The sequence below is a fragment of the Ornithodoros turicata genome, chromosome 10, assembly GCF_037126465.1.
Source record: "Ornithodoros turicata isolate Travis chromosome 10, ASM3712646v1, whole genome shotgun sequence".
Taxonomy (NCBI): domain Eukaryota; kingdom Metazoa; phylum Arthropoda; class Arachnida; order Ixodida; family Argasidae; genus Ornithodoros; species Ornithodoros turicata.
Genome location: NC_088210.1, coordinates 2,729,419 through 2,873,597, shown reverse-complemented (window position 1 = coordinate 2,873,597; position 144,179 = coordinate 2,729,419). Strand labels below are relative to the sequence as shown.

At 45.4% G+C, this 144,179-nt stretch overlaps 4 protein-coding genes and 1 long non-coding RNA gene across 7 annotated transcripts; 3 read left to right on the top strand and 2 right to left on the bottom strand.

Annotated features, from left to right (window-relative positions):
* Nucleotides 1-19,731: 19,731 nt before the first annotated feature.
* LOC135370175 (uncharacterized) lies at nt 19,732-20,978 on the top strand. The gene is made up of 2 exons (XR_010415236.1): nt 19,732-20,018; nt 20,423-20,978. It is a non-coding gene; the product is annotated as an uncharacterized LOC135370175 (long non-coding RNA).
* Nucleotides 20,979-31,348: 10,370 nt separating this feature from the next.
* Nucleotides 31,349-32,320, top strand: LOC135370498 (uncharacterized). Its single transcript, XM_064604262.1, has 4 exons — nt 31,349-31,471; nt 31,757-31,789; nt 32,055-32,111; nt 32,189-32,320. Exons 1-4 carry the CDS (start codon nt 31,349-31,351, stop codon nt 32,288-32,290), a joined length of 315 nt encoding a protein of 104 aa, XP_064460332.1. The 3' UTR covers nt 32,291-32,320.
* An 11,611-nt stretch (nt 32,321-43,931) lies between these two features.
* LOC135370606 (uncharacterized) lies at nt 43,932-73,598 on the bottom strand. 3 transcript variants are annotated; one of them, XM_064604379.1, is made up of 7 exons: nt 73,397-73,598; nt 72,953-73,012; nt 67,639-67,695; nt 63,158-63,223; nt 58,389-58,606; nt 56,363-56,522; nt 43,932-44,103 (listed from the first exon to the last, which is right to left on the bottom strand). In XM_064604379.1, the coding sequence occupies exons 2-7, from the start codon at nt 72,966-72,968 to the stop codon at nt 43,964-43,966; spliced, it is 657 nt and encodes a 218-aa protein (XP_064460449.1). In that variant the 5' UTR covers nt 72,969-73,012; nt 73,397-73,598; the 3' UTR covers nt 43,932-43,963. The 3 variants fall into 3 exon arrangements, with proteins under 3 accessions (XP_064460449.1, XP_064460447.1, XP_064460448.1); XM_064604377.1 differs by lacking the exon at nt 73,397-73,598 and having other exon boundaries at nt 72,953-73,054; XM_064604378.1 differs by lacking the exon at nt 73,397-73,598 and having other exon boundaries at nt 43,934-44,103; nt 63,164-63,223; nt 72,953-73,052.
* A 5,375-nt stretch (nt 73,599-78,973) lies between these two features.
* LOC135370333 (uncharacterized) lies at nt 78,974-107,603 on the bottom strand. The gene is made up of 3 exons (XM_064604053.1): nt 107,359-107,603; nt 97,807-98,143; nt 78,974-79,192 (listed from the first exon to the last, which is right to left on the bottom strand). The coding sequence occupies exons 1-3, from the start codon at nt 107,574-107,576 to the stop codon at nt 79,085-79,087; spliced, it is 663 nt and encodes a 220-aa protein (XP_064460123.1). The 5' UTR covers nt 107,577-107,603; the 3' UTR covers nt 78,974-79,084.
* Nucleotides 107,604-107,650: 47 nt separating this feature from the next.
* LOC135370369 (protein krueppel-like) lies at nt 107,651-132,385 on the top strand. The gene is made up of 3 exons (XM_064604104.1): nt 107,651-108,084; nt 124,116-124,294; nt 132,065-132,385. The coding sequence occupies exons 1-3, from the start codon at nt 108,069-108,071 to the stop codon at nt 132,296-132,298; spliced, it is 429 nt and encodes a 142-aa protein (XP_064460174.1). The 5' UTR covers nt 107,651-108,068; the 3' UTR covers nt 132,299-132,385.
* The last annotated feature ends 11,794 nt before the right edge of the window (nt 132,386-144,179 follow it).

The following is a 144,179-nucleotide window of genomic DNA, read 5'->3' as shown; positions in this document are numbered from 1 at the left end:
TTTGAAGCACTCACGTGAGGGGCGTCGGGAGGAGAGTCCACATTGGTAATTGTCTTGCACTTTTTCTTCAACTCATCGGGTATAGTCGTTTTACACCCAATGCGCTTCTTCTTTAATTTAGTGATAGTTACCTCAAGTTCCAAAACATCCCTGGAAACAAACCCACTACCAACTCGTTGATAGTTTTCCACGTTTTGCGAGAGTTCAGAAAAGCTCTCATTTAGTGCAACCATTATATCTGAAAGATTATGTATCTCTTGTGATGTTGTTGGTATGTATGCAATGTCAGTTGTGATATTGTCACCTACTTCTTTCACCATATGCAAAATTAGTCGCATATAAAATCGGAAAGGTATACGCTGATCCTGCAACATTCGCACTATATCATGCTGATACAAAAGAACATAATCCATTGGATCTTCCACACTGTCATCATGTGGAGAAGCAAACAGCACAAAACATCTATTATGACCACCAAATGCACTTAGTTAGAAATGCACATGCAGTTAGAAAGAATGGTAGGTATGGAACTTCAACGCCGGGGTGGGCACCTCTAATATGTTCTGAGAGCTCTTGTACCTGATCGACATTTGGCTCTGGTGGTAATGGGTTGTTTAATTCGGCAAAATTGTAATTTTAAATGGTATCTATTGGAGTATCCGAATCAAACAGACCATCATCCAGTAACATATTAAAATCCAATTCCCACTCCGGATGATTAGCTTCCACACCACCAACATCAATTTGCAAAGCTTACTCCCTCTCCTCAATACGTTGTATTAATTGTTCAATACCATCATACCCGCAAATTCCACAGCGAGGCACTAAATAAAAAAAGAAAATGGAATGGTCTCAGTTATAATATGTGAAGATAAATCAAGAAAAATACTCACTCTCAGCAGGTCTAGTGGGAACTTGGGCAAGAGGCAGAACACCAAACAAGCTTTGGTCTCGAACTTGAGCAGGAGGACAGCACACCAAACAAAATTTGGCAGGCAAAATGAAAACAAGCACTGCAACCAGGGCAACAGAACTTGTTGGAGAAACACTGCACGCTATGCTCGAATTTATAGGGTGAAAATGTTGATGGGGGGCGGGCTAGAGAAATCCACATGTAGCAAAAAGTCTTTGTAGTAAACAACCAATTGCAAACTAAGGAAAAACGCAACACATGCACATCCTTTCCATCGGATTCCTTTTCAACATCCCCCTCACAGTCGACGATGGAAGCGCAGAAGTGCTACGCAGTCTCCGAGGACGATTGTATGTATAGAAATTTTTCCCGTTTTTCCCTCTCTAAAAATGCGATTCTTTTTTCGGATTCTGATTGTCTTCCTCTTGTGAAGACACTGAAGCCACCACCCAGAACTTTCTTTATACAATATGATGAGCATCTGCGACGCTGTCGTTGTGGTGGATTGTGGTCATCGAATCCATCTCATTGGCTAGACAATAACATCCGACCTTATCTCGGCCACGACCTACTACTATACTAAAGACCTGGACATCCGCAATGCTCCCAGCACCGGTGTAGTAGTTCTGGCAATCGCCGCTTGGCTATGGGATTTGGCGCTAGCTCGCACTATTCGTTACCACGTGACTTGTCGAAACCGCGGCGATGTATGGTAGGCTGTGTTGACAACGACGAAGCAGTATAAGAGAGATAATAGCGCGTGCTTAGCAACAGCCCGTGTATCCCTGCGTAGCAGACTAAAGGCGGTGGCAAGGGTGATTCCCTCTCCCCAATAATGCTATGTGGCGCTTGCGGCGGTCACTAACGTAACTAACCCGTGACCCGTCTCCCCCATAGGGGATCGCCAGCTGTCCAGGTCTCTAGTATAGAGTAGGTCGTGATCTCGGCTGCCATCCAAGCTCGGATCAACCATGAAGCCCAGTGAACGATTTGCTTTGACGGTACAATGGCTGATGTACAAGGATTTGATGAAATTAAACTCCTATCTGAACTGCAACGGGCCAGAGGCTGATTTTCGTCTCGTCTCATTATGCAAATTCTCCCGTTTCCAATGCGGACGAAACGAGGAAAGATTAGTCGGAGGCTCCAACGCTTCGTCGCCATCAAGTGTGACTTGTTGCGACGGTATCGTCAGGGTGACAATATCTCTCCAGCCATACTTAATGCTGGACTCAAGCGACCAATAATTCGAAACTTTTACATCCAACACTCGGGATACATCGTCCGTCGCAAGAAAGATGGTTGTCGCAAGGTGTCGAGTCTGGAGGACTATCTTAAAGAGGTCTGTACATTGAAGAAATAAAATGAGACATTTTTCTTTAAATGAGGTATTCCCTCTCAATCATTTTTATTATCTTGAGGTCATTGTGTACAAGGTTATTGTCAAATAAGGACACAATGCTTTTGAGTTGGTAATTCTTACAAAGGCGGGAAGCAAAGAAACAAACAAAAAGTCCACAGTGTGAGCTGTAAATGCTTTGAATGCATTTCTCGCAATACTGATCAACAGGTAGATCTAGCAGCTCTTCTTCAATTGGTGGTAGACCAAAGCTGTTCACATAGACTTGTCATTCCTGTCTCTCATGTACAATAGCCAGTGTTCTCCGGGACCGTCGTGTGGGTGTGTATTGATAACTATAAACCCTTCTGTCGTTAAACTTGGTACCATATCAATAGCGAAGGTTCCACGATACATATTCAAAGTTTCATGGTTCAGAGAAAACAATAATTCCAGATCAAACACATTCATACTTAGTCCACTCGAACAACAAGATCACCATCGACTGATAAAATCATGGGTGCTTCACTAATAAGTATAACCGACACTGCGCAAGGTAATGACTTAGCAAACTTCATTTCAATCCTGCAATTGCCCTTGCGCATTGGATTAAAGTAGGAACCAAAACTTTCGTCAGCACTCAAGTTCCAATGCATGATAAAGGAATTTTTTAAAAATATTTTTGATAACTTAACTCAACATGTTTTTCATTCAGTTGATACAAGAATTCATAGTAGCTTGCTCTAGCCAGATCATTTTCCCAGTCATAGGATAGTTGCTTCCTGTATCCATCAACTGATAGTGTTACAGAACTAACATTAAAATGCTCGAAACAAAAGGGGGCTCGACTTGTAATCACCCTGATAAGCCTCGGTGCGAACTAGACATACAGTAAGTTGATCAGGAATTCTATCAGGGAATAAGTTTTCAAAGATTGCAACATGAAGGCCCGGCGAAAGCGAGCGGACTTTGCTTTCTAGTCCACGCATGATGTAACATGCTGGGGATGATCTAAGGGCTTTCTGGTGTGCAATAAAACTTGAGTTGCTAACTTTGACTTTGCGCGCTACAAGTGCCGCGTAAGTGTTGAATAACTCCCACTCCCACTTCAAAGCCAGCTGGGACTGTGCGTGTACAACGTTGACCTGCGACATGTTTGCAAATGAAAGGATACAGTGCTTTCCTCATAGCTTTATTTGTTAGCATCTTACCCGAGCAAAAATACTTTTTTTTCTTCCAACCCCCTTACCTTTTGACATCGCCCTCACAACCCAACCCTACCTGGGCCACCTGTTTTTCGGAACGTGATGGCCGATTCGAAGTATTGTCCACCACACTTTCTACATGTGAAAGGGGCGACCCATTGTCCCGACTTCTAACCCCTCTTGGGCGCCAATCCACACTCATTTTTGGAGTGCGACCCTTTTCCATACAAAAACCTTCTTCTTTATAAAGAAGCAACATCAATGTGTGAAAAAAAGTGTCTTCTTTATTTCATGGTTACAGAGGATTAATAGAAAATGTCTCTTATCTTCCTCTTTTTCCTTCGATGTCCGCTGCCCGCAATGTCCTTGAAAATCTGTGTGCCTAATTCATTTGAGCTTGCTCTCAGTGCTTGCTTGATGTTTTGCCCTTCAGATAACTTTTTCGCCAAATTTTTCGTTGCGCTCATCGCAGTACGGGGTATGTAAGGCTTTCCACGATGCAATAGTGGCAATGCTAGCTTACGCAAAGAACTAAAGAAGCCATTCCCAGTTTGAAAGAGTGGCCCTTTGTATGTACAAGATCCCCAAGTCCTGATCCATAATGAATCTCTGGCACTTCTTTAAGATACATTTTTGAAGTGTAGCACTAGAGCTGTACGACCTGGTCCTCTAAAATGAAGTGGACGACCTGTCTCATCATCCAACTTAATCGAAATTGACGTGATTTCGTTCTGTAACAGCTTCAAATATTGCACATTATGGAAGCTGTAATGAATCTGGGGATCATCTTTATGTAAATATGAGACGAGTTTCAAAATGGGAAACTTTTTTGCACCTATATGAGATGATTCAATAATGTCACAATAAATCATGAAATTATGAAACAATGGTTTAAAATTGAGTGGTGTGGTTCCGGTGGTGCTGTTTGCAATAGACTGAATTGGTGCGAAACATATTACTCAAATATTCAGAAAGATCTATAGTTACTCCATCAGCTGGAGTGAAAGTAAACAGCTGTGTATCTTCATTGTACGTTAGTATAGCATTGCTACCTATCACATCTCTGATAGCTTGTAGAAGCGAACGTGGTGTCTCGTAATAATTTGGTGGAATTTGGACTTCTTCCCTTGCAAGTATTACTTTTTCTAGAACAACACCAAAACTGAATGTAAATGGATCTCCAATGTATTGTGTTGTATTTTCTAACAGTTTACTGGAGTTTAATCTGAGGGGTCTCTTGAGTTGTTCAGGCATAACAAAGAGACGTGGGACCAATAATGTATAGGTATTGTTTTGGAATAGTATCTTTGCATCGATTTCATATCTTTTAAAGAAGCAATTTGGTGTGACAGTGATAGAGCGACCTGGTGTGAATTTGATTTTAGCATATTGTGCAATGATAGTCACCTCTTCCTTTAAAAGCATCCTTGAGATAGCTTCCTCTCCCATGTACATGTTCTGACGTGGAACTTTAGCACCTACAACTTTCAAACCCTGTATAGTGGACACACCCATGGCTTGTTGCAGTTCTTCATCCAAAAACTTAATAGAACGAATTATTTGAGGTAGTTGGAATGTGTATCTTCCATCAACATAACCAAATGCCATGTTGGATTCTTTTAAAAAAATTTGCAGCGCGTGTTTCAAAGTCGATATCACAACAACTTCCTTACGCAGCTCAATAATGCTCCTGGAAGTAATATGTATAGTAGCATCGTTAGTCCGTGGAACGTTGTAGAATACATTAGAGATAGAAAGTTCATGCAGGCCAACTTCATATCCTTCATTCACTTGTAGTGGTGCACTCAGAGATATTGTAAAGTCATTGAGACTGTTGTTCGGGTGCATATCCATGCAGTCAATGGATAGGAGATACATGTAAAAATCAGAACTTCGCGACATCTTGGGCTGGAACCCAGGAATTAAATGAGTTATCATAACCTAGCCATATCACTTTATAATGCGTGACACCGTTTATTTTCTTTCGACTTACTATGCGTTCAATTGGGCATGGGTCACTTGCGATTCCACTACGCGTTGCAATTCATTGGCATAGTAAGTTGCATCGTCTTCGACCCCGTCTGGACCAGCTATGTAAAACACTGGTGGATCCGAGTTCTTGTATCGCGTGATCGTGTAGACAATTAAGGACCAGTGCCCAATGTACCCCTTGTCAAAAATTGATCTATTGGTGAGTACACACACCTGATCACCAATATTCAATGGAATCTTTACTGTGAAGTCTATTGAATAGTTCAATCTCATTATTTTTATCGACGTCGTTCGGGGCCATCTGGATAGTCGAGTGATATGACGAATTGAGTCGGCGACGATCTTTGGGAGAACAGCAATGTACTTGTGATGACCTTTACTGGCGAAATAACGATAAAGTCTAGCTTTAATAGTTCTGATTGCCCGCTCGATTAAAGAACATTTGTATATAGATCTAGAGCTATAGATGTGTATTGACAGACGTTTACACCATGCTTTCACATGTTTGTCGTAGAACTCTCTCCCTCTATCTACCCGCAAATGGTGTGGATAGTTTTTTTTTATGGCTGTACAACTTGATAAATCCTTTCTTCACATCTTCGCCAAGTCATGAGTCGTCTTGATAAGCAGTCTATCACAATGAGTATGAAGGAAAATCCTGTATTTTGTTTCTTGTACTGCAGGAATGAAATCAGGTCTGCTTGATGAAGATCGTCGATGTGCAGTGAGATGGTCTTTCTTCTCTTAATCTACGTCTTCCTTCTTTGTAAAGTGTGTAGACGTCACCTCGCTATAGTTCTTCGATTGCCTGTTTCTTAGAGATGTTTCGACCTCTGCAGGTATTGGGCAACCCCCCCCCAAACCAGCGTTTCGATCCCTATAATTCATTCTTCTTCTGTGATATATTCATCTGGTGATGATGATGAAAGCAACTTTGTTCTTTGGGGCGATTTATACGTTTCCCAGAGTATACGTTTCCTTGTTTTCCTCTTCTGACGTATTTTGTGTGGCTGCAAGAACTTTGCCACTTTTTGATACCAGGCAGGCTTCCCTTTCTTGTGTCCGGACAGATGCAACACCAATTCTTTTATATTAGAACCAGCGATTGTTTGGTTGTTATGAATGATTTCTCCCTTATCATTCCAAGTCAAGCTCCTAGGTAGCACTGAGACTACGCGCCTTACTTTTTTAATGTTTACATTAGTAGGAAGCGAATTGTAATCAAATGAGCATCCCATTGGAAGTGACTCATCGTTTTTATCTTCCTGTACTGTGGGTGCTGGCTCTGTTTCATTAGATGGTTTCTGATGATTTTTTATAATGTAGTACATAGCAGTTAACATTCGTTTTACTTTAATATCATCGCTTTCGTTAGATTCCAGAATTGATTCGATAGGAGTCAATGCCTCGACCTTTGTAGCCATTTTTTAGACACCTACCGTCTTTGCTAGAGCACGACCTGCGACACCACCGAGCAGACTGGTTAATCCTGTGACTAATAAGGGGATCGGTGGCACTAATCCACCCCTTTGATGACAGAGGAAGGATCTTAGTCTTTTTGGTGATTTGTGCACCGTTTTATATGCAATGTATCGAATGATGTGTTTATACTTTTCCAGCTCTTTGAACAATCTGGGTGGTAGCTTAATATTACCATTCAATATATTCTTACAGACTTCAGAAAGAGCTTCTATGCTATGAGGTGGCGCCTCCTTTAAAATGTCATCGCGCTCTTTAGGAGTACACGTTGCAAGGACTTTTAGAAAAGTTAAATGATGACGCAGACTTTTCATTTTGGCAAGAAAACAAACTGGCGAACGTTTCCAGTAATGCCTCTTCGCAGTCGAAATTGAGACTGCATCACAGGGTGTAGGTCAATCAGTAGATAACCAAATGGTTTCTCTGTTGCCTGCTCAAATGCACTGATAAAGTACGGTAATTGAGCTTTGCCGAAGATCTGGCGTCCTAAAAGTTCAAGTTGCGTGCGTGACCTTAAATTATTAAATAATATTATATATGTGCTATTGTGAGATAATGTTCTATAGTTGACGTCGTTGTGAAATAAGTACTGACAAAGAAAAATAATGGATGCGTTCTTATGATGTGATGCTCTCGTATAGAGATGAACCATTTCTTGCATCATATTCTTCTCAGTCATGAGATCGTCGACTATAATCAAAGTAGGCACACTCTCATCCCATGTCTTTCGTAGCTCTTTCTGGAATGTAACATCATTTGCGAATTCATTTTGCCAACTCGCATCATATTCGCTAACGTAAAAGATTTGCTCTGGGACTACAGTGAATACTGTAAGATTTCTTAGAATGTTACGAACGAGATAGGTTTTACCCGACGTGGAAGGACCGCAAATAATAACCCTTGCAGGGTGGAGAAAAGCAAACCGACTTGCGTCAGACATCACGCTGCAAAAGTAAACGAGACAATGAATAAGTGATGGTGTGAGAAATGGATTTATTGTACATCTCACCAATCGATTTGATCGTCTTGACTTTTTGCGGAACGACGCTTCATTTCTATAAGACGCTCGTGTGCGAGGAACCTCCTCTCAGCTTCTGCTTCATATATTTCTTGTTTAAGTCGCCATTTTCTCTCGTCCGCCATCTCCCGCTCATCATATTCCTTTCCAAAACATCGAGTGAAAAGCTTCCATGCAGCTCCCATTTTGTATAGAAAGTTGATAGGTGAGTTGATCGTTGGTAAATGACAATTGTAACTCCCCACTCGGGGATGTAATAAAAGATGTGGAAAGGGAATTGATGCATTTTGCATGTTGTTGCATGTTCAAACGCGAGAAGGAAACCCCCCTCTACGCGACGCGCGGCCGCGAAACGCGCGGGGCGGTCTTGGCGCGCGCTCCTCCCCTGCTGGAAATAAAGGGCATGATCTCAATGAATTCTCCCGCACTTCCAATGAGATTCAATGTGAAATCAGACGACCAATTTATTCAATGTGCATAAGAGGAGTATTTCTCATTGAGGGAACTGGGAGTTTTGCAGGGAAGCGGCCTTCGCGACAACGTGTTCCACCATGCTGTGCAGCTAAGGCTGCGCACAGGGAATAAAGAACCATTTCAAGGAACTGGTCAAATGAGTATCAATGAGAAACGCTGACTTCCAATTGATTTAATGAGATACTCCACCAATACAAGGAATGTGAAGCCAATTGAATGAATTGGCCCAGTGTGAACGAATGAGACACGATCATTCCCAACTGAAGGAATGAGATGCTACCTTTTCGGCGCCATAGCACGTTTCCTCATCCGCGCTCCAAAATAGTTCGCGTGATTTCAGATGTTTTTGAATATTTCCTCAAAGGTACAGGAGCCGTGGTATAACCTACTGTTGCGCCCCCCACTTGAAGCTATTGTGTTGCAATTCATGCAATATTGCACTGCACAGAAGTGGAAGCGTCCACCAGTCGCCAGCGGAATAGTCAGTCTCTTATGAATCGTCGAAGTGTGAGGATGGCGGTCGCGCATCTGCATCAATTCCCCCTTTATCTTTATGATTTTTGCCGTTTTAAGGTACGTAGTTGACGTGTAAGGCGTTCCTGCTCTTCGTATGCCTTTACCCCTGCAGGTATTATGAGCGCTGACGGAAAGATAGCAAGATGAAGTGGAGTGTTTTAGTGACTGTTACCAACCGCGCTGTGTGAAATGGTACGTAATATGCTTTTTTGCCTTCTGACATTATAGCGACGTCATTTGAAATTGTATTCGAAATATTATATGAAGTGTATCTGAAATGCTCTTTCGTGCAGGTTGAGCCTGTACAAGGTGACAGGCAAGGGAGTCTTTGTCACGATGTGACTATGACGACGTCGTGGGAACGCGGTCTCGCCTAAGTTGGATATGCGTTAATTTTCGCTCAAGAACGGCAGGCTAGACCGTAAATCGTGAGGCGGCAGGTGTACAAGACAGTGAAGAACATGGTCGTCGAAAAACTCAGTGATTGAAGAAAATTTCCCCCCTGCGTTGTGCGCTGTTCGTTGTTTGGACGTTGCGAGAACGAGCCTCCATGGATTACGGTAGTGTGTGTTGGTGATGAACGTAGGTACGCCTTCAAAGACGCGTAAGTGCAGAATTGAGTATTTGTTCGTTCTATTTATTGTGTCGTGTGGTTTCTCAGTTCCATGAATACTCACACATGTGCAAGCAGTGTGCAAGTCATTTGAAATAACTTTTCGTTTTTGTGTCTCGCTATTTGTCATAGTTTCACACCTACTGTATTGTTATGTGAACAATAAATTTTCACGAAGACACCACACCGAGTGTATTTCTTTTTGCAGCCACAACTTCTTTCATTCTTCAACGTAACTTTCGTTAGGAGCAACGGTTTTGAATGTTACTACTCATTAAAAAAGTGCATTGGCAGGGAGAATATCAGGGTGACTTCAGTGGGAAATTCCATAGTCCAGCACGTTGGCTCAATGGGACGCAAGACTGACCTCGAATGAATTTGTATGGGTGCTATTGAATGTGTCTCGAATTGGGCCCCATTGACTTCTACAGAGGATTTTCATTGAGACCAATTAAAACACCAGTTGTGTCCAATATAATATTTGTTCCAAATCATCTATTGGTAATTGGAATTTCAGTTGATTTTTTAATGGTGTTTGTCTGAAAGACGTCCAATTGAATTCAATGAGTTTTTCGGAAAAGCTTCAATGGGACCATTTCTAGCAGGGTCCTTGGTGCGAACGATCTTGCTCCAAATACCTTCCTATCTGGAGCGGTGGGTACCGATGGTCACCAGTACCTTTGGTTACCAGTATCTTCCTACGTCTACTACTGGCGGGAAAAGCTGTAGTGCTTCCTTTGATCACTAAGCGAGTAAAGCACCTCTATTCCAAGCTCTCTACAGGCGAGCTAGACAGCTACAAGGCGGTAAAGGACGCCGTGTTAAAAGAACTGAGGTTAGCACCGGCAGAGTACCGGAAACAGTTTCTAATGTCGACGAAATTGAAGGACGAGGGGTGGTCACACTTCGCCTCTAGACTCAAGAACTACCTACTACCTCATGTACTACGCTAAGTCGCGTGACGTCGACAGCTGCGATGACTTAATCGAGCTGGTAGTAGCCGATCAGTTGAAAACCCTGATATCCTCCGCGGCGTACGAATATGTCAAGATTCAGGAGGGTAGCGAATGGGTCAACGCGGCAGAAATTGCAGAAATCGTAGACGCTTTCGAGAAAGCGAGGGTTTTGGTACCGCGAGTAGGGACCGTACGTTACCAGCGGCGGGACGACTACCGCAACGGGCAGAGAAAACGGCGGGCGCGGGCGCGAAGTACGCACGGAGTAAACCCCACAGAGTGCAGAATAGTCACGGCCAAAATCATGTAAAGTGCTTCGTATGCGGATTTTGCCCGCGACTGCGCACGGGGACAAGTGGACGGCAAACGCGTTCAGGCTACAATTAATCTGGCGACTGTGGCCGCGGTGCCAGAGCCCGCTCACACTCCCGTGACAAGCGACGCACCCAGCGCTGGGACACTGGAGTGCAGGGCTAACTGCGCGACCACGAAGGGCAGTGCACAACAATCAGCCTTATGGTCGAGTTATGTAGTGGGAACACGAAAGTGCGGGCTATAGTGGACACAGGGGCGGAAGTAACCGTCATGAGAGCGAGTTTGTTCCCCAAAGAAACCGCCCAAGCTATACCGGTAGCCTAACCTTGGTGTCAGCCAGAGGCGGAGAGTTTTCATTTTCCCGGAGGGGGCAAGGGCGCACCGCGAAGTACTCTGGCGGGAGGGGGGGGATATGTTTATTAGAAAAAAAAAGGAAAGGTAAGCCAGATGGACGCATGTCGGCTGTTATTCCAAAAAGTGAAAGGCAAAGTGAAAAAAAGTGAAAGGCAAAGAAAATAAGAAAACAAAAAGAAGGAAAGAAAAGGAAAAGAAAAATTAAGAACACAAAACGACAGCTGAAGAATCACACACTCTGGCGGGATCCTATGATGTATGCAGAACTGGTATAGAAATAAGAGGAAGGAAGAAAAGAAAAACAGAACAAAAGAAGAAAAAAAAACAGAGAGAACGTTAACAGTGAACATGTGCACAACTGAAGGCATTACGCCTTTGAAAACTGAGTGCAAAAAGAACAAAACGTATTGAATCCTCGGTGTTTGACCCGAAATGCGCGCAATATAATGAATATGGTCAATAAAATTGAGCAGCGGGAGTTGAACCCGCTCCCAACGAATATGCGTTCCGAAGATCCTACCGTTACACCTCACTGCAGCTGCTGGTACCTCTTCGACTGCTTCGTTTCATTGATCTGATTGCTTTGGGCGAAATTCAGGCTATGTGTTGTGTCATCCTCTGTGTTTCTTCGCCTCATCTTCTACTGTGATAATGAGTATGGTGGGCGGATACATATTTTAAAAATTGCAAGATGCATTTTTGGGTAGGTGCCTCTTCGCTCTTTTGACCCGGGGGCGCCGAGCACCAAAGGTTGGTGTCAGTCTCTTAGCGGGACTTCCCGGGGGAGGCGGCGCCCCCCCTAGTTCATGTTCCGGGGGGGCAAGGGCCCCCGCGCCCCCCCGCAGTCGGCGCCTATGGTGTCAGCCTTTGGGCAAAGGGTAAAAGCAAAACTGGGGACACTCTCCCTCAGTCTTTGTAAGGCAGGAGAAACGCATGATGGCGCCGACCGGTCCGCTTATGTGCTTTGTGCATTTACTGAAGAATTGGCAGAAGGTACAAACTGCCTACTTTCAGGCGAAGCTTGGGAGATATTAAACTCGTGCACGCTGATAAGCGGAGAAGGGGAGCCGGTGGTATAGACGCCAAACCGCTTAGTACTCGGGAAGGTTTCACATGCTTCGAGATAGAAATTGAGGAAGGGGGTGCCCGAGAAACAGATCGAATTGTCGCCGAGGCCAGGAAGCACAATCGCGAACCGCCGAGAATATCGGGCACAGCGTGATGATTCTACCCTGACAGAAGGTTGGAGCCGTGGAGCCGGAGAGTAAAACGCACGGTCTAAATGTCATAGATGGTACATTGTACCATGAGGACAAGATACAGGGGCGTTTAGTTCGACAATTAGTAAGAATTTGCTTGGGTTAACCCAAGCAAATTCTCACCTCATGCATTTCCTATGGCCTATACCGCAGGAAAACCGCCATGTTTTTCTCGCTCTGCTTCACGTTTAGGTTTAGGTTTAGGGTTGCCTATTCCCTTCTGAGTCAGGGCAGGCATATCAGGATACCACAGGCTGGGTCAGGACCGTCAGGACAACGGTCCAGACTGGAGTCAGGGCTGCCTGTGATGTTTCGGGGCTCTCCGGGGTTTGGGATCCGTCAGGGTCCGCTTCTGCTTCCGGTCGTCCATCCGAAGGGGAGGCTTGCTGTGCTTGTTGCCTGGGGCCGATTCGATTGCGCTCCTTGTTCGCCTTTCCTAGTTTGCCAGGTGGCGCTTGCATCTTTCAGCGATGTCACCGGTTTCTTCTGCATTTGATGGGGCTTTTAGTCCAAGTGTCGTTCGTGTCTCTTGGTTTAGACGGGTTGACAGTGTCGCTGGGCATCGTTGCATTACGTGTTCGGGGTCCTCGCGCTCTTCCCCACATATAGGATACACGTGTCGTCTTGGTGGTCGAATAATTTTGATAGCCTTGAGCGGGTTAGGATAGCGCCTGTTCGTGCCTGAAACAGGAGGCCAGTTTGATGATCGCCTCTATACTGGTTATATGGGGCTGGCTCTTCCTTGTACTTGTTGTATAAATCCATACTTTGCTTTTTCTGGGTTTGTCTTTTCCAATGTTCGTTTTTTGTTTTCCGCATTTCTTCATTTACTTGTCTATGCCATGATATGATGGTCTTGGATTTATGCCGATTGGTGCCCTGGCTATAGATTGAGTCGATACGGTTCATTTTTTTAATCCATTCTGTTTTTGTTCCTTTGTATCGCATGTGGTGAAAGATACATTTGGCGTAGTTGGTCTCTTGTAGGTGGATGAGGCGTCCAAGATATCTGGTCTTTGAGCGCGCTTCTCGAAATTCGAAACTGGCCCATCCTGTTTCTCCTTGAATCGCAGCATTCGCTGTTGCCATGTTTCATCCCAGGATCCACCTTCCAATTTCCCTTTGTTGTCGTTCCAATGAGTTGATCGTGTCGTTACGGTAACACAACACTTCAATGGTGTAAGTTGCGTTCGGGACGGCGACCGTTTTCCAAAGTAGAGTCCCTACGGTGTACGGATTATACGAGTGTCGAGCGAGGTGCCAGACATGGCCTTTCCTTCTGTTGATCGTTGTTAATATCCCTTTTTCATGTTCCTCTAGGTAGTTTGCTTGATTCTGTAGAGTTATTCCCAGGTATTTGTATTGCTTAGTTTTCGAGACTTTGAAACCTTGGAGTGAGAAGGATTCGCTGGCGTCACTTTCTCTTCCAATCTTCATCCATTGCGTCTTGCTTGACTAAATTTCATTCCGGTGGGCCGTACTTCTTTGGTACAGATGTCTAGGAGGTGTTGTAAGTCTTCTGATGATTTTGTTATGAGCAGGATATCGTCCGCGAAAGCAAGTACTGGGATGTGAGTTTCGATCAGTTTCGTCATTTGTCGTATTCATAGTGGATATCTTGATGCCTTTGTTACTGTTCTGAAGTTCTTTCAGGAGTTCGTCAAGGAAGATGTTGAAGAGCGTTGGGGGATAGTGGACATCCTTGCTTGAGGCCCACGGTTTGCTGTATTTTCTGTGATTGGAGATTCTCCAATTTATGCGAACAGAAGCAGCCTGTGTACATATTCCTGAGTAATGATACAAAACTGTCCGGGAGTCCGATCTTTCGTAACTTTTTCCTAGGGTTTTCGTGAGGGATCGCGTCATACGCCTTTTCTAGGTCAAAAAAGGCCAGGTATAGCTCGTCGCCCATTTTTGGTAGAGCTCCATGAGTTGGGTCAGGGTAAACAAGTTATCACGACTCCTTCTGCCGTTCCGGAATCCGTTTTGCGATTCGCTTAATTTGCTGTGGGAACAACCTTGCCGCGCCTTGCACAGCCACAGCCTTGCAACCTTGCTGCGAAAGCAACCTTTCGTTTATGATGGCTGCAAATAGCTTTGCGACATTACTTTGGAGTGTGATAGGGCGATAGGAGTTCAAGTCTTCTTTTGGTTTACCTATATAAAGAGAATTTATTACATTAACCTGATGATATGTACAGTGCAAGCAGTAAATAACAGTGGTATATACAGTGAAGCCGGTTAATAACATACAACGAATGACAGTGGTATATACAGAGAAACCAGTTGATAACATAGAATGAATAACAGCAGTATATACAGAGTCACCAGTTAATAACATACAATGAATAAACAGTGGTAGATAAAAAGAGACAGCGAAGAACAGTGCATACAATGAACCAGTGAAGAACATTACATTACATTACATACATTATATCCCTATTGAAAAAAACCATATCGAATATATACGGGTCCCATATATATGGCATTATTGAACATGGGGTTATGTGTCATATGGACATATGGTTTATATAGACCATACGGGGTCCTCATATGGCCCGTATGACCCATACGAGAATCTCCATATCCAACAATCCCCTATAAACGTGTCCCATACAATTCTCATGTGATTCATATATCCACATGATTGTGTGAGCCACAATGGAATTGTGAGACCGCTTATACAGGGCCCACAGAGCATAAGGTTATGTACCATGTTGAAGATGCCGCTGGTCGGGTAGCGGTCGTATGACGATGCGGAGTGAAGATTATACAGGGTGCATCCAGTGACACATAGTGGGGAACCAAAAGCCACCTACACACAAAGCACCAAAGGGGAGGTTACATTGTGAAAGCAGTACAGATATTAGAAAAATGTAGGTATGATAAGCTGAACATCTTTACGCAAACATAGTGGCAAAAGAACCAGGAAACTTTTCTCTGTTATCCAGTTTATTTGGCTTGTTACATTCAAGGGCACGGTTGTAAAAGCTTGCACTGCCATGAAGCAGGTGTTGGAGTTGCATGGGTGAAGTGCACACCCTACCTGTTTCGCAGTAAACACAACTCAGTAAAAAGATTTGCAATGACCTGTAGCTTAACTTACTTTGTCTTTTAAGATCTCAGCGATGGGTGTGTTCATTTCCCACGCCGGGAGTGCGACAACCCATTTGTCTTGTGCACAGAAACAAATCTGTCAAAAGCGTCTGAAATTCAAAGATTCCACATTAGTAACAGGCCACTGGAGCATCACATGTGACATCTTCACCCGATGTTACGATAGTGACAATATCCGTTAACGACTACGGCAACAAGCACACTGAGTTGAGCATAAGGTAACAGGAATCAAGAGGGTAGCAATCACACTGAGTGCATAAAGTATTAGGAACCCACATGCTAGGAATGCTACCAAGCAAAAGGTGCATGAATCATGGCACAACAGCCTCACAACTAACCTTCCATTCACGAAATCCAACTGCTTCTGGGCGTATCTTCAAAGGTGTACACACACAGAAACAGGTCCAGACATCACTAGCAAGGCACAAACACACAGTCAGAACAGTTCGAGCCACCAACGCCACGACGAAACACCCGAAACAGGAACGACGACAACACGCGACCACTTACCTTCGGTGCTCCAACGTCGACTGAGCGTGGCGGTTGTGGAGTGTGGCGTCGGGGGCGCCACTGTCGCAACGCTCTTCGTGCTATATCAAGAGAACGGAAAGGGGCGCGAGCACGACAGCAATGCTATCGGAAAGAGGACGTTTTCCCCGTCGAAACGAGGCCTCATGCACCTTTCTACGCCAAGAAACGCCCGATATCGAAAAAAATGCCCCGCGCCTGATGTATAAGGAAGCCGCCGTTGCCACGGGATGCTAACTCGAGAACGGAGAGAGATAGAAAGGTGTCACAAGTTCCTACGCCTTGCCCGCTTTGAGTGCGTGTGCCCGTCAGATGGACGTTCGGATCTGCCGTCGGGTTCGAACCCAAACACTGGGACAAATGTCGCGGAACGGGGGTTGGCGTCAGGAATTTTTGGTATGACGCCCTAACAGCTGGAAATTGACGGGTGATCCGAATAGCAAAGTTGTAGTGCAGGGTACGGAGCATGCACACACAAAATTTCGGGTAAATCGGGCGTTATGTAAGCAAGTTACAACACTGAACAGCGGGAAGCGTTTCTGGTGGTCGTTACCCAGACACGCCGGCGTGGAAAAACTGCAAAGCCAATATCTTATCTTGGAGAACGAAACTTTGCGGGCCTACAGGACACACTGGATTGAAAAGAGCACGTCGAGACCTTCAAAACTATGTTACACACGACTATGTAGCTGCATCTGGGGCAGTTTTAGGAAAATGCGGCCGCCCATCCCATGTACTGTGAGGAGTGCAAACACGGAAACCGATAACTGTAGAACCGCTAAAGTTACAGAGCTGCGATCGATTTTGTCACGTTTGGTACGTCATGTAGAGTAGGTTCCCAAAAAATGAACAGCGTTGGACGCGAGCTTCCTTCGAAAAAGGATCCCAAAGTTTGCATAAACAGCGTCGCGAACGCGTCTTCACCCACAATTTCCGAACCGCTAAAGACCGGACCGCGGTGTGATTTGGTTGATCATGGAACTATTCGAGACCTATTTGGACGCAAATTTTGGCGCGAATCCGACAAACGCTGCGGGAGTGACGGCGCTCGGAACGTGTCGTATATGTGCTGATGGAAGCCAAAAATTTTCCGCATTTGTCGGCTACCGTTAGGATTTCTCACAAACTTCGGGCGTGCTCGTGAAGGGGGAGGAATGTGGAATCCGTCACAACAAATAGCGTCTTGATAGGACCATTTTAGGCCTCTATATTAGACGCACAACCCCATCAAGCGACACCACCGTCAGTCGAAAGAGACTCAGTACTGCCATCAACCACTAGGGTCCCCAAGAGTCTTGAGCAGGCTATCCGTGTACTCCAGATAAATACCTGAAGAATCGATACTTTGAATACGGGAACAGGTTAGAAAGCAAGACAAATCCATGTTAGGGTATAACTAATTGTATTCTCATCCAACCTGACCTAACCTAGTCATGTGTGTCACCTCACGTGTCGTTCGGAGCGTGTATCCTATTTCTGCATCGTTTCCGTCCGTCCGTTACTATTTAGTCCCTAACACAGGAACGTAGAAGTGAGTTGATTTATCTGCACATTCCTCCAGGGCAGTGACACACATTTGGTTCGCACAATCCATTTTTATAAGGTAAGTGCGTGACGCAATTAAGTGGCCCATTTCAAAAACGAGTTTGGCATAATCGTAATCATAACTATGTGGCAGAATCAACGTCTCGGATTATGTGTCATGTGTGATTCCTGTCCCCCATACTATCCTAATGTGCATCATACGGCCCCATATGTGTACTATTGCTGTCACATACGAAGACGTATGGAACCCATATTGCTGCCACATCACTTCATACGGGTGAAAGATATGTGGTATACGGTCCCATATCACTTCATACGAGGCCCACATAAGTATCATATTGACTCCATATAACTTCGTACGGTACCCATAAGAATGCCCTATTGCCCATATATGACTTCATACGCGACCCATATGTATTAATATAGGACCCATACGAATCTGTACGGGAACCATACAAACTGATATAGGAACCATATGCGTTTTATACGGGATTTTTCAATAGGGATACATTACATTACATTACATTACATGCAATGAACCACTGAAACTATGAGGAAGAAAACCTATACAGTGCTAGATTAGTGAAGGGAGAGGACTAAGAAGGAATGATAAGACTAGCTTTCATTTGATGTTTTAACACTGTATAAAGGAGACTGGTAAGACGACTCAACAGTGAGTGAAAAATAATAAGGAATTTTTCACGGTGAAGACGTTCGTGGCTAGCCACGTCAATGAGAAAGCAGAGGGGTCCAAGTAGTGCAACTCACGGGTCAAAAAGTTTCGCACCTCACCACGAAGGGATGCTACAGCTTCCAGGACCGGAAGGAACCACGCGCGTCTCACCACCGCCCTGTTACGGGCCCTCCAGAGAACATGAAACCCTAAAAAAGTAACCAAGCGGCATAGCCGATGCGTTACCGATCGCGGTGCGACACGGAGGGCACCCCACTCTAACGGGCACCGCAACGAGAAACAACGCGCAGTTCGCGATCAGAAACATCTTGAAACCCGGCATTCGTAACCCAGACAACCATCAACGTCCCGAGGACATCCATGTTTTGTCATAACGTCCAGATCCATGACGGATGTCCAGCTGACATTCCATGGATATCCAAAAATATCCATAAATTTCCTGCATTCATCCAGGGGTGACGTTGCAAGAGGGACGTCCCCTGGATGTCCTGTAGATATATATTTCGGACGTGTCGTGAAATTGACAACGAGGCTAACAGTTTCAAGGTGTGGTGCATTCTGGTCACAGCTAATATTAACTACATGCCTGAAATTACATAATGTAACTTTTTGTTGCCCAATATTAGCAGCTATGTTCAGTTTGGATTGGCGTCGTGCGAGAAATATTACTCCAGCTTCATTTATTCAATACCTCCATAAATTAATGTGCATATAACTGTGACAGTATCAAATCGATATACACGCTAGGTTCGCTTGAATCAAAGAGCAAGAAATGTTGCCTGGTGTCCACTGCTGAGCGTCGTCTGCTACACTAACTGCACCGCCGCGACCAAGGTAGAAAGCGCCATGGATATCGACAATAGCGCCCACATTCATCATCATCATCCGCTCGCCTGTGCCGCCCACTGATCTCGATTGTAAAAGGCTGGATCGCGGATAGGGAGCGCGAGCGTGAAGAAACCGGCCGCCATCTTACTGTACCCACAACAGCCGCCGCAGCGATCATGGCAACTTCTTGCAATTACGGTCGTACCAACCGTACTGGCAAGGTTACAGGGCCTAAATTTATACAGGTGAGTCACTCTTCATCGAGGAATAAATAGGCGTCCATTCTGTATATTTAGTTGACCATTATGAAGTGTTTTTTTGCCGTAAACGAGCACTGGATGCAGGTTGCTTGATCGCTCTTCCGACATTCAATCGAGCACATTTGCATTTTACCCGGCGGCAAGTACAGTTTGAGTGCATAATATGCTTGAAAGAACACGTTACACTACACAGGTAGTGTTGTCATCAATATATGTGCGAGCACTCTAGCGCTTTTTTGCATGCATTGCTAGCATGGTACACGGTGTTCTCTGCGGAAGCAAGTGCCACATTCATTTCTTTCAATTACCTTCGCGCACAAGTTCGGTATTACGTCATAATGAGACCACGATTGTCACCTTTTTTCATGTATTGGTATTGTTTTGTGCCTTGGTTTGATTTGTGACAAAGAATCCTACGTAACGGTGGTGTGGCGCGACTTGAATAACGCCTTTGTGTCTGAGCTGTATCGTCAGCTTGTTACGATAGTAATAATTTGTAGCCTGTCGTGCTATTTGGAGCAGTTTTTAAGGCAAAAGTGGTCTCTCATACAGGTTTCGTCATGAGGGCTACCCAGTGAATAATCTGTGCAGTGTGATACGGCTGGGTGTACAGGTAAGTATCACGTTCCTCATCCACTGGTTTCTACTTTACGGGAAGGAATAACCTCAGTGCACGCACTGTGGTTAGCCTCTCTCAGTTTTGCATATTTTCTTACATGTTCACATCAGAAACACACCCTTAGGCTCGTTCACCCAGCAATATAATAATTAGACATTATAATTCTTTTTAGAAGAGTTCCCCATATTCTTTTTAGAATAGTTCTTAATCTTTTTAATTTTTAGAAGATACAGGGATTGTAAACCATGTTTTAAACTGATGTTTTAACATTTGTCCAATGCATTTATTAAGCACCATATATTAATTTTTAACTGGTTGCACCTGAACCAATGTTCTGATGTATTATTTCCTTTGTTGTCGATGCACCATAAAAATTGGAATAATCATCATCAATGCAGGTTACTTCACAGCTGCCTCGACATACTCAAGAAATGGATGCAGAACCTGCGTAATGCCCACAAACTTTGACTACCGCAGCACCCCCAGATAGTAAAGGCATATGTGTCACATGGGATTTTTAAAGGCATTCACAGTATATAATACCTTGTATGAACTGTTGTAGATCTAAGCAGCCTCTACAGTACACTCTCAGAAATTAAAACTTGTCAGGGAACTGTGATAATTGTTTCAGTTAATAAGCATGCACATATACGCTATAAGAAGAAAATTATTTATTGTGAATGCACTTCTCTGGCTACTCATGTTGTTTACATCTACTGTTGATCACATTCATTTATCACATGTTATATTCCTATATATTATTATTATATTATCACATATTCGATCACATTAAATTTAAAATTTAGCATATATAAGAAAATATCAGGAGGGAAGTTGCTATTCATTGCTCATTCCAACCTAAAATTGAGAGAGCGTACCTGACCATTGTTATTCCTAAAATATATATTGCCATTGTAGCAAGGTCACAAAACAATAAATGTAGTCTTTTGCGACCTCCCTGCACGTTCATTGTATCCTGAAACGCATTAGTGCAAGAAATAAATCTTGAACTTGAATAAACTTGACATAAAATGTTGAATAATATAATGAATGATATAAAATATTGAACAAACTTGAACTCATATATTCTGCATAATGTAAAAACCCCAAGACTAGGGAACACGAAGGGACAGACACAACACGAAGTCTCAAACACAGCTGAAAATTTTACTTCACAAAACAAGAAATATATACAAACAGAAGGGAAGGGAACACTATTTGAGAACAAAATAGGAGGTTATTTCGGGGGAACGAGCAGTTTGTTCAAGGCCGGACCGAGGATTACGGAAGGTTTGCTGACACAGTTTCCACAAGAAGTTATGAAAAGGGTCTCTCTCAAAACTTTCAAAAGTCTTCTGTGAGGGTCCACTTCGGATGCCTTTACAATTGTTTCATCCCATAGAGGGAAGCAATCTGAGCATTCTTCCAAATGTTTTGCAATTTCAGAGTTTGAAGCTTTATTTTTTACTTTTAAAGAATGCTCTCTCAAACGATCATTTAAGCAACGTTTTATCTGGCCAATATAACAGAAACCACAAGCTAAGGGGATCTGGTAAACAACGTTTGAAGAACAGGGGACAAATTTATTCCAGTGATTCTTGCAAAAAACTTCAGGTTTGGCGGAAGGCGGTCAAGACGGAAGTTCTTGAAAACGATGTTGATTTGAAACTTCTTCGCAATGGTTAACAAGTTGTGAGACACTTTGTGAAAGAAGGGTAAAACCACCCGTTTGGGGACAGAGGGCTTAGTTTCAGGTGAACCAGGAAGCAAGGTGTTTAACAAAACATCTAAAGCACCAAGTAACATGTGATGGGGGTAACTAGCATCATTCAAACGGAAAAGCTGACTTCCACAGAGGGGACTCTCAAACTCTGAAATTGCAAAACATTTGGAAGAATGCTCAGATTGCTTCCCTCTATGGGATGAAACAATTGTAAAGGCATCCGAAGTGGACCCTCACAGAAGACTTTTGAGAGAGACCCTTTTCATAACTTCTTGTGGAAACTGTGTCAGCAAACCTTCAGTAATCCCCGGTCCGGCCTTGAACAAACTGCTCGTTCCCCCGAAATGACCTCCTATTTTGTTCTCAAATAGTGTTCCCTTCCCTTCTGTTTGTATATATTTCTTGTTTTGTGAAGTAAAATTTTCAGCTGTGTTTGAGACTTCGTGTTCCCTAGTCTCGGGGTTTTTACATTATGCATCATCTTCACTAGCTCGCTTGCTTCCTAGCCATTTTTTCATTGTCGTATATTCTCTTTACTCATTATCAGTGATCTTCATTACAAAAGCATATCGTGTTAGACTTTTTTGTTTGCGTTTCACAGACAGGGTGCACGAGAGCCAAAATGACAAAATCACAACTGTTTCAAGCTCCAAATAGTCCTGTTGCAATTTGAAGACCATACGTGGAGCTGCATTTTTTGGAACATGCTCCACATAACAAGCATGACAAAGTCAGCACTGGATAGCAGGACCCCGTCCCCAAGCAGCTTTTCTCACACTGCAGTTGTATTCAACAAAAGCATGTGAGTGCTGGAGAAGGACATTGAGTTTGGCACAACCGCGCCTGCAAATAATCAGAACAAATAAAGGAAGAAACAAACAAACAAACATAGAAGGGCTGTACTTCAAAAAGGGATAAGTCCTGTGTCTCAAGGAGGTGTTACCACTTTCAAAGTAACTTAATTGATTAACATCACTACCTGATTAACTGTCCTAACGAGTGTGATCTAATTGCGTGAAGTAATTATTTGGGCTGCTTCGGTGTGTCCATATTTGCGAGGCAAAGCACCGCTGTCGTTTACTAAAAGACTCTAAGGCGATGCTTGATATAAATCATACTAAACGCATACCGGCTAAAACAACGGCTGTGATTCTACAGAACGATCTCTCTCTGCCATGCGAGTATATCTTTTCCCGGACCGTTCTTTATGGAACAATTTTTGTCCAGAACGCAGTACGGGATATTATATACATGGTTGTTGTTAACCTCAAGTCGTTTCTTATTGAAATATTGGCTGGGAAACGTGCTGTAGTACAATCCCCAGCGCTGCACTGCAGTGACGGTCTAGTTTCGGAATGCAAAACATAACGTAATTAAGAATCGAACGGCAGGACACCTGTGAAACACTGTTAGGATACATCAGTATACTGGCACCTTACAAAATTGTGTGATGACAAACAACGACCAATGCTTGCAGCGCAATAAATACTCACAATCTCTGTTGCCTCCCATTGTTTTCTATGGGCGCACACAGTATGGTAGCTAGAAAGGGTGGTACTTCGACCGCGCCGCTTCTCCCGTACATCGGAGCACGCCGCCGCTGGAAGACGGCGCCAGCGGGCGCTGGGAGTCTGAGGTATGCTATGTTCGCCGCGTTCGCGCGTACGTTTTGCTTGCGTCCACGGCCCGCTCGTCTATTTCTTTGCCTTTTTAGCGTTTTGTGTCTCTCAGCAAGTGACCACTTGGTTCTCTCAGCGCACAGGGATGACACCTGAAGGCCTGGACAACGTAAGCAGCATGTCAAACACTGTTTTGTGCCCGGCTGCAACACTGGATACCGTTACGCAACTGGAAAGTTCGCGCTCTTCGCCGTTCCGCAGGACCCAGAAAGGTTTCAACAATGGAATCAGCGTACACCAAGTGCAGCAATGCCTCTCCAAACGCATTCGGCCGTTTGCGAAATACACTACGACGACTGCGCTTTTACGCCAATGCACCCGTCGTGAACGTCAAGATCGAGCCGATGAAGCGTGACCAGCCTACCCTGAAAGATGGTGCGGTACGTACAATACTCCCGGACCCAAAAATTCCCGGACAAATTCCAAGAAGCTGCCCGCTCAGCGCAACAGGAGGAACCGCAACGTGGAGTCGCCAGTGCCTTGCAAAAGAAGGAATACATCTGACCCTGACATGGGTGATGAAGCTGTAGACGCCGGGAATACGTCGGCACAGAAGGACCCTTCCCTTCTTCCCTGCTTCCTTTGAAGCAGCTTTCACTAGATTTTTCAGCATGTACAAATTACATCCTGACAGGCTCCATGGGTTGACCACCAGTGCTCGAGCCTCAACACACAAAGTTGGTTGTGATCTCCACAGAAATGAACTAACAGGTGCTGAGTGCAAATTGTATTTGATCACAAAGCTCTTTTTTTACGTAAAAGGCGTAAACCTCGACAGATACCAGAGAAGAGTACGCAGGAATATGCCCAAACAGTCTCGACTAAACTAATATAGCACCCAGGAAGACCAGGCCAAGCGCTTTGTTTATTTATTTATTATTTATTTAAACAAGCTATATGTATTATTTATTTAATATTTATTTTATTTTCGTTGCGGTAGCTGCTATGCTAGTCGCCAATACTTCAGGGCAGGGCTGTATGATCGTCCTAGCCATAAATAGTCAAATGTATCCTGTTTGTGCAGTAAAGTGCCGTTATTGCTGAGGAAAGGGCGGATAACTAAAAGGTATAATATGTAATTGGAGCAGCCGCGGCAGCTTTTCGCGCTCGCTAGAATCTGTCGGCTGTTATCGTACGAATTGCGTTTTGTTGTTATTGTTTTTTCATGTGAAAGCCCCGCAATCGTTCAGGAATACACGTAGCCCCTGTTCGTAGTATCTCGGCTAAAAATAAACTCGCAAGAAAATGCTTCCGAACGCGATTATTGGCGAAACTCATCGAAATGCGAACCGCCGACTGGGAAAACAACGCATACCTCCGGCTCGGAGCGCCCTCTGCGCCTTTCTTCCAGCGGGAGCGTGCGCTTCTCTCGCCGGTCGGGGTACCACCCTTTCTAGCTACCATACACACAGCACTTTAGGGCCCACCAACATGGCGGCCCGAAGGCACGCCTCTCCCCCACGAGCCCCTCTCCCATGCGCGATCCAGCCTTTACAATCGAGATCAGTGGTGCCGCAGGGCTTTCTCCAGTGGCTCTTTCCGTTGTGCTGTTCCAAGTTTGAAGGTGGGCTTATTAAATGTGCACGAAGTTGCCGTGATGCCGAAAGTTAAGGCTAAAAGGTGTGTGTACATGAAGGCACTATACGGGCTGAAAAAAAAAAAGGCTCCATGCGATTTCGGCTGACGCCCTGAATACGCTACGCGAGCAACACGAGTATCGTGCGTCTTGTTCACGGGATCAAGATCAAGACCTTTGTGTACATGTTGATTGAAAGTGATGAGAACTGTGTTCTCAGCAGTCCCTCCAGTCAGCCACCCGTCGCTGAGGAGATCGAGGAAACTTATTCGTCGACGTCAGAGAGTGCTGAACAACAACTTGATTGTGAGATGATGAATGGCGTCCGAACAGTTTGCTGTTCAACAGTTTGAAACACAAAGTACTCAATGTGATTTCCAAGGCAGAAGAGAATCGAGCCCGGCTGTACATGGTACGTTCACGCCAAATGTAAATGAAAAACCGCGTATTTTCACTTCTTTGAGGAAGTGGGCCGTTGAGTGTATAGCATATATGCTTTACATTAAGCATATGCTATCAGTGCCATATCAACCCGAATGATATCGTTCTCGCTCGTGACTTGGTGGGTACGGGAGGCGTACGCCCTTTTTTTTCCCCTTATGGTGGTGGTGGTGGTGATAGGGCTTGCCGTTGTCGGCCTCACGTATGTGGGCAACCCCTTATCAATTGCATAATTGATACAAAAAAGGCCACGCCTCCGGTTTTCAACAAATCAAGGGCGGGAACGCTGTCATCCGGGATTAGCAGGCTATGAGGTAAAGTTCGTTTTTAAGAGTGTGCTGGTAACAATCTTGTGTCAGATTTACTTCAGTCTGCTCAAGACAAATTATTGTTGACATAATATTGTAATCATATTTTGAGCCGATATTCTGTGAATAGTGGATTGAAATTTTTGACAAAATTCAGTTGGAGCCTGTCTAGGCAAGGGAGCGTGCTATCAAGCGAAGTTTGTACCGTAAAAGTTGATTTGAAAAATTCCTTTGTTACACTCTAAAGACAGAACTTCCCCACGATAGGGCTAGCCTCTAATTCCAAGAGAGAGGAGGGCGTACGCCTTTTTGTGTCAATTATCATATATCCAAATTGACACAAAAAGCCGTACGTACCGCTCTGTCCTCGAATCAGAAGCGACAACCCTATCATTCGTAGCAATGGTTGGCGCAGAGCGTGCTACGCGGGGAAGAGATGTTTTTCGAGAGCGGAAGGGAATATGTCTACCAAGACGTGGCAAACATAAAATGAAACTCAACAGTGTCCACCCTGTGTTCCTTTCTACTGTGCTTTTTTGTGTGAAATTTTTGATTTGGAGTATTGTTACACGTACCAATAAAACAGAGAATGCTATCTTGGACCGTAGAGTTTTAGAGAAGCAAATGACGTAGGGTACCGTCATGGGGTGGTGATTTTCCTACACTCTTAGAAATGAACTTCACCGCATAGCACGCTACTATAACCAACCATCATCTCGAACGATATCGTTATCTGCCCTGATTTGTTGAAAACGGGAAGCGTACGCTTTTTCTGTGACAATTATGAACATCATAAGTGTCACAAAAAAGGCGTACGCCTCCCGTTTTCAACAAATCAGGGCAGATAACGATATCATGTGAGAATATGGCTGGCTAGGAGCGTGCTATGCGGCGAAGATCCTTTTTAAGAGTGTATATCTGTAAATGTGTTCTTATATGCTCATAATTTCAACTTCTTTTTTTGTTTTAGCGAGCTGTGATAAACAAGATACAGTTCATTCTACACTATGTTACAGTTACTTCGTTGAAGTGCTCCTTATGATTACAGTCTCTAAGAACTTTATTTATTTATTTATTTCTTCATGTAAGCACAAGCTGTGATATTTACTCACTTCCATGAAGTTTATAGAAGTATGTCACAAGGCTATAGTGACATTCCTAGGAATGTGATGTCATGTGTTTGCTGAATAAATTTGACTACATTCGTTAAAGACTTTTGGTGTGACTTGTGCTACCAGTTATATTGTGAAACATATATTGCAGACATTACAACATTATACACAGAAACATGATTGTCTGGGAGTATTCCGATCGGCAATTGTGCATTGTTTCAGGATAAGTGAGCTCGTGTGTATAAGGAGTGTAATACTAGAGCATACTTCCTCGAATAACCTAGGTGTAGTTCAGTGGAGCCAGCATGTAATTCGGCAACATACATAGCTTGATAGTCACTGTAAACCACATTTGTGAGGGTGGGCTAGGATGACCGTACAACATCCTTGAAGCGTCAGTAAGGACATCCACTGGACTGACCTGGGACATCTATGGATGCAACTTTGGCAGTAAATTTGACGTCCACGAGACGTCATAGGGATTTTTGTGGACATCCCTAGGATGTCCAGATGTCCCAAAACGAACGTCCACAGGATGTTCCTGGAACGTTGCTGGTTGTCTGGAATATGTGGTGTAAGGTTTTTTTCTACATTACAGAAGCAACAAGAGGAGTTTCTTGTTACATCCATCCGAGAGAGGCGCCCGAGGGTAGGCAGGGCATCCCACCAGGCTTGCCACATAAAGTCGCGTGGCGGGCCGGGGAGGTCGTTAAACATGCGACTTCGGAAGGGAAGACGCAGGTTACGAAGGCGGGCACGAGCCTCGTCCGCCGTCAGTGCCAGGCGCTCAGAAATCCGTACAGCAGGCACTTCCAAGACATCCCTGTTCCGCAAGTGGTGCTGTATCCGACAGAAGAAGTCCACCAACGAGCCATGCAGCTGAAGAGGTGCTTCAGCGATTACTTGACTGTCCAGTGGAGGAAGACTTGGCAGAAAGCGCGTCTGTTCAGAACAAAAGTACAATGCCAGTGGGTGCGCTTCACACGTGACATCACGAATTACCCTTAAAGGGACTGTCGCATCCGGAACCGTGGTTACGAATCCAATACCAACGTGTTCGGTACACTACCACCGAGCTATTTGCCAAATTTTCTCCTTCCAAAACGGACCGGGCGATGAGGAATCGAATTTAAAAGATCCGGTTTCGTTTTGATCCTCGAAAGCGCCAGCGCCAACAACATCGCGTGACGCAAGGTGGAATCACTGATCTCTATGTATAAAGGCTGGATCGCGTATGGGAGAGGGGCTCGTGGGAGAGAGGTACGCATTCGGGCCGCCATGTTGGTGGGCCCTAAAACGCTGTGTGTGCCCATTGGAAACAATGGGAGGCAACAGAGATTGTGAGTATTTATTGCGCTACAGGCGTTGATCATTGTTTGTCGTCACGCGATTTTGTAAGGTGCCAGTATACTGATGTATCCTAACAGTGTTTCGCAGGTGCCCTGCTTTTCGATTCTTAATGACGTTATTTTTTGCATTCCGAAACTAGACCGTCACTGCAGTGCAGCGCTGGGAATTGTACTACAGCACATTTCCCTGCCAATATTTCAATATGAAACGATGTGAGGTTAACAACAACCATGTATATAATATCCTGTGCTGCGTTCTGGACAAAAATTGTTCCGTCACGAACGGTCCGGGAAAAGATATACTCGCATGACAGAAAGATATCGTTCCGTAGACTCTCAGCCGTTGTTTTAGCCGTGTATGCGTTTAGTATGATTTATATCAAGCATCGCCGCAGAAAGAGTCTTTTAGTGAACGACATGGGTGCCATGCCTCGCACATATGGACACACCGAAGCAGCTCAAATAATTACTTCGCGCAATTCGTTCGCGCTCGTTAGAACAGTTAATCAGGTAGTGATGTAAGCTTAATCAATTAACTTACTTAGGAAGTGGTGACATCTGCTTGAGACACAGGACTTATCTCTTTTTGAAGTACAGCCCTTCTATGTTTGTTTGTTGCTTCCTTCATTTGTTCTGCGTATTTGCAGGCGCGGTTGTGCCAAACTGAATGTCCATCCAGCACTGGCTTTGTCATGCTTGTTATGTGGAGCACGTTACAAAAAATGCAGCTCCACATCTGAAACACCAATCAGTATCATCGTCATCTAAAAGGGGCACCGTTGTGAAACCAGACACGCTTTCTGGAGATCTTCTATGGCACTTTCCGCAGTTTGCACAATTTTCTTCAGCATCGAAGTCTCTCATAGGAACCACTTTCATTAATGACTTTAATTTCTTACCATTTGATGTGCAGGGGCCCTCTTGCACTACACACGTATGGTCTGCAAATTGCAACAGAACGATTTGGAGCTTGAAACAGTTGTGCTTTTGTCATTTTGGACCTCTTGTATCCTGTCTGTGAAGCGTAAACAAAAAAGTCTAGCACGATATGCTTTTGTAAAGAAGATCACTGATGATGAGTAAAGAGAGTATACATTTTTCAAGTTCAACATTTATTTCTTGCACTTATGCATTTCAGGATACAATGAACGTGCAGGGAGGTCGCAAAAGACTACATTTATTGTTTTGTGACCTTCCTACAATGACAATATATATTTTAGGGATGACAGTGGACAGGTACACTCTCTAAATTTGTAGCACTTCATTTTAGGTTGGAATGAGCAAAGAATAGCAACTTCCCTCCTGATATTTTCTCATATATGCTGAATTTTAAATTTAATGTGATCAACGGTAGATGTAAACAACATCAGTACCAGAGAAATGCATCCTCAATAAATAAATTTCTTCTTATAGCATATATGTGCATGCCTATTAACTGAAACGATTATCACAGTTCCCTGACATGTTTTAAATTCTGAGAGTGTACTGTAGAGGCTGCTTAGATCTACAACGGTTCATACAGGGTATTATATACTGTGAATGCCTTTAAAAATCCCATGTGACACATATGCTTTTACTTTCTGGAGGTGCTGTGGCAGTCAAAGTTTGTGGGCATTACGCAGGTTCTGCACCCATTTCTTGAGTATGTCGAGGCAGCTGTGAAGTAACCTGTATTGATGATTATTCATGGGTGCAACCAGTTGAAAATGAATGTTGTTTAATAAATGCATTGGACAAATGTTTAAACATCATTTTAAAACATGGCTTACAATCCCTGTATCTTCTAAAAATTGAAAAGATTAAAAACTATTATAAAAAGAATATGGGGAACTCTTCTAAAAAGAATTATAATTATTATATTGCTGGGTGAAGGAGCCTAAGGTGTGTTTCTGATGTCAACATGTAAGAAAATGTGCAAATTTGAGAGAGGCTAACCACAGTGCGTGCACTGAGGTGGTTCCTTCCTGTAAAGTGGAAACCAGTGGATGAGGAACTTGATACTTATTTGTACACCCAGTCGTATCACACTGCACAGATTATTCACTGGGTAGTCCACATGACGAAACCTGTATTGACGAGAGACCACTTTAAAAACTGCTACAAATAGCACGGCACGCTACAAATTATTATTATCGTAACAAGCTGACGATACAGGTGAGACACAAGGCGTTATCCCGTAGCATTCTGTGTCACAAATCAAACCAAGGCACAAAACAATACCAATACATGAAAAAAGGTGACAATCTTGGTCTAATTACGACGTAATACCGAACTTGTGCGCGAAGGTAATTCAAAGAAATGAATGTGGCACTTGCTTCCGCAGAGAACACCGTGTACCATGCTAGCAATGCATGCAAAAAACCGCTCGAGTGCTCGCACATATATTGATGACAACACTACCAGTGTACTATAACATGTTCTTTCAAGCACATTATGCACTCAAACTGTATTTGCCACCAGGTAACATGCAAGTGTGCTCGATTGAACCTCGGAAGAGCGATCAAGCAACCTGCATCCAACGCTCGTTTTGAACAAAAAAACACTTCATAATGGTCAACTAAATATACAGAATGGACGCCTATTTATTCCTTGATAAAGAATTACTCACCTGTAGAAATTTAGGCCCTGTATCCTTGCCAGTACGGTTGGTACGACCGTAATTGCAAGAAGTTGCCATGATCGCTGCGGCGACTGTTGTGGGTACAGTAAGATGGCGGCCGGTTTCCTCACGCTCGCGCTCCCCATCCGCGATCCAGCCTTTTACAATCGAGATCAGTGGGTGGAATCTAGCTAATCCGCTTTGAAGGACGCTGTCGTCTGCCGCCAAGTCTGGGGCTGCTTTGTTTTTTTTCCGACACGTCGCCCGTATTCACATGTGACACTTTCTAGTAATGCGGATACTATCTCTACGCTTGCATCCTTCGCGTGAGATGTCGTTTCGAAACCGACGCAGCGTTCCTGACTCCAGGAAAACTTCCTTCGAAAACCTCGATGTTTGATTTCGCACGCCAAGGACACAGCTACAACCAGACCCCAGACGAAGCGAAAGTTGGAAGCAGCTACATCACTAGCGGGTATCCAGATGAAGCAAGGAGTGTTCATGCTGTCCGTGTATGCTCCTCGCATTTCACCGATAATGTGTACCTGGATGCGAGAACATCGTGCAAGTGCAACTTGGATTGACACAAAAAAGGACGAATTGAAACTTGACGCCGTTCCGACAGTGTTCCACGAACAAAGCGAGCCAGCAACTTCGACAGTAAGTCACAATGTCTATGTAGTTTCCCAATCGGATCTGTCACTCTTGCGCGTGAGTAACTTAGCAGCAAAAGACGAAATCGGTACAACGTAAGGTATCCCCTAACCTATGATTAATAACTAGATAAATAAAATACAATAAACAAGTAAAAGAACATGATGTCATTCATGTGAACGTGTTGGCTTTTCTCGTTGTCGGACGCGTTATCATGAAACTTTGCCTGTTACTGAACCTGTGACTTTTGTGGAATGTGTTAGACATGATCGGTTTTCATGTGTATTACAGCTGCAGGCAGCTCGACAGGGTCAAGCGCAAGTGGTACGTATATTACTTAAATACATATTATGTGTTTACAATTTTTGGACACAGAACAATTCGCAAACTATGAACCCCGAAGGAAGAACTGACGCTGTTTGTGTGCTGGTGTTAGAAACAGTACCTCTGACCGTAACATAAGCGCCATAAACCACTTCCCAGTTTCCTTTTATCTCTCTGTTTGTGAACTGTTTGTGTGCTGTAGGGCGACGGTTTTTGTGGTTGTCGTAGCCAACTTGAGATGCACTTTTGACGTTCTGTGTTATAGAAGGACCAGGTGCTGCTGATCCAAGTCCCATCCATCCATGAAACGGCATCAAACAATGTACGTGTGTGCACGGCAATTTTGCTGAGAGACCTGGTTTTTACACTAATGCCTTTACGACGCCTCTGACAAATTAGGATCTTCCAGAACAGTGCTTTCTTCGTCCAAGTTCAAGAAGTAAAGAGAATGACTTCATGGCTTCTACTGACATCTCACAGCTACATGCCAAGACAAAATAACTTGAAAACAGGAAATGAAAAGAAAAAAAAAGGTCCGTTGCAGGTCCACCCAAGTCTTTGTGCAGAGGCTGACAAAAACAACGTTATTGTGAGATGATGAATGATGCTGATGCGGCGTTGAGATTAAGCCCTTGTTTCCTTTTTTGCAATGCTATACATTACTGCTGGTTAAATGTAAAATGATGCACCTACCTCCAGACATTAAATGGGCTACCAGAGATGTACTGTCAATTCAACAGAAAAGCTGCATGTTCTACGAGGCACTGTCACATAAGCATTGGCCAAATTTGCTATCCTGTGAGCTTTGATAGGATATGCCGTAGATAGTAAAGGCCTCTTACCGTAAAAGGGAGGTGCATTATTCGAGTAGTGGGGTCTGAGGTACTCTGAGGTCACTTGGTTGTGCCCAGAGATCGATCCAGATCCCCCCCCAACACCCCGAGTTTTTTTCCTGTGTACCACTGTTATAATGAAACCGTCCAATTTACTGTCCAACCGTCCCGTTTTCATTGCAATTGAAGTACTTACGAAACTGTTTATTTTATTTTTGTGACTCCCCGCTTCAGATACCAAGGGACATTGCCAGTGTGGTGCATGCTGATAACTGTCTGTGCATAGCAAATAATAAATATCTGTGCGTGAAGAGTTGGATGTGGACTTGTGCGATGGCTCTTGAATGGACAACACTCAGTCAACACAAAGATTTATTCACATTTGCGTAACTTATTGCCTGTCATTATAATAATAATTATTATAATACATAGACAAGAGGTAATGCTCTGCCAAGGATCTCTGAAGTTACAGTCTTGAAAGCTGTTTTCAAAACAGTGGTGCTAAAAAAATTGGATCAATGGCAGGAATCAAAATTTGATTTGCTGTATCAAGGCAGAACAATCTTCCGTGGGAATGACAAATTGTGGACATTCCCAGACAGATGTATCACTTACAATGATAATGAGGTGTAAGTGTACCATTAGTGAGTTATGAAACGTTACCTGAAATTATTTGACGTGTTATATCCCTCACATGCTATAATACTGCCAATGATAAGGAGTATTACACTACCATTAAAAGTATAACTGTCACTTATTGCTCCTGCCTATTCCCCTGTACTTCTCGGGATTACTGTGGTAACACAGATTCTGTTTCACACTTCTCAATTGGAAACTACGCAAGTCTATTATGGTGTAGGTGTGAACAGGAAATGAGGCACACAAAAGATGATAGTCCTGATAGGACCGGGATGGAAAAACGTTGGCGAATCATGCGGACGACACACCCAGGTATCTGTCGTCTCTTTCTCGGTCCAAGGAATCTCCAAACTCAGCTTGTAAACACACAATAAGCAGTGAAAATGACGTAGCTGTAAAAAGAAAGGACACTTTCCTAAACACGTAGCGCAGTTAATTTCCTGATAATCATTCTAATTCTAACCCGGCCCTTGAGTTGCACAGTTGGTTAGAGCCTTCGTAACTTTCATGGGGCATTCGTCGTGTGTGCAAACGTCCACGACAACTACGAAAATAAGGATTGCTCAACGTGCCTATCTGGTACGGGTAGAGTAGGCGAAGACTGTGATCCTCGCTGCAATACTGCGGTGGATACACCACCAGAAGTTCTAGCCGAAGACAGAGAGCTGAGACCAAAGTGTGATGCGTGCTTACACTCCCAGTAAACCAGAAATATCCCAGGGACGTCCCAGAAAAGTCTCACACGTCACCTATGTCCAGGAAGTCCACCAGACGTTATTTGGACGTCCACAATGTGACAATGAAAATCGTCCGACATTGTATCTCCCAGGGACATCTGCAGGATGTAAAAAGAATTGCCCCACCGCGTTGCATTTTGCGCACATATCTGGGACACGTGACGCTTACTGGAGTGACGTAAGCAAAGCGAGAAACATTTTGGGTTTAGACCATTATTTGCAGAGCAATCACATCATGGAAGATAGTTTGAATTAAAAACACAATGTTTGTGAGAAAGGGACGCCAGGAGTATCAACGGTTATGCTTCGGCGTTGTTGGCACACGAACTAATTAGTTCCCAAGACGTCTTCACCGTTACAATCGTAGTTCACCGCGCTGTACACTTACTGAACGTACTCCTACAAGTCTCATTTCAGTATATGCTCCATCCAGTACGCCAAAAGAGGCCACCACAGGCCTCCGTAGGTAGTGCTCACTCGATATCACATATGTGTGTATGTGCGAGTGCAAGCGGTCTCCCATAACAACAATGGGATACGCAAGGTCACGTGGCGTTGCCGATAGGTGCTGTATCCATAGCTATATACAGCGGTTGCATACCGCTCTCAAATAAAAGATGTCGATTATTTATCCAAAACAATTTCTAAATCGTGGACAGATAACAAAAACTGAATAATAATGCATAGTGCTCAGCATACAAGCTAATTTGATATGAAACGGTAAACGTCCCATTCACATCCAGATATCCAACGGAGACGTTCATATGATGTCCCCCGGACTGCAAAATGAGGAAGAAAGTCTGTTCCCAGGGACGTCGCACGGACGTAAACAGGACGTTCACGAACATCCCTGGGATATCCAAATGTCAAATTCAGTTCTTCCCCAGGATATCCTTGGGACATATTTGGTTTACTGGGCTGTACTTCGCCATCATTACACAACTCTGCCACTTCACCAGCACTCCAGCATATAGGTACTCATCCGGTTCCTGGGGAGCACAGACGCCGCACAAACACTTGGATTGTTTCCTGCGTCGTAGTGAATGTCACGGAATTAAGTGTTGAGCACTCCGATCATGAACGTACCTAAAGCAGTGGTCCTGAGGCTCGTTCTGTTGCTCTAACGCAGCTACGACACGTACATCACCAGTTACTTGCAGAAGAAGCGGATCCGTCGAATATGGGCCGTCATTAAACATGTATATTCGTCACGGGATCTATTACTAAAGGCATTTGAACAGCACGATGCACCACTTCCGCGTTCCGAGTCCGCCCTCCGTATGTGCCTTCGCCTTCGTCTCCCTGACCGAGCTGCAAGCCGCGGGGACTCCTCTGGCTCGCCGCGTTCTTATTGGTCAGATTCCATGTGACGTTGCTAAAGATTCTCAGCAGGGAGTTCCGCTTGACGCCCGCTTCCGTCGTCTGCTGTAGCGCCGCTTACACACGAATTATGCGAAAAGTATTCCGTTGATCGGGATGGGACTTTCGGAGTCATGGTCAGTGAAGGATGGGGAATCTCATTTCACTGTGGTTTCGGAATCGATCTGTGGTCGATGCGACTGTCCCTTTAACAGAACCTTAAGCGCCAGACATTGACAGATAACCGAGATGTTTGGTATACTCCAGCCGCCCAAAGAAACTGAAAGCATCAACGTTGGGCGGTTAACCACTGCTTGCCTTCCAGACCAAAAGAACGAAAACAAGATGGCATTCAAGCGAATGACAGTTCGAGGAGGAGGAGGCAAAATCTGCCGAAAGTGCCACAAACGAGCGCAAAGGACAGTGCGAATAAAATAACTCCGCTCAGCGAAGCTGAAAGAGAAGCATTGCGCCGATCGCACTTTCGCATTGACAGCGGTAATAGCGGAGTCCCAGTTTGTAGTTTGGATCCCTCGCCTGTCAAAAAGGATCCACAGGACCCGCAGCACCGTACACTGAGCGAACGGAACCACGGCTCGCACAGAGAAAGAACCCAATACCATGATCTTGCTCTGTGATGAGTTTAGCTGAGCGCCTGAAAGGAGAGCGTACCGGTGAAAAACGTTACAGACGTTACGTATAGACCCCAAATCCCGCAGAAAGAGGGTGACATCGTCTGCATACGCAGATACCCTAATGGCCCCACCGCCCGGTATTGGGAGACCCCGAATGCCTGGATGGGCGAGAACGTGTCGGACAAAAATGTCCAACGTGAGAACAAAAAGCAATGGCGACATAGGGCACCCCTGTCGGACGCCGCAAGCTGCTCTGAAAGGAGGGCCTTCTCGTCCATTGAAGAACAGGCTGCTGGTGTGGGACTCGTAAATATTTTGTATTACAGAGCAAAGCTCACGGGGAAAACCATATTTGTGAAGGACGCAAAATAAGAATGAATGCAGGACCCTGTCGAAAGCCTTACTCTGGTCTAACGAGAGGACACAACTGCTACCATTGTATCATTGTACCATTGTACCATTGTTGTCCGACAAGTATACTCCAGCAAATCGCGAATGCCTGACAAGGCTGGATACATTCCCCGGCCTGGGACTGCACAGCCTTGAGCTTCATGAATAATGCTCGTGTAAACGACACAAAGCCGCCGGCTCAACACCGACATGAAGAGTTTGTAGTCAGTGTTCAGCAAGGTGATCGGACGCCACGAGCTCGGGTTCGACAGGTCAACGCCTTTCTTGGGAACAAGGATAATACGACCGAACGTGAAGAATGTCTGAATTCTCGTACTAGTCATCATAGATGAGAATAACTCATAGAGAAAAGGTCGCAAATCTCTCCAGAAGGTTCGATAAAACTCGACTGGCAAACCGTCAGGACCTGGGGCTGTACCGCGACGCATATGGTTTAGAGCTTCGTCAAGTTCCTCTGCTGATAGAGGAGCGCGAAGAATCTCCTGGTCCACGCTGTCTAACCGAGGAAGGATGTCAAAAAAGGGATCGTCACTATTGAATTGAGGACAGCCTGCAGAAAGGTCACGTGAGTAGAACTCGTTAAATGTCTGGAAGACCGTTGAAGGATCAGTGGTCACAGAACCGTTCGGTAACAGGCAAGAGGTAAGAACACTCGTCTTATGCATTTTCCGTTCCTGCAGGAAGCGGTACGTCTGGACTCCTGACACTGAGCGGCTGCGTACCCGTTCCAACTGAGCAGCAGTCGAGGTGGATCTCAACAGAAGATCGCGTTTAGCAATCAGGCCATCGAGATAATCCTGAGACTGCATGGTGAGAGGAACACCCCTCCGAACGACCCGTATTTTGTCGCACACACGGTTAAACTCCCGCGTTCGCTCTCTTGCACGGCGCTTTCCCCACTCAGTAAAAAGGGTACGCAGATCGCGTTTACGTCTTTGCCAGTGACGCAAAAGGGGTGAGACAGGAACAGACAGTAATGTGCGGGCCGCACTCACTGCATCACTATCAGACAGCAGTGTTCTATCTAAACGCCAAAAGGGACGATGCAGAGCGGGCGGATGGTCCATGTGAAGGGCCAGGAGGACTGTCGAGTGGTCAAACTTGTATCTATAGCAGTCGAAGGAATGCTATGATGGTCACAAGCTAATATCTTGTCGCGTAAAGTGTCAGGAATATAAATGCGGTCTATGCGCGAGCCAGACATGCCACGCCGCCAAGTGGCGCTGACAAGTTGTGGCCCATGAACCACTCTCCAGGTGTCAAGAAGTTGAAACTGTTCCACACGCCGAACTAATTCCCGAGCATTCCATACAGGCCGCCCCTGACCTTGGCCTATGACATCTACCTGCGAGTCGATAACACAATTATAAAGTCGCCCGCAAGAATGACGTTTCTTGTGGACATTAAGGTCTCGTCGAGCGAAGAAAAAAAAAAACTGTTGGTGTGAGTGGCCCGCGCAGGGGCATACAGGTTAACAATCCTATACTTTACATCTCCCACATAAAAATCAAAACACAATAGCCGACCTTCGGCATCGTACGTACAGAAAAACCGATTCAACGAAACCCTATCCAAGATCACCACAGCAACACCGCACGCGTTTGCCGACCCTAAGCTGGCATAAACAGGAACACTGAATCGCCTTTTAAATTGCGTGACGTCTCGCGTAGAATAGAAATGAGTTTCTTGCAACAGCAAAATATGCGCTCCCAAATGTCGTCCAAAGCTATAACAACGTCCGCTTGTTTGTCGACATTGCGTAAACCGTTAACATTTAGAGTGACAACTTTGACGCGCATGATAGGAATGGAAGACAGGAAAAGAGCTACCAGAGCAACACTAACACTAAGGAATTCCATCATACAAGAGTAAGTGCAGAATCTACGAACTTTCTGATTCCGAGCCAAACAGCTCGCGAACGAGTGGTGGCTGCGTTTTCCGTTTCTTCCTCCGATGGTCTACTCCATTGCTGACTGTTTTCATACTGCTTTCACCTGAAGTTGAGTTGTCGGACATGGACTGGTCGCCCACGTTGCCTCTCGGTGCCGTTGATTCCGGGGCAACAGAAACAATGGTGGCCTCACTGTCCGAACTACCTCTGATGTCTGGGACAACACCACCCAGAATGAGGGACGAGACAGATGGAGCAGCTTCAGTAACAAGCGGGTCAACAGGAGATGCCAAAGTCGGCGTCATCAGCTGCGCCTCAGCTTCATTTCGATCCCCTGGGATTGTCGCTGGCTCCTCATGCATGTTCCCAATCCTCGTTGCAGAAACAACCGCAGTCACCGGAGGAGGGCTGGCCCGCCGCTGCACAGGAGGTAGCTGCGGAAAATCTGTGTTGGCCACGGCGGCGTAAGAAGCCGGAGAAGGGCAAGGGCCCTGGGAGTGCCTACTGCGGCACCGACGGCAACAGGACCCACACTCATCCGTCGTACGACCAAAGCTGGAACACGGCTCACAGAAGGGCACCTTACAGGCGGACCGAAAGTGGCCCTCTTGCTTGCACCGACGGCACACACGCTTAACACCCGGGTAATCGCACTGGATGAGAGCCTCAACAAGCCGGATGAAATTGGGCAGCGGACTCTTCTGACTCATTTCCATCAGGACCTTCTTATTGCCCGTACGCAGAGTTCCTCTTCCCTTCCTGTCCTGGAAGGTCACATCTTCCATCTTCAGGACCTTACCGTACTTGTTCAAGACCCGCATTCATCCCGCATGTACAACGGGACCATCTTACACACCACGCTCACCAAGCGTGGACCGAAGAGATCAATGGAGCACGGCTGTTCCGCGACAATCAGGCCGCATTCCAGGACACAGTCCAGAGAAGACCGCGTTGCGAGACCCACCTCATACAGGTTTCAACCACGGTGGGAGATCCCGTAAAAGTTGCCGGGACCAACGGCATCGAAGACTGCGTCGACGAGGTCGTCCATCATCGCGACGTCCGGGATCCGAACGCCGAAACACCACTCAAGGAGCGGCGGGTTGCTGTCCATCGTGAAAAGCTGGGAAAACCGCGGTTAACGCGGCTCCCAAGCAAAAAACCACCAGAAATTTGAAGAGCACTCGAAATTACACCTCTACTTAGTAGCTTCGTCGGCGTCGTTTGTGTAGCAGCTTCACCGTGCTGTACTTCCATTCTTCTGGTATACGTTGAGTTTCTAGTTAAATATCTTCCTTAGGTTTTCCCTAGCGTTGCGGTCCATAGCCTTCAGCATTTCATTCGGTATTCCGTCGGGGCCGGGAGCTTTCCCCTGTGCTAACTTGCCGATGTGTCTTGATAGTTCATGTTCCCCTATTGGCCTTAGTATGTCTTCGCTGTGGTCTAGTTGGTGTATTTGGTCTACTGCGGGGCTGTCTTAGTCGATAGTCCTTTTATGCATTTCCTCTTGCTGTATGTTGCATGAAATATGTTGTCATGTAGTCTTCCATGTCTTCTTTTTGTGTCAGGGTATGTCCTCTTTGACTGTGTCGCAGGGTCACGTCTGCGTTTTCTTCTTGTTGGGGGTTTAAATTTTCTATGCATTTCCAAAACATTTTCCCATTCTTTCTTCGTCGGCACAGCCGTTTCCTTGCCCGTATGGCTTCAAAATTTCCTTGTCGCACCACGGTTGGGTCCGTTTTCTTTTGGTCCCCTTTAGTCCTCCACGTGTCCTCCCTAATGTGTGTTCGGCGATGCTCTCAATGAGTCGAATAAAATCAGTGTAATCTGCGGGTCCTTGTGCTTCCAGTGTCACCTCTAGTTTTTCGGTAAACATAAGCATTTTTTCCTCATTCCCTGTCTTCCATCTTGATTCGCTTTTTCGTGTCGGCGTTCGACTTTGCATGGGCTGCTTGGGTGTTTGCAGGGTTATTTTCATCCGGTTATGGTCGCTTGCACAGCTGTGTTCTTTGTTTTTCTTCGTCTATGTGAATTTTCTGGATGGGTAATAGGGTTTGTTCCCACCGATCGCAGGCCAATGCGTAGCCGATGCTTGTTTCCTGGAGGCCCCACTCCACGTTATTCGTCCTTGGCATTTTTCATTGAGGTTCAATATTTCCAAGTCGTGCTTCTTTACTATCGCACGGAGATGCTCTGCTCTGTTTTCCTTACCATCTAATTCCGTAATGTGGCAGTTGAAGTCGCCGAGTAGCATTATTGGAGCATCAGGGCGCACCTGTTTGAATGTTGCTATGTCTTGTATGAGACACTTACAAATATGCTGATTCCATTCTGGGTCTTCATTGGCCGTCGCCATATACACCACTCCTATGTAGATTGTATGTTTTTGAGATTCTGCCCACATGTGCTCGAAACAGTTCTGCCTGGATGTTACCTCGGCGATGTCCTTACTATACATGATCCCGATTCCTCCACCCTTCTTTTCTGACTCCTATCCAGCCCCATTTAGGGTCGAGGAGTGGTTTGTCCTGGTTTCGATGGGTTTCTGTTATGGTGTATATTGCTATATCTTCTTTCCCGGCATTGAGCTCTAATTCTGTCCATTTTAATCTGCTCCCTCCTTGTAGATTCAGCGTTGCGATGTGGATGCTGTTAGGGGGTATCTGAGTTTTTCTTTTTCTGTTTTTGTGGCTTGTTAGTATGGTCGTTGGGGTTGGCGATATCGTGCGTCCATGATAGTTCTCCTTGGGTGCCACTGTTGGGGGTTCCCACCTCATCACGTGGTATGGGGTCCAGCTGGTTCGCTGCATTGGCATATGAGGTGGCTGGTAGTACTCGCGCCGTACTTGTCTGGTTCTTACGTGGGCGATTTCTACTTCTAAAAAATCATCAATCTTTTGCGCGATGTGTTGCGCCACCCTTTCACTCCCCTCCGGCGAAAAGTGTTTATCCACTATTCCTGACGATTCTCTTCTCCTCAGGATATGGTAATTATTCAAGAAGAGCATGCGGGGCGCTGAGTGGCACACGGTTTGTATGTTTTTGTTCAGCTGTCGAATTTTTGCTTGCACTTCTTGTCCTCTTTCTTTCGTAAATGGGATGGAACAGATTCCTATGGTCCACTTTGGGTGTTCTTCCAGCCACTGGTTCCCTTTATCGGTCAACGCTGATGTTATTTGCTCTGGTTCCTGGCCACTCAAAACGTCATTTAGTCCTGCCATGATGATTACGAAGTTCTCTTCACCATCGTTCTGTGGCAGCTTGGACATTTCGTCGAGGATTTCGTTAGTTTTCGCTCCTGGTATTCCGATTATGTTCACACGTCTGTCCCTGCCTATCTCTCTGAGTAGTGGCCGCTTAACTGTTTACATTCGAGTCCCCTATTATGGTGACACGCTTTTGGGTTGTCCCTGGGCGTCGATCTCCTTCCGCAGTGTTCTTTTCTCTCGCTTGACTGTTTGAGGCGACCTCATTTGCCATGGATGGTTTCTGGGGGTGTTCACGTGGGGGGCTTAATCGTTCTTCCTGACCTCGATCCCTTAGTCGCCATGCTAGCTCTGCCTCCCGCCATTTGTTTTGCTGCTTGAAGTTCCCCGTTTTCTTTCTCGAGCATCTCCACTCTGTTGATTGAGGATTCGATTATCTCCGTCTTTGTCTCGCATTCTGCAGATTTTACGGTGTTTCCTTGACTGGCCTCTTGGGTTGCGCAACTTCGTTCTCTAAGTTTGTCGTTTTCGTTTCGCAGCGTGGTGAGCTTTTCCGAAAGGGTCCCGAGTTGTGCTGTTAGATTTTCTACTATTTTGCCGAGGGTCTGGTTTCTCTCTTCCATCCGCGTGAGGGTTTCGCGTTGGTCGCTTAATTTCTTATCGTACCTCTGGAACTTTTTGCATATCTTGCATTCGAATCTGTCCGTCGAATCTTCCGCTTGTTCATAAGTCTCGAAGTCTGTCTCCTCTATATACATCCAGCGCCTACACTCGTCGCACTGTAGCATTCGCTGGTCCGCTTTTTTTTTTTTTTTTTTTTGCATTTTCGATGCGGTATGAGTGAAATTTCACTAACCTTTTGAAAGTCGCGCCGCGATCCTCCGTCCGCTATCCGCTTTCGTGGAATCCTCTGGATATCACCACGTATAGGTGGCGCTGCCTCGAAACCCTGCATCTGGCCAATCTGGTTGTTGGTTGCTCCATAGTTCTGGTTTTGCTTTGCCTCCAGGCAGCTCCACCTATACGTGGTGATATATATATATGATATGATAGTGGCCAGGAACTGATCCGCCTGCCACGAAATCGAATAGCAAAACTAATTTTCCACCATGTAAGATACACAGGCATAAAAACAGACTGGATAAAACGAATAAACGGAATAGACTCCAAATTCAGCAAGGGGACCAGTCGCTATAAAACAAACACTGCCAGAGAATGGAATCAACAAATCAACAAAGAAATGAAGTAAACTGAGAACGACTACTGGAGACAACGCATAAGAAACAAACAGAGCATGAACCTCTACGCCACATACAGGGACAAGCCCACCCCATACGACCACTACAGAGGAGACAGCGCGAGAGGCCTGTATTTCCAAGCTAGAACGGGGCCCTCCTGACGCGAGAGAGACTGTCTCAGCTCTTTAACCACAACGACGACGTATGTATCCTATGTGGTGCGGGGAAAGAGGACTTAGACCACGTCCTGTTGAGGTGCCAAGCCACCAAGGCGACTCGCCCAGCAAACCTTGACATCGCAACAATGCTAGGACTGACAACTCCACCTGAAACAGCAAACCCCAGCGACATCGCCGAAAGATGTAAACAACACCTCGTGAGCTGGGATAGGCTGACTAAAAGAGCCCTAAGAAACGACCTCAAATCCAAGTCAGGAGCCAAGCCGAGCAAACCCTCGCCGTCGAAAGCACCTGACGCAGCAGCGACACCAGCAACGGCCATCGGAGCCAAGCCAAGGCAAACAAGCCTACCGACCGTGCCGGAGGGACCGGAAGCGCCAACAGCAGCGACATTCCTGGAACTGACCCACCTACAACCGCTTCAACCTTCATAGACTGTTTTTTTTTTCTAATTTCTTTTGCCTGTGGTGCCCTCACGTCACCTGCCCTGACTCAAAAGGGATTAGGCAAACCTAAACCTAATGTGAAACAGACAGAGAAAAAATGGCGGTTTGCGAGTGGTATAGACCACAGGAAATGCATGGGGAAATGCATGCTGCTTCGAACTTTTTTTCTACAGAGTGATAGCATTTCAAACAAATAAGAGTAAAAATTCTGGCGAATTACTATCAGTCTACAAAGTTTCAAGCGCAGGAGACGTCGTCTAGCATTTTTACGACTTGATCGAAATGTGTAACCTTCGCTACATTCACCCTGTGGATTATTCAAGAACAGAAACGCCGTGTAGAGCGTTAGATTAGCAACATCCTTCCTGGGCCAGACTGACAGGAGAAAGGACGATACAAGCGCTATTACAAACTAGTTTTAAAATAAACGTTTTCCCACATCACAATGCATTTACTACCGTTCTAATGCTTTCGCGCACTCATGCCCGTTGCAACGTTCGACTCATGAAGGACTCTAGTAAAGTTAACTGCCGGTACATCGAAGGTTGGCCGAAGTAATGCACACAGAGTCTATAGCTTTGGAGAAGGGTTGTATTCTTTTTAGGACTCTTGCTGTTGCGCTCGTTTCTTCCTTCCACCATCCCTGTCAGACCAGCCAGCCAAGTATTTACCGATTCGAGCCAGGACCTCTTTTTCTGTAGGCGTTTCACCCAGGCAGCTGAGACGCTTCTGAACTGCAGCTGGAGAAAAAAAAAAGCGATTTAGTTGTGGGAATATGCAGGGTTTGTCACAAGAAGCGGCCAAAATTTTCTGAAATCTCCGTTAAGCTTTTTCCCTACAAAACTGCACTGCATGTACAGCTCAAGTCAACCTTAATAATAGCACTGGAAAAGATGTGGTCTCGTTCCTGGCGATTACAGCGACACTTGGGTCCACGAGGAAATTTTAATTGCACAAAATTATTGTGTTAGTTTAACGCGAGGATTCTGTTCATCTAACATTCCCCCAGTACCCCAAGGGTGGCTGTTATCACGCTGGGAAATGAGACCGAATTTTTTCCAGTGTTATTATTAAGGTTGGCTGGAGCTGTACCAGTAGGGTAGCCAGAAAAATACATCGTGAGGGGTTCTACGGGAACTTTACATGGGGGAGAGGGTCTACTTTCTTTTTTCCTCTCCAAAATGCACTACCAAACGTACGATTTCGGGGGAGTTGAACTCCCAAGACCCCTCCTCGGGCATGTACGAGGGTGGTTCCATAAGTTTCCGGCCCGACCAACTTTTAGTAGTCATAGTCATAGAGACGAAACAAGTGTGTCACTTTTCGACATAGTCACCCTTAACTTCGATGCACTTTTGACACCGTTCAACCAGCATTCTCATACCCTTGAAAAAATAGTCTCTGTGTGAAATAGTGAAAAAAAAGTGAAAAACTGCCTCTTGCACCTGACTATCGTTTTGAAAACTCCGTCCTCTGAGATCCCTCTTCAAGTTTGAGAACAGGAAGTAGTCACTCGGTGCCAAGTCTGGACTGTAGGGTGGGTGGTGGATTTCTTCGAAGCCGCACTCCTTCACCCATCTCGCACTGACCTTTTTCATGTGAAGGCCCTCGCCGGTTATGCGAAAAACTGTTGTTTTGGAAAGCCCCAGCCTTTCTGAGATTTCCTTCACCTTCAGACGCCTGTCGCTCAGCACTTCCTCCTCGACAAGAGACAAATTTTCTTGTGTCACCACTTCCACTGGACGACCATCGCCTGGATCATCTTCAATGGACTCTCGCCCCAGTCGAAACTGCTTAGCCCAGTCTTTTACCGTTGTGTACGACGGAGAGGCTTCCCTGTACACGTTGTCCAGTCGCGCTTTAATTTCTTTAGGTGAAAGTCCCTCTTTTGTCAAGAATTTTATCACGGCGCGGTACTCGATTTTTTTCCATTTTAACTGAAGAGTGCACCCTGGCTGTTTGAAATGCCGCTCTCCAACCGACAAAAGCATGGAGAGGGTTGAGGGTGGTGCTGCGGCCCTCCAACAGATGGTGCCACACGTCCTTAATCGCATTTTCAAATTCGTGCGCATTTTCTACCTCGGGCTGGAAACTTATGGAACCACCCTCGTACCTCTGGGTCTGCGCACGCCAGCCTTAGTGAGCTTTCATAATTTCGTCAATTAGTAAAAATGTGTCGGCCTGTAGCTAAGATTAGTAAGTGTGTAGAGAAAAGCCCTGAGGTGTCTGAACCGCAAAAATTGAAATAGCTCGTGTGGAGGTGAGAGCAAGAAAAATGCAAAATCTCTGTGCATCCTGCGAACGTCCTTTACACCCTTCTATGCCCTTTAATTACGCCTTTCTTTTCTTTTTATGTGTGTGTGTCCTTTTACGCCCAGCTGCTTTATGTCATCCTCTAGACTGTGTTCACGCCCCACCCCTGATGCTTGCTGTCGTTCTTTGTTGTCATTACCAGAAGTTACAGCGGCGCTTTGCTTTCACGTTGAACTGCCTCGTGTACTACTCCGTTCCATAATGTTGTCAGCAGAAGTTCTCGAGACGATCACTTCCTGTATCATCCTTTCCTCCTCAACAGGCCCTACTTTTGTCCACGAGAGACCCCCCTTTTCAGAGTTTGTGTCTGAGAAGATTTCAGAGGGTTCATACTCGAAGAAGGCAAGTCAGCTGGTCTGATCTGGAAGTGGGCAGCATGTCCTTGAGCCTGAGGAAACTCGGATGGGGGAAGACATCTTGAGCCAATCCCTCAGACTCAACGGTATGTTGAACTTTTCAACTTCAGAGGGCTTGACCCAGTTGCATGAGGCTAATTTTATAATGAATTGTTGCAACAACGCTGGCCATCTCTTGCTCTAACATTGTAACATCCACTAAGTGGTCGGGTACTAAAAGAGCACCGCAGTTTGCAAGTTGCTTGGCTGCACGCATCGTAACATGCACAAGCTAAAACTTTCATTACGGCAGGGAAACAAACAACAAAATTCCCGTTATCAGGACCACCCTCGTATACACAACTCTTTGACGAATTCGCGTTATCATTCCCTGGCAGGTTTCTTGGCCAGATTCTGACTGTGGCGGAAGTGTGTTGCCACGTACCCGTCAGGTGGCAGGAAAGAAAGAAGTGGCACCGAGGTGTCTGTCGCCAGCACTGGACGGTTTAAGTGGTCTTACTTAAGTGGCACTGGTAACTTTGACTATGTTACATCTTGGCGGCCGAACAGGGACTACTTCAAGCCGTCTTGGTCGCTACCTTGCATGTGGGGTCATCGGTCCTTGCGTCATCCATTAGCATCTGCTTCTGCTGCCCGTACACTTCGTTCTTCTACACGTGCCATGGAACGAGACGGGAGTTCCATTGGAGACATGGATGACGAAGCGAACGCCGAGGTTTATCACACAGCTCTGGACACTATTTCCCAGTTGACCGACAGAATCAACGCTCTTGAACAGCGGCTTGCTGAGAAACCCGACAGTCCTTGTGTGGAGCAACCACAGCCTTCGGTGGATTCAGCTCATGTATCTGATGACGCCCCTGATGTGCAAAATGTGCAACATGCTACTCACGATCTCATCTGCGGGCTCTTGGCACCCATCATTGAGCGCATGGATAAACTGGAATCCAAGCTGTCCGGCCAAGAAAAAACAGATAAGTCATCGGAAATTATTCCAGGAGGAATCCAGCCGGCGTGCAGGCCCTTGACTCTGACGCCGATGAAAAGCAAGAACGACAGGGAAGAAACACTGGCACACACGCATCTTTCTTTGGCTGCGGTGAGCGCTCTACCGATGTTCTCGAAAGATATCCTCACTTGGATACACCAGACAGAGTACTGGATGAAGATATACCGCGTTCCAAACGAGATTGTTGTACCATTAATTATCTCAAAGATGCCATCCAGGGACTTCGCATGGATACGATATGAGCTGGTATCCAAAAAGCTGTCCACGTGGAACGAGGTGAAATCAGCTGTTAGAAGACGCTATCATCTAGACAAGCCCGTGGAAATTGCACAGAAGGTTCTCAAGAGCTCAGTGTCAAGGTGAATCCTGCGTGGATTACGCAATACAGAAGCTCGAGCTTATGGACGAATGCGAGTACTCAGGAAGCAAACAGGAGAAATGCGACGTCATTCTCGCTTCTGTATCCAGCCAGACCAAGCGTCGTTATTTCGACCGGTCGTTCACCTCTCTGGACGACTTATTTAACTCGTTCCTGCTGTACGACAGGGCTAGTACGGTCCAGGAGACGTCAAAGGACAAGCTGCAGAACGTAACTCCAGCTACCATTCGCCAACTAACGGAAACTCCTTCGACCTCTGCACTGCGTACACAGGAGACGCCAAAGCTCGTTTCTCCTGTGCACAAACCTGGGCCGCAAAGCAAACAGAGCCGAGCCGCTTCTAACAGGTGTTCTCTCCAGAAAACTCGCTCTGTTGTTTCCAGATCAGAGGTGTCCCCGTCAAGAAACCAGTCCAACGTATTGAAGATCTCCTCCTGAAGGTCTCCTGATCTCCTGAAGGTCTCCTTTATTGCCATCAAAACGCCAGGGAAACTAAAGACCGATGCCTCCTATACAAGCGGGGAGTCATCAGTAGCTCAGCGCGTTTGCTGTAAAGAACCAGTGGGTGCCAAAAAAGTAGATGTAAAAATTTAGCAACAGCATCTCACAGCAGTCCTCGACTCGGGATCTACAAAGAGCCTAATGAACTGCAAGTTGGTGGCAGACCTTGGACTTACACCTCAACCTTCTTAAGTCCATTTAGTTGGCGCAAATGGCGTTGACCTCGTCAATTTTGGGGAAGTCCTGGCTCAAGTTGAAGTAGATGGAGAAGAGTTTCGACAGAGGTTCATCGTCGGACGATAGGCTGATTCTTGGCGATGACTTCTTGAAATCTTCCAAGGCCGTCATAAATTGGGCTACAAACTCTTTCGCTGTACAGTGTACCAGATCAGAGAAAATTCGCGCAGTGCACTCACCAGTAGTTCCGCCTTTGACTCGGAAGTTCGTCGGAGATCCTACGGGGATCCTCTGAGCCAGACTTCTACGAAGTCATCGGCTCTGCAACACTCCACGATCGCTTCCTTCTTCACGTGGAGCCCTCATGCGTCCAGGCCACGGAAGGCACGTTTAAAGTCCTTTGTACAAACGCAACGCTTCGACCAGCTCGGATAAAGGAAGGAGCCTCCCTGGGCCTGGCTGACCGAGTTCTGTGCACCGAAGAAATTGAACTGAGCAAAGAGGATAGAGAGTTGATTGACAGAACTCGCAATCTGGAATCTTCGGAAGGCTCTGACCGCCAGCCAATTGTTCGTTCGTCTCACCAGGAGATCAAAGTCAAAGACATGATCTACAATGTCGGGACATCCCTCTCAAGTGGGGAACTGGAAACTGTCAAGTCGCTGTTACTCGATAATGCAGCCGCCTTTGCAACTCATTCTTCAGATTTGGGCCATTGCAAGCTCGGACACCACTACGTGCCGACGGGGGACATCCGTCCAGTTTCCCAGTGTCCTAGGAGGTTGTCGCCGGCCCAGTGAGATCTGGTTAAGGCCATGATCAAGGACTTATTAGATGCCAACATTATTAAGCCTTCTAGAAGTCCTTGGGCATCACTTCTTGCCCTTGTAAAGAAGAAAGATGGCACCACCAGAATGTGCGTTGATTACCGCAAGCTCAACGCATTGACCGAGAACGACGTGTACCCGCTTCCAAGGATAGACGACGCCTTGTCTGCTCTGAGCGGAAGCAAATTTTTCTCAACCCTAGGTTTGCTCTCAAGATTTCACCAAATTCAGATAAACTCTGAATATACCGAATCCCGTTCGGTATATTCACCGAAAACTGCGTACCCCGATACCCCGAAAACTGCATTTGTACCCCAGTGGGGCCTGTATGAGTATCTTCGCACGCCTTTTGGGTTGAAAGGCGCGCCATCTACTTGCCAACGAACCGTCGACAACGTCATTGCTGGGATAAAGTACTGCAGTGCCCTAGTATACATGGACGACTGCATAGTGTATAGCAAGACTTTTCTGCAGCACATCCAAGACCTCCAGGAAGTATTCGACCGCTTTATCAAGGCAGACCTCAAATTCAAACCAAAGAAGTGCTATTTCTTCTGCTCTTCCATCGCGTACCTGGGCCACATAGTTCAAGAGGACGGGATTCTGCCGGACCCTGCGAAGCTCGAAGCAGTAGCCTCGTTTACTGCACCCTGCAACATCTCCGAACTTCAATCAAATCATTCTTGGATTAACGTCTTACTTCAGGAATGTTGAACATTTCTAGAGGTGCCGACATCTACATCGTCATCATCACTGTGATAGCGAACGAGCACGCGATATCACATTCTGTTTTTTTTTCCTTTTGGTTTCATCACGCTCTTCAGACATAAAGCTACTGGCTATACTTTGTCCAAGTCTGCGTACTAGTTTTTACATGGTGCCGTAACCAGGATACACTGAACGCTGCCCCCAACGACTCCAAAATACTTCCTGCGGAAGTTGAAGACATCGGGTAAGAGCAGATTGGACGCAGCGTATCAGCAACGTCGATATGGAACGTCTGAAGAAGGAGAGAAAGCAGTATCGAACAGCAGCCACTAAAACATGGAATGAAGCTGACCATGAGATGCAGCAAGAGTCACGAGCGTCTTGTCAGCCTTCATCGGCAGCTACAAGAGATACAAGTACGTCTACGCGAAATCGACAATCAGATAAAGCCATTGCTGGCCGACGAAGAGTTTGACAGGGAAATCGAAACGATGATACAGTATGACTCGGAAATTACGGATGCTGTTGCACGACTCGACTACAGAATCAACGATCGCCAAGCTAGTAATACAGGCGTAGCAGACAACAGGACAACATTAGCTGCACCTCGCTCAGCGTCCGATCGACAACCAAGGGTGAAGTTGCCAAAGCTCGAGCTACCAAAGTTCGACGGCTCCTTGGACAAGTGGCTTCCATTTTGGACCGTGTATGAGGTAGCAGTGCACGATAACAGCTTACTGACCACGAAGGAGAAATTCTGCTACCTTTCCTCACTTCTGACCGGGAATGCTGCAGCACTCGTTAAGGGCCTCAACCTACAAGAGGACTGCTACTGCGAACTTCAATCAAATCATTCTTGGGTTTAACGTCTTACTTCAGGAAGTTCATTCCCAATCATAGCGCAATCGCAGCCCCCTTGCGTCAACTGTTGAGGAAGAACATACCGTTTCAATGGGGAAATAAGCAGGATCAAGCCTTCATGGAGCTCAAAGAGGCACTGAAGCACTTCTCTGAGGATCCTCTGTTCACGGTACAAGCTCACACAGACGCATCGTACCAGGGCCTCGGGGCAATTCTTTTGCAAGAAGATGAAAGTGGGAAGTTTCGCCCGGTCATCTACTTGAGCCGTTCCCTTCACTCCGCAGAGGAAAACTATGCATCTACAGAGTTGGAAGCACTTGCTGTTAAATGGGCAGTCGACCAGCTGCGTCCCTTCCTCGCTGGGAGAAAATTCCAAGTAGTTACGGACCATCATGCCCTATGTTGGGTCTTTTGCTACAAGCAGGGGAACCAAAGGCTGTTATGATGGTCATTGGCACTCCAACAGTACGACTTCGAGGTTATTTATGAGTCTGGAGCGTGTCACAAAGGTCCAGATTGCCTGTCGCGCACTCCACCTTCAGCACCTGAAACAAAAGATGTTATCCTGGCTCTTTCCTGTGAGATAATGCAGGCTACGTCAACGGACATCAAGCATCATCAGCAAAGCGATCCGTTTTGCAAGCAATACCTCAACATTTTTGCACAGAAGATAGGTACCAAAAAGGTGCAGAAGAGAGTTAGCAAGAGATACGTCTTGTTCGATGGCGTCCTATACAGGAAAGATGCCTGCCCTCTCCACCAACGGTTCCTTTTGTGTCTTCCAAGCAGTAAGCGGTCTGAGGTCCTACACGAGTTCCACAGTGGGAGGTTTGGTGGTCACATGGGCATTCGCCGCTTGTTTCAGCGTATTCGTGAAAAGTACTTCTGGCCGAAGATGTACAACGATGTCAAGCGCTTCGTTCAGAGTCAGAGGATGAAGGCTGTGGATGTGGACACCGCATTCCACACAGTCGGGCTTGACATCGTAGGTCCACTGCAAGCAGCTCGTCGATGCAGACACATCATTGTCGCCATTGACTACATCACGAAGTTTGTCAAAGCAAAGGCGGTCACGAACATTGAGGTGAGCACGATCCAGAAGTTCATCGAGCGTCGCGTCATTCTTAAGCACGGCTGCCCAATGGTGCTTATAACCGACCGGGGAACACAAATGATGGCCAGATCCACCGAGAAGTACCTTGAACATCGTGGGATTCGTCACTCACCGACTACCGCTTTCACCCGGCTAGCAACGGTTTAGTTGAGAGAGTCAACAAGACACTCAAGACTACGATCTGTATGCTGGAGGTGGAGACCGCAGAAAAGTGGCCTGACATACTGCTGTACGGCGTGTTAGGCTACAACATCGGCTACCAAGACACTATGCGTCAGACTCCATTCTACTTAGTGTACGGCCGGGGTGCCATGCTTCCACTAGATGTCATCTACAGTCGCAAGCAGCTCGTTGACCTGGAGCAAGCGTCCGATTATGCTGCCATCGTCCGATCCAATCTGCCGGAAGCTTGGAAGTTGGCTTTGAAGCATATGAAGTTGTTGGCTCAGCAGAAGCAAAAGCGACAAACGTCACCGTAAGGTTTCTTTCCAAAAAGGCCAACTAGTGTTGCTGAGGACTCCGCCAACTGGTCTAAAGAAGGCAATTCTTTTCGAGGGACCACACCGCGTCTTGTCAAGGGTGTCTCTGGTCATGTACGAGATCGAGTACAGCGACGGCAGAGGGACAGATCTTGTTCACGTCGAGAAACTCAAACCGTAACTAGAACCTGTTGCGGACTTCGTCCAGACTTATGTGCCCCACTTCTTTCACCACATGTAAGTACTCATTGCGTATATAGCTCTTTTCATGGATTGTACATATAGACGCCGGGACGTTGTCTTCCTTGGCGCCGGCATGTGACGGGAAAGAAAGAAAGTGGCACTGAGGTGAAGAAGAAGAGGAGGAGAAGGACATCAGGACAGTCTGTCGCCAGCACTGGATGGTTTAAGTGGTCTTAATAAACTACTGGTAACTTTGACTACGTTACACTGACCAACTGTTTTCTCTTAGTCACAACGTGGTAAAGGTGGAATGTGTTCTCGTGGTGCTTTCCTAGCACCAGGCATTTTTGCCTTCTAGCACTTCTTTTGTCCGGTCTCGATACAACCAGGCAGCGAGTTGCCCACCTATATCCAGTGTCGTGATACCGCACGTTGATGGGCAGGGTTACCAGATGCCACACTCCAAGTACACCAAGGTCAGGAGAAAAAGTAGTCCAAAAATAGCCAACTACAAACAGAAGAAAAATAGCCAAATAATGATGAAAGATGAAAGTCACTGAAAAGGTTAGCCAGCTGTAGGGATCGAACCCACATCTTCTGGATTACCGGTCCAGGGCTCTACCAATTGAGCTAAGCTAACACGCCTCTCCAGCGACTTTCGGGGTGCGTCATCTGAATGGACGACAAACCAGCCACTCACTCTCACTCACCCTCCTTTCACTCTTACATTTTTTGCTCACTCATACACACATTCATACGACGGAAATCGACGCAAACGGCACCTGTTGAACATGAGAGAAACTGATGTTCTGAGGCTGGGAACAACATAGAAGCTCAAATTGCCTAAGAAATCAACGATGAAAGGTGAAAGTCACTGAAAAGGTTAGCCAGCTGTAGGGATCGAACCCACATCTTCTGGATTACCGGTCCAGGGCTCTACCAATTGAGCTAAGCTAACACGCCTCTCCAGCGACTTTCGGGGTGCGTCATCTGAATGGACGACAAACCAGCCACTCACTCTCACTCACCCTCCTTTCACTCTTACATTTTTTGCTCACTCATACACACATTCATACGACGGAAATCGACGCAAACGGCACCTGTTGAACATGAGAGAAACTGATGTTCTGAGGCTGGGAACAACATAGAAGCTCAAATTGCCTAAGAAATCAACGATGAAAGGTGAAAGTCACTGAAAAGGTTAGCCAGCTGTAGGGATCGAACCCACATCTTCTGGATTACCGGTCCAGGGCTCTACCAATTGAGCTAAGCTAACACGCCTCTCCAGCGACTTTCGGGGTGCGTCATCTGAATGGACGACAAACCAGCCACTCACTCTCACTCACCCTCCTTTCACTCTTACATTTTTTGCTCACTCATACACACATTCATACGACGGAAATCGACGCAAACGGCACCTGTTGAACATGAGAGAAACTGATGTTCTGAGGCTGGGAACAACATAGAAGCTCAAATTGCCTAAGAAATCAACGATGAAGTGCGATGACGCACCCCGAAAGTCGTTGGAGAGGCGTGTTAGCTTAGCTCAATTGGTAGAGCCCTGGACCGGTAATCCAGAAGATGTGGGTTCGATCCCTACAGCTGGCTAACCTTTTCAGTGACTTTCATCTTTCATCATTGATTTCTTAGGCAATTTGAGGCTTTGTTTGTATCTGTCCCCTCTATGTTGTTCCAGCCTCAGAACATCAGTTTCTCTCAAGCCAAATAATATTTCGTGGCGGAAAAAGAGTTATCTATTGCTTTCTTCATGTGTTTTTTTGCATTTCTTTACTCGTACATAGTGTCGTTTCTAAACTTTTGGACACATATATCTAAGGGCACGAAAATCTGCGCAACATCTGTTCTACAGCTGTGAAACCCTGCGTATCCCGAATTTACGTGCAGCGTGTTTTTGATTGTGTGATGAAACCAGAGCCGTAGCAACGGGGGTGCAAGAGGGGCAGCCGCCCCGGGCGCCCTCGCCAGAGGGGGCGCCGAACGTCAAGCCCTGGCAGGTTGGTCGTACAATATAAAGTAGGAAGGAAGAATAAATATACAGTCTCGGCAGTGTAAATGGGCTTTTCTTCCCTTTGTTCACACGGTTTCTGATGGCAGTGATGGAGGGGGGGCACTTCAGAGTTGCCTTGCCCCGGCGCAAACGCGCTTCGCGACGGCTCTGCATGTAACATCCTCTTCCGGAGATCTGTTGTGCCCGTGGCTGATTAATAAGGCTGCCCCGTTGATCCACGAGATACTCTACGGTATATGAGAGAGGCCATGACGGTGCGAATGGCAGAACATGCAAAAGAATGTAAGTCTAATGTCAACGGGCGGCAACAAAATTATGCAGAGTTTATTGTGAATCTTGCTGCATCCTCAAAATGACGAAGTTACCATGGAGAGTCTTCTATGACATTCTTTCCCCCTTATGAAAATGTGTCATTGCTGGTCTTATACTGTGCTATTTGGCATTGAAACATGTTGTAGAAATCGGAAAGCTGAGTAAAATATCACTAGCTCGTTACCTGAACCTTCCAAAATTGAAGTAGCCCAAAACTAGTCAAATAGCCAAGCTGATGTAGTACTGCAGTACTGCACTGATGTAGTACTAGCAGTAAAAGTGTGTCACTGTAACAGCGTGCAGTGTAATGTTTCTCTACAGTTTCTTGCAAACAGTTTCATTCAGCTCCTTTTTAGTTTGTTTGTCTTGTCCCATTCTGTGTTCTCGCCGCGGAGCAACTGTGAGGCATATATACATGGTCAGGCGGAGAAACCTTCAAAACAAATCTACAGTAAAACTTAAAACCAGGAACGGCAATATTTTGTACACGTCAGTTCCCCTTGGGTCATTTTGTCACGGCCTCAAGTACACTGCCGTTTTTCCTGACACAGAATTCCACAAAATAGGCTAGCAGTAGCTTAGCCATGACTGAACTTGAGAGCACACAAAATAAATGGACCATATCGCGTGGCGCAGTGGTTAGGATGATCGCCTTCCATGTAGAGACAGGGACGTGACCACAACCTACTGGATTATAGCGACCATGCCATAATCGGCGAACCCAATGAGGAGCCAGTCCGCACAATCCGCTGGAGCCGCTACTCATCGGCCCGCGCGATGGAAATTTGAATTTTGAACGTGCAGAAGCGAAAGCACAATTAGCGTAGCAGACGACAGCAACAGTTCCTGTGAAAATGTGTAGAATGATGATGATAATCAACTTTAGAATGAAACATCTTCCATGGGGCATCCACCACTTGTACAGAGATACTAAAATAAGCTGGAGTACAGAGTACCGTAGAAATTGAGGAAGCGATAATTGAGGCCGATGAGTAGCACCACCGCCAGCCTCCAAATGTGGCGCTGGGAAGGGCTACGTACGACATGGTCACTATAATTAGGCTTCTGCATTTTCGGTTTTCGTCGAGAAACTCCGAAAAACATACGGCGTGTAAATTTCACCTGGTTCGGTTTTAACCGAAAAACAGTGAATACAGAGGGACATTCCAGGAACGATGACAGAGACAAATTGCTGCACATGCCCAGCAAGTTGTTGATGCAGATCAGAAAACCACACAAAAATACGATGGTTGTGGAAAATCATCCATTTACTTTTCTGTTAGCCGTAAGACACCACAGCAGCGAACGACGGCATATTGAATGAGCGTTGTGCTGAAATTACAACGTGATTTTGATTCGCCGATAACTGTCGGGTAAGCCATGTACACACCAGGAAAAACATCGAAAAACGCTGATTTCGCGAAAACTTAATAGACACCAAACAACAGACGCCGAGCGCACCCAAAAATAAAAACCGAAAACATGGAACCCTAACTATAATCTAGTAGCTCCTGAATATGACGCAGGTTCCAACCCCCCGCACCGGCTGTGCTGTCTGAGGTTTTCCCTAGGTTTTCCATAGAATGTTCCAGACGAATACCGACGAAGTCAGCCCAGGATGCGTACTAATCCCACACTCCTCCTTACTGTCCTCTCTCCATCTGTCCACATCCGTACACCACTCATATGCCACAGCTGCTTAGCAGCGCTACCACGAAATAAAAAAAAAAGTATGCAGCGTAAATACTTGCCAACAATGACAGAGCAGAGGGGTGATATCTTGAAGGCCCGCTTCCCCTTCCTGCCATCGAGACTGAACTGCGCTTGCAGGCTGTTCTTCAAGCACCGATCAACAATGTGCTTCACGGCTCCGTTCATATCAGAACCACCAATAAGGGCGAGGCGGTCAACCTGTAACGAAACATTGTGAGAAACGGCAACAGTGGGTTTGTGTTCGCTCTCTCTGCAACTGGTATTCTGATAACTTTATCAGCAAACCAATTTAAGTTAACCAACTAGTTTTAAGTTAACCAAAGTTTAACCAACTAGAGTCACTAAATAAGCTACACTGCAGAGCATCAACACCGAGTTCCAAGAGCGAGCATGCGCCATCTTGTTTCCGCGCCACGCTAACCCACGCGCACCTTAGCGCACGATGCCATCTATCGTGCGCGGGTGAAATGTTTGTTTCATTCGCAAGCAGCAGTTGACGGCCTTGAGCTCACCTTGACCATGGCCTACTAGATTATAACGACCATGTCACGGCACCCCTTCCCAGTGCTGCATTTGGAATCTAGTGGTGGCGCTACTCATCGTCCCAGATATTGCTTCCTCAACTTCTACAATAATTTGTACTTCAGGTTACCTAAGTATTTCTGTACAGGCGGTGCACATCCCATGGAAGATGTTTCATTCTGAGGTTGATTATCATCATCATTCTACGCGTTTCCATAGGAGCTATTGCTGTCGTCTGCTACGGCAGTCGTATGTACGCTTCTGCGTGTTGAGAATTCAAATTTCCATCGTCCAATCGTGATGCAGATCTCGCATGCCGATAAGTAGCGCCCCTGGAGGATTGTGCGGACGGGCTCCCCCATAGGGGTTGCCAATTATGACATGGTCGTTATAATCGAGTAGGTCATGCCTTGACACCCTCGGGACGCACTGGATTATCGCGCAACAATCACACACGCTACTACAGTCGACCCCCGTTTATCCGGACGGTGCCGTTCCCGGCAAAATCGTCCGGATACCGGGGCATCCGGATAAATGAAACGACCGAATAGAAACGTCCTACAGAGCAAGGTTTAATTAAAACACAGAAATCTCGTCAATGACAGCTGTTACATAGTAGTGTAGGCTCTCGATTCCTGCAAACTTTTGCTAATTGCATAGAGTTGAGCCACGCTGTTGCGCTGCTCGAAGAATGTCAGTGCGGACGCAAAGTGTCAATGTGGGAGCCTTGTTTCTCACTGGCGTCATCGGCGGCACCGTCTTGCTGCGCATCATCGGAGGCAACAGCAGCAATCACACCGTCATCAGTCATAGCTGCACACGCGTCATCATCCTTATCAACGTCAACGTATCAACGATGCTGCTGCGTCAACCGCAGCATCATCTACGGCATTCGCAGCGAGCCTCTGCATCAGGGATCGCAGCTCAGCTAGGAGAATGTCTGAATCGGCCAACCGGCCGTAAGTAGCAGGCCCTCGGGTTGGAGTTTTCCCCTTTAGAACCGGACAGTTGCTCCAGATATTTCCAAATGACTAGACTGGTCAATGTGACCCAACGCACACAAATAGAAAAGTGGGTCATCGTGCACGGTTGTCTCCCCTACGGAGGGTCCCTGACGTGTGACGGGAATAACCCCAACACAGCGAAAAGGGTGACGAAGCGGGGTCAGCGTCTCCTCTTACTCACGGTAGTCCGGATAACTGAAGCTGGATTACAAGAATTTTCGACTTTCGTTCCCTGGAATTCTTGTCCGAGTCCGGAAGCTGAAGTCCGGATAAACGAGAACAAAATACATGGAGGAAAATTCGTTCCCGTGCCTTTTGTCCGGATACCGCGGGATCCGGATAAATGAAGTCCGGATAAACGGGGGTCGACTGTATATAACAGAGGGAGCATTATGTGAGACTTGTTTGACCCACAACTCGGGATGGTACTGGCGTGGTGCGGAAACAAGATGGCGCTCCGGCTCTCCCTTGGACATCAGTGTCGATACTCCAAAGTGAAGCTTACTTAGTGACTCTAAGTTCAACCAAGTCAACTCACCAAGGCCCTCAGAGTGTTCCTATCCTTGAGTGCTATCTCAGCCTGAGTGAATTCCTCCACCGAGGAGAGGGGCTGCTCTAGAAGAGGTGAGATTGTGTGCGGTATCAGCAGACCATTTGAAGCCTGACCAAATGCCTCAAAGCTGGAAATGCGCTGGTGAATGTCATAGAGTAGACTGCGGTTTTCTAGCAGCAGTTCAATGGCTTTGCTTTGGAACCCTGCGTGCAATTGAATAAAACGTTACACCATTCAATATAGTACTTCAGTGGAATTCCTACATTAGCATGTGCCATTTGGGAATGTAGACCTTAACACTTTCCACACGACCTCATGGCTCACCATGTCCGACGTTTATTTCCATATGTACAAAAGACTTTGGTTGGCTGCAGTATGAAAAGGGGTTGTATGACAAAATCAAAATAACGAGAAAACAAGAGCGTGCTACGGGCCCACCTCCTCACTCGAACGAAGCCATAGTTATTGCCAGCGTATAAGGCAACTCGTTACTGTAACTAAGTTCCTTTTTTTGGTTACTTGTAACTAACTTAGTACTTTTGCGCCGTGATAACTTTCAGAGGAACTTGTTTCTTTTTTCAGGTAGCTTTGTCAAAGTAACTTAAGCTAAGTTTTAAGTTACTCTTTATTCGCTTTTCACTCACATCCACATATTTTCTTGCTTTTCTCTCATGGCACTTTATGCTATAAAACGTGATATTCACTCAATGACAGTATTCTATTCAGGAAGTTGAACAGCTGCCATTGAAATGAAGCTGCACCATTGTGCGCCCACAGGGAGTAAGATGCAAGGCATTGGAATTGTTGGACATAAACAAAAAAGATCTAAGTATGTTGCACTCCTCCGCAGGCAACTCAAGGTCTAACTCAACTGCCCACGCGCTGCACCTGTGTAGTGCTATTTTGTGTCCGAAGTAACCTGGAAGTAACTCATTCCTTTTTTAAGTAACTCCGTAACTGTCAGCTACATTTCAGACTGAAGAACTTCGTTATTACCTTAGTTACATTTTTCACACGGTAACTTAACTCGTAACGAGTTCCTTTTGACGGGTGACTTCTCGATCTATGGTTATTGCTACCAGGTTATCTGTCTAGCAATGACACGGCAGCACCTTCGTCACCAACGTCCTGCACTGACACTCTGGAACTCTGTTGGGCAGTTTTTGGAAGTGTTTTATTTGGGCAAACTACATAAGGAAGGATTCCCTTTTCGAAGGTTGTTATTTCAGAAAGAAACACACGGCAAGGGGTCTTTAGCAGCTTTGTGTTGAAAGGCCTCATAGAGGTGAAGTTTGAGGACCCTTTTAGGATTACCAACTCCATTGGTTTGATCAAGAGTGTGTTGAAGATACGAATGTTAGGTTTTTCCCTTTGGACTTCGTAGATCTTTTCTGTAGTTTGCCTTCCCATATCATTTGCACGTGTGTACAGGAAGCACTATCTGTTGGGTTAATGTCCTTTCAAAATTCTGTAGGTGTATCTGATAGTGCTTTTTTTTTTTTTCATATTTTAAAATTTTATCTAGATTCCACTGTTCTTCAGGTGTCAAGTGGGGTTTTCCGACAATGGGATGGTGTGCGTATAGGTTCAAAAATTGCTCCCATGCTTAGTAATTTGGTGTTGGCAAAGGTAGACGGAGCTGCTTCCGCGAGGTTGGTGTTGGGGGCTTTGGAGGTTGAATTTATTACTAGGTACGTTGATGACTTTTTGGTGTGGGTTCGGAGGGTGATGAATCGGGCATAAAGGGTCTGTTTGTCGGAGCGGGGTTCCAGTTTAATGTTTACTATGGAAAGGGAAAGGAATGGTCAAATACAGTACTCGGATCTCAGGATCTCTTCTGAGGGGAAGGGAGTGTGTTGGGAATTAGAGCAGTCCTGTCATGCTTCTGTGCTTTCGCAGATGTATGAACTATTCGGGTCGCGGACAATTGCTCACCGGACGATTGCTCACCAAAAAACTGCTGAGGCCAGACAATTGCTCACCACAGAACTGTTGAAGCCCGACAACAGCTCACCACCTTTTTCACCACACGTATACCGTGATTTCGCCTTTTTTATGTGATGTCATTTTATTTCACGTCTACGGTGGTCATATACCTGACTTCTTATGATAGCTGATTTTTTTGTTTAGCTTTCTAAGGCTGGTTCAAATAGGTCCAGGAAATCCACCAGTGGTCGTGGTGCTAGTGAGTGCCAGTTTCGCAGGGGTGGGCAACATCATGACTTCTAAGGGAACAGTGCCGAACCATTTCTCACGCGTGCGATGGCGCCTTGCATCTCATGCTCTTTTTACTTGGCTGCAACCGGACAGTTCAAAACAAGCGCGAGAAGGAGAAGCCTCGGAAGAAAATCCCTAACCTTCCAATGACTCAGACTTCCTTTTGTAAGCACCAGATTCCTCCCGACCCTAATCGCGCGTGCCATCTTTCGCTGCGGGAACTGCTTACGCCCTTTGTTTTCATGACCCTAAAGTCGGCTTTGGGGTCATAAACTTTATCTCGTTCTTTCGCTGTATCGAGGCGGCGGCTAAAAAGTGTTTCGTTGTAGCGGGAGTTAAAATACATTGATCTCTATGGCCCTCTGCCGGGGAATCCAAAATCGCTCTATCGCGAATTTCGTTATACAGTCAAAGTCCTTTACAACGAACTCCACGGGGCCGCGGGAAATATTCGTTGTAAAGGTGACTTCGTTAAAAAGGAATATGCATCAATATTAGAGTCTAGGCTGTCCACACTAGTCATGACGCTATTATATATGTGTGTAAACGGACGTGGACGGAAGTGGCGTGAACGAACACGGGCTCGTAGCAAAAATGAAGCTTTAGGTGTACTACTTCCATTCACAACTTCCTTCACAAGACGTCAATATATCAACGGAATTTCTGAACACGAGCTTTACGTTCTACCTGCAGCATGGCGTATCACGAACCACGAGGACGGACATGTCGTAAAGGTTTGTTTACGTTACGCTTCGGGGAACCGACGAGCAGTGTCGCCATCGTCGCGGGCGATGAGGTTCTGGTTTCGGAATGCCAAGCACCGTAAAGCGATCCCTACGACTGTGAAAACTGCAAATTCTTTTCCGTGATGGTGCACCTCCGCTGTTGCCGTATTCCCTTTCAAGCTTGGCCTGGTCTCTTAGGAACGTTTACAGAGTGGATGCGCTGATTCCGAACTCCCTGGCTACGTCGCATTTCTTTCTTCCGGTGTCAACCGCGTTCAAAACGGCCATTTTCTCCTCCAAGGGAGAACTGCTTTCGTGTCGTAGACGCTTTTTTTGTAGCCATCGCGGACGACTGGCGATCTCTGGCAGACTAGCCTTACGAACACCGGTCAGCTTCTCCCCCTTTTTAACATGCCCGAAAGGGTGATTAACCTTCATCTCCAGCACGTGTTATGCCTCATTCAGCCCGGTCAGTACCCCCCAGCAGTCAAAATTCCAAAACCCTCTGTGGACTCTTCTTTTTGCTATTCATATGCGGTCATCTCCAATAGTGACTCAGAAGGGCACATGACCTCCACCCACGTCTTCCGCTAATCCGTTCATAAAACCGCGCGTATGCCGAAATGAGGACTGTGGCGTGACTCATGCGCAGGTGGCCGAACGACGCTGTGCATCTTTTCACCGCGTGTGCTTCCAGAACTTCGTTGTATGCGTCGTGCGCTTTGCCCATCGGACCGAAAAATAACTTCGTTATTTCGGTACTTTCGTTGTAAAGGAATTCGTTCTAAAGGTCGGATATGTACATTGCGCCCTATGGGGCGCTGACGGGACCGTGAAAAACTTTCGTTGTAACGGTCTTTTCGTTATAAAAGCGTTCGTTGTAAATGACTTTGACTGTATCGCATTTCGTTGTAACGAGGTTTGACTGTAGTATTGAGTATAGCATACAATACTCGAGCAGTACTCGAGACAATACACTCATCTCTACGTCATCCAGTCAGAAGTATTCCAGAAGTATTTTGTTTCTTTTATTAACAAAAACTCTGTGTAGTAGCTTTTGGCTGTACGGTATGTATACAATCACCCTACTTCAATGGTCTTCAGGTTACGTAGGTACATCAATAAAAAAAGGAAGACGAGTATGGTGGCACTCTGTCTGTTTTGCGCATTCTCCTACCATGTTTTGATTAGGCATTTCAATTTTAAAAAACACCAGGAGTGTTCTAGTACAAATTTTTTCATGTTAAGACAATTTCAGCAATAAAGTTTCTTCCTGTCATAAAAATCGGCGCAGATTATATCTGCTTCCTCGTGCGTTTACTGTCAAGTTGTCGTAGTACAACGTATAACATTTTAACGCATAAAAACCTAAAGGATACGTAGGGTTCTTCGTTTTCTGGTTAAACCCGACCTTTGACGACATTTGCACCCCGAATTGCAATCTTCTGAAATTCAGGCATAATGAGATTTCTCCCCGAATTCCACGAGGTCTTTCTACCTCGTATATTTTCATAGTGAGCCACGAAGGGGATTAATCACGTTAGCAACCGTAATTCTTAAGCATGCAAGACAACATCTGAAGGTCCTCCAGCTTTTCGGGACACCTGTCAGTACTTCAGGATCCATCCACTGCAAACATCTCGGCAGCTTAACTCGCACAATAATATTTTCACCCGAAAACTCCCGACAACATAAAACACTTAACAGAACACACCCGATTGTTCCCCGAATTTCCTTTCCAAACAATAACCCGATTTTTACAGGCAAAAATAATAAGACCCAAAAATGAGAAGCCCTAGGAACATGGTCCACCTTTACCATCGGTGTGTCCTCGTGCATGTGGTCCGGGGGGGTCATTTGGTATGCAGTATGCAGTTGCTGCAAAAGAACAGAACAGTTATCAAAGTGCACTTTTACAATGCTTGTTTAGCAATTCGGGGTGTGCTTCGAGGATGTGCACAAGCTCATGGCATTGCACACGGTCAATTTTGTTGGTAGCAAGAATTACAAGAATTACAGTGAGGGCTGTTTAAATTGTGCATGAGCCTGTTCTGTTGAAGAAGTATATCGAAAATATTTGTTATGATTCTCGTCGCACACCTTCTTTCAAGCCTTCGAGAGCCATTGGATCGGCTCTGGCTTTAGGACCGTTCGGTCGTATTAAAGGCCATTTCGTGTCCAGACCTGTTTGTCGTCTCAGTCACAACAACTCTCTGAACACTCTAGTGGTACTAACACAAAAAACACACAGGCATGCTTGCTCCTAAAACAGTGGGTCTCTATAACAGGCTCTGTCGAGGAACAAATTCCATTACTGTGCCTGGTCTTAATTCCCCTCGTCGTGTCCGCAAGCTACCATATTCCACCGAGTGTTGAACCTACTGGCGTCATCCTGAACCGGAACTGTTAAAAAAATTTTGGTAACTGGTTCAAATGACAGTTCACACCTACCCAAGTTACTGACTGTGGGACAAATTTAAATCGTGCAACACAGAGTGTGACTGATGTGTGTGAATGAATTTCATATGCCAGACCTTAACAAAAACCTTAACATCCTCTCCTGCAGGAGGGGATTCTAAAAGGAGGACAAGTAGGTTGTCACAAATAGCTCTCTTTGCTGATAGTATCATTCACTTTTCCGACGGTTTGCAGAGAACGGCAATTTGAAGGACCACAAGGATTTTGGGTAGATAAGTGAAAACGAAAGAAAGAGAGGACTCCGACTTATCGTAACAAATAACAACTTTAAGCAGACGTTGCAGACTGGTTGTTGGCTCTCCTGCTCAGTCCTGCACTGATGATGCCCATCGTATGACAGGCGTAACGTCTGCTTAAAGTTGTTATTTGTTACGATAAGTCGGAGTCCTCTCTTTCTTTCGTTATGTCATCTCCCGGCTTTTGGAGTATTTTCGCATAAGTGAAAACAGAAGAAGCCGGCTACATATATGCTACACGTCGACTACGAGCCGTCCAGTCAGGAATATAGGTCACTGTAGCTTGACGAAATGGGGATTATTTCCCACCAGACGTTGGCCTGAGCTGTTTTACCACAATTTTACTCGCAGGTTAAACATATTTAGTGTTCCCTGTCACATGTACAGCTTGTAGTGCTGGATTTACAAGCAACAAGCTGTTAAACTATGCCTGCTGTCTATCTTCTGCTTTACGGTACCTTTAAAATATGCCCTATGCTATGACCTTTAGGTACAACACGGATCCATATTGAAAAACCCATATTCAATTGTGAAATTGGGGAGCAGAGTTCATCCATGTTCCCCAATTACGCAGTTTAATACGAGTATTTATCGGCGCTTCGCTAGCTTCCTCAATGTGCGATCAGGATCATTATTTTTCTGCTGTTTCTACCCTTTACGTAAAACAAATACGGTAGTGCCAAATTAAGACTATCTAGCATAATCGCAGATTATCAGTAAGATTTCAGAAATGTGGACATGCTTCAGGCTGGAGCCTTTTGGTTGAAGCTATCTAGTACCGTAACATTGTTGTGACTCGAGGCTCAAGAGCCTAGTTTTCAGAACGAGTCGTGCAATGACACACAGGCTTCCATCAAAGCAAACCTTTTCATATAACCCAGACTTAACATAACTAGCCTGCTTGTGTCAGCCTGCTATCACATGTTACCATAATAAACACGGCAGTCTCAACTGAATAATAGCTAAAGAAGATAAATAATAAGCTCTAATAAGTAGGGTCTGATGTTTGGGGGAAATATTTTTTGCCAAATTCGGGGGGGGGGGTAAAAATTGGGTGGAAAACGGCGTTGTTTAGGCCGCAGGGCGGTACACCCATCCAGAACGGGAGCGACAGACACTGAACTGTAGGAAGCCACACGCGCCGCAACTTTTGCCGACGATTTCTCGACGCGCGTGTGCTCGGCGTGCGTGTGACCTTGGAAAACTTAATTTTCCAAATGGGCACTAAAGAGGCCAAGGAGCATTCTCCAATTATTACGCTCAATGAAAAAACGTAGCTCACGATATCCAAATACGAAATTCTTTTGCTTCTAGCGAGCGTCTTTTAACGCGAAACAATGCCATTCGAAGAGCATAATCCGCCTCAGTATCTCCTTATCCTTGGATCTCCGGGTCGCATCACCACGTTCCAACGCGTAGCCACACCGAACAGTAGGTGCTGGAGGTGGTGGGGGACTTCGCTCTCCTAGCCAATGACAGACCCCACTGAGAGAAGCTGGAGCTCGTGAGGGAACCGGTTGCGGTTCTAGTTGCAGGAACATCACGGTGACCACACAGAGCAATACAGCACTGAAAACATAGTGCAAACATGAAATGGAATATTGAGGGTTTTTGGTATGGCTTGAACTGGTATCTTGGATTTGACAAGTGGGAATATGTTTAGAATTGACCTCACTTTTCAATAATACAACAAAATTCATGCATAAGCGTCCTGCATGCTAAATGGCTGATGATGCGAAACGTCCAAAATGTTACGCGGCCATTCTCGCCAGGACATCACGGGGCAGGGCATGAGGGCGAAAGAGTGCAGTGAATATTCACTCGGTTTGGAGCCATTATTTATTTTTATGCCACAACAATTGTTTGAGAACATTCCCCGTCGGCAACGTACCACAACACATTTTAAAAAAGTGCACCTCGTATACCTGTTCGTTGCCTCTTTAACGCGTGCAGAGACTGTACGCCGGAATCTGTCAACTACTGCTATTTGCGCACGAACACTTGTGGACTACAAATGTGGCAACATTGGCACATGTCGCTCACTCTGTCCGTGTCCCATGCGCTTCAGGTGGTCGTCCGCGAGCGTTTCTTCCATAGGCGCCGACTGCGGGGGGGCGCGTGGGCCCTTGCCCCCGCCGGAACATGAACTAGGGGAGGGGGCGCCGCCTCCCCCGGGAAGTCCCGCTAAGAGACTGACACCAACCTTTGGGGCTCGGCGCGCCCGGGTCAAAAGAGCGAAGAGACACCAACCCCAAAAATGCATCTTGCAATTTGTAAAATATGTATCCGCCCACCATACTCATTATCACAGTAGAAGGTGAGGCGAAGAAACACAGAGGATGACACAACACATAGCCTGAATTTCGCCCAAAGCAATCAGATCAATGAAACGAAGCAGTCGGAAAGCTACCAGCAGCTGCCAGTGAGGTGTAACGGTAGAATCTTCGGAACGCATATCCGTTGGGAGCGGGTTCAACTCCCGCTGCTCCGTTTCATTGACCATATTCATAATATTGCGCGCATTTCGGGTCAAACACCGAGGATTCAATGCATTTTGTTCTTTTTGCAGTCAATTTTCAAAGGCGTAATGCCTTTTTTTTTCATCAATCATTTTTATTTTCCTTTTCTTTCCTTCTTTTTGTTTCCTTTTGCTTTTTTTTGTCTTCCCCATTTCACTCTTTTTTTTTTAATAACACACCGACATCCATCTGGCTTGCCTTTCTTTTTTTCTTAATAAACATACCCCCCCCCGCCAGAGTACTTATTTCGCGATGCGCCCTTGCCCCCCCTGGGAAAATGAAAACTCTCCGCCTCTGGTTTCTTCACCGCCCATACACGGCCACGGCGCGCACCCGACGTTTTGATGGTCGAGGAACGTCCCACGCATTTCACCCTCATGGCTGAAGCAACACCACCTAGATACAGAAAGCCTGCGCGTTCGTCAACGTGACGTAACAACTAAGAGTCAGCCAATCAGGATCTTGTTTTTAAGGGCCGTAGCCAATCACGACCGTGCTTTCAGCGGTCGTGTCCATGGAGAAGAACCACCGTCGTCTGCAAGTTGTGATTGAACATCCCCGCGTACTAAATGGGAAAAAATAAAGCGCAAAACGGTCTCAATCTTTCTCAAAACTGGTTTTCTGAAAAGCATCTCGCACTTTTTGTCTAAATATTTAGGTCCACAGGCTCCAGGTGAGCTGCGGGTTCTTGGAATCGCAGAACGATGAATCACAGTAGAAGACGAATTCTGACTTTATTTGAGAGAGGGAGAAGAGGCAATGCGCAGACTTTCTCTATCTAGGTGGTGTTTCGCCAAGGTGTCACGTCCTTCCGTCCGTGACACCTCCCCCTCTTCCATTACTGTAGCCGTGCATCGTGGTTCCGCACCGTGCGCCAAAAGGAACCCCGGTTCGGTAAGAAGTCGGGTTTTGTCCAAACCACTAAATATGCAATTCGGGGAAGAATCGCATAAAACTCGAAAAACTCAGACCCTGCTTATAAGATGGATTCACGCGTCTACGAGCGCATTAATTACCGAAAGATACTGCAATAGTCCAACATACGTGAGTGTGGACTTACAATCTTCGTCATAATCGTCAGCACTTGGAGCCACTTCGAGCTTCAGACGTGAAAGGCCTAAAATAAACGCCAGAAGTGTCATTATTATTACTCATATCAATATATACAGTGCATGAATATCGAGGACAAACAAACTGGCATGTTAGGCACTATCTTCTTAAATGGCCTTTGCTACAGTTTGTTCCATCAGCAATTCCACTGACTTCACAGTCCTGACACATTAGAGTAGAATCTCGACGATACTATCACGGATATAGTACTAATTATTTTCCGGTCCCGGCCGGAATGCCTATTCTTCCCATGTTTTTCATTTCAGATGATACGAACGTGTTATCTTGCTTCTACGGATGATACGAACCAACCCAAGGAGGTGACAGATGTCGTTTCCCCGTGACGGGAGAGAGCGTCAGTCATGCTCCTCCTCCTTTTGAGGAAGGACACTAATCATCCTCACCACGACCTCCCTTACACAACGGTCGCGTTAAGTAGGCCCCCCTCTTTTGACGCACTCAATTCGGGTGTATGATATAATCAGAGCGGCCACTAAGCAGCGAAAAACAACTCTGCAGCGCTGCACAGCTCGCTCGCTGATGCCGCTTCCTGTCGTCTGCTCATGCAGTGCACAGACGGAGGACACGTTGAACCCATAGCAACGTTGGAAGAAACCACGGCGGTTGTGAAGACTTTTCCTCATAACAACAAACGAAATGGAAAAGATAGGATTTCGTAACAGATTCCATAGGCGCCGTTTGCAGCGAAGGTGATGATAATGATGATGATTGGGATTTTTTTGGCGCAGCGACAACGAAGGTCATAATGCGCCAAGCTACAGCGAAGGTGACCGCATGGCGTGAAGGTGTCTGCATTAAAGCACTGCATTTCACACCAATAACTGTCAATATCCGTGCATAAGTTGTCCATTAATTAGAAGGCACGATAAAAGTTATAAAAATATTACAGTTTATTGAAATCGAAGCATCGGGTAACGTAGTAAGTCCATATTTTGCTTCCGAGCCCACACTTCGAATGTTGTCCTGCAGGCACTCAACCAGGGGCGGATCCAGACCCTCGGTTTGGAGGGGGCGGTTTCTTTGTCGGAGCGCGTAGTGGTGGAGGGGGGAGAGGGAAATTCAATGTATAAACTGACGTTTTTTTTTTTTGGGGGGGGGGGGGCGATCGCCCCCCCCCCCCCCTGGATTTGCCACTGCACTCAACAGGAAGTACGTCATGGAAAATCTCTAGCACCCAGGCGCTTGTCGTCTGCTTCAAAGCCCCCATTTCAAAACAAGTGCACGGGGAGCAGCTTGGAGTCTCGCACTCCCAGGTGCGCAAGTGGTGCTTGTGTCGCATCAAGTGAGTGGAGTGTGAAACATTCGCGCACTGGGGCAGCTACTTAACGCAAGCAATGACTCCCTTTTGTGGTGAAGGAGATAAGATCAAAGAGACTACACTGCGGGGAACATAATAAACAATAAACCCTGAAGCTGTGTCATGTCGCACTGGTTTAGGACCAGAACACGTGGATGGAACATATCAGGGCAACTTCTGGCAACACTAGCTGTCACTGTTTCCAAAGTCGGCTTCACCTAACCCCTGTGTGCTGTAAGAGAAGCTCGCTTTGCGACACTGTCGCACGACTCGCGGGTGGAAAGCGTGCGCTGGGCCTTTTTCACAACCGCGAATTTCGGCAGCACTGGCCAAAAACAACCATGCAAAACCGTTCGACTGTAACCTCTTTCACTAAGAATGAAGAGTAACTGTCTATTTGTTCGCCTCAATTTTTATATTTGGTTCAGTTCTTTTTATACGAATTTCGGATTATACGCATATTTTCCGTCGTCCCGAGAGATTCGTATCATCGAGATTCTACTGTAATTGAGAAGAGAAAAAAAAAACTGAGGTAGCACAAGAGGTAGTGAGCTACTCACATTGTAAGAAACATGATCCATTACTATTCAGTTACAGTACAGGTTCCACAAACTGCTAACAGTCCATGCTATAGCGCTGGATGTTGTCATTCAGCCTCCTTCTACACACATGCGTATTCATGTCCACAGTTTGTGATGAGGATGCTAGGATGTATACTATGTCATACTTCTGGAAGGAGTGATACTGCACAAACATCTTTCTTGGCATGAGCATGTCACTAACATAAGACGCAATATGCTTCCAGGTTTGCTGGCCCTCTCAAAATCCTGAAGACTTCTTCCAGTAAATGTTCTCATTAATCTTTACTATACGTTAATCGCACTGAAGTTACGAACTAGAAATTTGTGGGCTTACTTGTGAAAGTGTTCTCTGGCCACACCTAATTATGAAATTGAATAACAGCATAATAATTCATTTAATAATAATAATTCATTTGTAATAAAAAATTCATTTACACGGCGCCCCAAAGGATTGCGATCTTTTGCGATGTGATCTTCAATGCGACGCATACTGTAAACAATATTCTTGTGGCATATTATTTGTACTGTGGCAGAATGTAATATTTGTATCTGTGCCATTTTTTTAACACCACCATTCCTTTTATTTTTTCTTCTCCCTCTTTCTCTTTGTAATATTTCACCTAGTAAGTCATATCGTTCCACAAGATCTTTATCGTGCCTTTAGCTTTATAGCGTATGTAATGGGACTACAACACAGGCCTATCCTCGCCGTCCCACATCTAAGGTATTCTCTGATACAAGCGTTGAAATAAAACATTTTGAATTTGAAACGCTTACCTAAGACTCAGTCTGGTTACCTAGAATGTGTACACGGCAGACTACCTAGGAAAATCTACGACAGATTTTAAAATAAGATGCGGTATTACGAATCTATAATCATCTTCTATTAAAGATAAAGGGGCAGTTTCATAGATGTGGTTGATAACATCATGGATGCATTGTGCCAGAATACTGAGGAAAAAAGGATTATTCTTCTACGCGTCGTACTTAGCGAGATACAAAGCCCTTGAACATGCTCCTGAGCAAAGCGTAGACGTCACAGAGCTCAGAGCTGCATCCATTTCTGTGGGAAGCCATGAGCGCGTGGCTTCTTGTGCGCTGCCTCACTGACAGTGGCAAGAGTTGTGATGGGGGAGCCGCATGAGTGACGGTATTCGCAGTGCCCATTTTCTCAGCTTCTATTACCCTGGTTGCTGTGAAACTTTCAATGCGAGTTCACACTAGGGTTGCCACCTTTCGTAGTGAAAAATACCGGCTGAGGGAGAGGAGGTGGAATAGAAGGAAATGTTTGCGGGAAAGGGAAAGTAAGTGAGTGGTGGAGAGTATACAGAGAGAGAGAGAGAGAAAGAATGAGCGTACTGGCTCAAGACAACAATGATAATAGTAATAATGAATAACTAAGAAAATGACTGGTGGCTACGAAGTTGGGTCTGTGCTCCAGATTTATTCAAGCTGTAGTGGAATGTTGAAAGGAAAACCCCCGTAAAAGCCCCTATGAAAGGTGTTGAGCCACAAATACCGGCAAAATGCTACCGGTATCACCTTCCTACCGGCAACTGGCAGAGCGAGCAAATAACCGGCCCGGTGACAACCCTAGTTCACACTGATGCAAGAACTGTTGCACTCCTGATTTCTCGACAACCCCTGTTGTGTTCCCATTCCTCATTTGTTGAAAATGGGAAACGCACGTTTTGTTCGGGTAAGTTGGCCACGCGTAATAGTTGCGACACGAAGGGTTTGTCACTTTCTCCTGAGATCAGAAGCCATCATAGTATCATTGGGCGCAATGATTGGAACACAACGCGTTGTGCGATGAATTTCTGTTCTGCGGGTGGGTTTTCCTAGGTTTTCCTCGGACGCTTTCAAACATATGTTGGCACAGTTCCCTTAGAAGCCGGCCCAGGACGCACATTCCCCAAGGGCGTTAGTCATGACATTGCCCATCGCTGTGACGCAGACAACAGCAATCCTTTTCACCTCCACCACCACCGTCTGTTCTGCAGCGAGCCCTTTCATCACCACCACCACTACCATGTGTGATGCCCACTTGCATGCGGTAAGCAACGGCGAGCCCCCAAAATTACATTGCATGCGGACAGCACTGGGCCTAACGCGAAAGAAGTTAGGTACTTCGGCTACGTACCCACCAGGAGCAGCATTTCAGTTGGAAACATTGATCACTGTTGCTCGATGAATTGAGAATTACGTGACACCAGACGTCGCCCGCAACTGTTGCGTCAATTGTGCGAGCAAATTAAAACTACGTACTTGGCGTTCCCTGTCACATGTATAGCTTGCTGTGTTGGGTTTACAAGCAACAAGCTGTTAAACTGCACTGCCAACATAAAACGCCTGTCAGGCTTTTTACGTTTATCTGGGAAAACCTGGAATGACCTTCGGAACCCCTTTAAAGCCGGAAATGTTACCTTTAAGTAGGCGACAGTATCTCTGGGACTTGACATTCCTTTGTATATTTGAAGACGGCATTGCTGATGTGAATTCAATGTTGTTTATTTATTATAAGGGAGTGACTTTTTTGGGTTAAATGCCTTTCTCAGATTCGGGGGGTAAAAATCGGGCGCTATTTTTAAACCTGTAATTCGGGGAGAAATCGGGAGATAATTGTGCCTTCGGGTGTTTTTGTTTCTCCTTTCCTAATCTCTTTTTTTTTGTTCTTTTGCTGCTGCTGTTGTTGTTTTTGCGATATCGTGACCTTCCAGCGGTAATCCCCGAAGGCATAGACAGTGTTGACACACATGGGTGTATAGCCGACACACGTGGCAACCTTTGTTTATCTTCAGTGGAAACGTCACGTGAGGATTTCATAGTGACTGGAATTCCGGGAGAAATCAGGTTTAACCCGAATTGGTAGGAGGTCAGTTGAAAAAGTCACTTTCCATTTATTATCGGTACCCCACAGTTCCACAAAGTGGCATTAGGTTACCTCCCATTGGTTCTCATGCTCCAGCCAGATGCAGCAGGCTTCCTTCTGCCTTTTACCCCTAATCTTGTAATTAAATCTCTTCTTGTTCATAAAAAGTGCTTTTACAATGATTTTAAATGGTGCGATGTTGATATATTTCCTGACGTTCTTGTGTTCCCTCTTACACGTTCCTAGTCTTGAGGTACACCACTGTGTGGGAGTCTGCTGTTGGTGGACACGGGCAAAATAAAATTTAAAAGGCAAAACATCGCAACCTATGCATTCAAGCGGTACATAAAGAATTTTAATTGTGATAAGAGAGACCGCAAGGGTTTGCAGCGATTTACCAGAAATATCCCTGCATGGATGGATCGAACAATTATTCATAATGCATGCTATGTGCTGCGTGCATTAAATGTGAAGAGAGGTGCAAGGAACTTACATTGTTCATCTATCATACGCCGCTTTGGAGCTGGTCCCAGCAGTCTTTCTAATGAATAATCTGTAAGGTTTAAAGTAACTTTCAACATCAATGCTGCTATTGCAAGTAACAAAAACAGTATTACACTGAATCCAAATGCGTATTACTGGCATTCACAATGTCTCATGAAAACATCTTTAAATGATTTACAACACAAAGCTTTGCAACAGATTTTAACGAAATAAAATTGGAAAATTGGAGGAGTTGGAAGCCGAAGAAAGTAGCTCATTTGTTAGCATGTCCACAGCTTGTGTATGCACTCAATATCTGCTTGCATTAGTAAAGGTACCTTACAATCATTTGGCAATAGACAAAAAGCTCCTACGTTAGCTATGTAGATTTGTTATGACAATATGTAATCGCAGAGTATGTGTGAAACACGTCTGTCCTTTTTTTTTTTTGTACATCAATGCAGTGGCTCGTGCAGTGTCAGCTCCTCTTCAGTTGCACATGGGCAACATCAACTGACTCATGAAGTCATCTTCCCAGTTCTCCTGCAGTTTTTGTCGATGGCTTGCATAGCTTCTTTGCTCTAGTCTGGCTTTGGTCTTCCACTTTTTTGGAGTGTCTTTATCCTTCGACATGGGGACAAAGGAAGAACACGCCACAGTACGCCACCACCTGCACCACCATGAAATGGAGAGAGAACTATAAACCTTGAGGATACTTTCAGAATGGATCAAACGTTCCAGAAAATTTCTCTATTTACACCAATCTATTTATGTCGGTATAAATTGAGTGATAACAACCAAAAAAGCAGGTTTTCGTGCAGAAAAGAAAAAGATGGAAGAACACACAAGATTATGAGAAGCAGAGAGCAGTTGGTTCCCCTTGTCTTTTTGTCCTATTCCCTTATTTCCCGTTTCCCTATCTGTTTACCGTACCTTCGCTTCATGTAATGCATGGACATGCTTTGCACCGGCTAATGTAATGCATGAACACGCATTACATAAGGTCACATAAAATCGCAACACCGTAGCAGTGGCATGATGTCCCCCACACCCTCCCACATAGCACAAGTGACTACGTGAATGCCATACTGACACAGTCATTATTACATCAAATGGTACATAGGTTTCACGCAGGTCTCATATTCATGTGCTGGCAACGAAACCATGTAGAATTAATCAGCTACAACTATGTCATAAATGCTACTACATTACCAGCACCATGCTTCACAAGGTGTTTTGCTGTCATTAGTTACACAATTATAACCCCGTTTGTAGCAAACCAGTACAATTCGTTTGAGTAATTACCAGCAGCATGCTTCACAAGGTGTTTGGCTGTCATTAGTCAATGTCCAGTGATTTACCCAGTCCTCTAAACCCCAAACGACATTCCACTTTCTTCCTCTCCTCTGTTATTTCAGCTGTCGACGATATACAAAAGCTGTTGCAACATAACTGTAACAATTTCCCCCCTCCCCCATGCTTCGCAAATCACGTCTAGCAGTTAGAAGGCAGTGAACTTATCACCATCGCCTTTGTGCATAGCATCAAGGAACCCTTTTGACAGGAGAACTAGTACGAGTGAATGACTATGTGCTAGGAACTTGCATGCTTGACACAGAGCTAAATAGAGGCTGAAGTTTTCGGGAAATATTTTTTTTCCAAATTCCGGGGGTAAAAATCGGGGAAATAAACGCGTGCTTTAAATTCGTGCAAATTCAGGTAAGAAAACTTTCACTATGCAAAATTCAGGGAGAAACCGGGCTCTATTACTCAAACGAATTGTACTGCTTTGCTACAAACGGGGTTATAATTGTGTTTGCTGCCAAACAAGCTATTGTGTGTTCCTACAGATGTTTCAGTGAGGGTAATTTGCCACGTAAAAATCGGGTTTCACCCTAAAGAGGCAACCTTCAATTCGGGGTGAAAATTCGGCGAAGAATTGGGTTAAACCCCAAAACTTCAGGCTCTAATTATAAACAATCTATCCATACTTCAGCATTAGCATTTCCTTCTGCATGAACTGGAGTAATGTTTCCATCCACACATCAACTCCAACATCAACTAAAGTATCTGACTGTCACAGTATCTGGTTATGCACCCATCACAAAGCCTGTAGATTCGGTATCTTCATATTTACTCAACATGTTTGTCAGTCTGTATGCTTGGAGAGTGCCTACTATGTATTGCGGTTTGACACGTCCTGTACTTTGCTTTTACACATACCTGAGACAAAACTCATTTCACTGGATTTGAGTAGTTATATTAAGGACAGAAATTAAATTCATGCAAAAGTTGGCCAGTACAATTCGTAGCGAGAACATTATTCCACAATACCAAGTATTCCAGATATATCTCAACTGAAAAAACAGTTTTATGAACAAACGTTTCTGTACCTGTTTGTAGGAATACCCAAATATATAACCCTAAGAAACGAAATGGAAGTTTGATTCTCTTGTAGAGGTACCTAAGAATCATAATCGTGATCGTGATGGAATCAAGACAGCCCATCACATTACATCACCATCGTAAACCATCACATCACAGCCCTTCATTCACTTCCAATTCAGAGCCCATCACATCATAACCCATCCTTAAGGTTCCGCGTTTTCGGTTTTAATCTAAAAATACCGAATACAGAGGAAGATTCCAGGAAAGATGGCAGAGGTATATTGCTGCACATGCCTAGCAAGTTGTTGATGCAGATCAGAAAACCATACAGAAATAGTATGGTTGTGAAAAATGTCCGTTTACTTTTTCCGTTAACCGTAAAACGCCACCGCTAGTCTAACTTCGACGCGTTAGACGCACATCACTGAAATTACACTGTGATTTCCATCCCTGATAACAGTCGGGTAAACAATGTTCAACGCAGGAAACGCATAGAGAAACGCAGATTTTGTGAAAATCAATAAACACTGAAAAACATACGTCAAATACGCTCAAAAATAAAAACCGAAAACGTGGAACCCTACCCATACTTCAACACCTATTTCGGAGCCCATCACACCATAGCCCATCATTCAACTTCAAAACCCATCACACGCTTCAAGTTCCATTCATCAGAATTTGATTTCACATCCGATCACGATTTTGAAGTTGAATTCCAATGATGAGTTCTGAAGTTGAATGAACCTCTACCCGAGAAATGTCATCATGACGTTGGTAGACAGACTGAACCCGAAACAAATCGGAAGGGGAGGGCTGGGATCCATGAGTGGGCACTTGTCCGCTGCCTCCTACTGAAAGGAAAGGATGACCGAAGGTCGCGTACCTTTCAGGGACCATCGTAATCCCGTCAAGGCCGTGACTTTTGGGCGTGACCTTGTTCGCCACTAGCTTTGAGTGTAGTTCATCTCTACCAACTTGGTGGCGCTGTCGAACACTATGACGTCACTTGTTTACGAACAGGGAGAGGTTTATACTGACGATGGGTTCTGAAGCCAGTGATGCGTTCCGAAGTCGAATTCCAGTGAGGGCCTATGTTGGCTTCTGGGTTACGATGTGGATGCCCTCCTCACCCCAGGCTGTGTTTATCACCTGGTAGTAGATTTTGGAGCGAGAAGGCAGCGAGATTGACCCCCAATAAAGTAGGGAAGTCTCTGTTTGCTGTGCATTCCTACCCATTCTTTGTCAATCCCATTGGGGCCTTTCTGGGGAATATGACGCCATCCGTGTCCACAATTGGGTCGCTCCAAATGAATTTATTTCCTAAAAATCGGCAATACTTTGCTCCTTCATGGCGACCACATCATGCACAATGACATCTTCGACCGACGCAATGAAACACCTCAGAATTCTTCCTCAAACAATGATGGGTGCGCCTGCAAGTCCTGAAGCGCGCGAACCATGTTAAGAGTTTCCAAATGTTGTTCCAACGGGTGTCTTCGCATCTTTTTTCATCGTCATTATAACCCCTCACTGACAATGTTCAGCCCGTCTAACCCGGCTGTGTTTTCCACATAAGTCGGTCACAGCCACAGTTGCCACAACAACGGCAACGTCGGCCAATACAAAATTACTGAATGCAACGTCCTGACATCCTTCATGCGCAGGCCTCAAGCAAAAGTCTCTGTTGGCTGCGCGTTCCTACCCCTTGGCTGTCACTCCCATTCGGGCCCTTCACTTTCCACGTGACTCGTGCGTGTTTCCCGTAACATACTGCCTGTGTGTCCATGTGCTCTTGGTTTACCGTCGGATCTACGCAGCAACGTCCCGCACGCGGAATGCCTTATGCATGAACACGAAAATTCAACGAGATGGTGACGGCAGCGTGCCACAAAAGAACGTCCCTGCAAAGTACGGCATTGTAGACCAACAGGGTCACTCCAACCAGACATTTTGCCGGAGGCTTGAACACGAAGGATGTGAGGACATTGCATTCGATGATTTTGTATTGGCCGGCTGACGATGCCATTGTTGCGGCACACGGACCGACTGACTGACTTACATGGAAATCACAGCCGGGTTAGACAGGCATCAGTGAGCGGTTATGATAACGCGGAGGGAGATGAAAAAGATGCGAAGACACCCACTGAACAACATTTGGAAACATGTAACATGCTTCACGCACTTAAGAACTTGCTGGTGCACCCAACGTTGTCTGAGGAAGAGCCCTGAGGTCTTTTGTTGCATCGATAAGGTCAAAGGCGTCACTGTGCACAATGCGTTCGCCATGAAGGCGCAAACTTTGCTTAAAAAATAAATTCATCTGGAATGACTCAACTGCCGATAGAGCTGGTGTCACATTCCAGAATTCGTAGGCAGGGTTTAGTTCTTTGAATAGTACTGTTGCAACGAAAATCAGATAGAGCAAACATTTTCGTAGTTCCCGTGGCACTTCGGTAGAACGAAGTTTGACCGCGGTGTACCGAGAGACTGAAACCAAAATTAATATTGGTTCCGTTATGGTTACAGTTCAGTGACAGAACTCTGAAAGCGGTTTCGGTTACAGGATTTGCCATTTTAATATTTGCGTGTACCGTAATTTCACGCGCATTAGCTGCGGCTTATGCGCAATTTTTTTTTCTCACGGGCGCTCTGCGGCTTATCCACCGGTGTGGCTTATCTGATGACTATTTTTTCCCGGTATTTTTCCCATAGGCTGGTTTTAACGAAAGGGCTGACAGTGTCTCTGGAACAGCACTGCCCTGCCGATGCATGAACAGTGCGTAACAGGGATGGGTCCACATTAGAATAGATTAATCTTCCTGGTGCATTCCCCCAAGCAGCTTAAACGGAAGTGATGACAGTGATTCACGTCTTCTGGAAGACCACTGACCCATCAATCTATGAAAAATGCCCAACAAGGGCACAATCCGATCTTGGTAGAACTCTAGAGCTGACCCCTGAGTATGGACCACAGGGTTTATGGCCTTCTCTATGGTCTTTTTCGTCGCACAAATCACTCGTCTTGTATTGCCTGCGGCTTATCTGCCACATAATTGGCAAAGCTTTCCTAAAAACGTGTCCTGCGGCTTAATTGTGGTGCAGCTTATACGCGCAAAATTACGGTACTCACCACATCGCATCACAGCCCTTCATTCAAGTTCAACTTCGACGACACATCAGATCATAATGTTTCATTCATCTTGCGCTTAACATATCACATCACGTCGTAGCCCTTAATTCAACCTCGCGTCATTCTCCATGATGCGATGGTGAGTGAGGCCGGTGAAGGACATCATGAATGAATTCGCAGACTTATGCTCAGCACAGACACCCCAGTGCTATCCAATGGGGGATTCAGCTCACAATTTCAAAGCAATTGAGAAAGACTACATGAGCCCGAGCTGCCGCAACATTTTAGCATCAAGAAATAATACGCACCCACAGATCACACAAAAATATGTGCAAACAGTTATCATATTAATTTGAGCTAACGTCCTAGTAGGAGCTATTCTTCTGGGGAACGAAACGACTTATGGTACAAGTAGTTCACTACAACATATAGCCCTATTCCCAAGCCGACACACACAGTAATTTGTACAAATGCTAGTGCACACAGCAAACATGAAAATGGGGGCCTAGCTCAAACTGACAGTTGAATCATCACTGCCAATGAATAAACTTATCACTGTGGTCTTAACGGTGCTCAGAAACACGCAGTCATGGCAGGTATGCCCCGTTTACCTCCTTCACATAGCTACCACGCAAAGCTGGAACAGAACCAGTTATCTCGAGCCCAGCAGCGACAGCGTGGGTGGTCAGGTGGATTCATTTTCTGCAGCGCTTTCGATTCCTCAGCAATGGCCTGAAAAATACAGTAACAGACATGTCGGTCAGGCATTGGAATCAGACAGTGCGCCGAAGGCCTCGACACAGCTCCTGCGGCAGACATTTTTTTGTGACCAACTTTTTCCTCCGCTACTGTTGTACGTGGAGGATTGACGACAGTCTCGCAACCCTGGGCACTTACATGTATAAGACATCTAAAGAGAATGCTCAAAAGCATTCTGTGGCTGCACAGACACAGGGGACAACTGTATAATGCAAACCTCCAAAATAAGTGGCGACAATTCCATACATTTGGACATGACAAAACCGTGATCATGAGTTCATTACCAATACCAGTGTGGTCGGGGTGTAAATTTATTTTGTCCACTCCAGGGTTCCTGGACGTGTGCAGAAATCTCAGCACGCCATATTTAACTGTCGTCGTTGTTGTTTTGCATATTATAGGAGACAACTTCCTAAGACACGGTCATGTTACCTCTCTAAAAGATCACACGACACATTATCACAAAAAAGTGTCCGTCCACACATGAACGTATTACCTGCAATATTTGTCGACCTCGTGGTGCTGCAACTCTGGAAAATGACAACTGGTGCCAAACTGGTGGGAAAAAGCTCCTTGCCTTGGACAGGTCAAGTTTGCCCAGGGTGATGCACCATAAACTACTGTCCATAGGATCGGTCCCACCACAGTGACAATTCCGTTACAATTATCTTTGATTTTGTGGCAATTTGGAGACTGTCTACAAATCTCATAAAAATGTGCCTCAGAAGCACCAGGGCTGGATGTATTCAAATGTTCTTCCCTGTAGGAAAACACACAGCATAGAGAGTAGACCTGTACTAGATACTTTATAAGCTAGTGTGGTCTCACATTGTTTTTGCCATTCAAATTTTAGCAGCAGATGAGACCTTGCACAAAGATTCACTGTCAAAAGCTATGGAAACATAGCCAAGTTCCTTGGCTTGCATATTAACCGTGCAAGTAAATACAGTGTCAGACACAGTACAAAGGCTTAAGACAGATTTGTTTCTCTCAAATACAATACGCTGCATCAGAACTGTATTTCATTATCATATTAAGATATGGCATGTGCCATCTTCAGCAACATTCAACATGGCACTGCCTCATGTTCATTCCTCAATGTAGTTCGTGCACAGTGAAACATGTTCCCATGGAGATTGTTGCATGCTAGTTTTTGCGTGGCTGCTGTTTCACTCAAGGATAAGAGTCATTTTGATGGTCAGCATGATTTTATTTGTTACAGTTAATTCTTATACTTTCAGGCATTCCTGACACGATACAGTCAGATACTGATGCTGCAAAATGTGAATTACACCTTTTTGAGGGTCAGGGGGGCCCACATACCCAATGCAACTATTTTTGTGTTTCCTGCGTCGAGTAATCACACTGTCAACTCACATATTTGCGCTCGACAGAGATACCTTGCAAAGGACGCAGATGTCATGTGGATCAAATCTCCTACATGTGAGCTTGGGCAATTTATTCATAAAAAAATGTGCACACCTGTGCACTAAAAGCCATCAATACAAATGTATGGTTGCGACAGTGGAGAGAACGAACATGTGTGCGTAGAAAAGGAATAAATGAGCGTTAAGACACATTTGGAATAAGAGTCATGGGGTGGGCTATCAAATCTGGCTACAAAAAACCACGATTAGTGTAACGGCATATATGCTGGCAACCTGGCAGTCAAGCTCCATGGTAAATAAGCCTGAGCACAGGGTGAAGCCATCTTGGCACATGTTGTCTTCAGCATTTGCCCAGTGCCAAAAGCATGTTTACCATGGTTGTGCAACAAAACAAAGTTGTTTTTTCTCAAAATAGCAAGGGCTGAAGCTCACAAGCTTTCAGCTCAGTTTTGTAGTTTCATGGGTGAAAGTCAACATCAGTTGATTAGATTGTGTGTGTCATGAATCCATCATGCACGTACATGTACTTGCAACATCCCTGTCTTCAATCCCTCCTTTTTTTATCTTGTTTTAGATACAACTCAACACTGCAAACACTGTCGTTACGTAAAACATTCCTGTCAACACTACATATACAAAGAGACAAAATTCCTCACAAATCACTCACATATCGAGATATTTTTAACGTACAGTTTTGAATTATCGGAAATGCTGTAAAAGGCTGTAACAACAGCAGGGCATGCACTGTGCAATGACATTTGACATATGTGACATTTATATTTTTAAATGCATCGTAGTGGTGTCATCACAGTGTTAAAGGGATGGTCTTGTAGCCTCTGCCCCACTCATAAAGTGTACCATTTAATTGCACTTTGTTGAAAATAGAATACTGCAAATTTACCAGGCAAAGCTCATCATGGTCATTAAGTAAACAAGTTGAGTTGATAAAGATTCTGTTGATAAGTTGATAAAGATCTGTGTTGGCAGTAACAACAACAACCGCTACATCCTCCTGAAGGAAAGTCTGTAATCTGATGCAGACCTGCCATGGCAACGGCGGCAACCGCAAACAGCAGCGTTGCTCTCCGCTGAGCCACTGGGCAATTTACCCACAGGCCGATGTCAAGCGTGATGTTGCATAAGAGTGAGGTGCAGGATCCGTCGTCTGCTATTAGTACTGCATGTTTTGACAAATTCCACAAAAACGACTTGGTTATACGGAATGCAACTTTCGCGGTTCTATGCCTATAGTATTCGTGAATATAGTTTTGGCTAAGTTTTAGAATCGCCCTGGCTGTACGAGACTTTCCCCTTAAGTATTAATCATTGACAGATTGACGCATGTTATCTTCGACATAGTGCGTTATAGCCTAGTTGTGGTCCATTGCAGACCTACAACGGACATGACTCATTCCACGGACACCTTAAGCACAGCCGTTATCCCTGCTTTCACTGGGGTTATTGTTCCTTGATGATGTTGATTTTGTCATGCAGGTGTGATAAACCAAATCAGTGTAGGGTTCAGGAGTGCCAGAGGACTTCATCTCTTATTGTTGGGTACCAAGTTTACCCAGCATGCTGATGACCTCAAGCTTTACCGATGTATCACATATGAGAGTGATTGTGGTTTACTGCTGGAGGTTATCTCTGCTTATGCTACCGGTGTATGAGTGATTTGCTTTGCCTAGGCCTGTCTAAGAGTACTCTCATTTCCTTCACAAAACGAACAAATGCATTGTTATGGAGGGTGTTCCACGAGGGATGTCACTAAATTCCTTTTTAAAAAATTTCACTTAAAAAAATCGTAAAACTACTTGGGAGTATATACGTACTCACACAAACTTTTGCCACAGATTGAGACTGTTTGCATTCGTGTCACGCATTAATTAAGCTAATTTGCATAAAATTCATCTCGAAAAATTGAGAAGCAAAAGCAGCATTTTTCTTCCAGAGTTCAGAAGGCTATAGCCATAGTACGCAATTCCAATCAAAATCACGGGGTTTTTCGCAAGATTTCAATAAAAGTTTGACAGCTGAAAATCAGTCGCTGGAGGAAGCGCTCTTGCTGATATTTACTTCTTTTTTTGGTTCCGTGTTAGCACTGCGATGCTGATATTTACATTTGTGGAACCGTTGGGTTAATTCAAGTGCCCTTCCTCCTGTGCAAGAAGTCACGTCACAATGACACCTTTCGCCTCGGTAAACGTGTCTGTCACCAGCCAGTGATAATGATACGCTGCGCGACAAGGCCCCTCGATCGGAATAAAACTGTGTCACTCCTTTGCACTTCACCTAGATAAGGGCAGAGCCAAGAGCTCCTCAGACACAAATTTCACTGGGCATGCTTCACCCAGCGACTAGTTCTTGGCTGTCAAAATTTTTGTAAAAATCTTGCGAAAAATCTCGTGATTTTGACTGGAATAGTGCGTTATGATCATAGGCTTTCGAATTCAAGAAGAAAAATGGCGCCTTTGGTCGACAATGTTTCAAGTTTAATTATGCAAATTAGCTTAATTAATAAGTAACCTAAATCAAATGGCCTCAATATGAAGAAAAAGTCTGTATGAGTGTATTCCAAGTACTAGTTTGATAATTTTTAAGGTAAAACCAATTTTTAGGAATTTAGTGAGGTCTTAGCTCTCACAGAACACTGTGTATAGTTATATGATAGGTGCTACCCATCTTCGATGCGACGATGTTGTTAAGGACCGGAAAAATAAAATACCCAAAATACCCTCTCCTTAGCACAGAGTTTACAGCTTTTACACGGCAGCTACTGATGTGTCCATTTCAAGATATGCTCCAAGTCACAGCCATTCTTGACTCCAAACTCCTTAATCATCTCTCCAGGGAAATACGTAAAGGAATTAGCGTTTCCAATGAGCCAATTTGCCTTCAGAATACATGAACACAGGATACTCTGTGGACCTCTGGATAACACAGTTTAGCCCATTCATGAACTGAGGTCAAATGAGCCTGGACGTTTCAGGTGTTTCATAATGCGAAGGAATTTGTACGCCGAAGGTTTGTGAGTTGGGCCATCAATGAATTTATAAAATTTTTATTTACACCTATAAAATTTACACTCTTGTACAATCCCTCCTCTCCATATGATGGATATGGATGCTACCCAGCCACTGTCGTGAGGACATGCTACCTTGGCATGAATTTTTCCGGTAAAACATTATTCCACTTGACAGGTGTCAATAAAGTCGAGCTAGACACGCGTCCAGTTAAACCAAATTTCTTCTTGGGTTATTTTTTATCTTGCAGTTCTACCGCAGTAAAAGAAAAGCAGCTCAAAAACACAATAAGCAGCAACAACTTCTGCAGCATTTACATGTTAGCGACAAAAGCCCTATCACTCTGTAATGCCACATGCTCTGGAAGTACGTAAACAGGTACACAAAACGTACATATTATGTGTGTAATGCACATGTGGCATGGTACAGCGTTGACCAGAGATATTTCTACTGATCAGTCGCACCCAAATGCAGAACCAGCAGGGTACGTGCACATAAAGTATACGCACGTCAAGCAGTCTCAATCTTTAGTCAGAAGCAAAAGCTCGCGTTTTTACGAAGCAGTTATTGAAAAATAGCCAAAATGAAATCAAACTTTGAAGAGCTGTCAGTGCAGCACAAATGAACTCGAGAAGAATGGCTGCTGCAAATATCAATATTGTGATAGTCAAAACTGCTGTTGTTGCTTCCTAGCCTATTGCCCTTGTCACACGGGCACATTTAGGGCCTTTTATCTCAACTGCTTTAGTAGACAGGGCAACAAGTTCGATGCCGGAGAGAGCGCGAAACGGTGCTGCGTGAATGTTTTCTATGTCATTTGTGGAATTTCCAAAGGGCCTTGAGATAAAGAGGTTCTGAATGTGCCCGTGTGCCAGGGGTAACTGTCTGCATTGAGCATTGTTCCTGCCATGGCATCTTCCTCACCACACGTTCAGAATGATACATTATCAACTTACACATTTAATGTGGAGCAGAGGAGCATGCATGTGCAAGCTCTGCCTACACACTGTATCAGCACAACTACCATTTATGCTGCCTGAACAATGGGTATCTGAGATACTGGGTGTGTGCAGAAAAACGTGACCCACATTTTTACATGTAACTCGTTGTCTACTTAGCCGAGGAACTTCCGGCGGCGCACGACGGCGTATTTATGCGTGCGAAAGCTACAAAAAAATCCTGGAAGCCATACTCGGCGTAAAAAATTAAACAGAGCGCGAAAACATGCGCTTCCATGCATTAGAATAGGGCAGTCATGACAGTGCATGACAGTGCATGGTAGTGCATTTCGGTCTCAGGAGAGTTATGTGCAGGCATCGCTAGGGGTACTGCCGATGAGCATCCATGTGGGACATCGTTTCGATTTATGCACAGATAGCTCCCCTAGCGGTACTTGAACACAACTCTCATACGTCCACCATGTTGCCCTTTCACATACACCCTGTTGTTCACCATGTTGCCCTATTCTGATGCACGGAAGCAGACGTTTTCATTGTTCCGTTTATTTTTTAAGCTGAGTATGGCTTTCAGAATTTTTCTGCAGATTTCACACGCATAAATGCGCCACCGGAAGTTCGTTAGTTAGGTAGGCAACAAGTAATGTGCCTAAATGCGGGTCATGTTTTTCTGCACACACCCTGTATATGAGCATCATGTTACAAGCTCAGCTTCGTCTTCCCATTGTCCCTGTTTAGCTGCGCTTGTAACATGATGTTCATAGAACCAACAAGCCCAAATTGCTGCATCACTGAAATGCGAGGTACGATCAAAAAGTTCCGAGACTAGTTCTGCAGCATGATCAGAGATGGCACAGACGGGGATGAATGCACAGCTGTTGATGTCAGTGACCATTGTTTGTTCTCATGCAGAGTGGCGTCCATTTCTCATAACAGTTGAACGTCTTTATAAAGAAACTGAAAATGGCCGCACTTTAATTCGTTCGATAGGATAATTTGTTAAACTGAATGCAGTGGCACCTCGATGTAACGAAACTCACGAGGAACACGATTTCTTTCGTTGTACCAAATATTTCGTTGTATCAAGCCAGACGAAATATGACAGCGAGTTAGGGCAGGGGAATACAAATTATTTCGCTGTAGCGCAAATTTTGTTGTGCAGCGTTTTGTGCAGAGTCTCGAACCGAAACGGTTTTTGGTTTGTTTCGAGTTCGGGTCCAGCCATAAAGGATCAGTTCTGGTTCACCTCTGGAGTTCATATATATTCGACAGATTAACCCGTTCAGAGGCTGTAAACCGGTTCAGAACAGGTTCGAGGTTCTAGTATGGCTACAAAATCATAGGTAGTCACTAAATTGCTACAAAATCTCTCGGTTACATTGTTTATGCATTTATTTCTGTGTTTCAACCAATAGGAACCCCTTTCATCCCTTCCCCAAGCAATGTGCTGCCAATCTAGGCAGGCAGACCACTCGAATCCCCACACCAGCCTCCACCACACACTAACCCGAACCGAACTCGTATCCCGAACCAGTAACGCAAGTTTTTAGACCGGTTCGGTTCTAGTTAAGCTTTCAGATGGCACAAGTAATTACGGTTCAGTTCCAGCTAAAAATTATGGTTAATTGCGGTTTTCGGTTTGGTTCGACGCTCTGGTTTCGTGACATCGGGATGTGACTGCACGTCACAAGATGAACAGAGCGTCGACCCGCTCACCCCATTCGACGCTACCCTGTCATAATACTGGCGTGAAAACACGGAATGGACAATGAAAAAATGGCTAGGAAGCAAGCGAGCTGGTGAAGATGATGCATAATGTAAAAACCCCCGAGATTAGGGAACACGAAGGCATGGACGCTCATTATTGAATGTCGCACATTTTCCGACGAGCACAAACGTCATCACCGTACTTGCCACTCAGGAGCATACAAGAAAAATAAGTTTTGCCTGAACTGTACTTTTCTATGTGGCAAGAACAGAATGTTCACAGGTCCTGGATCGGAAGGTCAATTTTCTTTCCAGTCATGGACACGACATTGATCATAGGAAGTTCATCATTCAACTGACAAACCTTTTGCTTTTTGGACCGCGCTAATCATAAAGTACCGCTTGCAACGAATTTAACTGGGGAGCGACTGCACAGTTCCCACAGCAAAAGCATGTGGCAAAAATGTTTAATGCCCGATTTACTAATTATGTTGCTTCACGTGACAATGCCAGTAACTAATAACGATGCCACTGTCACGTCGACGTTATTCCTTCCCACCCCTGTGGGTGTGACTCATGTTCTCTCTTCCGCACATGGGGAGAAGCACGTGCAATGGTGCAAAGAGGGAGTTCCGGGTGTTTGCTGCCCACGAGCTTCATTAAACAGAATATGACTAACGAAAACACTTCGTTAAATCGGGCGCAGAAATGCGTTTGAGCCTACGAAGAAATGTACGAGCGGCAGGAATATATTAAATGGAAGATTTCACTAACCGTGTATTCACACGAGCGACATTCCCCCAGAAGCGGAAGATGCGAAAAGAGTCATAGCTTTCTGCTGTCACGTGGGCGCAAGCGCTCAACGTCGTGTCTTCACGTACACTGCTAACCGTGGGGAATATCCTGCTACACAGCTACAACATATTCCGTAGCAGACGACAGGAAAACACGCTGACGGTGTCGTCTGCTAAATGCGAAGTACGCCGCACCCGATATTCTGCACCGTGTGAATGCTCACATAGCACGGAACGGAACTTCGTCTCTGTAAGCAGTGTTTTTGCGTTTTTCTTCCACTAGAATATTCCGTGAGGATGTCGCTCGTGTGAATACACGGTAAATCTACGTTTGCTACGTGGTGGTTCAGACAGACACAAACTGGAGCAGCGAGCGAACATTAAATTCTGCGTCAACCTCTGCAAATCTGCAACAGAGACATTTGATCCAGCTGGCTTATGGCAGTGAGGAAATGAGTCATAAAAAGTGTTTCGTGCTTCAGGAGAGGTTCAACATCGTTGGAAGACAAGGAAAGGCCAGGGAGGCCATCCACAACCCCTACCCCCATCCCCCCGAAATGTCGATGTGGTAAGGGAACTCTTGTGCATGAGGATCGTAGAGGAATCATTCAGGAGGTTGTTGACATTTTCAATGTGTCACAAGGCACAGTGCATCTGTTTTAGGCGAGCGTCACAATGCAGCAAAATTTGTGCCAAGGATCCTGACCATGAAACATCGTGTTGAACCCTGTAGGGACCTTCACAAGCTGGTTTTGAATGACCCAATGTTCATGTCGAGGGTCATCCCTGGGGACACTGGAGGATACAGAGAAAACAGCCGCCTCCACAATTGAAGAGCCCAGCGTTGAAGAAGGCAAGTTGGGAACACGACCAAGTGCCATGCTGTTGTTGTGCTGAATTGTGCACCGCTAATTTGTCCCTGAGCGCCAGACTGTTAGTGCACAGTTTCACTGCAAGGGAGTGACAAGTTAACGGGAGTTTGAGGGAAAATACTCGGCACAAGGGGCCCAAGCTGTGGCACGCAGTGGGGGAGGGGGAATTGGATGCTCAATCACGGCAATGCACCTGCTCACGGAACATTAGAAACTCTGCAGTTTTTGGCTCGCAGCAGAATAACCACCATTCCTTATCTGCCCTACTCAACAGACATGGTCCCCTGCAATTTCTTCTCCTTCGCAGCAGTGAAGGGTAGTCTGAAGGGTAGCCATTTGGAAACCATGTGCCCAAATTCGTCAATCACACAAGGTGCCGGACATGCTCCAAGAGCATGATTTACGGGGAACCTTCCAAAAGTAGGAAAAGCGCTGTATCAATGCACAAGGAGACTTCTGTAAGGGTGATAGCAGCCGAACTTGAACAAAGTAGAAACTTGCCTTCATATGCGCCTAGCCTCAGAACTTATTGATACTACGTCGTATACTGGTTGTCATGGCTCCCCAGTTGTCAGGGGATGCACATACCAACGTAGTATCAGGCAAGTTGGAATCGAAAGGTGAATGGAAAGTTGTGCACTATTTGAATAACTGATCCAAAATGTTGGGCAGAAAAGTACGTAGGTTGTAATGAGCGGGATGATGTCGATGGTGCAGTCTGCAAAACCAAAGGCTCAAATTTTTGGTACCCCCAAAAAATCAGTCACTGTCTGCATTATGTCTGGGGGCACAAGAGTAAGCGTGTAAAAGCTTAAAGAGAGCCATCGGAAGGATTCAAAACAAATTAGGTGAGCATCATACCGAACACGGACCGCTCCCTTGATACCGAATACAACATTCGCATTCATTTCGTGAGAGTAATTAATTCGTAAATGATGACAATACCAAACCGAAACCGACATCCAAAGCGCACAGCGGTTCGCCAGAAGGAAGACACTGTGACGTCACCCGGCATTGTCGTCTGCTACGAAGCTTGCATTCTTCCACGCACGATGACGTCGGCAGTGTTGCTTTCAGCGCCCTCTTGCTTCACAGATGCGAAGCGCTCACTTCGTAATAATTTGTTCGAATAAAATCTGCGCACTTTGGGAACGCGATTTTTTCTAGGTATGGTCCTGACACCACAAGGGTCACTGCCATGTCACAATCGTTGTGGCGATTTTGTGGTGGAGTCCCACTTTAAGATTCAAAATGACAAACAGAATTAAATAGCTACAACTATGTGCACAGCTGCAGGCAGAGGTAGAGGCAAGTACGTGCAAGTGTTGCATCGTAGCATCGAGGCATGGCGTGTCGCGTATCCTTCTATTACTAAGGGGAAAGCATGCTTAGGATTGTCACCATTGTGTGTCCGCTTTTACCAAGCACACACACTGCATATGGATTATGTGGAAACAACCTTGTTACACTGCAACAAAAACTACGTTGGTTTCAATGGAAGACATACTTGAGAAACTTTGTTATAGAGTCGCACTTCCACACAACAAACGTCAATTCAATGAAATCCACTATTTAACGTATTATTTGTGGTATTATTTCTGTTGTACGTACATTTCCCCACAGATGCCAATGCGTTTCTGCAATCGATTTAATGAAGTGTCTTCGTTAGAAACATTACATTTAATGAAGCTCGTAGGCAGCAAGCACTCGAAACACCCTCTTTGCACCATTGCACGTGCCTCTCCCCATGTGCGAGTGAGAGGCGAGAGCGAGGATGAGTTCACCCATGCATGGCAGGGGCATGAGTAACGTCAACGTGACAATGCGTTCTGATTGGGTACCAGCGTTGTCACGTGAAGCGACATAACTAGCGAATAGGGCATTCATCACTTTTGCCGTGTGATTTTGCTGTGGGTACTGTGCAACTGCTCACTGTTACATTCGTTTTTCGAAATTGTTTTCCGGTGCGGTTCAAAAAGCGAAGGCGATAACCAATGTCGTGGCCATGGCCTAAAAAGAAAAATGACGTGTTATGTGTCTGTGACACATGGTCCTCTGTTGTAGTTATTGGTCTGGTCTGGTCTGCTTCGCTCTTTAGCTATTGTTCTTTCAAGAACCTCGGCTAGATGTCTTCAATAAACCTCTACCCGACAAACGTCATCATGACGTTGGTAGACAGACCGAAACGGAAACAGATCGGAAAGGGAGAGCTGGGTTCCACGAACTGGCAATTGTTCGCTGCCTCCTACTGAAAGAAAAGTAGGACCAAAGGTCGCGTCCTTTTCAGAGACCATCGTAATCCCTTCAAGACCGTGGCTTTCGGGCGCGACCTTGTTCGCCACTAGCTTTGAACGTAGTTCAACTCTACCAAATTTGTGGCGCTGTCGAACACAATGACGTCTTTTGTTTACGAACAGGTAGAGGTCTATTGTGTTTTGATTTTCTATTTCCCATAGATACTTCCCTCTTTCCTTCCCTTTCTACTAGTGTACAGGGTGTCCCAGCTAAATGCGAACATATTTTTTAACAATACTATATATATCATTTTTTCCCCCCCGAGATGAAATCAATTGCAATATAGCATATGCTGAAGGGCACCCTTTAAGAGGGCATTGGCAAACTCCTAAGGCAATGACTTAAAGGGACCATGAAAGGATATTTGAAAAGCCCATTATCATTTTTAATTAGTTCCCCTGTACTAAAGCATTCACTCTGTGAAATATGAAGTTGAAAATCGTACAAATAGCGAAAATATTCTATATTTACCACAGGCGTGAACGGCAGCTACTATGGCCCGCCTCCGAGGCGAACTGGCCGTGACATCATACACAGAACATGTTGCCGATTCGTGGATGGGCTTTTGCGCGCAAAGTGCAAAATTTTCAAACAAGCTTGCATACTTTGTCATGAAATATGTTTTAATTTGACTTGGACACAAGAATGTATCTAACCGTTGACACATAATCCTACGAGAAATGAAATATAGCCGTTGACTGTCAGCATGGTTACTGGAGCACATTTTCCTCTTTGAACTTCTTCTTCATCAGAACATACCTTCGTCGGTGACATGTTACCAGCTGCTGCGTACCGAACGACCCATAGATGCTGTACGTGTCGCATAACCTCTTCCTCGATTGCTGATAATTTGCCTTTCGCCATATTTCAAGTGATTTCGACAGGAGATATACGACGTCGTTGTTGTCCAAACCGAAACCATGCATCTATGTGGTCCGGCGGGGTGTGTCCTCCTCGTCGTTCAGTCGGCTGGATGGCGATGACGTAAACCCACTTCGAAGGCATATATCCAGCGGTCACGCCCTGCTATTTTTGTCTGATAACTGTGCTCCCGTTGTACTGAATACGGTTAAAAGCCGATGTGTGTACGATAGTGATGGATCATGAGAACGGTTTCCTGCAGAGTACTCGGAATTCTGGAAAATCATTTCATGGTCCCTTTAATTAACTTTCAATAATCAACTTTTCAATTATAAAAGCTACGAAGCTGTTCCATTGAGAATACTGCATAAGTAGTAATTTTCGCGAGGAACTAATTTTCGCGAAGTTCGCGAGCGCTCTTTTCTTCGCGAATTTGAAGTTCCGCGAAATATTCGACCTAATGACAGGAAAATACGCGAACGCAATATGTAAGAAATTTAACCCAGGACACTGAGGCAACATATGTACGTGGATTTTTATGCCATTTCACTTTACTGCCTCACAAAGTGCTCAGCTCTTCTTCTCTGCAAGTAGAGACAGTAGCCCAGCCTTCATGAATCCCGCGATTGCAGTTCCTTGTAAGCCTCGCTCATCCAGCATAGTGTCTATGGGCTTTAGAATGCTGCCACGCGGGTCTCCCTTTGTACAAGTTGCAGCATCACTATCAGGTGCCAATCGAACCTGCTCTATACGGTGACAAGAATGACGGGAGACAAGGTAATTCCGCAATGACCCAGGTACCAGTCGAGTAAGGGCCCGCTAATCACCGCCATCTCAGTCAGAAGGGCTCAAAAGGGAGACAAATGCTGCGGGTTATTGCACACTTGCGATACCTTTTGTAAACTTCTTCCTAGAAGTTCAATATGGAGGGCTCCCATAAAATGCCTGATGCACGATCGACGCACCGCGGTACCGCGAATAATTGCCTGATCCTGGCTACTCACAAATTCGCGAATTATTGAGCGCGCGAATTTAACCACTTATACAGTATCTGATCTCTTCGGTCACCTGATACTGGAGCCGTTCTCAGAACAAAAATCATGTGAAGGAACACCATTTTTTTTCTTTATTTTGTTCATTGCACATCTTCGAGGCGATAGTGTGCTCTTTCACCCTCCCATAATGGGGGTGAAGGAAAGACGCGCCACTAGAGATGCACAATTAACAAAATAAAGAAAAAATGGTGTGCCTTCACAAATCTATCAAACGGTTCAGAGAATGGCACCGGTATCAGGTGACCGAAGAGATCAGATGTTCTCAATGGAACAACTTTGTAGCTTTCATAATTAAAAAAGTTAATTATTTAAAGTTAATTAAGACATTCCCTTAGGAGTCTGCTAAAGCCCTCCTAGGGAGTGCCCTTCAGCATATGCTATATTGCAACTGATTTCATCTCGGAAAAAGTGATATATATATTTTTAAGAAATATGTTCGCATTTAGCTGAGGAACCCTGTATATCAGAGCGTCGAACCGAACTAGAACCGAAACCGAAATTAACCGTTATTTTTACCTGGAACTGAACCGTAATTACTAGCGCCATCTTGGTGCTGAACGGGAAACTGAACCGATCTAAAACCTTCGGTTACCGGTTTGAGATACCAGTTTGGCTTGAGTTGGTATATGCCACCTGTTATCTATCCCATCGTCTGGTGGCGACACCTGTTTCATGTGATCTGGATCTGGACTCAGGATGTGGCGGTCCATTCGGTAGAGCGGGACATACAAGGCCAAGGATGAAGTTAAGTTCCCTCGCCGCCGCTTATAGAACAAACATATTTTGTCATTCCTACCTTTGAAAGTTTGCATCAGCAGTGCACTGTAACAACATCATGCGGAGCACTAAAAATGTTGCCCAATAGGGCTGCACTGCGCTGCTGCAAGTGTGCCGCGGCTCGCCTGTCTTAGCACTTCAGTCCTTCTATCAGCACTGCCTATCAGTCAGACTATCAGTACAGCACTTCAATCTTCGCAACCTGGAAGTGCCCCGGCACCGACAGCAGCGGCTGCGGCGTGGAGTACTTCTATAGTTTAGATCAGGGTTGCGGAATGGGGTCACCAATTCCATTCCTTACAATTTCTCGGAATGGAAAGGTGTGGTCAATTCCCACTCCTGGAATGGCTCGGCAGTCCCATTCCATTTCTTTAATTTCATCAATAAAGAAAGAGAGAAAGGTAAAGGTAACTGTACTGGCTAGCCCAGCAGTGTTAGAAGGGACCGGCATTGTCCAGCAAGGAAAAAGCACAAGGGGAAGGTTCCAGAACGATCCTAACATCATCGATAGACTACTAACTGTGTTTTAATTTTAATTCGGACATGTGATCAATCTTGCTGGTCAGGAATATTGTGTGTTCAGGTTGACAAACATGGGGAAAGAGGTGCCTGATAAGATAAGATAATCAACTTGGCTGTGCTGCCATAATATGGGAAGCTGCGCAAAATACTCTTTCTACATCTGCTGAAGCTGCGTGGGGTGACCGCGGAGAGCTCCCATGCATTATTCTTTTCGAGATGAAGGAGGAAGGGAGTCCCGTTTATACATGCTGAGCACTGAACAATATGATTTCGCTCTTAACCATGTGCACAAGGTTGAGTGTGAGCGCCGCGAAGAAAACTGTGGCTATGATCGGCGTACAGATGTGAACAGATGGAGAGAGGACAGCAGGAAGGGGTTAGTATGTGTCCTGGGCCGACTTCAGGGGGAACTGTGCCGACATTTGTCTGGAAAGTCTTCGGAAGACCCGGGAAAAACCTCAGACAGAGCAGGTGACAGGATTTCAACCCGTGTCACCTTCCAGTCTTCAGCACGGCCTTGGCTACTACCAATGAGCGGACACCTTAGAGCCGGGTGTGGCTCTGACATCCTTTGTCCTGATTTGTCCTTGTTCAGATGTCTTCCTGACATCTGAAGTTCAAGGTGCCAACACATATTTCGTGCTCTAGTCGGCAGTCGCACGGACGTTCCACTTCCAGATGACGAGTTACATATCGCTTTCTTTTTTTTTTCTAGCAATTTAAATAACATCCTGTTGGTCGAATGACAGAAATAAAGCATAAAAAAAGTAACTAAGAGATCTTGTACTATTTTAGTGGCTACCTATAACTTTGTGGCATATTCGATCCTCGAAACGGTTCCGAACCGGTTTGCAGCCTCTAAACCAGTTAATCGAACCGGTATATGCGAACTCTGGAGCTGAACCGGAACCGAACCTTCATGGCCGAACCCGGAACAAACCGAAAAAAGTTTCGGTTCGATTCTCTGGTATACAAGGTGTCCGAGAAAACGTGTAATTGAATTTTAATAAAAAAACTACGCCACCTAGAATTATGCGGTCAACGGCATTTGTTCTTTCTAGGTTTTTGCTACCTCTTGATGTGCATGTCGTGTAACCTAAGTATAATTATGTAAATTTTTGCGAAGTGAAGTCGGAAATTTGCCAAGTAAAGGCCACTTTTTACCACACCAACATGAAGAGCGTGCCGAATTCACTCAAGTTCACTATAATTGACAGCGATATTCGTGAGCTATCTCATACGAAAAATAGCCTAACATCATGCTCCTCGGAGCACTTGAGTATAACGTGCTACGACTTTTTGAGCGCAATCGCCGTCAGTCCGACGAAAGGAGATTGCAAACCCAGCCCACAGAGTGAGAGGGGAAAAGTGACAGTTCCTGAAATTGGGAGAGGGGTGCATGAGCCCAGCGAAAGCGCGACAAGCCATGCCTGTTTTATCTCCTTCTGTTTCCAACCTCCTTTCGTCAGACTGACGACGACTGCGCTGAAACATTTGTCGTGCACTAGCTCCGTAGAGAAGATGTTAGGCTACTTTTTTCTCATGGGATTCGCCTCGAGATCGAACAGCGTCGCCACCATGCGGCTGCTCCGTGAACTGTCTATAGTGGGGATGCGCCGCTTGAGCCGGTGCTTTCGCTGTGGTCATTGTGCTCGAAAACGTGCTTGGAAGGATCAGTTTCTGGACATTTGAACTTTTCAAATCGCTTCAAAATGAGTGAAAATGACTTGGCGGAAAACTTTTTTCAACTTCTCTAGTTGTCTGCACCAGCGTGCTTAGCAGGAAAGAAAACTACAGAACGTGCATATGCTACCGTATGCGGACTCCACTCGGCCTTTGTTATATTATATTTGTCACTGCGGTTCTGTGTGTCAAACAAAATGTACCAATTGCTAAGGTCAATGTTGTCACAGTTTTTTTTTTATCATAAGTATAAAACTTTGTCACAGTTATTTATAGAATGGTTTCTGTGCTAGCTGTTCGAAGTTACTTCATAATGCTCAGTTAGGATATTCTGCATGCGCTAAATACAGGTTGTATCGAATGTATGAATATATGCAATATATGAATGCATGAATATATATATATATATATATATATTTATGACCTGGGTGTTTTGAAATGTGTGAATTTCAAGCTTTCATCTCATTTCATCTGACTGTATGACAGGCTAAACTTTTATCTTTCACATACGTAATAATTGGAACACACGCATTCAAGGTAAAATGCACCATCCCTGAACGTTCTATGTAAAACACGCGTGTTTTGGGGGGTATGAAGCACGTGTGCAACAGCGTGTTTCAGAATATACCTGCCGTTGCAACCAAAACTTAGTTTATATGTACTTATTTCCTGACCGGTAGCACCCCACAGGTGTGGTCATCTCCTAACATATTTTAGCACCATTTAATGAATGCCCGCACAGGAAACTAATCAAACCTCAAACCTCTCCCGGACTTGCACGACCTGAATAACCACTGCTGTTATTCGACGCAAATATTGTAGCGAATGGCCCTTATGTTGCGTTCTTGCACATTGTACATTTAGATCAGTGGAGACAGGAATTTTGAGTTTTTCTTTTATTTGTTTTAAAATCCTTGTTGTCACAACGTAAGATAAAAAGGTACAGGGAAAGATAGCTCTACACAAGCGACGAATAAATATTCGAGCGAGAGCAGCAAAAGACTAAAACAAAATCTCGCTTGGAACATAGGAGGCAGTGTTTCGCTTCAAAAGCACACAGGGGATTTTCTTTCCACAACTTCGCGGCTTAAGCGTTTCGCAGTGCAGCAATATTTGTCAACGTCCACACCTTATCAGCGTTCTAAGTATCGCGTTTCAACACATCCGCAATATGTGAGGCACAGACAGCGGCATTTCATCCAGAAACACTGCGATATCTGTGAAGAAGAGCGAGAGCCTGCTGCGTCCGGTCATGCCGTATCCCCACTAAGGCATCCGTCGCAGCGCCACCTACAGTTTGATCTCGAGGCGAATAGCCTCCGAATGTCCCTGTCAATTATCATTAACTTGAGTAAATTATAATCTATAATTGGGTGTTTACGTCGCGAGACAACTGAGATCATGAGCGACGCCACAGCGGTCGGTCTGTGGATTGCTTTTGCTCACCTGAGGGTTCATTAACGTGCGATGAAAGCTCATCACACGGCACCCCGTATTTAACGTCCCTCGCGGAAGACAGCGTGTGTATTGAGTAAATTAGACACGCCCTTCACATTGTTGGGGTAAAAAAGTGACACTTACATGGCAAATTTCAGACTTTCGTTCGCAAAAATTTACATAATTAAACTTACGTTACACGACATTCACATCAGGAGGTGGCAAAAACCTTGTAAGAACAAATGCGGTGAGTCGCATAATTCTAGGTGGTGTAGTTTTTTTTATTACACGTAGTTCAATGACACGTTTTCTGGGACACCCTGTATATGCGTCCTGTTGTATGGCTACTCTTTAACCTGGTGAAGTGCGGGCTCTGCAATCTTGTTTACGTCAGTTGTAATAAAGTGTTCCCACCCGTTCTGCCTTCCCACAGTGTAATCACAGCTAACGGGACTTTCTTTTTTCTTATTTCTTGTACTGTATCGTTATTTTCACGAGCGAGTTAAATTAGGCACGGCATATTCTTTATTCGTGGCATTAGTTTCTGCTTTTCTTTTGCAAGGTTACCACCAAAACACATTTCCACAATATCCTCACACTTTCACATACAGGCGCCCACAAACAGTGCTGGCTATGGCAAAAATTGGGTCTTGGTCACGGCAGACATAATTTCATCTACGCGATACGCAGCATTACAAAAAGCTTTAAGCTGCGCATTTACACAAAGTTTCGTTCACTCTGCTTGTCAAGAAACAAAGTACATAACCCACGAACTTAAAAAAAGAAAAAAAATCTGCGAGCTCTCTCTCAAAATGTTCTGCACGCTTCCCTCGTGTGTTAGTATTACATTAATGCTTACGTTAATGTTACGTTAATACTTACGTTAATAACATAAACATAGCTGTTTGCAGAGTCCCTAACACAACCGTACCTGTCCCTGCACCCAGCCTCCTGCCCAGCTTCACCTTAGACACCTTGAACAAGACACCACACTCTAAAAACGCAACTTCACCGCATGGCACGCTCCTTGCAGACCATCATCCCGACTGACGCCGTTTTCCCCCGACACTTACGCCGTTATCTCAAAACCGTCACAAAAGGGCGTACACCCCACAGTCTCCACAGATCAGGAGCGATAACGGCGTCATTCTGCCCAATGGTCGGAACTCACCATGTTTTGTGGTGAAGCTCCGTTTCGAGAGTGCGCAGAAAATTACCGATTGTGGGATAAGAGCGAAAGCAACCTGAGTCCCGTCAACGCGACAGCGTTCGGTCATAGGTGTTGGAGTCTGGTTATGGGCTCTCCTTGGAGGTCCTTGTTCCACTGCTCGAGCATCGTCTCCTCCTTGTGCTTCGTCTTCAGGTGCCTGTTCAGGGCCGTGCTCTGGATGGCCGCGTAAGAGCAGTACCGGCACTTGTGCGGCTTCTCCCCCGTGTGTGTCCGCACGTGCTGTATGAGCGTGTCCTTGCGATTCGAGGAGTAAGGACAGAGCTTGCAGAGGAACGGCCCGCGAGGAGGGTGGGCCAGACGAAGCAAAGCTGTGCTCAGCAGCCCTGCAGAGGACAAAGGTGTAATAAGACAGCCCTCTGGACTTGTTTGTCGGAGCAACGCCACCTGGATACAGAAGGCCTGCTCACTGCCTCCTCTCCTTCAACTCTGCTGATGCAAAGTGGACTGCCAAGCGGACATACAGGGTTCGCCAAGATAAACTTCGGGATTTGTAACGAAGATAAGAAAAATAAGAACAGTGACGGGAAGCTAAAGGAGATGCCAGAGGACGTATTATGTCGCAAAATTTTATGTCGATAATGTCACTTCGTCCGTTTCTCTGCGCAAAATTGTGAAAGAAAAAAACACAAAATTGTGTGTTCCCTGCATAAAATTGTGAAAAAACACAAAAATTTCACAATTGTAACATTGCAAAAAAATTCTCTGCGATAAATTGTGAAAATTAAACAAACCGTTGCTGCCTAACATTTCCAATCGGCTATACCTGTGTTTCAGCACCTTTCCGTAAGATAGCGACACGGTCAAATGCGGTGTTGCAGAGTATGACTCGGCATTCAGTTCCACTTGTTCACTTGGTTGCTATGTCGTCTGCAACGCCGCGTTCGACCATTCCACCATCTGACGGAAGGAGCTGAAACACAGGTATAGCCGATTGGAAATGTTAGGCAGCAGCGGTTTTCTCATTTTCACGATTTATCCGCATAGAAACGGACGAAGTGGCAGTGTCGACATAAAATTTTGGGGCATAATACGTCCTCTAGTGTTTACTTTAGCTTCCCAGCACTGTTCCCATTTGTTTTATCTTCGTTACAAACCCCGAAGTTTACCTTGGCAAACCCTGTATATTGTCAGAATTCGTCTGCTATTGTGACTCGCCATTCTGCGAATTCGAGAACTCGGAAATGATTGCAGCTAACTTGGAACCTGTAGATATAAATTTGTAGACAAAAAGTGTAACAAGCTTTCCAGAAAATCAGTGATAAGAACGATATGGGACCGTTTTAAGCTTTATTTTTAAGTTTTCCCGTTTAGTACGCGGGGACGTCGCACTACTGCTCGCAGACGACGGTGGTTCGTTTCCATGGCTACGACCGCTGAAAGCTCGTTAGTGATTGGCCAGCACCATTGAAAACACGATCCTGACTGGCTGACTCATAGCTGTTACGTCACATCGATGAGCAAGCAGGCTTTCGCAATCTAGGTGGTGTTGGTAGGTAATAGTCACTCACGATAAAAGTGCTAAAATTTCCGAGACAAGCCAGACGCGTGATGCATTGCACGTATGTGTGCAATAAATACCGAAGCAGCGTAGGAAAATAAAAATGTTGACAGTGGGCACTCGGTGTGTTTCTTTCTGTGCGTGCGGTTATCTACATTTTGTACTCGTCTTGTGAATTTCAGCGCGTTTATCGTGAGTAACAACATCTAACGTTACTGACAGTCACTATCTGGTAAAGAGAAAAGGCATAGCTGAAAGGCACACAAGTAATCCTTGGGAGCAATAGAATTGTTCTCCTTCTGCAAGGCAGCCTTCCTGCATTTTCGGCTGTTACTACAAGAAGAGTTACCGCAGAGAGCTGTTCTCTCACGTGGTCTCTGGTTAAGACTTTCAGTAAAAACAATTTCATTTGGTGGCACAATGCTTTACACATATGCATAGCCATTATATCACACATTGCGTACACATACATGTTACACCATGTATGTGAACTGCAGCATATATTTCAATGGAGCTACCCCACATAACAATGCAAAGATCTGGGAGATTAAAACACCTCCATAAACAATTCAATAATGTAAACAATGATATAAACAATTCACCTTGCACACATGTAACAGTATCCATAGAAATTGAAGATCACATCAAATATTTTTGCACTGGTTCTTACGAGGCAGCATGCTGATCCTGCCTTAACCTGGCACATCAATAAATGCACTCCAATAGATATGCACAATATTTACTCACATAACTAATGCTTCCCCAACTTGCATGCCCAAATGTTGGTGTGTTTCTTTTTTCTTTTTTACAACCTAACTTTAGCAGCATGGACTGCATGAACTGCACAGTGATGTGTGCACAATGTAGAGTGAACACTGGATTTCCTCAGGTCACTAATCACCCCGTCTGTGGCTCAGTGCTTTGTGTTCAAAAAGATTAATTATGAGTTCAAACATGGTACTTTGGCACGTTTTCAGCACCACTCTTGACTTTGCACAAAACCAATCATGTGGTTGGATATGGTGGTTTTCCTTCGGCTGTCTACGCCAGTCTTGGGAAGGAACTGAGTTACAAGTAACTTGTGAATGTAACTAGTTATAGAAAACAGGATACTTTTCTACCAAGGTAACTAACTAGTTCCCACTTTTTGTTAAAATAACTAACACGTAACTCTAGCTACGAGTTACTCAGGTAGTGCAATTTTTTCACATGCCAGTTTCCTATAGTCGTGTTCAGGCAAAGAAATCTAACCCATCAACTACATACACCGTTGCAGATAAGGGGATGCAATAGCGCACTAGGGGAAATACTGCAGCGCCACCACACAGCATAGTGTCATGTGGCCAGTCTTAACCAATAAGGAAGCAGAGCGAGAATGACAGGTTACATTATCTCGCGGAGGAGGGAGAGTGACCTCTCTATGTCCTGCCATCCTATCTGGGGCGCAGTAATATTTTGAGATCTGACAGACTGGATTTCTTTTCCTTCTTAAAGGGAGACTTCGGAAGGATTTGAAAAAAATTAGGTGAGCATCATACCGAACATGGACCACTCCCTCGATACCGAATACAACATTCGCATTCATTTTGTGAGAGTAATTAATTCGTAAATGATGACAATACCAAACCGAAACCAACATGCCAAGCGCACCGCGGTTCACCCGGAGGAAGACACTATGACGTCACCTGGCATTGTAGTCTGCTACGAAGCTCGCGTTCTTCCATGCAGGATGACGTCAGCAGTGTTGCTTTCAGCGCCCTCTTGCTTTGCAGAGGCGAAGCGCTCACCTTGTAATAATTCATTGGAATAAAATCTGCGCACTTTGGGAATGCGATATTTTGTATGTATGTTCCTGACACCTTAAGGGTCACTGCTACGTCACAATCGTTGATTTTGTTGCGGAGTCCCACTCTAAGTTGAACACGACCATATGTAGTGTCATTCTGTTGAGGCTTCAAACACCTGTCATTTATGATAAAAAGGAATTTGATGAGTTCTGGTATCTCGTACACAGCCAAGATGGCCTTAGACAAAATGATACTATACTGTTAGGGCCCCTAGGAAAACCTCCGTTTATAACATGATATAGCTAAACCAAGTTTAACTTATATTTATGCTGCTTTTTCACGTCCTCTGTCCGTCCGCATTTCTTCACGTTTGTTGCCATGTTACTTAACCAACATGCTTTGCACCTTCTCGCACTTCTGTTAGTTAAACATTAAATTAACTACATTACTTTAATGTGGTAACTGTACCTGTAACTCAGCTGCTATTTTTTGCTGGCTAACTAAGTTTAAAAAAAATTTGAAAATTTCCCCATGACTGATCTAAGCTGTGCTACAATAAGTTACGTGCACAGCCATGGAGGGAAGAAATGAAAGAGGCAGGCGTATGGGAGGAGAGAAAAGCAAGTGGCATATGAATGGAAGATTGTTCCAACTCTGTTGGTGTCACATGGCCAGAAACAACGAATGAGACGCTATTGTGACTACGCAGACAGCCATAGACTAGCAGTGACGTGACCTGACATCGCATGCTGGCTCTCTTTCCCAAGCATAAATATGGAGCTTCCTTTCATTCCCTCCATGCATATGTAGAACACCAACATGCTGCAACTGGAGCTCAATAGACGACTTCCCAGAAAATCCCAGAGAGCTTAGCGCTGCTTTGAACTATGGGAACTTGCTGGTGACGAAGGAGAAGGAGGACTCCAAGCCGTTTCAGTTCCTTCTCTCTCAGCCATTTGTTCACAAGGAGTCAAGGTCAGCAAAAAAAACACAAAGGAAATTTCATTCCAGTAATGTCCCAGCATGCAATGTGTATGCAAGGAGCTCTGGGATTTTTAGAAATCATCTATTCCACAGGATACCAAATCGTTCTGCTATGGCCGATAAGAGCGGCGGCACAAAATCGTTGCAAAAGGGAAAATGTAGCAGCATCATAGCCACTCCTCAAACAACGAGGCATACATCTTACAGGCTTTAGCAAGTAATACTATGTGCTGCGCTACACATTTGACACTAATGAACTGCGCAACAGATCATTTGCATTGAAGTACAGTCAAACTCCTTTATAGCGAACACCTTTTAACAAAAATACCACTACAGCAAATTTTTTTTGCTGTCCCCTGAGTTTCGTTGTAAAGGAGTTTGACTGTACACGGAATACAGTGTAGGCTAAAAAGTTGAACATAAAACAGTAGTAAGGCAGGAAGAGGATCCAATGTCTCAAACATTGAACCCATTGCGAGATTAGACAAAAAGAAATCCGAGAAAATTTCTGACAGCCGTCGTCGAGGGTTCTCGTGTACATTGAGATGTTACACTGCTCATCCACAGATTCCACAAGATCTTGAGACTTGGGTAGACTTCTAACTGCGAAGGCCTGGAAAAGAAAATAATGTTTTTTGTACTACACATGCTCTCATGGAATTTGTTAGTAGCATCAGGACAATACAAAATTGCAGAAATCCCTACAGGAAATATTTGGAGAGATGACATTGCTGCTTACATCACCTTTACGCACTCAGGCTTTTCTTGAACGAGCTGGACCCTATTCCCTGAAGGCTGGTTTCGTAGACTAGACTGAGACTGAGTATTTACCAGGTTTCAGTCAGTGGGTCATAAACTGAATTTTTGGTTAACTACCAACGTGCAGTGTTATTATTTTCATTTGCAAAATAAACCAACACGAAGCCTAAAAATGCACATCACTAACAGAATGATAAATTTGATAATGATGAATTCGTAAAAATCATCACCACTTCCGCCGTATAACTGGAAGTGGCTGCTACAGCACATTAATACCGTTGTCAGATTTACAGCAGTGACAGTTACAAATACAGACAAACTCCTTTCTAGCGAACACCTTTTTAACGAAAATACCACTACAGCGAATTTTTTTGAGGTCCCGCTGGAGCCTATAGGTTCAATAATGGACATCCTTTTTAACGAAAATACCTTTACTGCGATTTTTTTTTTCTGTCCCCTGAGCTTCGTTGTAAAGGAGTTTGACTGTACACTCCATCGTAGTAATACCTCACCTCATCTAGGTCAATTTTCTAGGTCAATACACTAAAAAGTCAACATGCACCACTTGATGGAGGACTTTGTAATGTAGAATTAATAAAAAGTCATTCATCAATCCATTCAAGCTCTTACATTTGTAGGGTGCCTACTAGCAGCAAACTCAAAATGTAAAATGCAGTGTATCCATTTTTGCACACAACAGCAACGATGATAGAGGTCCTATTCTTCATGTACAGACTAACAAGTATACAGGAAAATAGGGGCCAGATAATAGAGCATAATAGGCATAAAGTACATGGAACATAGGAGCGAACATCTTTAAAACACCATCCCCCAAAATGTCGGGAAGATGTCTAAGGGCAGCAGAAGATATCCATGTTCCAAGTAAGTACCAAGTTGTATGCAGCCTGCATATGAAATATGGGAAATAATGCAAACTTAGAGCTGGGATAAAAGTGCGTATGAAAGCAGAAAAAAAAACAAGGAAGCAAGAGCATATGGACAAAAATTATTTAAAATTTAAACATTTATTAATAGGAAGTGTAGGATTCCTGAGCTCCACGTAGTCACAGGGGTTTACCCGGGTGTTCGGTATGAGACAGTGTCAGCATGACACGTTCCGTATGACATAATTTGCTAAAAAAAAGGTACGCAAATGCAATCACACAACAGGAGTACAGTCTCTTATTGACCATGTGATCAGAAGAATTTGACAATCATATTACAGCATCGTTATATTGTACACAGGAGCTTTTGCAGTGTTGCTCGTCCCAAGTGCATGAATGAAAGTACAATCACAAAAAAAAAAGAAAGAAAGAAGAGGGAGAGAGAGGAAGGGGAGTGCCAATGTACTCAGTTCCTGATAATGGCAAGTGTTCTAGCTGGCACGAGTTTAAAGCAGCTTCAAGCAGCTGTGCAAAGAGGATTTTTTCTGCGCATTTGCATCACTGCAAGTAAACTTTCTTCCGTTGTAGCTGGAAGGTGGTCAGTTGTGACCACAGATCGAAGATATTCCCGAGAGACGTCCGACAGGCGGTATTCTCCAACAATAACGGGACTTGACCTACGTACCGTCATTTATGACGTAATTAATTGCGGCTTACGCGAGACTTTGTTTTTCTCGTGGGTTCTCTGCAGCTTATCCACCGGTGCGGCTTATCTGGTGAGCAGGGATCGGTACCGAAACTGAACCCGAACCGAATACCGAAAAAAAACGCGTTATTTTCTGACGAACCCGAACATTTTTTTTTGCTTATCCTGAACCGAACCGGAACTGAACATTAAAAAAAATTCATACGGTTACCGGTTCGGGAATCGGTTGAGAGGAGAAATCATTGTACTACTGACCAACCTTTTTCTGACTCACCTGAAACTGTTATCTCACACCTTTCTCTTACAACTGCGTACGGTGAGCGTAAGCTCACGTTCATATAGGAAAATTACTGCCCACGAACCTGTTAAACCGGGACCGAAAGAAGTAACTGTTCCACTCCCAGTAAATGTCCCAACCGCTGACCGTTTTTTTTTGTCTGTGTGTGTGTGCGGGGTGGGTGGGGGATGATCTCCCTGAGCCGAACCCGAACTGAACTGATATACCTGAACCGCTTCAAGTTGATCATTTCGATTCAGCGGAGCTAAACCTGAACCGAACCAATATGCCTGAACCCGAACCCGAACCAGACCGAAAAAAAGTACCGGTTCCGATCCCTGCCGGTGAGTATTTTTCCCTGGTATTGTCCCCATGTGCCAGTTTTAACTAAAGGTCCAGCACTGACCTGCCATCAGACGATTTTACAAAGATGCGCGCGGGCAGTATCTTTGCACACACAAAGCATCATGGGAACTTTGAGCGACAGTGCTCCGTCGTCTGCTTCGGTTGTGGTCTACCCCGGCGGACACCGCTTCTGCGCACTCCAGGAATGTCGTCGTTGTTGTTCTTCCGCCTCCGCCTCTCGTGATGCTCTAAGGCGCTAAAGTTCCCATGAGCACTTGCGTACCACAGGTGGCGCTCGCTTTTGTAAAAAAGTCTATGCACGAACAATGCGTAACAGGGGCGCATCCACATTCGAGTAGACTGACCTTCCTGGTGCCTTCCCTCAAGCAGCTTTAAGGGGGGCGCTAAAATCCCAAAACAAGTTGCTCTCAAATGGAAGTCCGTGTTTCAACTGGTGCAATTCAAACAAAATTAGTTCACAGAACGCTACCGTTTAGAAGAAAAACGCAATGAAAACAGAGCCGGCTTTGGTGGCAACGAATGGGATCTCCAGGAGGCAAAGGTTGGCGACATCCAATGAGACAGCAGGAGAAGCGCGCAAATGCCTATCGTGGGCGTGTGGATTTGGAACGGATGCAATCATAGTGTTCCGTAATGCCCTGCATGATGCGTAGCATGCATTTTCCAATACCGATTCACTGAATTGTAGCCCTCGACAGTTCTCACGTATGTTCCACTGACAACATTTATCTTCACGTCCTCTAGACAGCGACGCCAGTCCGCAACGCAAGACATGTTCTCCACCAGGACTGCTAGATGGCGTGGCACGCGCAGCATGGACTAAAAACATCGATGCACGAGCTGAAACGACGTTCTCTGCTTAGCGTCGAAGCAAGGAAGAGTCCGGCGTAATTTTGATTGCAGCTTCGTAACGGAATCGAGGCTTTGAATTATGATAACGAGTACGAAATTAACGTAGAGTGTGACGCAATTTGAAGTGAACTTGTTTTCGCATTTTAGTGCCCCTTTAACAAAAGTGGTGACCGTGATTCGTGTCTTCATGGAAGGCCACTGACACATCGATCCATGAAAAACACAAAAGGGCACAATGGCTGCAAAGACCCCCGCAGGTCTCAGGTGGCCCGTTTCTTACATTGCACATCGCAAATTTAGTTTGCATTGCCCCATATTTATTCAGTTTGGTGATGACTAAAGTGCGGATTTTCATGGAAATTCACGTTTTCTATTGCTTTTTTTTTTCTCGATGTGGTTTTATATCTGGACGATGATAAAAGAGGCATAGTGCGTATTTTACCATATTTTCATATCGTCAGGTGCAGATATGGACAGGTTTTTTCCGGTTTAGAGAAAGCTTTGGGTCCTCATTTGTGAAAATTCCGGTCAGAATCAAATATGTTCCATGTTTCGGAAGGGTGCGGTGTTCAGAGGGGGGGATTCAAATTATTTCATGCAACACTGAGATCGCACGCGCACGTTGTACAGGATCCAAATTTATTGCCTTTTCTGGACGAAACGCAGCATAGAAAATGAGTCGTGCAGTTCCAGGTACTTCTTCTGTGTGAAGAGCGCCGTCGGAGGGAACGAAACTACCATGTGAGACTGGAATAATGACAGCGGATTTCCAATTCTGCAGGAATACATTTGGGCAGCTTTTAAAAGAAAATGGTTAAAAAAAAAAAAAAGAAGAAGAAGAAAGCAAGGCCCCAATTTTTCGGCAGACAATAGGGAGACTGAACGAAATTCGTGAGTCTTGCGTTAATCTAAAAAGTACCAGCAGCATGGCTGAGTGGGTAAAAGTGTTTGCCCGTTGATGGTTGCCAAGGTCGTGCTCAAGACTGGGAGGTTCTAATCCTAGCACCAGCTGTGCTGCACGAGGCTTTCCGTGGGGTTTCCAGCAGATGGTCCAGATGAATGTCAGCACAGTTCGCCCGAAAGCCAGCCGCGTAATAAACCGCTTTGTCCCCCACTCCTTCCTGCTGTCCTCTCTCCATCTGTCCTGGTCTCTACGGCGCTCATAGCCGCAGTTGCTTCGTGGCGCTAACACGAAATAAAATACATTTAAAAGGCATTTATATAGGTTCATTAAAATGTCGTTAGGTAAGGTACGCCTCGTTTAACCACGGTTGGCTTCTCCCAAGTTGATTGGCCGTCATGCTTTGATACGTTATATAGGTTGTGCAATATTGATCTCCTCACCGCAGAGTAACGGGCAATGTTTGTCTTTCACTTTGCGCACATGCAGCGATGTGTACACGCCTCGTATAGTCGGGCGCTTACCTGACAGATCGAACTTGTTCAAACAAGAGTTCCGAAAGCGTTTCAAGAACCACAGGTTTCGATCGACCGGCGTCCCCACAGACGGGCAGCCGTTTCATCAGCGTAACGTATACAGCCTCCAACGCTTTTTCTGTTGCAGATGATGACGGACCCAAAGCCCCAGGGAGCGTAGAGGCTTCCGTAAATACAGGAACGACTCCATTCGAAACAAAACGCATGGAACATGACGGACATGACAGTCATGGCAGCCGCATCCAGAGCCGCCATCCAATCCAAAAGACAATCCGTTCATTCGCATCTGTGCTCGCGGCCGTTTTGCATTTAATAAAACTGAAACTTGACGACTTATTTCAGGCACGTGCGTCAGTAATCACCAAGTAACGAAGCCCATATGGTGAATTACGTGCAGTGTGCGTATAAACGACTGGAACTGCCCAGGCTCTGCAGCTGCTGGAGTAACGTCCACTGCTATTGGTCATCGTAGCATTAGCAGCATTAGCGGATTAGCCCCTTGGCTTGTATTCCTCTATGTTTCTGTGTTGTGACAGTTATGCTGCTTTGTGGTGCGTTTCGCCGTTTTTTTTTACCCCTTTGTATGTGTGTGTGTGTGCTGGACAAAAGGTGAAAAAACCTTCCAGTGCCAATTTCGTGTGCTCCGAAGACCATTCCCCGCTTACAAGCCTGCGAGAGGACAACGGCGGGTCTGACAGATGTTCAATCTCATATGTAAGGTATATCTTGAGCAGTTTTTGTTTACGCTGTGTCCGGGTGCACGTCTAACCAAAGTATCTGAACCATTTCTCATTCGAGTACGTCGTGTAGACAAATTTGGACGAACGTACGAGTACGTTGAGTCGGCGTCAGTTATGTCGGATAAGTACAGGGTTCCGGAGGATATGCTCAGCCTAGTATTTTCGCGTGTACTTGAATTATGTATGCGGAAGGGTAGCTCTTTAAGCAGACTATGATTCATATCTTCAAAGGGTCGTTACCAAGCAGACACCTTGAAGGCTTTTCTGTGAGCGATTTCGTTTTCGGAATTGAATGCGACTGCGCTAACAACTACCAACAACTAAAGGCATTGGTGGGCGTTTGGAAGGGACTGTCCGTCTCAGTTTCTCTGCTGGCCGTGCATAGGAGCATGAGTTTAAGTATATGTCGTTAATTCCATACGTCTGTCCGATTTAGCAACTCGGCGCATGCATGTATACGTATTTTGAACCTGAACGTGAGTGTTTTTATAACTTTCAGCCTGCATGTTCCATACTGCCCAACAGCATCGTCTTTGTGCATTATGGCCCTAAATGGTGAAAAAGCCTTCTAATGGTGGAATTCCCCGAGTGACCCCCCCCCCCCCCCCCCCCCCCAGAATAGAGAATGAGAAAACAACATCTGCAATAGTTTTATCAATAGTGATTTTTACTGCACGCAAAAGCTGCAAAAAGCACGGCAAAAGCTGCACGTAGTTCTGGCTTCGCCTCATTTGCATACAAAAACTGAATTCCTGTTGAAAAACACAGCACACCCTGTGCACGTAGATAAAGATCGTGTTGGTTGGCATTGAACGTGGTTAAGAATGCACAGGGATGCGCACGGACAGCATTCAACTGTAGCAAGTGGTTTATTTGAACAGAAACAACTTTAGCTTGGAAAGTCCAGGGGAACAAAGGCAACCTCCAGCGGTGACCGCTGACCCACGTTGCTCATAGACCAGTCTATGAAGGTGTCCTTCATGATTTCGCGCCCCAGCCAGGAAGGGTGGCCGTGTAGAACAACTGCACTGTCAGAGATTGAGGTGCAAGTATGGGAGGAGCTGAGATGCGCTTCGAGTTCGAGGTGTCATTCGACAGAGACTGAATTATTGAATTATGTTGTCAAAGACAATTATCTACACACTGGGAGGTTCGGCTGATGTATTGTTTACCGCAGGACCATGGAAGGGAGTGGACCACGTGCTTTACACGAGGCACAAACTTTTTTCAATACCTGACCTCGTGTGGCATTTGTGGAAAATTTGCCGCAGGAATCATACTGAACAGTTTGAATGCGCTGCAGAAAATTCAAAGTAAACCAGTTGATAGTGGAACTCTGCCCATGTCTGTTCCTGTCTCTTTGCATTCGTAACCGTGTTCAGCACACTATGGATCCCATGCTTAGCATCATACATTACTACACCATAGCCAGGACAGTGTGTTTCACTCCAGCACAGACATGGTGAAACCACATGAGACACTGATCACGAGATACCAAGTGTCTCCATTGGGTACGTCTGTACAGGATGCACACTTCCACCTTATTGCCCTTGCCTTAGCATTAATTGTAGCAATGAAATCCCGTAATTTCACGCGTATTAGCCGCGGCTTATGCAAGATTCTTTTTTTTTTTTTTCTCTCTCTCTCTCTCTCATGGTCACCCTGTGGCTTATCTGATGACTATTTTTCCCTGGTATTTTCCCCATACCCAGGTCTTAACCAGAGGGCCGACAGTGTCTCTGGAACAGCACCGCCCTGCCAATGCACGAACAATGCGTAACAGGGGCACGTCCACATTCGAGTAGACTGACTTTCCTGGTGCCTTTAACAAAAGTTCTTACAGTGATTTATGTCTTCTGGAAGGCCTCTGACCTGTCGATCCATGAAAAAACACGCAACAAGGGCACATTCCGATCCTGGTAGAACATTAGAACTGACCTCCTCTGTTGTACACCATGCCTACCCCCGAGTATGGACCACAGGGCTTACGGCCTTCTCTATGGTCCCCTTTGTTGCACAAATCAGCCACCTCCCATTGCCCGCGGCTTACCTGTGAGTGCGGCTTATCTGGCCGAAAATTTTCAAAACATCCGTAAAAAACGGTCCTGCGGCTTATACGCGTGAAATTACGGTACTTCCATACCATTGTCCAACACCGTGTCAGGTACTCGTGATGGGACTCTTTCAACATGCTCTTCTTCTGAAATAGAAATTTCTATTGCATTTAAGCTTTTGGTATCATCCGAGCTCTCGATATAGGAAATGCGATACACACCAAGCGTGATGTTGTTACAAAGAGCCTTTCACTACGCCGTTTATTGACAAAGCATTTCAGCACGCTTGCTTCCTTTTCATGCGTTGAGAGGATCTTGAAGGGCGCAAGAGCATTTCCTTACTTTACAGTTGTCTTCTTGTTTTGAAAGAGATGACTGTATTGCTTCTAGGTATTCATCTCCTTGTTGAAAAGTGCTGCCATGTGTATCGTAATACACTTTTGACCGGCTGTGTGCAGGGTTTTACCGTATTCATTCAGGTTCAGGCTCTTCCGTCTTCTGCAAATGTGTGTTCACATGGAAGATAGGTAGTGTGCCAAGATGAACCGGAGCATTCAGTTGCTGTTGTCTGTTTTTAAGCTTGTCACATTTCAGCATCTCCAGCCTGGTAGAAGATGTGTGCTTCTTTTTTCTTCTTCTTCACAAAACTGTTTCTAAGGCGTAAATGTCCCTTGGTATGTAGACTTGTGTCTTCGCTGGGGCCGTCGTGCACATAGTCTTTTGTATGTGCAGGATACTCTAGTGTGATCATGCTTGTCTCCTAATATTGAAAGTACAGAGAATAAGAACTCGGGAGTCCTGATAATACTCTTGAGCATTGAGGCTCTCTAGTCTATCACGTGTTGTGATGTTGAAACTGCCTGCCATAAATTTCAGTCATCTTTGATGTGTCGCCAGTCGATCAAATTCCTTCTCAGGAGTGTACAAGCTGTTGTTGGATTTGGCCGAGACGTTCTGACGAACCTGGATGTTCGTGCATTTTTTATGGGCAGATGAAAGATGGCAAACAAGTTGAATGGTATCATCTACCATTTACTCTCCTGGGAAACATTGCTTAGGTTACTGTTTGTAAGGAAGGAGAGATCTTTTGACTTACAGCTTGGTTCCACCAATTCACCAGCACCCTTCGTTTTATGTGTTTGCCACAACACCAACTCTTGCAGGCATTTGTTGGCAGCTTGAAGCAGACTCCGCACTCGCGTTTAGCATATTCGTCCCGGATGAGCTGAGCTTGGTGCATTGTTCAAATCTTTCAACGGACACAACTATCCCGTTTTCTATTCTTATTGACCAACTCGTTGTTGGTACGCGAGGGGAGCAGCTCGATCGCTTCAGTCTTAGACTTTCTGTCCGTCATTGCCCTGTCGAACGGAAGTTTGTTTGGCATTTGCGTCTTTTTGTTGGAATACAAAAGTGATAAAATTGAGTGTGTGCAACAGCGCTTGGATATACAATCGAAACAACTCGTTAATATTCCCTTTCCCAGAATCCGTTCCTGCAGATTCTGGTGATAAAGCGAATTGTCGTTTGAAACAACATCATGTGTTATGTCTCGTACCACACCCTTTACTTGAGCTTTGAAAAGTGGAAAAAATTACGTGAGCTCCTAGCGGAAGATGAATAATGGGCACTTCAAAAAGAATGTACCACACCTTTTTTCTTTCGTTTTTTCGAAAAGGTCCGATAAGTAAACTTGCTTAGTGCACTTCTCAGTCCACACACATATCCGCTTCTTCATTAAAATCAGTGAGCTCTGTGCATTTGCAGTTCTTCTTCGGCATGATCGATGTACACTGTATGACTGCAGCAGGTTGCTCTGACCATATGACCAAGGACACTGCTCGTCCAAGCACACCAGACACAATGAGGCACCCCGAAAGCGGGCCCACGTTTTGGCCGTTTTAGGTCAAGAGAACCGCCGGTTCACTGACCACCAGTCGTAGTAACGAGCGTAAAGTACAGATGTTTGCCCCCACTTGTGCAGAAAACACCGGTCATTGTCATATGAATGAATGAATAATAGGAGTTACCATAGGGAAGGAACTTTTCCAAGAAAAGGGGTCATAAATTGGGGGCGTTACATTAACGAGGATTTGACTGCATACAGGGTGTTTGGTCTAACGTGCCCAGAAATTATATTTAAAGCTAGCGATAAAAGAAAAGCAAGTGGTACTTTTCTGCTACTTGAGTAAGGAACAGATACTGCTTTACTAGTAGCACCTGTTGCTTAGCCAAGTAGCTCAAAAGTAGCGCTCGTTTCTCTTTTATTGCTCACTTTAAATAAAATTTCTGGACACGTTAGAGCAAACACTCTGTATATAGACAGGTACACTGGTCGATCAGTATAATGGTGTCTATCACGGCATACTGGGGTTGTTGAATTACGCATCTTTGTATATTAGTTAGGCACATGCACGATATTTCATTCTTGTATAAGTGCATTCGTTGAATGTTCAACTGCTCCGAGTTAACCTCCTCTATCCCAGTCAGAGTGTCAAATTGTACCTGAACCGAAAACCATTATTCTTTAGCCGAACTGGAACTTAACCAAACCGAAACTCTCGGCACCATCTTGGGAGCGGAACCAGAACTAAACCATTAAAAAAAAATTCACACCTGCCCAAATTGCTGACTGCGGGAGAAATCTAAATTACCGTCATCTCACACCTATAAGCAGCACCGCAGGTAAGCACAGGGTCTGATTTTCCTCCGTTACGGAAAAATATCTGGCGCATAAACCACACCCGCAGATAAGCTGCGGCTGTTCTATCGGATGTACTCATAAATGTGAACTGATCAATGTCGAAAGACCCGCACACAACTTTTCATTAGCATATTTTATTGCGCTTACAACGACCTTGAAAATTACGCCATCAACTCATTACCACTTCCTTCTGGAAACGGCAGTTCCTCAATGTTGCCCTCGCAGACTGGATCACACAAACACTTTCAGAAAGCAGCTTGAATCCCATCTGTAGAAATGTTCTTCTTTACCAACTCCCGTGGCATAGTGTCTAGGATGATTGCTTTCCACGCCGAGACTGGGAGGTGGCACAGGTTCAAATCCTGTCACCGGCTGTGCTGTCTGAGGTTTTCCCTGGGTTTTCCAAAGACTTTCCAGGCGGACGTTGGCACAGTTTTCCTGAAGTCAGCCCAGGACGCACGCTTAACCCCTCTGTCCCCCACTCCATCCTGCTGCCCTCTCTCCATCTATTCACGTCTGCATGCCGCTCATAACCACAGTTCTTCGATGTTGATTCCACCCTGCGCAGACTTGAGCCTGTCCAATGGCAGACTTGAGCCTGTGGCCTGTTGTAAGTGACCGGTTCATAGCAACGAGGTCATACCATGAATGATGGCAAAGGCTCGGTATTGTAACAACCGAGTCATCCTCGGGACCACCGACCTTCCTCAAGGAGCCATGTGGAGGAAAGAAGGTCACCTGCCTAAAAAAGCACGGGGATTACAGTCAGTAGCCACATTTCCGAGCAGTTTTTTCCGCTGTCCTGGTTAATGTTTAATCAGATCAACCACACCCCACCTCTTGGAAAGTTTCGTCAACAGATAATGCACAGCTTATAAGTGTGAAATTATGGTGTGATGTGTAGAGTATGACTGACGAAATGCTGCTGTATGCTACACTGTAAGAGGAAAAGACCGTCGCAAAGGATTGAGCTTACTCTGTGTGAGCAAATGTAGTCCTTTTGGGGACTAAACTAATTGCCACAACCATTATGCCCATTCTGGGCTAAATGCATTCGGCGAAATGAATGTCAGTCTGGGGACTACATTTCACGTTTTGTCCTCACGATCCATCGGAATTAAAAATACCGATACTATATTGAGTGACACGCATAAGACACAATTTGCCAAGGAAGAACCACTGTTCTTTCACTTTGCAGGCAAAAAGTTTCACAGAGGGCACATATTTGCATAGAATGTTGCATTCAGAGCTAAGAAATTTGCTGACTGCTTCCGATCTGAGGTGTCAATTTTGGGCCGGGTGACTCAGAATGGGGAGTAATTGCAATCTGGGGAACTAGCAGCCACAATTACTCCCTAGTTCACAATTTTCTTTCTTTCTTTTTTTTCTCACTCTCTTGATTCACACGTGATGGTGCTGCAGTGACCTCGCGGAAAAATACAGCACTGAAAACATGATGCGCACATGAAATGGAAGATTGAGGCCTTTTGGTTCCGTTTGATCTGGCTACCTTGAGATTGGCAAGTGTAGATATGTTTAGAATTGACCTCACTTCGTGATATTACAACAACATCAATGTGTAAGTGTCCCACATCTTGAATGGTTGATGGTGCACAATGTCAAAATGACGTGTGGCTATTGTCCCAGGGCAGTGTGTAAGTGCGAAAGGATGCAGTGAATATTTGATCGGTTTAGAGCCATTATTTATTTTTTTCCGGCAATTTTTCAAAAATGTTCACCGTAGGCAACGAATCGCGCCGCATTAGAAAAAAAATACCTGTATACCTCCTCGTATACCTGTTTATTGCCCCTGTAACTCGTTTTAACCACTGTAGTTGCCTTCCAGAGGTGAACCCAAACCGAACCCTATGGTCGAACCGTCGGTGCACATCACACATAACTGTACTTGTTCCTGCGTTGCAGTGCGAGTGGATTTGAACTAATGGTCATTGTACTTGCTCCCAGCAGCCTTTGAGACCCACAAACACCAACCCCTTTTAAAGCCACTTTAAGAACTGTTGTCACGAAAGCCACATTTTGTGATCCGCATTTTTCCTGTTATACCCCATTATATCTCTTGAAGACGGTCAACAGGGAAGCAGTTTCCCGTCAGCAAGTCATCCCGGTGTGGCTTTTCTTGGTGGGTTCAGAATTGCTGTAATCCCCAAAACAGAGTACTTTTGGATAAACCAGAAACTATGTAGTCCTAATTATGATATAGCATGTCCCTCATAGTTTGCTTGTAAGATCTATACCCACATTGAGGTACATGGGGATTGCCAGGCTGAGCATTTATTTTACAACCCTCTGTGTACCAGACATACTCATTTATGATTTGGTTCGCACACATTTATCTGACATACCTGCGTGCAAGCTGGTCTTGGTACATTGCTCCAACGTACCTCTGGACAAAATGGTCTTTTAAAACCTCCCGAAGCCCAGAAAATATTTTGATCTAAATATTTTAATTTCTGCGATCAATGGAATGACAGACGCAGTAATGATGCAAAGCACAAAGTTACATTCAACGATGTGGTGCTGCTTTTTGGAAAACAGCACGCCCATCGTTGGAACTCTGCGAAAATTTACCTTTCACTCACACCATTCACCGTTGTACGCAAATGCAGTGATGAGGTTTCGGATAGTCGGTCAGAACAATTACGTTAGAGAAGTTTACTTAATATGAAATATAATAAATAATAATGTTTACGGAACACATACAATAAGTAACACTCACTGGGTCAGTTTGAGTACTCATTCATTGCAAATTCAAGAGCTCGTACTTTGCTATCATTGTTACCACTGTTTTGTGAGATTTTAATTTCTCGGAAAGGGGACGCTACGAGAATTAAGTCCTCAGGGAAATTGCTGCTTTTAATATGGATCGCGGGAGTTACCAATCTTTGTTAATTAATTAAAATGTAAATTACTAATTCCCCGTAAGAGGGTTTCTTTCATGTAAGGCAGTGGAGAACCTTCCATTTCAAACGCATAGATTGTTTTCCTCTTTCAGCACGTACTGTGGCACTGACTTGCATAGATAGGCACACAACCGCAGGCCCATCTGAAGACCCGGGTCGATGACAATGTCTATGACTGTGGACGTGCAAACTTCTTATCTCTCATTGCTCAGACCTATTGAGGTGCGATCCACAATAAATCCATTCCCGAGGTATAATTTGAAACAGTTGCTAACAATAACATTCATAGGGTACAGTAAACCTTTGTTAACTCGAACTCGCTTATCTCGAAATATCGGTTATCTCGAATATTTTTTGCGTCCCGATCCATGCCCCAATGCTTCCTATACATTTGGGCCCTTTTAAGTCGAAGCTTTTTTTTGCCCGAGTACGAATATCTCGAAATCCCATCACCGGTAGGTCAGCGTACCTACGGCTGATAACGTGCATTCTTCGGTCCCCCAGGCTAGGTCAAGGTCAAAGCCTTTCAGTCCTAGTGACTCGCGCCTCGCGCGCCGCTAGCTGTGGCTGGCAGACAGCACTCCCCTTTCCACCCAACGTCACTCCTCCTCCTCCTCCTCCTCTGCATTTGTCCGAGAATCTCTTCGTTTTGTTCTTTGCGGCGCCATGATGGCTGAACAACGCGCATGAAAGTCCCTGACTTTGGAGCGGAAGGTGGCACTTACCAAAGGCCTGGTAGCAAGTTCATCAAGCCAATAGCATGAACTGTTTCATTCATGCGGGTTTCTGGTCTTCCACCGCCGTACCGGAGCCAGCAAACCACTTCAGTGGCTGTGATGAATTGTGCAACAACGTGATGCGCCTCGCATGTTTTGGGGAGAGTGACTTAGGACTTCAACATCGAGTACTATGCGCTTTACGACGGCGATGTTCCAGTAGCGGCGAACTGAGTGATACAGAAATCGTCGAGAGCAGCCGCGGTAGTGACGTGCCGGGAGGAGCGTCTCATGCGTTGCACTGAAGTGCTTGAAGATGCTTTCTTGTTCACAGACGCAAATGCAAAGCAGATTGCTATTACGGAGTTATTCAGTCTCAGATGATGTTAAAAAATAAATGGCTTCGGAATTGTTTACGAGCCCTATTACTGTAGGAACGCTTTTTTTTTACGTTTCATAACATAGCGCACTGTGGTAACACTCGTGGCAACGTAATTTTCGCTGTTCGCTTAACTCGAAACCCCGCTTATCTCGAAATTTTTTCCGGTTTTTACGACTTCGAGTTATCGGGGTTTTACTTAGTTCGTTCTCGGGTTAAACCCGATTTTTCACGACAGTTCTCCCCCGAACAAGTTTTCAAGAATTCAGGTGAAACCCGATATCTACCCGAAATCCTTGCGGTCCTTCAACTTGTCATTCTCAGTAAACCGTCCGAAAAGTGAATGATAATATCAGCAAAAGAGAGCTATTTGTGACAAACTATTTGTCCTCCTTCCAAGACCCTCTCCTGCAGGAGTCAAAGACGAGCTTTTGTGGAGCTTGGACAAGTGTTTGAATACTGCAGCCTTTTACTACCCTAGTTCCGGGCAGAAACATAACGGTCCTTGTTTCACATCCGAGTGTCACAGCAGTGGCTTGTTTCATATGCCTTTCGTTTCACCCAAAAATTCCCCAGCGACATACTAAACAGAGATCATAGTGCCCAATTTCTCCCCGAATTTTCGTGCGTAAATAGCACCTAATTTTTCCCTCCAGAATTTGAAAAATCATAAAACCCGAGAACGAAACATTAAATGAAAACTGAATAACAAAAGATGGGTGATAAACATAATTTTGACCGTACAGCTCTCTATTCACCTAGTGTATGTGAAGCTCTGGTATGGCTGCACAACTCCATGATGATGGTGCAAGTTGCACATCAGATCCCAATAATGTTTTTTACACTTCGAGATGTTAAGGAGCGACTTTCCCATCTGTAGGCCTCCTGAGGCTATGCAGTGGATCTAGAGCGCAGCACACTTCGAGCAACGTATTCACTGTGAAAACAAGGTATAGATGGCACCAGCTCCTAATTGTAGATGAGGCTCACCAGCAGTGAGACACTGTCACCCGTGTATTATGTTCGTTGCTTCTATTTTGCACTGATCTGGTGCAGTAGTGCTGTGTTCATCAGTGCAATGCATCCTTCAGCACAGGCAGGAACAAGTGTGTGAAATAAAATGCATTGCAGCCTTCAGGTAGCAGCGTAGAATGCTCCAAACACATCGAAGGAAGCAGTTGTAAAAGATCACAGAGGTAAAGATAGAATGGCATAGGTGCAGGCTAGCTGGTGGTGTAAGATCTAAGGTAAAGGTGTAAGGTATCTCCTGGTTTGGTGCTCCTGCATTATCCTCATGTGCATTATCCCCATGGGAGGTGATGCAGGTCTAAATACTGTCCGGGTGAAAAATTTTTGCAAGGTGCAAGTGGTTTATGAAAGGATTTCCACTCGAAACCACTTCGAACCACTCTGTACATAAGTGGTTTTAAGCAGAAATCCTTAACATAGACCACTTGGGATTGCAGACATTTTTCTTTAAAAGGTACTTTATCTCTGGCTTAACATAACAGAGGGGAAAACAATTAAAAATATAGACGTTTCGCCGACATATTCAGGTGGCATCATCAGCACACAATGTGTCCGAAGGTACAGATCAGCCTACTTATCTACCAAGATATCGTAAACTTCCGTCAGGGGCCGGTTGGCGTTACATGCTGTTGAATCACGCTTGATACACCAAGATTCTAAACATCTTCTATCTAGTATGTCTATCTAGTCTCGCTAAGCAAATGAATCTCATCTTCCTAATATTTCTGATGTGTACACTGATACCTCATATTTTGCAGTTTGCTTTTTTCAGGTCGAAAGCCTTCCCCCATCGACTTGTGGACCAACAAAGATTCCTTTATGCTGCTCAGTCCATAGTATAAATGGACTATGTTCTAGAGCCCATTTTTTTATCCTATTGTGCCTGTGCTAATCACATTTGTCTTCCCTATGAATATTTGAAATGGATTGAAAGGCACAGCCAGAAAATGATGTGCTTGATATAGACGGAGCTTCATGAGAAGCGGACCAAATTTTCATAAATTCATTACTAGTTTGTCCTGTGAAAGTGCATCTGTACACTTATTTGTGATGTGGCCTACTTAAATGTAATATTGTTTGACGAGCTAGCGTGAGTGTTAATGAACCTCCATAATTAAATTTCTTAATTAATGAAGAGTGGTCGGTGGTTTAAAGTAAAAAACTCGTAGAGTTCAGGTTTGTAATCTGCAGAAACAGGAACTGCAGCAAGCTCTTTTTTTTTGTCACCCCAACACAGATACTGCAAAAGCAAAGAAGACCGTATAGCTTGAAGCAGTGTGAGTAACGCATAAGGAGCTACTTTCTATTTCTTGTTTTCTCCTTTCTCTTTTTTTATCTTCATCATAGGCTCCAGATTAGTTGCAATAGAACCAGAAGAGTAACAAGCGGCGATACAGAACGGGGCGCATTAGTAGAGTGGCAAAAGGTCGGCTAAAGGTATGCGAGGCCACATTCATAAATATACAGAGGGAACTGCTGAATCAGGGTGTGTACAGACCTGTAAAACTGGGAGGTGCCAGGGAATTTGCTGAAATGCAGCTGAAGCCAGGGAAAATCAGACAAGTGCTGTGGCAATGCGCAGCGAATCGCGAGTGCTGATCTATGCTTGAGCAGCCATAGCAGTTCAGTAATACGGCAAGCTCAGAGGCAGAAAAGTAGAGCATATGTCATCATTACTGAATATATGATCATTTTTATGAGCGATCTGTATCAAAATGTAGCAGCGTTCATCAAGTTCCCTTTTCTTTGTTTAGTCAGGAAAGTTGCTTGAAATAGTCACTGAAAGCCTGGAAAAGTCGGGGAATTTGAAGCCTACAGTTTGGTAGACACCCCGTACGAATAGAAAAAAAGGAATCCTCGTAATGTTATAACAGGTCTTTCAAGAAGCCCTCCTGGTCGCATAATTCATAAACAGGTGGTGCTATCGAAATCATCATCCTTGAGACGTGGGCCAAGAACTAAGCAGTGAGGAGCTCATTTGCACGTGCTGACGAAGTAAATAAAGCTCCTAGCTTTTAAGTTTTACTTGAGATGCTTTCGGAACGTCTGCTTTACCGGTCAGGACCTTCGGCGAAAAATATTCCAGGAAGAATCCTGCGTCAGCACCTTGCGATTTTTTCGAATAAGTAATCGGTTTCGATTTACTTATTCATTGCGCATAGCGGCGTGCCAATGTGCTCTTTTGCTCAGCTGTCCCGCTGCCATGTTCATCCGCCTAGTTCGCACACTGGGATGGTGGAAGATGAGGAAGAGAGGCTTCAGTATTCCCTCTCCTCTATCAGATTGGTATTAAGAGCTCACTATGCTGTTGTTCAAAAAGGTCAGTGAGTCTGCCTTTATCATGATGACGACGAATGTACCGCAAGTGGCTAACCGATGCGTATCTTCTGCTGGTTGCTTATCTTCCATCACCCCCGTGTGGGAACAAGAAGGGTGAACACGTAATTAGCAGCCACATATAGCTGAGCAAAACAGCACATTGGTATGCTGCTCAGAGCAGAAAATATGTAAAGATAATGACATTACTACACACTCAACGTGCTTGACTGAGCCCTGGCATCCCCTACACTAAATTCTACGCTAAACCGAAGCCAATTAATTACTCGAACAAATCAGAAAGTGTCGACACAATTTTGTTTTTTCTTTAATCCTTTTCACTGAAGGTCCTTGTTCGTTAAACAGATGTTCCGAAGTAAAACTTGAAAGCTAGGAGTCCCCTATGTAAACGAGCCACTCCCTGTTCAGTTCTTAGCCGATGTCGGAGGGATAGTTACTGTAAAAAAAGAAAGTTTTTCAATCCTACCAGCTGTTCATGAATTATTTAGCCAAGGGAAGCTTTGTGAAGCCCCCGGTATACTAATGTCGCCTTCCTCCATTGCACAGCTTCTCCAACCACGCAACAGGAAAATTGCGTGTTACATAAATTACACTCACAATGTACTAATACATATAACAAGGGCTCCTCAGGTATTACGTGTAAATGTACTCCTTCTGTGGGAATTCTCGTTCTTATTATTTGTTTTAAAAAAAAATTGATTCCAAGTATCTTTGCACGGGCTCACCAGGGGCATGCCAAGTATTTTTGTGGTGGGGGCGTCCGGTTTGCACAACATTCGACATGCACCACCTAGTGTCGCTTGAAACACTATATGACAACAGAGATTGAGAAGAGGGGTCAGGACATCTGCAACCACCCCCTCTAGGTCAGCGCCTGGTGGTCACTTAAAGTGAGATTCATCTCTTGCTTGTTAATGTGTTTCTTGTTCCAGAAGCATGTTTCTCTGTGCCTTTGTTTTAATAGGCATCAGCCTGCATCTGCCATATTTCCAAGCTCACATGCTGAAGGTGGAAAGCACATCTGTTCATTGATCTCCGTTGCACACAAGTGTGTGGAATCTCTGGAAGTCGCAACTCTTTTCTGCGTCACCTGACAGCATCTCGCTGCATCTTTTGCTCGGGGATCTGCTCAAGTCGTGGACGGAAGACACCGTAGCTTACATAATTTATTTCCTGTTCAGCAAATTTTTATATTGGGCCAACTGTTCACAAATTGCACTTTTCTTTTTCCACTGCATGCATGGTCTGTGTGCTTCTTCTGTAGCAATGCATTTTTTCTTTGCAGGCGTAATTAAGGAAGAGTGACTTTCAAGATTTGCACGTGGACTTTGAACTTCACAATGCTCGATGCTTGCATGGTTCTAGTGTAACAAATGTGAAGATGGCTCGCTTCAAAACTATGTATGAGGGTCCTTGCATTTTGAGATAACATAGTAGAGCTGCATTTCAACATCTGGATGTTACAGCGTACTCTTGCGATGTCTCTTTCAAATTGTCTCAGCAAAGTGTGTATGATCTAATTCGGACAAATTCAAACAACTCGGGGGGGAAGAGGTGCCGACGCCAGGAACCGAACCAGGATATTCCGATCTCTGGCCAGATATGCTAACTGCTACACCACACCAGCACGCCTTTCCCTCGAGCTGGAGTTCCTCAAGTACAGTTCAATTCCTGGCGTCTGCGTCCCTTTCCCCTGAGAGGTTTGAATTCGTCATTTTTTTTTTTGCATTTGAGGCTTACGTGTCTGTGTCATCCCTAATTGTGGTCTGCCTCAGCCAATTCTCATCGTTTACGTTGTGTATGATCTGACTGCACCTGTACAGATTGATCATCAGATGTGTTCCTCTAGTTCAAAGCTTGTGTCAGGGGGTCCAGTAACTTGCGTATGAGTTTTCGTGGTTTTGTTTAATAGGGGAAGGCTCTCTGAAACACAATCAACTATAGTGCTGTGTGGTGCTGTCTCACACTGTAGAAATTTTGTGGGAAGCAAGTGCAAACAAGAACATCGGAAAAAATTGATGAAAATAGTTCGGTGCAAACATAAAACCACACAGGGACACACAAAGCACTGCACTTTCAACAACTGATTTATTGACGCGGTCGCAGCTTTTTAAACTCGACACAATCCCGCACAAGCATTCCACACTTGTTCATCTTTTTAGCTTTTCCTCTAGGAACTGGTGTATTTTGTCGAGGATCAAATAGAGGCCATCCTTTAGCCTTTTTCATCCAGTTTTCTTATCTGCTTAGCCTCTTCGAACAACATAGTATCACCTTTACTTCTGCATCGTTTAGTTTTGTCTGTTTTTTCCCATATCGGTAGACATGGAAGTAAAGGTGCCTTATTGTTCAAAGAGGCTAGGCAGATACGAAAAGTTGACGAAAAATTTCTCTCTCGTATTTCTCACTCAGATAAAATACGCCGTTTCTGGAGGAAGAGCCAACACGATGGACAAGTGTGGAATGCTTGTGTTGCCTGTTTGTTACCGATGGGATTACTCTGGCTTTAAAAAGCTACGATCGTATCAGTAAATCAGTTGTTGAAAGTGCAGTTGCCACGTTTATATCACTGTTTAACGCATTACCAACGCATTACCATTAACGTATTACGAGTCCGATTATGAAAAACATCAGGCTTTCGTGGTGTCCAGTAATCAAATAGTACACCACGTTGCCTCTTGAAAATACTTAATGAGAGTAGATAAGCCATCCTTCGAGAATGCAATACGTTGAGCCCGAAACTTCTTCTATCTTTCTTACACACGAAAGCTGTAGAAAACATTGTACTTCCTGGGTAGACAGGTTGTGCTGTACTGTATGAAATCTATGCTGCTATCGTTGGCATCCTTTGAATGGAGCATGGCCATAGCTTACTGAGTTTTGCTGCCCATTTTCGTCTTTGTAATACCTAACGCAAAAAATGTGTGATGAAGGTGTTCTTTATGTGTGCATTGTGTCAGTATAATGCAGTAGAAAAATGACAAGTTGATGCTGTAGTGAGCTTTATGTTCCCAGTTACCAGAATGCTGAGTCAGTGTCTTTCACTTTTAGAAAGTTTGTTTTATATTTCCTACAGTTTGGTTCTATTCCCATATGAATGCTAAAGTAGAGAAAATAGTCCCTCAGTATGGAGAGAGTAACATAAATGGGCTACTTAACAGGGAACCCTTTGGCACCCTCAATCCCCCACCCATGACTATGCCACCGCTAACATCTGTATCAAAGCTCTTGTCTACGGTAGCCACTGTAGCTACAATTATGCATCATAGTAAGCCAGCTTGGAGACACTGACCACAACTGAAGGAGCGTTTGGAGTCTGTGGATTACCTGAAACCCGAGCAGCACAACATCTTGGCCCAATGTTGGCGATTACAGCCCAATATTGGTTCAAGATTAGACCAATATTGGCTACACCGGGCCAATATTGGTTCAAGATTGGACCAATATTGGCAATACTGGCCCAATATTAGTTCAGCATTGGACCAATATTGGCATTGCCGGCCCAGTATTGGTTCACGATTGGACTAGTAGGGCCAAGATGTTGTGCTGCTCCAGGCATACTACACCCCATATGTCCCTCTTCAGTCTTGTTGGCTTTTCCATGTTGTGTGACACACTTCAGCCTTTATTCTGCTCAAGTTTACGACCCTCACTCCTCTTGTGTTAGTGCTCCTAGCGAAGTGCCGAAGGCCTGAGGTCATTTCCTCCGAGTTTTCAAAGGCTGCATTTCTGTTTCAAGGGAAAGCAGAACTGGTGCACTATACTCAGTGGTCGCATCTCACAGTTAGATTGCTTTGCACGAAAAATATGAGCTCTCATAACTTTTCTACCTTTTCACAAACTGATACTGCGTGGGATCTTGCAGGTACGGAATCACCAGCTAAACGAACGCCCTTCCGAGTGCACATCCCACGAGAATCGCCCATGTACACTTGCAAGTTTTGTCCCTACTCGAGCAAGGTGAAAGTGAACACGATGGCCCACGAACGAACCCATACGGGCGAAAGGCCTTTCAAGTGTCGCTTCTGCCACTATGCCGCTGCCGTGAAGGACACTCTTACTGGACATGAGAGAAGACACACCGGAGAAAAGCCCTTCCAGTGTCCCCTGTGTCCTTATGCGGGAAAGACGAGGCAGTACCTGACGAGCCACCTCAAGACGCACAAGAAGCTCCAGCCGCAGGACAACAAGAGCGCAGACGACGTAGATTCGCCGACGAATGTGTCGTGAGAGAGACTGTGGGCGTGATGTTCCTTTGTTCCTTCCTGACGTCAGTGTTTTTGGATTGTCCTTTTTTGTACGTGATGTGAGAGATTATTGAGTTGATTGGATGTCAACGTCATATGACTCTCATGACATCAACTTCCAGTTCAGAAAGATCGTAACAAACGATTAGCGGTAGAAGGTATCCCGAAATCGAGTGGTACGAGCTGTTTTAGGCAAAAATTATATTTTAGACAGGTGCTATTCGCTTGGATTCTGGGGTTTCTGTATTGCATTGTGTGCATTCTACATTGGCTACTAAAGGTCAGAAACTGTTTGATATATTCGTATGCAGTCTGTAGCGTTTTTGCTTTATCAGAGAGCTGCTAGGAAACTGATCTCAAAATAAGGCACTTGTTGTGTGCAAAGACCCCGACGACTGTTTACCCCAATCGGCCACAGCACTCTACAAAGTGCAGGTCCTTTAGGACAGGTGCACATCGCAGAGATTATAGTCCCACTGATACTGTTCATATTGTGTGGTTAATATTACGTTTCATTGCAAAAACAGCTGATGTTTTGCAGACTGTTTGTTGCAACAGGACTCTACCATTTGCTCGTAGCATTTGTTAGTGCACGCTTCTCTCTTAGCTTTTGATGACGTTTGAGTGACTATGTCCCTTTTGACATTCCTTATTGCACAAGGTCTCTGTTGTTGCATGCTAAATCTTCTAAATCTTTTGAGAATTGTGGGTGTCAAACAGGGATAAATGAAGAACTGCCTCGGTTATTGCGCAAGAACAATGTCAATGAGGTCACGACAAGCTAAAGAAACCATTTCACCTCAACCAGTTTAGTTGCATGGAACACAAGACAAATCCCTAGTGAATGGTTGAGGACATATGTGGTACCTGTCCTTGAAAGGCTCATATCTACAATAAATCTCAGTACTCGGCATGAGTTTCAAGAAAAGCTTAGTCAGTGCTACAGTAGAATCGTGCTCCAACAAAAAAAAAGACCACAGAGGCAGCAGGCTAAGCCCCATTGTTTGCAACGCCTGTTTGGAAAGCAGGGAAAAAGAAAGAAATCAGCTGAAGCAGAACATGCTAATGAAGCAAAATGGAACATTGAATTCCGCTTACCTCGCAAACAATAATGGACAGAGAAAACGTGGACGTTGCAGCTTCAGGATGCGAGAAAGTCCTTAATGAAAAACTGTACAAAATGGGGCTCATTGGAAAAGTGACGCTATGAAATGCACCAGCAACGTCTAGGGTATGCGGTGGTCCGTGGAAGGGGTTACCACCAAATGCACCGCAGACGCTTACATTCTGCTGTGCGCACAACGAAGCATTTCGTAGACGAGCGTCACCAGGATGCATTGAGGGAGAATTTGACCAACCTTAGGAGCCAACACCGCAATTCGTGTAAAAACGCAGTGCACGCGGCGATTACGACCCTCCCAGTGGAACTGCAAGCTACGGAGAGGTCACTGCTGCGAGCAAATCAATTTAATACGCTTCACACCATCAGTGGCCATCAGTGGCTGACCCCGGGGGAGGGTTCGACGATCGCCCCCACGACCTGAGCCCCTACGTCATTGATTACGTAACGCCGCCGCTAAAGCATGCCGGTGGGCACTATTAGCCTATCAGACGCTGCGTTTTTCCCGCTTTCCCTGCCCACCACTGAGAAATATTGCCCCGAATCCTTGTTCTGGTTTCGTAACATGGTAGGGAACGGGTTGTCTGTACATGGATTTCCCTCTCTCCCCACTACACGCTCCGACAACCCCCTCCCTCCCCCTCCCCCTGTATGTGTGTGCGTGGGGGCCCCCCCACGCACACACATACAGTAACCGAGGCCCTGGATCCGCCCCTGCACACCATGAATGCGGAACCACATTGTAGAGAGAATTGTAAGAGAGAAATCAAGCAACACCCACATGACATATCTAGCATATCTTGACGGCACTCCTATAGCACTCTTGACATGTCTAGCAATACACCACACACAATGGCAATGGAACAACAACTTGGAAGAAATCGTGCGAGACCATTGCCACGGCATCCTGAAAACTGTTCAAAAATCCAGAGATCCAGAACTACGCTCACACGGATAAAAACAGAAACCATCCTGCAGATGTTGCACGATCGAGCCTTTCCTCAGCCAGTCAGGAAGAAATCTCCCTGTTTGGAAACAAATGACGTCATAGTGTTCGACAGCGCCACCAGTTTGGTAGAGTTGAACTATGCTCGAAGCTATGGGACGAACAAGGTCGCGCCCGAAAACCACGTTCTTGAGGGGATTACGATGATCCCTGAATGGGACGCGACCTTCGGTCCTACTTTTCTTTCAATGGGAGGCAGCGAAGAAGTGCCCATTCGTGGAAACCAGCTCTCCCCTCCCGATCTGTTTCGGTTTCGGTCTGTCTACCAACGTCATGATGACGTATCTCGGGTACAGGTTTATTTATGCGTGAGCTCCAGCGCCTTTATCCGTCTTGTGCAGTCGCGAGAGTTGTCCTTTCATTTGTTCGTGTATGGATTTCAGTGAGGTCAGCCAGATAAATCGGCTTGCTACATTGCTTTACAATAGTTACCCGACTGTGGCGTACTGCAGGGGAAGTCGGTTCCTTTCTTTGGCACCACCCACCTCATTTGAAACCTGTCGTAGTGGACAAGATGATCGCTCTACGCCGCGACCCGGAGGCGATCCTGATTCGTATTCCGGCACTAGCTGTCCTGCCTGGGTGTTTCCCGTTGGTTTTCCTCAGAGGGGGCTATAAAGCAACTATCGACACAGTTCCCTGTAAAGTTGATCAAGTACGCACAATCACGCCGTGAGCAACGTGCCGGCCACGTCACCAAACGTATATTTGTTTGGCACTTTTTCAGAACAGATAAAGTTAACTCAGTTAAATAAAAGAAATTGTCCTCTCTTCCGTGTTCCAGCCTCAGAAAATCAGTTTCCATCATGTTCCCGAGATCTCACGTATCTCGCGACGTAAACCCCCAATTATTATTACTTTTTTTTTCGAACAAGCTGATGCACATTTTGCTCGAATACTTCGTTGAGCATAGGAAGAAAATTAATTGTTTTTGTGTGAAGCTCCGTAGCAGTCCGCGGAACGATTTACTGGTATGTCACAATATACACGAGTTACGAATACTCTATGTGGCTTTGAGAGACTTCCATAATGAAAGTGCGTGAACGTGAAACCGTGGCAGATCCTGGAAGGGGGGAGGGGGCGTTCGCCCCCTCCAAAAGCGTCAGTTTATACATTGGATTTCCCTGTCTTCCCTCCCCAACTACGCGCTCCAGGCCTCCAGCAAAGCCCCCCCCCCCCCCCCCCCCGCGAACCGACAGTGTCGATCCGCCCATACCGTGGTGAAATTAAACGAGCAGTGAAAAAATATCCCCATATCTTCCTTTCGCTACCAAGCGTTCTTGTAGAAAAGCGACGATTGTAGCTGATCTCTAGCGCGCTAGAGAGGTCCTAGAGAGGCGCCTAGAGAGGTCAGACACTTTCTAGAGTTCCCCAGCTCTTTAGGAGGTCCACTACGAAAATGAGCCATGATGGCGTCACGATGAGGCGCCGCAGGAGCGCCGTCTAATGTCTTGTTACGCAGTTTTTATGTCGCACTGTACTGTCTGCGTCACGGCAGCAGATCGGATCGCGCCTACGCCGAGATTACACCGCTTCACACCACGATGATTTTTCCCGGTTCCTCGTAAATTGAACGGCGCGGAGATAAGACATCGTTCAGCGGAATTTTTTTTGCACATTCGCTTCCGATAGAGTGCTGGATTAATTAAAGGCACGGTCGCGCCCGGAAACCCATCAATGAAACCGATAGCACTGTGTTCGGCATCGGCCCACAATCTACTCGGCTATTTTTTCTTTTTTTTTTTGTCTAAAAGGTGCACCAATATTAAAGGAACGAATTTTAAGGATCATCGCTGCCCTCGTAAATACAGAGGCTCCGGCGGCGTGACGTCATTCCGTACTGGGAGGAGTGAGAGGGTGGCGCTCAGAGAAGAAAGGCGCCGTTCAGGCGTCGCGGCATTCCTTTTCTCAGGGCCGCGTCCTCATTGGTTCTTAGGGAATGATGGTTTTATTTTTTATTTTCTTCCAGAGAGGGAATTCCGGCATACTCCAAACTTTTGTCGTCTGTTCTTGTCATGTCATCGAATCACAGACAAACTAAGCCACTATTTCGCGTGAGATCTTCTATACCGTGGTCCACGGGAAATGAAATAGCACTATAGTTTTGAACTGGACTGAAACGGATGCGACTGTTCCTGTGAAGCGTTTCGAGCGATCCTCAGTATCTCTTCACCGTGCCTTTAAGTGACCAAAATGTGCTCCTTTCCTTTAATATGTTAGTGTACGGGGAAGCGTGTTGTTCGCTGTTCAGTACAAATTAGTCACATGTAACATAAGTCCAGCCTGATGTAGAGTACGGCAACGGACCTTCTTATTGTTAGAAATGTGTAAATACGACCCGGTCCTAGTATGGAATGGAGCTGGAACAACGGGATGAACGCTGTTATAACACTGATACGCGTAACACAAGGAAAGGTATTCGCACTCTCACTGATGGCAGCACATTCCAACATTAATACCAACACTTATGTCTCAAAGAATTGCCGATTGGGCGCTAGGGTGCTGTCATCTATTGCTGCAGAAAGATCCCTCTGGAAACATCCCCACATGTCCACTGTAGAAAAGTCCCGTCCTTGTAGCGAAGAAGTACAGACAACGAAAGTGACCTCAACCGACTCATTGCGGCGCATAGTCATGCCCGGTCTGAACACGTAATTCCCCAAATTTCATTTCAAGTCCAGCGTGGAAGCTTGGGTGCGTTAAGTACCGGCTCCGGAGCGCGCTCTTTTTTTTTTTTCTCTTTATTATTATTAAACTGGACATCTCATTTTGCGGAGTGTGGCGCTCCTATTCGCAAGTCGGAATGCTCCTCCACACTCCTCTCCCGTTGGTCCGTCAGAAGACGACTGTACCGGGAAAAGAACACTCAGTGACACCCAGGGGCGCTTTGCACACACAACCCGTTTAACTGATGCTCCGGAGGGGGCTCTGCAGAGATGAGCTGCTTGACGTCCCCTTACGCGTCAGTGCCAGAAGTCAACTAGACTTCCGTGTTAGCGCCCCGAAGTAACTGTGGCTATAAACGGGGGACAGCATGAAGTAGAAGGGAAAAGGGGGTTAGTGTGCGTCTCGAACCGACATTCCTCTGGAATGTCTGCCGGAAAACCCCAGACAGAACAGCTGCGCTAACCGGAATCGAACTCGTCTAATTGCCCAGTCTCTGCGTGGAAAGCGATCACTATGACACGGGAGCTGGTAAATTGGAACCTGAGCCAGAATTGGAGCCTGCAGTAGTGATGCCATGAGGAATAGACCTCTCCCTGTTTGTAAACAAATGACGTCATAGCGTTCGACAGGAACTGCGCTCGAAGCTAGGGGCGAACAAGGTCGCGCCCGAAAGCCTCGGTCTTGAGGCGATTACGATGGTCCCTGGAAGGGACGCGACCTTCGATCCTACTTTCCTTTCAATATAGGAGGTAGCGGACAAGCGTCTATTCGTGGAACCCAGCCCTCCCCTTCCGATTTGTTTCGGTTTCAGTCTCTCTACCAACGTCATGATGACGTTTCTCGGGTAGAGGTCCATATATGAGCGTACCCTTCTTTATTATTATCTTCTCTTTTGAGCGTTATCTCGCTAGGACGCATGTTCTTGCTTTTTTGAAGCGTGGATAGGAACAACACTAAACGCAATAAACGTGGTTCCGGCGGCGTTGCTGTGAGACGACTCGCGCACTCCCACATAGCCGTTGTTCTACCCGATTGGAATGGCAAAGTAGAACGTGACCATGTGAATGTACTGGCTCTTCTCTTTTTAGTTATTTGAAATTCGTAGTCGTAGTTCTGTAATCCAACTTTCAGAGTGCTTTCAGGGGGAGCGATAAACAGTGCAATATAAGAGCACAAGGACCCTTCCATCTTCGGCGACACAACTACAGAACAAAATTTGTAATCCTTTCTCAACTGTTCAGCATTCTTGCTTGGGTCAAAATGTAATAACCAAGATCCATGTGGTATATGGTCCAGTCACGTAGTTATGCAATTTTTTAAATCGTGACCTCGACAGCATCCGAAGTATCCGTGTTTCTGTGACCTCATTACTGGGCTCATTCATTAGTTGGACCATGCTTTTTTTTTTTTTTTCTTTTTTAAGCTGCGTTGGTCATTTTGGGATTGGTTTTCTATTCACATATTTTGGAGTAGCCTGACCCAACTTTGTCGGATCTCACATCTGGATAATTAAAAAAAAAAATCAATTCATCCATCAAAATATGGGTCAACTTTGTGTCAGAATGACCTAGTAATTTCGTAAACGCTGCTTCGTTAGCTGGTAATCGCTTTGTGACGTGATACTCCTGCATATAACTCGCCCTCGACAGTATACAGCTTTCAATATGGTCAGTTTAACTGTGAAGTTTTTAAAAGCTATAAACTTTCAGTGGCGGAACAGCATCAGAGAAAGCGCTCCGTCGTCCCCTTAGAGCGATGGAATGTCGCTGACACGAAAAGCGCCCGGCAGCTAGGGCAAGAAGCACTCATTGATCTCCACATTTGTTTCACAAAGAGAAGGGAAGGAATGAAATACACAATAGATCTCTACCAGAGAAACGTTATAACGTTGGTAGACAGACCGAAACCAATTGGAAGGGGAGCATGTGAGCACTGATGTTCTGAGGCTGGAACACATAGAAAGGAGGGCTGGGTTCCACGAATGGGCGCTTGTCCGCTGCCTCCTACTGAAAGAAAAGCAGGACCGAAGGTCACGTCCTTTTCAGGGGCCATCGTAATCCCCTCAAGACCGTGGTTTCTGGGCGTGACCTTGTTCGTCCCTATAGCTTCCAGCGTAGTTCAACTCTACCAAATTGGTGGCGCTGTCGAACACTATGACGTCATTTGTTTAGGAACAGAGAGAGGTCTATTATCCAGCTTAGAGTCACTAAATAAGTTTCCAGAGTGTCGACACTGAGGTCCAAGGCAGAGTAGGAGCGCCATCTTGTTTCCGCACCACACCGATATCATCCCCATTTGAGGAACAAAGATGGCTAACATAATGCTCCCTGTGGAATAGAGAAGCGTGTAGGATTGTTGTGCGATAATCCATGTATTGTCAACCAGAGCGTGCCGAGGATGTCAAGGTGAGCTCAAGGACGTCAACTGCTGCTTGCAAACGAAAGGAACCTTTCACCCGCGCACGATAGATGGCATCGTGCGCGAGGGTAGCGTGGCGCGGGAACAAGATGGCGCATGCTCGCTCTTGGAACTCAGTGTCGATACTCTGAAGCGTAGCTTATTTAGTGACTCTAATCCAGCTAAGATTGGACGTTTTCCGAAAAAAAAAAACATGTTCCCAGAGAGATGTCGTGAAAATGGCTCTTTGAGATTGCCCCCGTTTAATTGTATACGTCGTCGTTTCAGAAGAACGGACGCCCCTGTTCGCACCCCGGCCAGTGATTCCTCGGGAAACGACCTTGCACCTTTGCAGCTTCTGTCCGTACTCGTCCAAGCTGAAGGCAAACGTGGTGGCGCACGAGAGAACTCACACGGGCGAGAGGCCCTTCAAGTGCCGCTTCTGCTCTTACGCCGCCGCGATGAAGGACACCCTGAGGTTGCACGAGAGGAGACACACGGGGGAGAGGCCCTTCAACTGTACGCTCTGTCCTTACGCAGCCATGAAGAAGCAGCACCTGACCAGTCACATGGAACACAGACATAAGATGGTGGTCAAGAGGAAACGTTAGTGTGTTTGTGTGTCTTCTACACAGTACACGTGGCATGTACTTAGTGTCAGCATTAAACTGGGAAATAAAACCGAAGGAAGATGACGATTTTGATGGTCTCTGGGTCAGATTATGAATTATATGGCTAGGGTTCCGGGTTTTCGGTTTCAATCGAAAAACACCGAATACAGATGGAGGACATGACAAAGATACATTGCTGCACATGCCCTGGAAGTTGTTGATGCAGATCAGAAAACCGTATAGAAATGCGATGGTTGTGGAAAATGTCCGTTTATTTTTCCGTTAGCTGTAAAACGCCACCGCATGCGAACAACGCTATGTTGAATGAGCGTCGTGCGGAAATATTACATTGTGATTTCTGTTCGCCGATAACTGTCGGGTAAAGCCATGTACACGCCATGAGAAACGCCGATTTCGTGAAAATCGAGAAACGCCGTAAACACGCTGAATCCGCCCAAAAATAAAAGCCGGTTGGGATTTCCATTCGCCGATAACTGTCGTGGAAACCATGTGCACTGCAAGAAACGTCGATTTCGTGAAAATCAATGAACGCCGAAAAACATACGCCGAAAAATAAAAACCGAAAACGCGGAACCCCAATTATGGCCGATGGCGAGAACAGGTCAGGAATCACGGCGTCTCGTGGCTTTCTCAAATAAGGAGACAAACTCAGCTGTGATGTACACAGTGGCTCACATCGCTTGCAGTAGGGATTTGGATGGGATTTTCACCTTAGGATGGGGTGGAGGGTTGGGAGTTCCATAGGAACAGTGATCGCCCGTCTCAGCCGACAACTGTGGCGCGTATTCACATAATAAATACTATCCATATATCATTTTTATTGAAGGCTACTGGAGGAAGATGAGCTGCTTTGGCACGCGCTGGGAATAGACTGTTCTGTTGTATAACATGATCTGTGTCAGCCTCGCCCGTCTCTAAAAACGTTGTAATAGCTCGGCCGGTAGGGGGTGCGGGAGGTGCCGAGAAAATTTCAGCCACGCGGTGCCAACTTGTCTGTGGTGAGCTAGTACACTGTGCCTACGGAGGAGTGGCCTCCAAGGGAGACTTCGCAAGGATTCGAGAGAAAAAAAAAAGGTGAGCATCATGCCGAACACGCATCACCCCCTTGATACCGAATACAACATTACCATTAATTTTGCGCGAGTAACTATACTAATTCGTAAATGATGACAATAGCAAACCGAAATGCGAAGAGCAGAAAACATATCCATATACTGACGGCGGTTCGTCCGGAGGAGAATTCCGTGAAGTAAACCCAACATTGCCGCCTGCTTACTTTCTCCCTTGCTGGATGCCGGATGACGTCAGCAGTGTGTTGCTTTCAGCGCCCTCTCGCTTCAAAGAGGCGAACTGCTCGCTTGGTAATAATTCGTTTTAGTAAAATCTGCGCAGTTTTTGACAGATATTTCGTACACATGTTCATGACGTCCCAGAGATTACGGATATACCACAACATTTGTGGTTATTTTGTTGCGGAGTCCCACTTCAATGGACCGTTTTCATATTCGCGTCGCCCCTGGCGGCGGAATGTCGAACGTCGTGTCTTTCCCCCGAATAAATATGGTGACGCTTTTCGGACTGGCATGTTGCTTGGGAAAGTATAAGCAAGGGAAGATTGGAAGAAGAATGCGGAAAGAGTGAAAGCGCATTGTGCTCATTACCAGTACAAAGAGTTGTCAAATGTAGACCGTGACCATGAAACAGATTATCTCCCCCGAATGAACATGACAGTCGCCCGCAGGTGGGTCCATAGTGATGTTTCCCACTCAAAGATGGCGGACGCAAGGGCTGGGCATGCCCATACGCGTTGTCTGAAATGGTCCATTGAGGAGACTGCTGACGAGTTGTAGCACATCACAAGTGACGCTAGCTTTACACAGTGTTTAGCGCGTACGTTGCATATTGCAGCGGCAGCACGTCTCACGGCCTTTGGACAGGACACCGACTTTACCTCTGTGGCGCTCTGAAAAAGTTGCGGTTTGTATCCTGCCGTTTAGTTTATTCATTGTTTTCACGTGAAGCCCACGGGGTAAAGCGCTGCGTAACATTTCAAGTAATATATCGCTCTGCTCGCAACGGCTTCCACGAGGGTTAGAATTGACGGTCTGTGATGCTCCAGGAAGTACGACCAGAGGGGTGACACAAACCCGCCATTGTAACTACCCTCAAGCGGGTGCTTTTGACAAAACTGCCATCTGGTTGCACATCTCTATAGAAAACGCCATTTTGAGGTCATGTGACTTTGTTTACATATCGTTTTGCCGCTTACCAACATATTTACGTCCTCATAAATCCAAGAGATGAACGTATTTCGCCAGCGTAAACAATGCGGTACCTCTTCGGCAACATGGTAGCCCATTTCTCCTTAATTTAAAGGAGCGTGGAAATGATCGGAATAAAATATGACGGGAGAAGTAGAAATTACGATTCTGAGCCCTGTGATACATATTCGCACAAAAAGTTTGAGCGTAGCGCGCAATCCTGGAGCGCGAGGGATCTTTGAATCTCGAGGCAGAAATGCCCCCTTACTACAGGTTTTCTCGCTCAATTTAATCCAATGGTCACTCAATTTAATCCTGTGGTCACTCATTTTAATCCTGTGGTCACTCATTTTAATCCCATAGTCACTGAAATTAATCCAATTGTCACTGAATTTAATCCTATGGTCAACCAAATTAATCCAGTGGTCAGCCAATTTAATGCGTCCCATATCATTGCATCTGCCACCATTGGAATCAGTATAACCCAGTAATTTATGACTGCTGCACGATAAGGAGATAAATTGCGAATACTTGGTCATTTATTACATTGGTATTGCGTCATGAGTTATGACTATGCAGCATTTTATGAGCTTTTCATGACTATCACCTACATTATAGACTATAACTGGACTATTTCGGAGTAACGTCATTGCAGAGAGTATAATACGATGATCTATGACTATGTGGGATTTTATGGGCTTTTCATGACTAAACCCTGCATTGTATACTGTGACTGCACTATTTCGGACTACCCTTGCGCAAATGGTATAATGACATGACTATGCGGGATTCTATGAGCCTTTCATCACTATAACCTACATTATAGGCTATGACTGGACTATTTCGGAGTAACCTCATTGAGAGTATAATACCATGATCTATGACTGTGGGATTTTATGGGCTTTTCATGACTCAAACCTGCATTGCATACTGTGACTGCACTATTTCGGACTACTATTTTTGGAAATTGAGTAATGTCATGACTTATGACTATGCGGGGTTTTATGAGCTTTTGATGACTACAACCTACACTATAGACTATGACTGGACTATTTCGGACTACCCTTGTCGCAAATGGTATAATGACATGAATTATGACTATGTGGGATTCTGAGCTTTTCATGGCTATAACCTACATTATAGACTATGACGGGACTATTTCGGACTACCCTTGTGGGAAATGGTATAATGACATGAATTATGACTATGCGGGATTTTATGAGCTTTTCATGACTATAACCTACATTATAGACTATAGCTGGACTATCTTTAAGTAACCTCATTTCAGAGAGTATAATACCATGATCTAGGACCATGTGGGATTTTATGGGCTTTTCATGACTCGAACCTGCATTGCATACTGTGACTGCACTATTTCGGACTACTCTTTTTGGAAATTGAGTAATGTCATGACTTATGACTATGCGGGGTTTTATGAGCTTTTGATTACTATAACCTACATTATAAACTATGACTGAACTATTTCGGACCATCCTTCTCCGAAATGGTATGACGACCTGAATTATGACTATGCGACACTTCATGAGCTTTTATGACTATAACCTAAATTATAGACTATAACTGGGCTATTTCAGAGTAGAGCACTGCACGGGCCCAGGCTTACCCGAAATGCCGAGTGCGGCCCGGCCCGTGGGCCGGGCTTTGCCTTTTTTACGCGGGCCTAGGCCGGGCTCGGATTTCAGCCACTGGGTAGGGGCTTTGCAATGCCCGCCATGGTCGGGCATGTACGCGAACATATTTCAGGGGACCGGACAGCTGAATTTTCATGTCACTCTTTTTCTCTATTGGTTATGGGATATCATGATATTTTCATCTGAGAAATATCACTTTTTTATATGTGATCATGCTTATTTCGTGTAATGGGTCTGGATTTCACACGTGCTCTTACACGCGTTTGGGGATGATTGGTGTGGCGGGCCCGCTGAGAGTCCGGCACGAGGGTCAGTTAGGTTAGGCGTTCTGACATATTTCGTTCGCTGAGAGTTCGAGACAGGGCAACTAACAGCGGTGCATGCGCAATACAGCGGAGATGAATCCGTCTTGAACCGCATCGTACATACATATTTCCCACGCGCCACTGCACGCTCCCTTCCCACGCAAGTAAACACTAAGCACACAGCGGCTTGCCGGCAGAGAAACACAGCCGCTCCTTTCGAGTGTACTTCTCACTGTCCACCAATTAGCTGCGTCCTTTTCCCCGCTGCGTTGCGCTCTTTAGTAAACCTAAATACGCCTCCGGGCCTCGAGAACACATAGAGCAGAAGCGGGCTGGGACCGAGCCTGAGCATGGAAACAGTCGGGTACGGGCTGCAGATCTATAGAAGAAGTGGGGCCCGGGTCGGGTGCGGGCCGCAGCGGCCGGGCCTGAAAATTAGGCCCTTGCAGTGCTCTATTTCAGTGTAACGCATTGGGTAGCGTATAATACCATGATCTATGACTATGTGGGATTTTAAGAGTTTTTCATGACTAAAACCTGCATTGTATACTATGGCTGAGCTATTTCGGACTACTCTTGTTGAAAATTGAATAATGTCATGACATGTGACAATTTTGGGATTCTATAAGCTTTTCATGACTATAACCTGCATTATGGACTATCACCTGATCAGTTCGGGCTCCCCTTGTTGGAAATAGTCTAATGCCATGACCTATTGCCATTTGAGCATTTTATGAGCTTTTTATGACTATAATCTGTTACGTGGGCTATGAGCGGACGGTTTCGCACTGACCATTTTGGAAATGGTATAATGTCATGACATCACTACTTGGTATCTGATGAGCTTTTCATGACCATAGCCTATGTTAATGACTACCACAAGACTAATTTGAACTACCCTAACTGCAATGTGTGCAATGATATAGCATGTAACCGTTGGGGTATTGACAGTTTGATGTATATGGTCCATTAAACGGAGCCCAGCACTGCCCTCGTTATAACCGATACACCGATAAACTGTCCACTCATATGTATTATATTCATAAAAAGCTCATAAAATGCTGAAATAGCAATAGGTCATGGCATTAGACCATTTCCAACAAGGGGAGCTCGAACTGATCCGGTGACAGCCTATATAATGCACGTTATAGTCATGAAAACTAATACAATCCCCAAATAGTCATGTCATGACAGTATTCAATTTCCAACAAGAGTAGTTCGAAATAGTTCAGTCATAGTAAACAATGCAGATTTTAGTCATGACAAGCTCATAAAATCCCACATAGTCATAGATCATGGTACTCTGCAATGAGGCTACTCCGAAATAGTCCAGATATAGTCCATAATGCAGGTTAGTTATGAAAAGCTAATAAAGTATAGAATGGTCATAATTCATGTCATTTTACCATTTCCGACAAGGGTAGTCCGAAATAGTCCAGTCATAGCCTATAATGTAGGTTATAGTCATAAAAGATATAAAATCCCGCATAGTAATAAGTCATGACACTACTCAATTTCCAGCAAGAGTAGTCCGAAATAGTTCAGTCATAGTACACAATGCAAGTTTTAGTCATGAAAAGCCCATAAAATCCCACAGTCATAGATCATAGTATAATATACTCTCTGCAATGAGGTTACCCCGAAATAGTCCAGTTATAGTCTATAAAGTAGGTTATAGTCATGAAAACCTCATGAAGTCCCGCATAGTCATAATTCATGTCATTATACCATTTCAGACAAGGGTGGTCCGACATAGTTCAGCCATGAACTATAATATAGGTTATAGTCATGAAAAGCTCATAAAGTCTCGCATAGTCATAACTCATGATGTAATACCTATGTAATAAATGACCAGTTACTCGCAATTTATCTCGTTATCGTGCAGCACTAGTCATAAATTACTGGGTTATACTGATTCCAAAGGCGGCAGATGCAATAATATGGGTCGGATTAAATTGGCTGTCCACTGGATTAATTTGGTTGACCATAGGATTAAATTGATAGACTATAGGATTAAATTGATAGACTATAGGATTAAATTGATAGACTATAGGATTAAATTCAGTGACCATGGGATTAAAATGAGTGACCATTAGATTAAATTGAGCGAGAAAACCTGTAGTCTGCCAGCCGCTGACGTCATATGGCCGCGCCGTCTTTTTCTTTCTTTTTTGTGATTTCTCCGGCGCCGGCAAGCCGGCCGAGCAGGAAGCGTTGTTGTTCATCGGACGCCGTGGAAAGGACAGGTGACGTACTGAACACTCTTTAGGCGACACGTCTGCTCTTCTTGACGAAACGTTTTATGGAGTTGGAGCCTATAAGCTCCGCCAGGTTCGATTTCGCTACGCGAATGTACCGGAGTAAGTGATGCTGCTAAGTGTGAACGAACATTCGGATTGAAATATAGTGCTTCTTCTTGGTTACGAATGCATAGTCATGAAGACGCGGCGCAGTGCCCAGTGTTTTATTTGAAGAGGTCGTCGACCATCATGACTTATCCGTGTTGTGGTCAACACTATATGGGCTCTGAACCGCATGGACACTGGCATCTCCGAGGCGAAAGAGCGGACCGATGAATGCATAGCTGTGTAACATTGCGCTTACCATATATGACTGATACCAGGAGCGCAACGTCTCCACAAGCACAACAACACGGATACCAAAATAAAGTCAGTAGAGTTCGTCTGCTAGCGAACTTTGGGAAACCACAAAACACATGGCCAAATAAGCATTTTGTTTTTTGAATGGTCATACGCAGCATACAACAATGGCGCATTGAATAAATCTCCAACTGACAGGAATGTATTTAGTCGTACCATATATATGCTGCGCACACAGGCACAATATTGTTCACTAATTAACGACACCTCAGCACAATCGGAACAGAAACCACAACCGCGCACGATCCACCTCAAACCGGGCCGTCACGGCAACACAGAGCCTAGCCACACCTTTTACACTGCCCGCAGTCTTGTTTTATGCAAAACGTACGAGACAAATCATGTAAGAACGCAAGTGAATGTCAAACGCAAATAAATAGCAACAGCTTCTCAGTCGGTAAGTCGCCACGATTCCGGAGCTAGCAGACGATTCTGGCGGGGAGCGGACGCTTCCGGCAACCAAATGAAGTGGTCGGCCGCCCGACGTCACCACACGCCAGACTCGGCTTGGGGGAGAATGTCGCCGCGGAGCGCATTCTTGCAAACTAATTTTCTCAGGAAATTCGCGCTTTTCGAAAGAAATATTTTGCGTCGCAGTTTATGAAAGTAGTATGTTCATATCAAGCGGTGAAAAAATATATGTTCCACATCCATGCTCCTTTAAGTACATCGCATCGGCTCAGTGGGTTTTAACGCGCGGTCGTCATCACATCTTTGGAAGTCGTCACATAGGTGGGCATTTTCCTGCGGCCCCACTCACCCTTACCTCACGAAGCACAGACTTTATTGGATTCACTCACCCTCACCAAATTTTCCTCACCAGTAACTAAACCTCAGTCGCCCTCACCCTCACATTCCATTTTATATTTTGCCCTCACAAACCTCACCTCAGGTCATCGGGATCCCGAGAGGCCTCACCGTCCCCATCCTCACATGCCTTCACCTCATATGAGGCTGTTCAGAACACTTATGACCTCACGTATCTTCACCTCATGAGGGTCCTCATCCTCACGTGTCCTCACCTCATGAGGGCCCTCATGTCCTCACGGCGCCTCACGTACTTTCGCCTAATGAGGACCCACATGGCCTCACAAGTCATCATCCTCACGTCCCTCGCTTCATGAGGGCCCTCATGGCCTCACGTACCGTCTTCTCATGAGGACCCTCATGGTCTCACGATCTCTCATCCTCACGAGCCCTCGCCTCGTGAATACCCTCATAGCCTGACGTGTCTTGAAGTCACTAGGAGGCACATGAGCCTCAAAAGAACTTTCCGTCATGTTCACATGAGACGTCGGCGTTGAACTGCTGTGTCGGTAGTTGGTAGCAATGATACTGCGCGGCATTAAACTGTTTATAGGGTTTCGTGCTGTCCTTGGATAAATTTGGTAACAGTTGTTACTGTCACAGTGAGGTTCAACGTTAGTGTTTGGTATCAACAAAGAGGAGCCCGAGCCCGTCACCTCATCCCTGACGCCTCTCACGAAAGGCCTCATGACCTCATCCGTGTGGTCCCTCACGAAAGGCCTCACGGCCTCATCCGTGCGGCTCTTCACAGAATACGTTGTACCCTCACGTATAGATGGGCTCATGACGACTGGCCTCATGAGGGACAATGCCTCACGACTGTCCTCGTGAGGAACGTTCAGCGTGGCCTGGCCTCACTCACCCTCATCTCATCGTCGTGATATGGAATCTAGAATAAAAGATGGACTAGGAGGGTTTTGTCCTACAGGACACGCGGTGGAGGAAGTGCACCAGGAAGCTCGCGTCTAAATACCTTACGAAATCCAGGGACGAAAAGAAAAGCATTAAAAGTCAAGTTAAGGAATCTGAGACAAAGGTCTGGCGTTCACATATGGAGGGGAAGAGGGCGCTGGGATTGTAGAGAGAGAGAAAGAAAGACATCGCCAAGGAGAGCTTTTTTGATAATTCCCAGGGGAGCGCGCTGCTGTTCGAGGCCAGAACCGGTATGATGAGGACTAAAACGCATTATGCAAAATTTCAACCTGACATAGCACGCGATGCGACTTGTGTCAAGGAGAAGAGACCACCGCGCACGTCATCCTAGAATGCAAGGGACTTCATCCGGGACCTAGGGAGGACACAGAGATGTGGAGAGCACTGCGCTTTGGGAATGAGGAGGGTGAGGTGGATTCCGAGGCAGTCGGAATAACGAAGGCCAGGTTGAACTACTGGTGGAAGAGGAAGCTTATCAACGGTAGTCAGTGCTAAAATTGGGGTCACAAACGATTAGGCTTAGTCTTTTTAACACTTTAGTTTAACAATTATGTCTTCTTTCTTTGGCTAGGTGGCGCAACGTCACCGCCCGCTACAAAAGGAACAGCCACTATCCATCCATCCATCCTTCTCATATTGCAGTTCAAATGGCGAATTCGGGTGGTCATTTCGTAGCAACTTTTTTTGCCAGATCCCGAGCAGTCATGTTCTCTTGGTCAAAATGAAGCAATCTCGCATGTTCGCGTGGCGCTTTCCGAGCGGTCGGAATTTGCCAGCTAGCACTTTTTTTGCCCGGTCTCAAAACGATCGAGCAGCAGATTGCTCAATTGTACCCGGTGTCGTCACATTCGCACTGCAACGGTGGCGAGTGCCCTCATTGGCAGCATGTTGAAATCACGTGGTTTAGCAGACGACAGAGCTCGAAGACGGGCGACCGCGACGCCCCTAGCGTGATCCAAGAACCTAAAACCGCTAGATTCCTTCCTAGCAATCATGTTCGGGTGGCAACGGTCACGTGATCGAGCTCGGTCGCCGACCTAGCAATTTCCAAGCGCTTGGCCGTCTTGCTACGAAATGACCACCCGAATTTGCTAAAAGACTGACACCATCGAAAGTAAATGATGATGAAATCAGGATACCAGTCATCTGCGATAGCGGTTTGTGTCGTAAATCCACTGTCTGCAAACATTCCGTTTTGTGTGCTAATCCTGCATCCTACAGTTGTCGATACAAGACTGCTTATCGTCCGATTACTTTACTGACGAGCAATTATAAGATCCTACAGTTGGCAATACAAAACGGCGATATAGCTAAAATTCTTCTATTGCGCGTTTCACCTCTGTTGGAGAAGGTGTTACATCATTGCCAAGCATGTTCCGTCCCCGGCAGGTCCTGAGGTCCTCCGCTGTTTCGTGATCTATTTTTGAACCGTGATGTGGGCAAGCTAACGCTTGTCCCATCCTATAGTTGGTGATACAAGGTCCTCAGACCTTCATAGAATCGCTCTTCGTGATGCCATCCACTGGATTAACAGTGGTCATGCCCCCGCTGTGCTGGCGTCATTCGATCAGTCCAAGGCATTCGATCGCGTGCGACACGCATACCCGTTCTCTCGGTTGAGGGCATATGGGTTCGCCGTTGCTTGGGTCAGGTATGTGGAAACGTTGTATAGGGGCGCTAGAAGCGTTGTCTCTGTCGCTGGCGGACTGTCGTCCTCCTTTAATGTAACTTGTGGGGTCCGTCAAGGATGTCCCCTCTCTCCCGCCTTGTACGCCATTGCCATCAACCCTCTACTCGAGAGACTGTGCCCGCTTCCAGTTACATTGCCACTGCCCAATGGATGCCCCCCACCTGTTTTTGCGTTCGCGGACGACACCTCTGTGATCGTTTCTCGCGAGTGTTCCCTAGGGCCCGTTTTGAAGGCGTTTGAGGATTACAGAGCCGTTTCAGGGGCAAGACTGAATAGATCAAAAAGTGCAGCACTGTTTTTGAACCTCCAGCCTTCCTGCGGGGGTTCCTTTTTGTGTTCCAGTGATGCCAAGTCAAAATTATTGGCGTGACTTTTGATTGCACTGGCATATTTACCGTAAATTTGCCACGAGTGTTTAATCGTTGCAGAGCTGTCCTGCGGCAGCTTAAGTTTGTTGATTTGCCCATCACTTTTCGTGCTCATCCGCTAGTGGCCTGGTACTACAGTCGCTTGTGGTTTTTAGGAGTCGTTGCCACACCGCCACCACTAATTCGTACTACCATCAGTAGGCACGCGTTCCGTTTCCTCTGGGGCGGTTCGGTGGTGCGGGGCGCGAGGTCCCGCTTGCACCATACACGTAACCGGGGCGGCTTAGCCTTGCCGGTGGTGCTCGACAAGTGCCTCGAAATAAAAGCGCGTTTATTTGGCGTTTGTTTGACATTATTTTGGTTTATTTGGTTTATTAGGCACATTTCGTTTATTAGGCATTGCACACTCCCGAACACGCAGCGTGCGCATTAGTGCAGTACTCTCTGGGTTGTGCTACCAGGTGGTTCGTTGAGAGCCCTAGGTTTCGGCCTAGGTCCGAAGTCCTGCCTCATCAATACAGTGTCTGTGTTGATGTTGTACGGCGTTTGCGACTCCAGCTTCCGGACGCTGACATCCAGTTATGGGGTGTCAGAGATTTTTATAAAGCTATCCGGGAGTTGGAGCCTGGTCCCCCAGTTCCTTTGGTGCCGACGAAGCTGTCTTTGCGTCGAATCACTGCGGGCTGGCTAGATGCCCGCCGCGCCAGTCTTCAGTGGAAGTTGGCCCACGACGTTCTTCTTCCTTCGCGAGCGACTACACCGTTTTCACATCGCTCTGACGGTTGCCCGTCTTGCGGGATGTGTGAAACCGCAGAGCACTGTTTCAGGCGTTGTCGTGCTCCTCTTTTGCTGTGGCGCAGACTAAACCAAATATTTCAGCTGTCCACTGTCGCCTGGGCTACCGTACAGTTCCTGGAACCGTTGCCTGTTCCGCGCGCTCAGCGTAAACAATTGGCTTTATTAATTACCGAGATCAACTTTCAAATTTTGATCCGTCGTTGCCGGCTGGCCTTCGGTGGCCCAGACTTCGGAGACGCAGCTATATTTCAGGCTATCAGGGCAGGGCTTCGTAGCCACATTGTCCGTGAGCAAGCACTGTATGGTCTTGTGGAGTGCTCCGCCGCTGGCTGACGTCTACTCGTCTTTTCCGCCACGTTCAGGGTGAGTGGCAAATCATGTTCTAG

What these genes read in the sequence shown, in the direction of transcription:
- LOC135370498 (XM_064604262.1), top strand. Translation starts at nt 31,349, where the DNA reads ATGTGTACCTGGATGCGAGAACATCGTGCAAGTGCAACTTGGATTGAC. An exon ending in GACAGGGTCAAGCGCAAGTG is followed by an intron (nt 31,790 to 32,054) that starts GTACGTATATTA and finishes TCTGTGTTATAG; the next exon opens with AAGGACCAGGTGCTGCTGAT. An exon ending in ATGAAACGGCATCAAACAAT is followed by an intron (nt 32,112 to 32,188) that starts GTACGTGTGTGC and finishes CTGACAAATTAG; the next exon opens with GATCTTCCAGAACAGTGCTT.
- LOC135370369 (XM_064604104.1), top strand. An exon ending in TCTGCCACTATGCCGCTGCC is followed by an intron (nt 124,295 to 132,064) that starts GTGAAGGACACT and finishes TACTCGTCCAAG; the next exon opens with CTGAAGGCAAACGTGGTGGC.
- LOC135370606 (XM_064604377.1), bottom strand. Translation starts at nt 73,040, where the DNA reads ATGTTGAAAGTTACTTTAAACCTTACAGATTATTCATTAGAAAGACTG. An exon ending in TGACGATTATGACGAAGATT is followed by an intron (nt 63,224 to 67,638) that starts GTAAGTCCACAC and finishes GTTCTTTTGCAG; the next exon opens with CAACTGCATACTGCATACCA. An exon ending in GGAACACTCTGAGGGCCTTG is followed by an intron (nt 56,523 to 58,388) that starts GTGAGTTGACTT and finishes GTTTCGTTACAG; the next exon opens with GTTGACCGCCTCGCCCTTAT.
- LOC135370333 (XM_064604053.1), bottom strand. Translation starts at nt 107,576, where the DNA reads ATGCGTTTTGTTTCGAATGGAGTCGTTCCTGTATTTACGGAAGCCTCT. An exon ending in GAACAAGTTCGATCTGTCAG is followed by an intron (nt 98,144 to 107,358) that starts GTAAGCGCCCGA and finishes TGTCCTCTGCAG; the next exon opens with GGCTGCTGAGCACAGCTTTG. An exon ending in TCGCTCTTATCCCACAATCG is followed by an intron (nt 79,193 to 97,806) that starts GTAATTTTCTGC and finishes TGTATTTTTCAG; the next exon opens with GCCATTGCTGAGGAATCGAA.